The sequence below is a fragment of the Oncorhynchus kisutch genome, unplaced genomic scaffold, assembly GCF_002021735.2.
Source record: "Oncorhynchus kisutch isolate 150728-3 unplaced genomic scaffold, Okis_V2 Okis01b-Okis20b_hom, whole genome shotgun sequence".
Lineage (NCBI taxonomy): Eukaryota > Metazoa > Chordata > Actinopteri > Salmoniformes > Salmonidae > Oncorhynchus > Oncorhynchus kisutch.
The window spans coordinates 8,302,762-8,443,744 of NW_022261978.1; the positions used below are offsets into that span (position 1 = coordinate 8,302,762).

The window sequence follows — 140,983 nt, forward strand, 5'->3', positions numbered from 1 at the left end:
TCTTCTCTGCAGATCCTCTCAAGCTCTGTCAGGTTTTTGGGGAACGTTGCTGCACAGCTATTTTCACGTCTCTCCAGAGATGTTTGATCGCGTTCAAGTCCGGGCTCTGGCTGGGCCACTCAAAGACGTTCAGAGACTTGTCCCGAAGCCACTCCTGCATTGTCTTGGCTGTGTGCTTAGGGTCATTGTCCTGTTGGAAGGTGAACCTTCACCCCGGTCTGAGGTCCTGAGTGCTCTAGAGCAGGTTTTCATCGAGAATCTCTCTGTACTTTGCTACGTTCATTTTCCCTCAACCATGACTAGTCTCCCAGTCTCTGCCACTGAGAAACATCCCCACAGCATGATGCTGCCACCACCATGCTTCACCATAGAAATGGTATTGGCCAGGTGATGAGCGCTGCCTGGTTTTCTCCAGAAGTGACGGTTGGCATTCAGGCCAGAGAATCTTGTTTCTCATGACCTGAGAGTCCTTTAGGTGCCTTTTGGCAAACTCCAAGCGGATTGTCATGTGCCTTTTACTGAGGAGTGGCTTCTGACTGGCCACTCTACCATAAAGGTCTGATTGGTGGAGTGCTGCAGAGATGGTTGTCCTTCTAGAAGGTTCTCCCATCAGAGGAACACAGAAGAACTCTGGAGGGAGGAGAAATTATCCTCACGGCACATTTCAGTGTTGGTTCAAGTTGCTGAGAACCACACCTACCTTTGGTAATTTACAATGCTTTAGTAAGCAGTTTTGCATATTCATAGGCTTGATCAAGTTGTCACTGATTTACTTTAAATTGAGAATTTCATTATTTATATGCAATGTTGAAACCGAGGGGAGGGGAAAGTGACAAGAAGAAACATTAGGTAAACATACACTGCATGCATGTATTGACTGATCATGTAAGAATGCACAAATAACCTGGCTGGCTAGTAAGCCGAGATTAAACACAACACAACTAGCTGCATTTCCTATGTTTTTAAATCAGATGTTAATGTCTTACCTCCAAACCAATCGGGCACGACTATTTTGTCCTGCTACGCCAATGTCATTGGGTGAAATGAATGCATCAGTTACCATTTGTCCCTGAAAACACATTAGCTGGCTAGCAAGTTCACCAATTCATGATTAAAAAAACTGTCGACATTGCTTATTTTATGTTTAGATCATTTAGTTGTTCATTCCTAAACAGCTGATAACTAGGAGGAGAATGCCTGCTCGCATCTGACGAGCTAACTTTGCTTGGCTAGCGGAATGATACACAGCAGTGACTTCACATTTGAATTCAATATGAAAGTAATTTGCTGAACATAATTTGGTGAATAAATAAACATAATACTTACAAAGTTATTCATTATTCCTCAGGAATATTCTCTCCCAAAGCGTCTTCAGTCTGCCATTGGTACAGAAGTTTTGGGGATTTTCGTTGTGTCGCAAGGTGTCATGGGATAGCTTCCCCGTCAAAGGGAACGGAAAAGTATGCTGCTGTGACTGATGTGAAATGGCTAGCTAGTTAGCGGTGGTGCGCGCTAATAGCTTTTCGATCGGTGACGTCACTCGCTCTGAGACCTTGAAGTAGTGGATCCCCTTGCTCTGCAAGGGCCGCGGCTTTTGTGGAGTGATGGGTAACGATGCTTCGTGGGTGTCCGTTGTTGATGTGTGCAGAGGGTCCCTGGTTCAAGCCCAGGTTGGGGCGAGGAGAAGGACGGAAGCTATACTGTTACATTGATGCTGTTGACCCGGATCACTGGTTGCTGCGGTAAAGGAGGAGGTCAAACGGGGGGGTGAGTGTGACCGATGTGAAATGGCTAGCTAGTTAGCGGTGGTGCGCGCTAATAGCTTTTCGATCGGTGACGTCACTCGCTCTGAGACCTTGAAGTAGTGGATCCCCTTGCTCTGCAAGGGCCGCGGCTTTTGTGGAGTGATGGGTAACGATGCTTCGTGGGTGTCCGTTGTTGATGTGTACAGAGGGTCCCTGGTTCAAGCCCAGGTTGGGGCGAGGAGAAGGACGGAAGCTATACTGTTACATTGATGCTGTTGACCCGGATCACTGGTTGCTGCGGTAAAGGAGGAGGTCAAACGGGGTTATTATCTATCCTGATTGCCTAGTCACTTTTACCCCTACCTACATGTACATAGTACCTCAATTACCTCAACTACCTCATACCCCTGCACAATGACTCGGTACCGGTAGTGCTTGTATATAGCCTCGTTATTATTATTTTCTTGTGTTACAATTTTTTTTTTTAAGAAATAGTATTTATTTATTTTCTCATCTTTCTCACTTTTTAACTCTGCATTGTTGGGAAAGGGCACTTGAGTAAGCATTTCATGGTAAAGGCCTGTTGTATTCGGCGCTTGTGACATTTTTATTTTATTGATTTGAGTTTTTCCTCGCCACTGTGCTTATACATCTGCATGGCTTGGTCTTTGGGGCTTTAGGCTGGTAAAGTATAGCACTTTGAGACAACAGCTGATGTAAAAAAAAATGGATTTAGAAAATACACTTGATTGAAATGTCATGTAAACATATTTAAAGATGTTTCATTTTGTGTCCTTTTACACACACACACTGGTGATCCACTGTCTGTTTCCTCAAGAGCACACACACCACAGTAGTCCATAAATACTGCCAGCCAACCCAGCGGAAGCCCTTCTTGAGTACTGCCTTGATCCTCTGTTTCCTAAAGAGCACACACACCACAGTAGTCTATAAATACTACCAGCCAACCCAGGGGAAGCCCTTCTTGAGTACTGCCTTGATCCCCTGTTTCCTCAAGAGCACACACACCACGGTAGTCCATAAATACTGCCAGCCAACCCAGGGGAAGCCCTTCTTGAGTACTGCCTTGATCCCCTGTTTCCTAAAACACTTCAAATGTTGTCTATAAATAGGCCAACCAACTGTCAGGGAAGCCCTACATGCTGAATCAAAGACAGACAGTCAGGGTGGAGAGGATAATTGTGGTTATTTAACCTTTTGTTTTGGCAATGTTTTAGGCTCCTCCGATTTCCCTCTAGGATCTCTTTCAGGCACCTCCAATAAACTTTGTTGTGGCAGGCAAAAAAAAGCCCTCTTCTAGCCTTGGCGTTTAGTGCCCTCTATTGAAGAATAGTTAAACTACATCAATCAAATCAATCAAATGTATTTATAAAGCCCTTTTTACATCAGCAGATGTCACAAAGTGCTTATACAGAAACCCAGCCTAAAACCCCAAACAGCAAGCAATGCAAAAGTAGAAGCATGGTGGCTAGGAAAAACTCCCTTGACAGGCAGGAACCTAGAAAGAAACCTAGAGAGGAACCAGGCTCTGAGGGGGACCATTCCTTTTCTGGCTGTGCCGGCTGGAGATAGCACATGGCCATTAATGCCACATTATTCTTCAAGCTGTTCAAACGTTCGTAGATGACCAGCAGGGTCAAATAATAATCACAGTTGTTCTAGAGGGTGCAACAGGTCAGCACCTTAGGAGTAAATACCAGTTCGCTTTTCATAGCCGAGCATTCAGAGGTCGAGACAGCAGCTAAAGTAGAGAGAGAGAGACAGGGAGAGTTGAAAAGAGCAGGTCCGGGACATTCTGGTTGGAGCCAGTTTGCGCTGTTCTGTGAAGGGAGTAGTACACAGCGTTGTACGAGATCTTCATTTTCTTGGCAATTTCTTGCATGGAATAGCCTTTCTTCTTCAAAGCAGCCACCCTTTGCCTTGATGACAGTTTTGCACGCTCCCAGAATGATGCAGAAAAGCTAATCCATGCTTTTGTCACTTCTAGAATAGACTACTGCAGTGCTCTACTCTCTGGCTACACTGATAAAGCACTAAATTATATCGTTAGTGGTAAATACGGCTGCTTGACTAGAACCCAAAAGATGTATCATATTACTCCAGTGCAGGCCTCTCTACACTGGGGCGGCAGGGTAGCCTAGTGGTTAGAGCGTTGGACTAGTAACCGGAAGTTCAAATCCCCGAGCTGACAAGGTACACATCTGCCGTTCTGCCCCTGAACAGGCTGATAACCCACTGTTCCTAGGCTGTCATTGAAAATAAGAATTTGTTCTTAACTGACTTGCCTAGTAAAATAAAGGTAAAAAAATTGTTTTTAAATTGGTTTCCTGTTAAGGCTAGGGGTGATTAAGGTTTTACTGCTAACCTACAAAGCAGTACATGGACTTGCTAACTATCTCTCAGATTTGGTCCTGCCGTGCATACCTACACGTACGCTACGGTCACAAGACGCAGGCCTCTCGATTGTCCCTAGATCTTCTAAGCAAACAGCTGGAGGCAGTGCTTTCTCCTATAGAGCTCAATTGTTATGGAATGGTCTGCTTATCCATGTGAGAGTCTTAGACTCGGTCTTGACCTTTTAAGGCTTTACTGAAAACTCATCTCATCTCTTCAGATGAGTCCTAAGATTTGAGTGTCGGCTGGCCCAGGGCTGCGAAGGTGAACGGCAAGGCACTCGAATGACAAACCGCCCTTGCTGTCTTGCCTGGCTGGCTCCCCTCTCTCCACTGTGATTCTCTACCTCTTACCCTATTACTGGGGTTAAGTCACTAGCTTACTAGTGCTCTTCCTGCCGTCCCTAGAAGGGGTGCTTCACGTTGTGGCAGTCTATTTTCCTCTATACTCGACTTGACTGGGTTAAGTCACTTACGTGATCTTCCTGTCTGGTCTTGCGCCTCCTCGGGCTCGTGCAGTGGAGATCTTTGTGGACTATACTCAGCCTTGTCTCAGGGTAGTAAGTTGGTGGTCTGTTGATATCCCTCTAGTGGTGTGGAGGTTGTGTTTTGGCAAAGTTGGTGGGGTTATATCCTGCCTGGTTGGCCCTGTCCCTCGTCTCAGCCTCCAGTATCTATGCTGTAATAGTCTATGTGCCGGGGGGCTGGGGTCAGTCTGTTATAACTGGTATCATTCTCCTGTCTTATCTGGTGTCCTGTGCGAATTCTAATTCTCTCTTTCTCTCCCTCCCAAAGGACCTGAGCCCTAGGACCATGCCTCAGTCGGAAGTTTACATACACTTAGGTTGGAGTCATTAAACCTTGTTTTTCAATCACTCCACAAATGACTTGTTAACAAACTATAGTTTTGGCAAGTTGGGTAGGACATCTACTTTGTGCGTGACACAAGTAATTTTTCCAGCAATTGTTTACAGACAGATTATTTCAGTTATAATTCACTGTATCACAATTCCAGTGGGTCAGAAGTTTACATACACAAAGTTGACTGTGCCTTTAAACAGCTTGGAAATTTCCAGAAAATTATGTATTGGTTTTAGGAGCTTCTGATAGGCTAATTGACATAATTTGAGTCAATTGGAGGTGTACCTGTGGATGTATTTCAAGGCCTACCTTCAAACTCAGTGCCTCTTTGCTTGACATCATGGGAAAATCAAAAAGAAATCAGCCAAGATATCATAAAAACAATTGTAGACCTCCACAAGTCTGGTTCATCCTTGGGAGCAATTTCCAAATGCCTGAAGGCACTATGTTCATCTGCACAAACAATAGTATGCAAGTATAAACACCATGTGACCACGCAGCCATCATACCGCTCAGGAAGGAGACGTGTTCTGTCTCCTAGAGACAAATGTACTTTGGTGCTAAATGTGCAAATCAATCCCAGAACAACAGCAAAGGACCTTGTGAAGATGCTGGAGGAAACAGGTGCAAAAGTATCTATATCCACAGTAAAACTAGTCCTATATTGATATAACCTGAAAGGCCCCTCAGCAAGGAAGAAGCCACTGCACCAAAACCACCATTGCAACTACAGTCGTGGCCAAAAGTTTTGAGAATGACACAAATATTAATTTACACAAAGTTTGCTGCTTCAGTGTCTTTAGATATTTTTGTCAGATGTTACTATGGAATACTGAAGTATAATTACAAGCATTTCATAAGTGTCAAAGGCTTTTTTGACAATGACATGAACTCAATATTTGCAGTGTTGACCCTTCTTTATCAAGACCTCTGCAATCTGCCCTGGCATGCTGTCAATTAACTTCTGGGCCACATGATGGCAGCCCATTCTTGGATAATCAATGATTAGAGTTTGTCAGAATTTGTGGGGTTTTATTTGTCCATCCCGCCTCTTGAGGATTGACCACAAGTTTTCAATGGGATTAAGGTCTGGGGAGTTTCCTGGCCATGGACCCAAAATGTCGATGTTTTGTTCCCCTGGAGTTATCACTTTTGCCTTATGGCAGGGTGCTCCATCATGCTGGAAAAGGCATTGTTCATCACCAAACTCTTCCTGGATGGTTGAGAAAAGTTGCTCTCAGAGGATGTGTTGGTACCATTCTATATTCATGGCTGTGTTCACACATGAATGGTCTCAGGATACTTTACTGTTGGCATGACACAGGACTGATGGTAGCGCTCACCTTGTCTTCTCCGGACAAGTTTTTTTCCAGATGCCCCAAACAATCGCAAAGGGGATTCATCAGAGAAAATGACTTTACCCCAGTCCTCAGCAGTCCAATCTCTGTACCTTTTGCAGAATATCTATCTCTCCCTGATGTTTTTCCTGGAGAGAAGTGGCTTCTTTGCTGCCCTTCTTGACACCAGGCCAGCCTCCAAAAGTCTTCACCTCACTGTGCGTGCAGATGCACTCACACCTGCCTGCTGCCATTCCTTAGCAAGCTCTGTACTGGTGGTGCCCCGATCCCGCAGCTGAATCAACTTTAGGAGACGGTCCTGGCGCTTGCTGGACTTTCTTGGGAGCCCTGAAGCCTTCTTCACAACAATTGAACCACTCTCCTTGAAGTTCTTGATGATCCGATAAATGGTTGATTTAGGTGCAATCTTACTGGCAGCAATATCCTTGCCTGTGAAGCCCTTTTTTGTGCAAAGCAATGATGACGGCACGTGTTTCCTTGCAAGAAACCATGGTTGACAGAGGAAGAACAACGATTCCAAGCACCACCCTCCTTTTGAAGCTTCCAGTCTGTTATTCAAACTCAATCAGCATGACAGAGTGATCTCCAGCCTTGTCCTTGTCAACACTCACACCTGTGTTAATGAGAGAATCACTGACATGATGTCAGATGGTCCTTTTGTGGCAGGGCTGAAATGCAGCGGAAATGTTTTTTGGGGATTCAGTTAATTTGCCTGACAAAGAGGGACTTTGCAATTAATTGCAATTCATCTGAACTCTCTTCATAACATTATTGGGGTATATGCAAATTGCGATCATACAAACTGAGGCAGCAGACTTTGTGAAAATTAATATGTGTGTCATTCTCAAAACCACGACTGTACACAAGGGGACAAAGATCATACTTTTTGGAGAAATGTCCTCTGGTCTGATGAAACAAAAATGGAACTGTTTGGCCATAATGACCATCGTTATGTTTGGAGGGGAAACGGGAGGCTTGCAAGCCAAAGAATGTGAGAAACTCCATAAAGACAGGTGTGCCAAGCCAGTAGCATCACCCCTAAGAAGACTCAAGGCTGTAATCGCTGCCAAAGGTGCTTCAACAAAGTACTGAGTAAAGGGTCTGAATACTTATGTAAATGTGATATTTCTGTTATTTTTTACAACATGAAAAAAAATATTAAAAAATATTTTTGCTTTGCCATTATGGGGTATTGTGTGTAAATTAATGAGGGGAAAAAACAATGTAATACATATTGGAATAAGGCTTTAACTTAACAAAATGTGGAAAAAGTCAAGGGGTCTGAATACTTTCCTAAGGCACGGTATGTGTGTTGTGGTGCCCTATGACAGGGTTATGACCATAGAAATAGAATGATTAGAATGGTCCTGGAACCTCTGACCTTAGCAGTTTGACTGGTGAACTCATGGCTGCACGTACTCTGGCAAAGCTGGAATTGTGATGTAGAATGTCCATGTGGTCATTTAGAAAGTTTATACTAGGACTATTTGCTTCTTGTCTTATTTGGATGAACAAATACTGATTACATAAACTATCTTCTCACTGACTTTTCTGTCTAGATATCAGTTAACTCAGTCTCTGTCAGCCATTGAATAGCCTTGTGTTGTCAGACATCGCACCGTAAACGGCTGGGGGGAAAGGCTATAAATTGACATGCATATCTAGTCAGTGTCTGATTTTTACACACTAGTCATTCTCTCCAATGGCAATCTACCAACATTACCTTGAAAAAAGCATCAGCTTAAATGCAGAGGATGGCAGAACTACATTGAATTCAATAAAAGTAAGGCTAAGCAACAACAAACTTGAAACCAAACCCCAGTCTGAGAATTTGGGTGGCTTCATTTCTTCAGCCTCATCTCTCAGCTGTTTACAAAAAATACAAACTGCTTTGTCGGGGTGACCACTATTGTTGTTCAAATCCCAGATTGCTCCATTAATTAAAGTACAATATTTTATGGTATTAAAAAGCTGTTTGCTGAGTAATAAATCCACAGTCACAAAGGAAGTGTATGTAGATCCACATGTTTTTAATCAATGTTCAACATTTCACCATGAAAATCATATTTTATGCATCACAGGAAAATGGTAAGACTTTGATCTTCAATACTTTGGTCTTGTTTATTCAGCAACTTCTTTTCCCTGTAAGAAGAAACAAATTATATAATGGATCAGTAATAATAATGAACATGATAAATATATGGATAGAATATATTGGATCAAGCATTTAATGCTCAGTGCTCAGGTTGGAATTTCAATTTTGAACTACCAACTTGAATTTTTGTGTGTTTTTTTCTCTCCCTGAAATGTGCTTATTGAGTGAGTGTAAAAGGTCTGTATTGACCTCTGAGAAGACTGAATGTTGATGTGGTCATATCTGAACATGAGTCAGGTACAGGTTTAGCAGCAGTTCTGTACCTTTCCAGAGTCACGGGTCTTGGCTCTGAGCTTGTTGACCTGAGTCTCAGCGATGTCAGCACGCTCCTCAGCCTCCTCCAGTTCATGCTGAACCTTCCTGAACTTAGACATGTGCTGGTTTGCTGCTTCCTCCTGGGTGAGGAAAAGAGAGGGAGAGCAGAACATCAGCATTTAAAGTTTGAAGCTTCAGGTAGCAAATAAAAATATTGGCAGATTTAGGATAGCAATGTATACAGGAAGATAGATGGTAAGGCAGCAGAAGGGAGAGGGAACAAACCGATGCCTCCAGCACTACAACTCGACCAGCAAATTAATATTCAACCCCCTCTCCTTTAAGTTGGTAACACATTGGCATAGGGGACACTCACAAATGAATATAATTTCTCCAGCATGTACTTGCACTATTAATTGTCATTGTTGACTGGCGTGCTGTAGCAACACTTCAACTAAACCATATGCACATTACGTTTTGTAGAGAAAAACTACATTTTCGAATGTATGCTCTCAGAGTCTGTGACTAACCGATTCCTCAGAATGCCTCTTGTAGGCCTTCACTTTCATCTGCAGCTTATCTACCAGGTCCTGAAGTCTGTTAACGTTCTTCTTATCCTCCTCAGTCTGTGAGAGAAGAGCAAAGAATCAATGCCCCAATAGCTTTATACACAAACCTGTCTGTGTTAGTGTCAAGTGTGTGAAGAAGGCACTTTCTCTATCTCTTACCTGGTAAGTGAGCTCCTTGACTCTGCGCTCATACTTGCGGACTCCCTTGACTGCATCTACACCTCTTCTCTGCTCGGCCTCCACCTCAGTCTCGAGCTCACGCACCTTTGTGGAAGAAATAAACGTAGGAGTTTGTTGGAGGTCGTGAAATCAGACTTAATTAACAAATATATTTTAAAACAGAGGTATAGTCTTCTACCCAGTCAAGGGGCACAATTGTAATATGTTCCTATGTACTCTTTAAAAAATTTTTTTGAATGGGTCTGTAATAATAACAACAACTTTTCATTATCTAGGTCAGTGGTTCTCAAAGTGGAATTTACATTTCAATTTGTTTATGAATATTTATAGCAAGAACAGATTAAACAGCCAGGGATCTTTGGAAAACGTTTAGAGGGTGCAATACAGTACAATGTAATATTATTCATCCACAATTTATGTTATTGACTCTTAGATTAAACAACGGGTCTGGGAGGCTCACAATTCAATTCTTCTTGTATTTGAAATATGACTTTCAACCATTTTGTCATGCGTTTTGTGGTGTATGGTGCAGTACCAGTACGGCAACTAGAGGCCGCCACTCGCATGTTTTAATGTTGTGACATTGCTTCTATTATGGAGCTCGCGCTCTGGCAGTTGAGAGTAGTTTGCCAAGTGAGCCAACAGCAAGACAGAAGCACCGACATAAATACATGTTTTTCTTTATTTTGAAGGTAAGCGAGTGGAAAAACACTATATTCAAGACGGTAATGTTTCTTGAGTATATACATATGTTTGTTGAGATGTTATGTTGTGTTTTTAGGTTTTATGAACTTATTAACGTCCGCTAGCCAACAAGCTAATTCAGCCATTAGCCTGCTAGCTGGTAGCCCCGCATAGCAACGCTAGCTTCCCTAGCAACGGCAAGTGACTGAGAAGTAACAACAGAGAGAAATTATTACTATGACATTAAACCGATGAATGTATATTATATTCTGTGTTGTTACATATTGTGAATTATTATTATTATTATTATGAATGAAATGGCAGATTAGAAGAAGTCTGCTGAGACAATTAAGCCTGAATGAAGCAACTAGAATAATACATTTTAATTTATTTAAAGGTCCTGCATCAACTCCACTAAATGAGTGTACAATTATTATAATTTGTTTTGTTATGAACTTAAATTCACTGTAATTGAAGTTTTAAACTGCAACATTTTCTCTTTGTCCAAAGGCAAAATGTGTAGAGTGACAGTAAATGACCTTCAAAACGGCAACATTTTCTCTCTGATGCAAAGAGGGGGGACCGAAAAATGTTATTTCCCAGGGCCGGAGACTTGGTTAGTCCAGTCATGCACTGAAGAAGTTATAGGGAATCTACATGGATGCTATTTTTATCGCACTTTAAAGTAGGAGTTGTGTTCTGATATTATGAAGGGGGTCCCTGATGAATTCGCTATCACAAAAGGGGTGGTCCCCGATGTAAAGAAGTTTGGGAACCCCTGATCTAGGTGGGTTATTGTGAGAACAAGTCATTAAACAATGCTCCTGTTTATTTTTATATGATCAAATAAATGTCCAGCAATCAGTCTTTCAATCCACCCTAATCCACCCTGCAGGTATCTCACCCTGGACTCCAGTTTCTGGAGCTGCTTCTTGCCTCCCTTCATGGCCAGATTCTCAGCCTCATCCAGGCGGTGCTGCAGGTCCTTGACTGTGACCTCCAGGTTCTTCTTCATCCTCTCCAGGTGAGAACTGGTGTCCTGCTCCTTCTTCAGCTCCTCAGCCATCATGGCCGCCTGGAATAGTAGTTTGTTTAATTTATGCACCAATTGGCACCAATCATAACGTCCCTCTGAGATCTTTGTTGTTCATAACCAGCCCAGCTACCATTGGCACTTGGGGACAAATCAAGTTGATGTAATTCAAGGACTCACGTCAGTGATTGCCTTCTTGGCCTTCTCCTCTGCATTCCTGGCCTCCTGGACGATGTCGTCCACCTCTCCCTGCACCTGCACCAGGTCAGTCTCCAGCTTCTTCTTGGTGTTCAGAAGGCTGGTGTTCTGAAGGAGGAAACAAGACGATTTGTTTGACTCTCAAGAGAACTTGCAAGTCACAAGACTGAAATTATGAAAATCTAAGGCAAGCACGGTCCAATTCCAGGTGTGTTTAAACTGTATGCTTGGTTGGGTTTCATTAGAAATGGCTTTTGACCCATACCTGGGAGTGCAGCAGTCCAACACGCTCGCTGGCGTCTACCAGCTCAGTCTCAGCCACTTTGCGGCCTCTCTCTGTCTGCTCCAGAGCAACTCTCAGCTCCTCGATTTCAGCCACCATCAGACCGTTTCTGCGCTCCACCATGGCTGCCTGCTCCTTCATGTCTTCTGCGACACGGACGGCGTCATCAAGGTGCAATTGGGCATCCTGGGGTTCACAATGACATACATTCATTAGGACTTGTGGAAGTAGAGGTGATAGGATGGGTGATAGAAATGTTCACTGGTAAGAATTTCCCCAGTATCGCTATCCTTTAGTACATAAACCACTCTATTCAAATCCTCTGTTGTATTATTTTCCACAGATTCAAAAACAAATCCCTCTCCATGTTCAGGTTTTTGAGCCTGATGTCCCAGTCCCTTTACCTTGAGCTGTCCCTGGACATTCCTCAGCTGTTTCTGGGCCTCGGCGGCCTGCCTGTTGGAGTGGCTCAGCTGGATCTCCATCTCGTTCAGGTCTCCCTCCATCTTCTTCTTCACCCTCAGGGCGTCATTCCTGCTCCTGACCTCAGAGTCCAGGGTGCTCTGCATGGAGTCAACCACCCTCTGGCTGTTCCTCTTGATCTGCTCCATCTCCTCGTCCTTCTCAGCGATCTTCCTGTCCACCTCTCCCTTGATCTGGTTCAGCTCCAGCTGCACACGCAGAATCTTGGATTCCTCGTGCTCCAGTGTTCCCTGGACAAACAGAAGCAGTCAGGCCAATTGTGTTCAGTATATTTGGATGTAGGAATTGAATATATATGACTACAATAAACTCCTATACAGGGATCATTGGACTGTAGTTTGTACCTCAGCCTCCTCCAGAGCGGTCTGGATCTCAGACTTCTCTGTCTCGACGGTCTTCTTGGCCTTCTCCAGCTCATGGATGCTCTTGCCAGTCTCTCCGATCTGCTCAGTCAGGTCAGAGATCTCCTCTGCACACACACGCACACAGGAGCAGTTTACACTTGGGAGATTTTCAGTGGATATCGCCAATGCACTGAAGTTGACAATGAATCATAATAACAGTGAATCTATTAATAGCAATTAATATTGCTAATGAAACATGATAGATTTGCCATCAAATGCTCACGTTGCAGGTTCTTGTTCTCTCTCTTCAGAGTCTCCAGATGATCCAGAGCCTCCTCGTAGGAGTTCTTCATCTTGAAGAGTTCAGTGCTCATAGAGCGAGCCTCCTTCTGAGCTCCTTCCAGCTCAGCCTGGCCCTCCTCATACTTCTGCTTCCACTCTGCCAGAACCTAGGAGAATCCATGGGATTTTAATATTCATATTTCATACAATTAATCATATAGCAGACAGTAAATATCAGTCTGTGGTGAGGTTTTTTCATTTTCACCTTGTCAAAGTTCCTCTGCTTCTTGTCGAGGTTGGCGGCCAATGCATTGGCTCTCTCAACATCAATCATGAGGTCCTCCACCTCTCCCTGCAGCCTCTGCTTGGTCTTCTCCAGGGAGGCGCACTTGGAGTTGGTCGCCTCAATGGTCTCCTCAGCATCCTGAAGACGCTGGGCCAGCTTCTTCCTGTTGGTTTTATGGAGTGGTACATATGTTTCAATACATATTGATGTAACTTTTTCTCAGAGCCCCCGTACCACCCTCACCATCCACACCATATTTGAGTCTTTCTGTTGCGTGCGACTCACTTGGCCTCCTCCAGCTCCTCTGTGCGCTGGATGGCATCAGTTTCATACTTAGTCCTCCACTGAGCCACCTCACTGTTGGCCTTGGACATGCCGCGTTGCAGCTCTGCCTTGGCCTCCTGCTCCTCCTCAAACTGCTCCCTCAGGAGGTCACAGTCATGGCGGGCAGACTGGACACCGTGGGCCAGTGCATTTTTAGCCTGTGAGAGAGAAAGACAAAGAGAGATGAGTGAGATAGTCAAACAAATTATGTGGACTTGTTTACGTGAAGCCGTGCAGTTTGTTGCTAACGTTACTTTGCTACCTGCCAAAATTACGGTTTTACTTTTTAATTACCGTTTTGTATAAACATTTTTTTCCCTCATTCAAATTTTTACACATGACACTTTATCTAGACAAGGTTCTACACGACCTCCACCAGCATTAACATTAACATTATGCCTTCTAACTGCAGTCGCTGTACTCATAATATACAGGAGAACGATCGCCTTATGGTGAGGATAGCCTTGCTACAAGCCCAGCTTCAGACGCAATCGTAAGGCAAGGGTAATTTAAGTGTAGGAAAGGATGAAACAGTGTCTGTGCCACCAATATGTACAGATAGTCCTCCTAGTTACACTAGTCTCTTAGGGTGGAGAGACAGTAGGAGTCTCTGAGGGTGGAGAGACAGTAGGAGTCTCTGAGGGTGGAGAGACAGTAGAAGTCTCTGAGGGTGGAGAGAGTAGGAGTCTCTGACGGTGGAGAGACAGTAGAAGAGTCTGAGGGTGGTGTAGTCACCGACTATGTAAAGATATGGCTCTAAACTCTACATTTTGGGTCCCTTACCTTGACCTCCTCCTCAATCGCCCTCTTCAGCTCCTCCACCTGCTGGGTGAAAGCCTGTTTTCCTCTGGTCAGCTGAGACACCAGGGCTTCCTTCTCCTCCAGCTGGCGGCCAAACTCACCTGCAGGGACAGAGGAACATCTTGTTAATAGGGTCTCTGTTCTCTAAGATTTCAAATGGATTCTGAGGTATCATAGGGCAATGTTAGGTGGTGAATAGTACATTAGAAACTATGTGGATATAGCCCCTAATACATGTTGGGTTCTACTGAAGGAAAGCATTGGCTTGTTGTTTTTTGTTGATGGTACCATTTTCTGTCAGGAGTCTGGCCCTCTGTCCGCTGATGTCATTGACCTGGCGAACATTCTCATCATTCTTAGTCTTGAGCTCACTCAGCTGGTCCTCAAGAGTACGGCACATCTTCTCCAGATTGCCCTGTTAGTGAAACATGTTCCATCATTACTTTATATATGTGACTCCTGTCAACTTCTGTTCACTTGAATGGTGATGTAGTTGACCCTCCTCAACACTGCTTGATCAAAACATCACTACTCACCTTAGCCTTGGCGACGGCCTCCATGTTGCTGGAGAGGTCATCAATCTCCATCTTGTATTCGCTCTTCTCCTTCTCCAGTTTCTGTTTGACGCGCTGCAGGTTGTCGATCTGCTCCCCGAGCTCAGCCACACTGTCGGCCTGCTTCTTGCGCAGAGCGGCGGCTGTGGCCTCATGCTGCAGGGTGGACTCTTCAAGATCACGACGCAGCTTCTGGAACTCAGCCTCACGCTTCTTGTTCATCTCAATCTGAGCAGCAGTGGCGCCTCCGGCCTCCTCCAGCCTCTCGCTGATCTCCTCAAGTTCCCTGGAGAGATCGGCCCTCTGCTTCTCAACCTTAGCCCTGGCAGCACGCTCAGCCTCAATTTCCTCCTCCAGCTCCTCAATACGGGCCTAGAACAGGGGACAGGAGCAGGGGGATGAACACTACAATACAGTTGAAACAATTGAACCTCACAAAATAATAATACTATGTATATTTTGCATAAATATGTTCACTACGAAGCCAGTTACACTAATATATTCAGTAGACAGTGTCCCATGCAGGAGCCAAACCCTCAAAGGTAAGAAGTTAGACAGAGACTCTAGATGGATATAAGCCATTTTATAAATGTATTTATTATTATTTATTACATTTTACCCCGTTTTCTCCCCAATTTCGTGGTATCCAATTGTTTAGTATCTTATCTCATCGCTACAACTCCCGTACGGGCTCGGGAGAGACGAAGGTTGAAAGTCATCCGTCCTCCGATACACAACCCAACCAAGCCGCACTGCTTCTTAACACATCCAACCCAGAAGCCAGCCCCACCAATGTGTCGGAGGAAACACTGTGCACCTGGCAACCTTGGTTAGCGAGCACTGCGCCCGGCTCTCCACAGGAGTCGCTGCTGCGATGATGAGACAAGGATATCCCTACCGGCCAACCCCTCCCTAACCTGGGCGACGCTAGGCCAATTGTGCATCGCCCAACGGACCTCCGGGGCGGTTACGACAGAGCCTGGGCGCGAACCCAGATTCTCTGATGGCACAGCTGGCGCTGCAGTCCAGCGCCCTTAACCACTGCGCCACCCGGGAGGCCCAGATATAAGCCATTTTAACATGTATGTTGTCATTGAGGGCTGAGTGGGGATGGTAAGAAGCACCAACAAGAAACACCATCTTCCAACCTACTGAGCCATCAGAAGCCACCTGGAAAACTGTCTGCTGCCAGAAAAAGTATCATTAAATTATAAAAATGATTCAAGTCTGTGCTCTTCTGTACTGAAGCTTATATTCTGTACTATACCTGGAGTTCCTTGATCTTCTTCTGCAGCTGAGCTCCCAGAGACTGCTCATCCTCAATCTTGCTGAGGAGCTGGGTGGTCTCAAACTCCTTCCTAAGAAACACAAACACATTGATTGCAGAGTTAGTTTTGGTTTGATAGTGTAAAGGGAGAGAATCATACCATTCACTTTGCTTTTAAGAATCACATGTAAATGCTAATTCATAATTACAAGAATTAGTCAAGAACAACCATTATAGCAGGTAATACTGTAGTCATTTGTTTGTGTTTACTTCTTTATTTTCTCATCAGCTTGCTGCTTGTCATTCTCCAGGTCCATTATGGACTCCTGGGCCAGTTTCAGATCTCCCTCCAGCTTTCTCTTGGCTCTCTCAAGGTCCATACGGAGCTTCTTCTCTTGCTCCAGAGAACCCTCAAGCTAGAAGATGAAAACACATATATTGTTAAAATCTAAACAACTGAAGATAATATCATCTTACATACTATCATGGCCAAAATGTCAAACTCCACTCACGTCGTCCACTTGCTGTTCCAGCTTGGTCTTGGCCTTGGTCAGAGTGTTGACTTTGTCCTCCTCTGCCTGCAGGTCATCCAGTGTCTGCTGGTGGGCCTCTTGGAGGGCTTTCTTCTCCTTGGTCAGCTTGGCAACACTCTCATCCATAGACGCCATCTCCTCTGTCAGGTTTTTAACCTGAAAACAGCCACATCAAAATTAGTCTTTGGTCACTTCACCATAAAGGGGAGATTTAATTGGTTAAATATTGCATTCATTTCATTTAGATTCGCACAGCATCAACAATTACTGTACTATATATTCAACACTAGATGTCAGTGTACTGAGTGGAAGTCATAAATGAGGGGTAGCAGAACAAATTCTACTATTGTGTCTTCATTTTTCCTGCACCCACAATACAACATGAATTCCATTTCTGTTAAACTATGTTTTGAGTTGATTATTGTTTGGTTAGACTGTAAGACCCAAGACCTTGTTTTCAGTGGCGTGCTTCTCCTTCTCCACTTTGGCCAGGGTGAGCTCCAGGTCATCAATGTCCTTCTTCAGCTCAGAGCACTCATCCTCCAGCTTCCTCTTCTTGGCAGTCAACTCAGCATTGATCTCCTCCTCATCCTCCAGCCTCTCGGTCGTCTCTTTGAGTTTGGCCTCCAGCTGGATCTTGCTCTTGATGAGCCCCTCACACCTTTCCTCAGCATCGTTCAGACTCTCTCCTTCCTGGTTTCAGAACAAGGGGAAAAAATCAGAGGCCTCACTTTGTGTATTGAGAGTAAATCAATCTAAATTCACGAGATATGTAAAGTATATAATATTTGCAATAGAAAGGTGTGTTCATATGTATGTGTATTTATGTGAATGTAAATTTGACAGTAATGAAGGTTGTTTTTTCACCCACAGATGCGACTTGGAGCGCCAGGTCGTTCTTCTCTTGTGTCAGGGCTACCAACTTCTCCTCCATTTGCTTCTTTGTGGCCAGAGCCTTGGCCAGGTCTGTCGTCATCTTCTCATAATTCTCCTTCATGTTGGCCAGCTCCTTCTCAGTCTCAGCGCTCTGCAGCAGGGGCTTGATCTTGAAATACAACTTCATCCATGGCCAGGTTTTGACATTCATGAATGAGCGGATGTTGTACTGGATGGCGTAAACTGATTCTCTGGTCGACAGAAAGAATAGAGTGTCACGGTGAGTGACATGATTAAAGCTACACTCTGTGACTCGAAGAACAACAAAATGGGGGAATGGGGCTTGGGAAATGTAACCCCTCTTAAATTCATAGACAGCTCTCTAGATGCAAGTACTGACAGTTCGTGCGTTCTAAGCTCAATAAGCATTTTATATACTTCAAGAATGAATGGGTAAATTCCACAAATGTAAATGACAATTGAACAGCCAAATCCCAAACTGCAACTATAAAGCTAGAATCCTTTAGTTGCTACATCCCTTTTTTACATCCCTTTCTGGACTAAATGAATGAACCCAAAAGCTTTAGTAGACCATTATAAGATGTACTTTCTCATTCTGAACAACTCACAGCATATACAGTATGTAATCATAATGCATTAGATACAGGTGGTTGACAGAAAGCTTTGCCAAGATGTCTACTATTCCTCACCTCCTCTCCATCATCTTGGTGAACTCTCTCCTCATGAGGAATCCACGACTGAGAGCCTGGACCATGCCGACCAGAGTGGCCAGCTTCTCATCTCTCATCTCCTCCAGGACACCCAGCAGACCGGCTTTGAAGAACACCTGAGACACAGGTTAACATGGTCAATGGAACCATAGATGGTGACAGATAGAAAGGGTCAAACCACTAGATTGATTTAAACAACATTAACTTTGCAACGGTTACAAACAAACCATGGGATGGGTTGTTTCTAAGATGTTAGTTATTGTACAGTTGTAGATTAATCATGTACAGATACATATACCTGTAACTATACCACTCTATCACAATGCAAATTATAATGAGTTTAGTTTCTCTTCTATAGTTGTGATGAATAAACAGAACAATGAACAACTGAAGAAGAAAGAACAAAGGATGGATAGATCAACTGGAGAGATTTTATATGGTAAAGATTTAAATTATCATTGAAGTTGTGTTTTGTTGTCAGCTTTTACTGAGGGGTTTTGACTGACCTTGGTGTGTCCAAACTTGTAATCCTCGTGATTCACATCAATGGACCCAAGCAGCTTCTCAGAAGCTTTCTTGTTGTCCATGAACTGGCCCTCAGGGATGACACTGGCATTCAGTACTTTGTACCTGAATGAGGAGACATTTTTAACATGTCAAGTTGTAATAGGTTGGTTATATTTCGTAAAAGGTAAGCCTATTCTGATCCTGGGAAAACCCTCGGAGCAGATCTTTCTGTGGTGTGTGTGTGCTTGTGTGTGTGTGTGTACCTTTGCTTGAAGTCAGCATAGATGATTCTGCTGGGGAATCCCTTTCTGCAGATCCTGATACCCTCCAGTACACCATTACACCTGAGTTGGTGGATAACCAGGAAGTTCTCCATCAGACCTGGTAAATCAAAACAAGTCTCTTTTAATACTAATAAACAGGTTATAGATTGGAATCGTTAAGGTTACTGATACTGGACTGATAAGATGACATATTTAAGTCAATATTTCTTGTACCTGGAGTCTTTGACTCGTTGGGGATCAGGCAGCGCACAAAGTGAGGATGAGTGCTCCTCAAGTTGGTCATCAGCTTATGTAAGTTCTCCTGTAAGGGGGTTACAAACCATGTTCTCATTTATGATAATCAATGCACCTTTTGAAGGACTGAATCTACACATTTCAAAAGCTCACCCTGAACTGGGAGGACACAGTCTGCATGGAACCACCCTTCTTCTTGCCTCCTTTCTTGGCTTTATCTGTTAAAATGGGGGAAAGTAAAAGATAACTAGAAAAGTACATTTCCTAGAGCGGGTGGAATAATTGAAAAATTATAAGAGTATGTAAGAAATCTAGAGTGGTCTTGTCTTCAGCAAGCACACTAATTAAACTTCACACTTAGCTAGAGGCAAATGCTGCCAATGAGATTGTTTAAAATAACATCTATTGTATGATTAAATTAACCAACTGTATTAGTAAATCAACCCAGTGATAAACCCTGAGAAATTGTCATACATTGAAAGACTTTAAAGAACATTTGGGTCTGAGTTATAACTAGTATTTAGTTAAATATTGTGACGTGATGCCAGTCTTACCCTCAGGAGGGGGAGGGGGATACAGGGCAGCCAAAATTTTGACAGAGGACTTCTGGTACAGCTGACAAACTGAGTCGTTCAGGGGGTCCTTGTTCTTCTCCAGCCATCCAGTGATGTTGTAGTCCACAGTTCCGGCGTAGTGCACCAGGGAGAAGTGGGCCTCTGCCTTGCCTTTGGCAGGCTTGGGTTTCTCAAACGCATTTGTTTTGCCAAGATGCTGGGCGTACAGCTTGTCCTTGAAGGTGGTGTCTGAAGACTTGGGGAACATGCACTCCTCTTCAAGGATGGAGAAGATGCCCAATGGCTTTACGAAAAGAGATGTATATCAAATTAGTGATATTTCCATTTAGGATCACATTTATTCATTTAGCGAACATGCTATTATAGGATTATAATAATTTAGGGACACATAATAGGAAACATATTGAGTTCTCAACAGTCATATAACTTGTCAGTGGCGTATATTAATGGCCAGGCTTCCCCCAAAAATTAACATATAAAATAAAGTCGATTTTGTCACTTTTAGCAAGAGGCTGAATGTATCTCTCCGGGTAAAGCATCCGAGTGAGCAAAACTACCCCCCTCTGTATGTGTAGCCCTTCTATCTGATGCTGTCTGGTCAAAACGAGTATGATATTGTATCATTGAATGCAAGAGAAGCCAGCGATCATTTGGCTTCCCTTGATATTTTTTTCGTGTACAATTACAGCGAATCAGAGTTGAGCTAAACTGAGTGAGCTCATCTGTGAATGGTCCTGGTGCACCAAAAACCGTGTCAAGTGAAGCCAGTTTGGATTTGGCTTCACATCAAATCAAGACTAACGTCATTGACAGAAAGTAAAAGACTTCAATTGTTGCATCTCATTGTGTTGTTTTCCCCTGGAGGATACCTAGCTAAAATGGGTCCTTTCCTTTTGATGGAGATAGGGATTTGAAAATAGCTACCTAAAATGGGCCCGTTCCTAAATTAGCCATGGATGGAGATAGGGACTTATACTCATAATTTTACTTAATTCCCCTTAATGGCCAATGATGTTTTTTTACCATGTATTTTCTACTTACTCACACAAACACATAAATTAGTACCATGGACAGCCATATGATATTTAGTTTACGTTGATTGGACTAAAATCGTTTTTGGAATCTTTTAGTTTTCACTGTATTAGACTAAGCATAGGTGATTTGATGATGTTGAAATGGCGCTGGAATATTGGAGGGAGGCAACTCCTGTTTTCTTCGCAATTTGCGGTATCTCCCCGTGTTTCTAAATCAATAGATGTTTAGTGGTCTGAAAATGGCAGAAAAATGTACTTGACTGACCATGTTGTAGGTCATGTAACTGTTTGTTACATTCATTATGCTTTGTGGACTCCACAAGACAGATGTTGCCCTCCAGTTTTGTGATGAAACAAAGATGTGGTTGAATTTATTCTGCCACTGTGTCTTCTTATTGTCTCGGTCTTAGGCCTATATATCACAGTGGCAAGGCATATAAACTAACAGGTTATAGAGCAAACAACGCAATTATCACAACACAGGTTGTAATATGGATTTTTTTGACTCGATTAGCTTCCCCAGTGATTTTAATACTGTATACGTTGTACCACTGTGATAATATTTCACACAACGCTCCATATGAGCTTTGCTGTTATGGTCCATTATAATGGTCCATTAAAATCCTCACAGACAGCTTACCTTCTCAATAAGCTCAATGCAGGCAGCCAAGTCCATGCCGAAGTCAATGAAGGCCCAGATGATTCCCTCCTTCTTGTACTCCTCTTGCTCCAGGACGAACATGGTGTGGTTGAAAAACTGTTGCAGTTTCTCATTGGTGAAGTTGATGCACAGCTGCTCCATGCTGTTGTACTGTTTATGGAATTTTAAAAGGGATCATTTCATCATACAAGACTGTAATCCCTCTCAATCACAACTAATTGTCTTGTTCTGGTCTCATACTCACATCAAAGATCTCAAACCCGGCAATGTCGAGCACACCGATATAGAACTGCCTTGGATTCTTGGTGTCCAACATCTCATTGATACGGATGACCATCCACAAGAACATCCTCTCATAGATGGACTTAGCCAGAGCACTGACTGAGTTATTAACCTGCAATGATAATACCTCATTAATACATGAGATATTGACCATGTCTAGTGATAAGGTGATACAAGCTTGGGAAAAACAAAAGCAATGCACTCGTCCCCAAAATAATTCCTGTGCTCAGAAAATGGTAGATTTGTTTGGCCGCCTTACCTGAGGCACAGTTTGTCCCTTGGTCACATACTCGTTGCCGACCTTCACTCTGGGGTAGCACAGAGCTTTCAACATCTCAGCTGAGTTCAGACCCAGCAGGTAGGCAATTTTATCAGCCACTGGAGAGAGAACCAACAACAACAGACTCAGGGACACAAGATCACTTGTTTGTGATTTCACACTGACAAAATAGTTTTGTTAACTTCTTTGTAGGTTAGGTTTTGATTCACCCACATTTTGGAGGTTAGAATTTGTTCTCCAAAAATTATCTCCTGCCTGACGTTCATGTGGCACTGTCTGTCTTAGGTGTTCTATTTCTATGTTGGGGAATGGGACTAATGCTCTACATATTGTATATCTATGAGTGGGACTCACCCTCTGTGCCGTCTGGCTCGGCCTGCTCCTCACGCTGCTTCTGCTTGAATTTCAAGTTTCCATGGTGCAACACAGCTCCTGTCAGCTTGTAGATGCCAACCTTCTCATCGTTACTGAAGCCCAGGACTGTAATGGCATCCTGACATTAAAGAGGAAGTACAACAGAGATGAACTGAACGGTAGTTTGCTCAGTTACACTACAGTTCTGTGCTGTTCACTGCTGCTCACTGCAGAATAAATTGGATAGATAGATTTGACTGGCTTCTCTGTTACACATGATTACGCTTGGCAAACACATTAGTAGATGGCAGCACAGTTCCACAGGACACTTAGTGGTGCTCTATAGTGGAAGGCATGAAGAGTTCTTTGAGGTACATGCCTAACTAACACAAGGCATTTAGAATCAAACTTAAACATACATGAACATTCCCAGCTGCCACCAAGTTGGAATTTCATAGTACATTCAGTGTGTATGGTGGTCCTATCCATTCCATATCTAGAGTTTGGTTAACCCTTTGTTTGACTCACATCTGTGGCATCCAACTCTTCATTGTCGTTGATGCTGGCCACAGTGATCTGTCCCTGACTGCACATGGGGAAGTCGTAGGGGTTAGTGGTGATGAGCGCCATTTCTGTGGACAACAGAGAACAGCTTGTCAGTTAAATATGTTAGAATTCTGCTGTCCCACCTTTACAGTATTTTGGGGGGCTCCTGAGTGGCGCAGCGGTTTAAGGTACTGCATATCGGTGCTAGAGGCGTCACTACAGACCCTGGTTCGATTCCAGGCTTTATCACAACCAGCCGTGATTGGGAGTCCCGTAGGGCGGCACACAATTGGCCCACCGTCGTCCGGGGTTAGTGTTTGCCTGGGTAGGCTGACATTGTAAATAAGAATTTATTCTTAACTGACTTGCCTAGTTAAATAAAGGTTAAATACAAACATTAAACAGTATCTCTCCCTCCTTTACTCAAAAGATGGACTCAAGGATACATGTAGTATATAATACATAGCATCAAAAGAGGAGACTGAGACTTGTGGACTAGTGCATCATAGTGTATTACTTGATAGATATTTCCCAAAGACCTGTCCCATGCCTTGTTACCTTGGATGTAATCATTGTAATATTATTATTAGTGTGGATTATTAATATTTTTTATATATTCCATAGATGGGGAGTGGGGATAATTTCGTCTGGACCTCTACTTTGTCGTACCAACTAGCTCAGGTTTGTGGCCTGTCATCATCTGGAAGAAGATGTGGTAGCCTCTCTCATCGGGCAGCTGGAAGGACACTCTGGACTTCTCCAGCAGGTCTGTGAGAGAGAGTGAATGACACACAGAGGAAGAGTAGAGCGAGAATGAGAGAGAGAGAGCAAGAAAGAGAACATGAGATACATTTCAATTTGATCTCCCAAAAAATCTGTGTGAATTTAGGAAAGCATTGAGAAACAATCAAAACCAACTCACAGGTCTCAATGTCAGCTTTAGCCAGTTTGCCACCTTGGAAGTGAATCCTGATGAATTTACCCTGTTGAAGATTATGGGGGTTATAAATAGGTCAACAAATTAATCTTAACATTTTACTTTGATAGACCCCTGTAAATGTTAGTTTGTTGGACAGATGTTGGGTCTATTGATACAGTTGTAGGATGTATGATCCAGTTTGCTACAGCAGGGGGGGGGGGGGGGGGAATCCTGCAGCAACAGTAAATGTGAATTATAATGTGGATTATAAATCATTATAAATAATGGATTATAAATAATGGACATTGTTTTGTAGGGGTTGATGGAACAATAATATTACAGCGAATGAAGTCTGAAACTTTAAATAGAAAAATTCACATTTTAAAACGTTAAAAACGCCAGAAGTTTGAATTTCAAATTTTCAGCAACAAAACCAGAGATAAAAATAACATCTAATACCTGTATAATAGAAGGGAACATCTGAATGACATTTTTCCAAAATAAGGTATCTTCCACAGTATGCCCTTCATACTTACAAAGCGAGACGAGTTGTCGTTCCTCACTGTCTTGGCATTACCGTAAGACTCCAGCAGAGGGTTAGCTGCAATGATCTGATCCTCAAGAGACCCCTGATTGAGACAAACACAAGTTGCTCAAAAACTGGTAAGCTGGTAAAGTTTGTTTTTCTCAATTGCTTGAAAGAGGATTCACCACTGGAAAAACAGTTTACACAGCCAACCAAACTGAAATGTGTTAAAAAGGCAAACAAGAACAGCTTACCTGCATTTTGCCAGGTTCTGCTTCCTTCTTGGCCCCAGACACTGCAATGGTGGCAAAGTACTGGATGACACGCTTGGTGTTGACAGTCTTTCCTGCACCGGATTCTCCGCTGGTTTATATGACAGAGAAGGGGGGTTTTAGTTACATGTTTGAGTGTCAGATTGGCTTTCACTAAGAAATAGCGTAGAAAAATACACTGTTAACCTGTGTTCTGACATAAGTCTTTAACAAATAATCCTTCTCATCGACTCGTTATTACACATAACCTAATGCTCTAATCCATTCATAATGTCATGTATTTCATCACACCAACTGACCCAACTTATTACAATAGAAACACTTTCTCAAGTGACATTTTAGTAAACAACTTACGTAATCAGGACGGACTGGTTCTCCTTATCTGGAACCAAAAAACACATTGCTTATCATACTCAAGCAACATTCAGGGGACATTATTTAATTCATAGCATCATCACAAATTTCAATTTGGAACATTTTCCATTCAAGGGTAGTGAAATCAGATATCCCCAGCAAACTGTTATTACCTAGAAATAGTAGATACCTCTCTGAAGCATATTTCAATTTCCATTGATGCATCCGTTCATCTATCCATGAGCACTTAATGGACATTCATCCAACTATCCATCCAACCAACCATCCATCCATTCATCCATCCATCCATGAGAGCTCGTACCAATCATCATGAACTGAAAGGCGTTGTCAGAGACAGAGAAGATATGGGGTGGAGCCTCCATCCTCTTCTTCCCTCTGTAGGCGTTGACAACTTCTGCGTCGTACACAGGGAGCCACTTGTAGGGGTTCACCGTGGCACAGAAGAGCCCAGAGTAGGTCTGGATGAAAGTAATTAAATGAGGGGATTAGTAAAGTCAGATGGACTTTTACCTGGATTTGTGTGAGGATGTGGGTGTACTTTGGTATACTGATGTGGGTCTACTGTATTGATACAATATGTTTTGGTTTCTACCGTTCATTTATGTGCTCTATGTGTGAATTTCTTTTGTTCATGTATGTGTGAGTTTGTATGTGCAGGTTTCTTACATAGATCATCCATGCTGCATAACGCTCTTTGAGGTTATACAACACAGAGGCTTCATTCAGGTAGGTCATCATGGCCATGTCCTCAATCTTGTCGTACTTAGGGGGGTTCATCTCATAGATATCTGCATCTTTGAACTCTTTTCCTTCCTGAAATAGTCGGGAATATAGATTACACACAGATCACGGCCCAGTACATTACTGGGGCCAAGCTTCCTGCCATCCTGGACCTATATAATAGGAAGTGTCAGAGGAAAGCCCTTAACAGTTTCTACCCCATAAGACTGCTGAACAATTAATCAAATGGCAACCGGTCTATTCCCCCCAATTTGTCTTGTACTCTGCTGCTACTCGCTGTTTATTATCTATTCATAGTCACTTCACCCCTACCTACATGTACAAATGACCTCGAATAACCTGTACTCCCGCACATTGACTCGTTACCGGTTCCCCCCTTATATAGCCTTGTTATTGTTATTTTACTGTGTTACTTTTTATTAATTGTTTTACTTTAGTTTAGTTGGGAAATATTTTCTTTGTTCTTCTTGAACTGCACTGTTGGTTAAGGGCTTGGAAGTATGCATTTCACGCCAAGGTGAACACTTGTTGTATTCGGCGCATGTGAAAAATAAAGTTTGATTTGATCAAAGTGGACATGAATGAATGTTTCATGCCAATTTTAAATAGCAGTTTTAAACATGATGTGTTTGAAGGTAATATTCTGCTTACCAAAACAAATACATGTCAATCTATCTGTTGTTACTGATGGCATATTGTCTATTGTTTTTGATAATTTTGATGATTTTTCATGAAACAGAGTAATTACACAAACTTGAACTTGACTACTTTTCAGATCAGACTTACCTCCTTAGTGCCGTCAGGTTTAATGACTGTTACAGTACACTTCCCGTCGGCCCTGGCAGTGACCAGACCCTTAAGGTACAGCTCCGCCTTGTCTGTCACATAGCAGGAGTTCTTTGAATCAAAGGGTGCAGTTTGTGCCTCAATCCTTTCCCTCTCAGGCTTACGGAGGTATATGGCAGCCTTGCCGTAGATTTGCATCTCAGCGTCCGTACTCATGGTGACGGATGACTAGGAAAGAGATAAAACAAGAAACGTGATTGACTCTGTGGTGCTTCCTCCCCAGTCAACAGAGTTAGGTGAGTAGTATCTCTCTCAGAATATTCTCATCACTTTTTATGTGGAGACTCAAACCATGTCTCACCTTCTTTTTCCCCTCCTACAGATGAATGTGTACTTCTTGGAGGACCCTGTGAAACATAAGGTGTTGTGAAAAAGCACAAGTCTAAAGCCTTACCATTTTAATGCCCAAACGTCAAAAAAAACAACTAACATTTAACTATATAATTAAAACCATATCAAATTCAACTTCAGGTGCAGCTGCCAACTTTTATTTTCCTAGTGGCACTTTACTACACATTGTCATATATTGAAATAAATACCCCTGAAAACCCTGTTAAATTCTAGACCTCTCCCTTAATTTACAAACAAGTGCAGGAGCAAAACTTTTGGACATAAAAGGAACTGACAGATTTGAAGTAGTATACATCTAAAGAAAAACTCATTAAATATTTTATTTTTTTAAACCAATGGCACTCAATCAATTAATTAAATATTAAGTATTTATAAAGCCCTTTTTACTGGATTACACTTGATTGCATATTGTAAAATCTTAAGAGACATGCAGAAGTCAATTCAAACAGTGCAGTTAGCCACTGCCTCAGTTGCTGAGTACAACGAGGAGACAAATATACAAATCTAAGGAGGTGGAGAGAGTCTTACCACAGAGGAAGAAGGTATCTGACTTATGGATGCTGGGGCCTCAGCCTCCTTATATCTGGTTGGAAGTGCCAACCAGGCAAAAGTTAATTATGGACCACTCTGGGAAAGGACATGAATTGGATGAGAGACTTCTGTGTGTCTGTGTCTCACTAGCACCTCCCACTTCCAGGAGCACCACACTTCCATTACATTACTTTTTAATGTCATATTTGTCTCTGAATTGGATTTCACTGAATTTACATAAATGAGAGATGTCATTATTAATAATTATGACAATATCAAAAGTTTGATTCATCCCAATGTTACTTCTACTGAACCTCATATACTGTAATGGACTGAGTCCATGTTGCTTCTACTGAACCTCATATACTGTAATGGACTGAGTCCACGTTGCCCCACTACAACTAAAATACTTTTCATTAAATCTAATCTGACCTGATTTATTTCCATTTTAGTGGCATTAATCCTCATCAACAACTTAATATATATGTTCACCTGTTATTTATATTGTTTAGCTTGTAAACACATCTGAACTGTCTCCTCACCTCATGCTTATAAACACATCTGAACTGTCTCCTCACCTCATGCTTGTAAACACATCTGAACTGTCTCCTCACCTCATGCTTGTAAACACATCTGAACTGTCTCCTCACCTCATGCTTGTAAACACATCTGAACTGTCTCCTCACCTCATGCTTGTAAACACATCTGAACTGTCTCCTCACCTCATGCTTGTAAACACATCTGAACTGTCTCCTCACCTCATGCTTGTAAACACATCTGAACTGTCTCCTCACCTCATGCTTGTAAACACATCTGAACTGTCTCCTCACCTCATGCTTGTAAACACATCTGAACTGTCTCCTCACCTCATGCTTGTAAACACATCTGAACTGTCTCCTCACCTCATGCTTGTAAACACATCTGAACTGTCTCCTCACCTCATGCTTGTAAACACATCTGAACTGTCTCCTCACCTCATGCTTGTAAACACATCTGAACTGTCTCCTCACCTCATGCTTGTAAACACATCTGAACTGTCTCCTCACCTCATGCTTGTAAACACATCTGAACTGTCTCCTCACCTCATGCTTGTAAACACATCTGAACTGTCTCCTCACCTCATGCTTGTAAACACATCTGAACTGTCTCCTCACCTCATGCTTGTAAACACATCTGAACTGTCTCCTCACCTCATGCTTGTAAACACATCTGAACTGTCTCCTCACCTCATGCTTGTAAACACATCTGAACTGTCTCCTCACCTCATGCTTGTAAACACATCTGAACTGTCTCCTCACCTCATGCTTGTAAACACATCTGAACTGTCTCCTCACCTCATGCTTGTAAACACATCTGAACTGTCTCCTCACCTCATGCTTGTAAACACATCTGAACTGTCTCCTCACCTCATGCTTGTAAACACATCTGAACTGTCTCCTCACCTCATGCTTGTAAACACATCTGAACTGTCTCCTCACCTCATGCTTGTAAACACATCTGAACTGTCTCCTCACCTCATGCTTGTAAACACATCTGAACTGTCTCCTCACCTCATGCTTGTAAACACATCTGAACTGTCTCCTCACCTTTACCTCGTGCTTTGCTTAATTTGATTTATCACCCCTGTGGAACCACATGAAATTAATATTTGAAAGCTTGAAGGGACACATTCAGGCTTTCAATAACAGCTTATAAAACCGTTAAATCTAATGTGTTATTTATCTACAGTATGATCTATTAAAAAGATTCTCGAGACGCTTTTATTTGTCTCACATTTCAGTTGGCTAAAACGGTCCAGTAGGATTCTTATGACTTACATAACACCATACCAGTATTTCAATCATCTTATCCACTCATATTGCTGACAGCGATATAGCTGCCTCAAACATTTATTACACTCTGAAGTTAACTGCTTAGCAGCTAAGCTAAGTAAAACTGTCAGAAAATGAATAGGGAATAGTTACAATAAAGTAACCGATTCCTTTACATTACATTGTCACCACCTGAATACACCCTCTGTGTTTGGGGTGCTGTGTCCACCCAGCACATTAATAGGGGGGACCGGGGTTGGTTGTCACTTTTTACTATGGTGTGTATTTCTCATCACCAGTATATCTTATGAGGAAACCAATGTCTGTGTGTTTGGGGTGCTGTGTCCACCCAGCACATTAGTAGGGGGGACTGGGGTTGGTTGTCTCTTTTTACTATGGTGTGTATTTCTCATCACCAGTATATCTGTCACGGATCCCTCCAGAACTGTCATTACGCAGCCCTGGTTCCTATTCCCAGTGATTAGTAATTGTATAAATGTGCCCTTTGTTCACCATTGTCCGGTCGATTATTGTTACGGGTCTCACCCGTGTAGAATCATGATTACCTGTGCTATGTTGTGTTGGCTTTTGTGCCATAGTGGATTGTGCAGATGATTACGGGTCTCGTCCCATGTGGAATCATTGTGTGTGTGTTACGGGTCTCGTCCCGTGTGGTATCATTGTGTGTGTGTTACGGGTCTCGCCCCGTGTGGTATCATTGTGTGTGTGTTACGGGTCTCGTCTTGTGTAGAATCATTGTGTGTGTGTTACGGGTCTCGTCCCATGTAGAATCATTGTGTGTGTGTTACGGGTCTCGTCCCATGTAGAATCATTGTGTGTGTGTTACGGGTCTCGTCCCATGTAGAATCATTGTGTGTGTGTTACGGGTCTCGTCCCATGTAGAATCATTGTGTGTGTGTTACGGGTCTCGTCCCATGTAGAATCATTGTGTGTGTGTTACGGGTCTCGTCCCATGTAGAATCATTGTGTGTGTGTTACGGGTCTCGTCCCATGTAGAATCATTGTGTGTGTGTTATGGGTCTCGTCCCATGTAGAATCATTGTGTGTGTGTTACGGGTCTCGTCCCATGTAGAATCATTGTGTGTGTGTTATGGGTCTCGTCCCATGTAGAATCATTGTGTGTCATTGAGGTACTCCTCTCTCTTTTGTTTTGGTTCTCAACACTGTGTTTTTTATATACGTGTTTGCTTGGTCTTCGTCCCCGTGCCTTTACACGGCACGGTGTAATTTGGGAAATTTTAAAAAACTATTACGCATTCCTGCGCCTGTCTCCCGATCCTTCATACCAACGTGACAATATCTTATGAGGAAACCAATGTCTTAGGTTGAAATGGGAACCCTTTTTATCCTTATATCTCATTCCAACATGGAGTTATGAGTCATCAAACACACTCTGTCCACTTGTGACAACTAGCCCCATCGCAGGGGCAGTATTATTACACAATACTGATGATGTCATACAATATGGGGTTATTCTTTTGGTAAGAGGAAGTGATGCAATAGAGCAAACAGAATCTTAGCAATAGCCAAGTGTTTCTTTGAATGAACAATATTTCTAACAAAATGCAGAATTTTATGCTTTTTAGAAAAGCATATGACATTTTAATCTTGGCATTTAATGTATACTGGCAGTATACTCTATACAATACTGTATACCCCCCATGGCTTGACCTAGGAAGTAAGAAAATAGGTTTGAAATATAGCTCTCCTTTTCTTCTTTTCAACAAACATAATTCATGGATTCTCTCATAGTTCGAACATTTACCAAAAAAACATAAATTCCCCTCACATCAATGTTTTGTCATGCTCACATGAATTGACCAGGGCCTCGTTTCCCAGTTGTGATGTAACTTAAGCATTGCGATGATCGCACCAAATGCATCGTTATTTTACGAGCCAAACACGAGCCAAGTGTTTCCCAAACAAGCACTTAGAGAAAACGTTGCATCGTTAGACCATTTGGTTTTTAAGAGACACGTTACTAATTAAAGGCTCTGGGAAACACCTTGGCTGCGAAAGAGACATCGTAAGAAGGTTCTAAAGATTATCTTAATGCTACGAAACAGACATCGTAAGAAGGTTCTAAAGATTATCTTAATGCTATGAAAGCTCAGAGAATTCACACATTCAAACGTTAAATATATTCCAGCCCCGTTTAGATTGGGAATAATTAGCACTCTGACAAACAACCAACCCCAGTCTCCCCGGGACGAGACACAAGAAGCCCCAAAGGGGGAGAGCTACTGGATACACTAGCTGAGCAGGGAGCTGGCCATCTGGAAGGATCCCATCTAGGGCTTTTCATTTCTTGGACTGTGCTCTCATCTTCATTGCAGCCAAGATTTATTGTTTGATATTTCTGCCAACGCAGCCTAATTCTGGCACTGATGCCACTGTTATTAGACAAGATATTTTCTTGCCATGTTTGTGGGTGGAGAGAACATTAGCACCATGCAAACTAAATGTTTATGAGATTAAGTTATTTTAATGTGCAAAGATCTTGCATGATATATGACCTGTCGTGTATACCCGGCATGAGCTTCAAATTAGCTCTGGCCAGAAGTGACCCTCAGAGAACTTTGATTGAAAGTGCAGTGATAGACATTTGGGTGACATTAAACCATAAAACCATAAAACCATTAAACCATTAAACCATTAAACCATTAAACCATAAAACCATAAACCAGATATATATTTTTAATTGGAATTTGGTTATGCTTTAAGCATAATGATCACACATTGGAAATTCAACTATCTTTTGGATGACTTTTTGAGTAGGCGGATATAGGTTGTAATCTCATTGATTAACATCTCAACCAAATTTTACCCAATTATGCATGTTTAAATGACGTGGTGTGCCCAGTGGGATCAAATCAAATCAAATCAAATTTATTTATATAGCCCTTCGTACATCAGCTGATATCTCAAAGTGCTGTACAGAAACCCAGCCTAAAACCCCGAACAGCAAGCAATGCAGGTGTAGAAGCACGTGATGACCCTTCACAACAAGTTGATTTAGCTGAACCTGCTGAGTTCGTGCTTTGGGTGGAACAAGAGCCTGCAAACCATGTGGATGGGCTGTCCAGAACAAGAGCCTGCAAACCATGTGGATGGGCTGTCCAGAACAAGAGCCTGCAAACCATGTGGATGGGCTGTCCAGAACAAGAGCCTGCAAACCATGTGGATGGGCTGTCCAGGACAAGAGTTGCTGGCCTCTGGTATTAACTGCCAGATGTCATTAAGCAGTTGAGTAAACTGTCATTATAAAACTGTTTGTACATATTGGCCCATGGGGGAATCAAATACTTACTGTTGATCCAATACATTTTAAGGGTGCTTTAAACGATCAGTCTATGCTTGCAAGGTTGTTTTATCACTACAGACAGGAGCTTGGCTGAGACACCCCAGAGCCTTGGCTCAAGTCAGCATTTCTTTCTACATGAATCAATCCATTAAAATGTCACAGACAGTAAAAATCTAAATCTGGACATGAAAGGTCAGATGCTTGTGGCATGTATCCACAAAACCACCAGTCTTGGCTCGGTTAATTGAGATCTTATTTTCCAGGTCACATATCTCGCTGTAAATCTATTACGGTGTCAGCAATGTGAGAACCTTATGGTTGACTAATAAGGTCAAAATAATGTGCTGGCCTGTATCAGATCTCTCGGTGGTCCACAGTAAAGGTATGAGGTCTTCACCTTTCAGCATGCAGTGTGAAGTCAATGGAGGACTAAATGTAATATGAATCTAATGCATTTACAAGGAGAAACACTTGGATCAAATGGGGAGCTGTTGTGTTCTCAGCAAGCTGTACTGATCTTTACATAGATCTTTAGTCCAAATTATTCAAATTATTACCCCCTCTCAATGACCTCCAACCATGGCCATGATATGAAACTGTGTGTGAGAAATACATGCAGCCTGAAGTCAGTTGGGATTGCTTTATGACCCTCTGGCATTGCTTCATGATACCTGCTGAGCTGTTCTTGAAACTCCCATACAGTCCATGGCAAAGTTACAAGAAACGTACCAAAGCAACAGATCATTTACAATCCCAATATGGCCATGTTCAGAAATGGGTGTATCAGAAATACATCCAGCTTCCACAGCAATATATCTAAGGTCATTTGGTGCTGGTTCATTGGCAGATCTGCCATTTGAGCTGTGCACCAGAGGATATGACCATATATGAAACAGACATATAACTGATATGTCCATTAAACAGACCAGTCAAATACCTGCTTCTTTTTGGACAGCTATATTTTAGACTTTAAAATGTAAACACAACAGAGATCGTAATAATAACCAGTCAAGGAGAATATAAGAAAAGTCCATAACAGAGAACATCAATAAAACTGGAAATCCCACACCCTCCCTTCAGCTGCAGCTGTTGGAACACAAGCCTTTCTGAGAGAGCAGGGGACTCGTCCTAGCCAAGCCTTTTGGAAGAGTCAGGACAAGTGACAGTCTAATCCACTAGATGACCCCACCAAGGATCACTGTTTAGAAGTTAAACCCTTCACATCCAGTCGCACAATTGGAAGACTGATTTAAATCATGGGGGAAATGGGAAGTGTTCTTGTCTGCCTGTGAACGAGTTGAATAGAAGGTGTTGAATGGGAAGTTGTCTAGTTTAACTGCTGACTTGGTAATAGCCTTGACATCTATGGCAGCTGTTATATCTGGGATGACTGAATACCTGATGATAGGAGCCTCTGCTTTTTACTCCCATCAATTTATGAACCAAAAAGTCATAACATGTCAAACAGTCATAATAACAGTCAACTTTAGTATCGCAATTATATAAATAATGTTGTACTCAACTTGTTGGATCAGAATCAGGGTTGTGTTCATTAGGTACAGTGTTACAAAACATTAAGAAGCTCGTGGCCACCGGTTCAATTGATCAATGTTAAATAAAACATCTTTATACCATCACATCTAAGCCAATATGTCAACAATTTCAATGAAACTCAGCAAATTAACTTGTATGGAGGTGCACAACACACTCAGCTCCTCTCGTCATGTTCTGTTCAGCCGTTAACGAGAACCACATACCTGATTTATAAACGGGGTCGTTAAATGTCACAAATGTTCCAACTTAAATGGTTTATTTCTCAATTGTGCTTTAAGATATAAATGTCCAATATATGTCAACTATCCTTCCTCCAAAGGACCCGTCTATGGATTAAATGTGACATTTTTTCTAGTTTACACTAATGTGGCAAACAGACTGTGATTTTCTAACTAACCTTCCTTTCTCCAGTAGTTAATGTTTCCTCTTTCAGAACCTGTTCATAATCCACTTCATTTTTACATGTTGAACACTAAATATGTTCAAAATCACATTGAAGTGACATTAGTGTGGGACCAATGTGTCTAATCAACTTCCCCTCGCACTCCATGGTCCTGGACCTTTCTCTTTGGTTTGGACTAGATGGTATACAGCTCTACGTCAGAATTTTAATTTTTAGAATTTACACAGCAGGTTAGGAGAATTAGGTTAAGGTTAGGAAAAGGGTTAGGGTTAGCTAAAATGCAAAATATTAAAACTCAAAGCTGTATCCCATCTAGCCTGCAACTAATGTTAGCTTACAGAGTGAGTAACTGCTCACTGCTCCAAAACCTGCCTTCTGACACCATGTATCTAGTCTGTGTTGGCTGACTGTTGGGCCTTCATTCCAACCTCTCCCGCCACTGTGGATTCTATTTATAGCCTTCTCATAAAACTGTGAAGCCTCCGTTATGTGTTTGGTAGACCTATGCTGACAAAGATATCTGGCATCTAACTCATTGCAATTTGAACCCTCTGGTAAATGTGGATAAGTGTAACATTACCGAATACATTAAATGCTTTTTTCCTAAACGGGTATGGACTTACTGCTTGTCTAATAATATATTATTGAATTATTGCAAGCACCACGACCCAACAACCAAGCCACCCTCTGTGAGAAAGTCCTGCTGCTGCCACTGCGTCACATGCTCTCTGCTCCTTTTAATACACCAATGGTTCGCATAATGGGTTGTTTACATAGCTAGCTAGTCTGGTGGTGACTGCAGAGTGTTAGCAAAGATATTTACGTTGCCCTATTCACATGGGGGAAATGGTGTAGTCGACACAGATTTATTAATTTAAACACTGAATAATGTTATACATAGAATGAAATGTACATTTTCTTTTTGAATTGCATGCTGGTGCAAGTTCCTGAAATATGTGGGATGAGTTGGACCGCAGAGTGAAGGAAAAGCAGTCATTTTTCTAGACTGTTGGAAAAGCATACAGTGGGTATTTCGTTATTTTCAAGTGTTTTTTGTTACGGGTGTGTACGGGAGGCAAAGTCAGGAGCAGGAGGGCAGAGTGTGGTAACAGGCACACTTTTTATTCCGGTCCAAAACTAAAGCACATACAGTGGGGAACAAGTATTTGATACACTGCCAATTTTGCAGGTTTTCCTACTTACAAAGCATGTAGAGGTCTATAATTCTTATCATCGGTACACTTCAGCTGTGAGAGACAGAATCTAAAACAAAAATCCAGAAAATCACATTGTATGATTTTTAAGTAATTAATTAGCATTAAGTACATAAACGTGCCCAAAACACGGAACAGGAACAAAAGTCTGGAGGGCAAGGCGCAGGGTGATCCGGCCGGCGACGGTGAAACTCCCACAGCAGTTTGGGGTCCAACACATCCGCAACCGGGACCCAGCACCTCTCCTCCGGACCATACCCCTCCCACTCCACGAGGTACTACTGAAGGTCCCCTGCCCGATACCTCGAATCTAGGATGGAACGAACGGAGTACGCCGGGGCCCCCTCGATGTCCAGAGGGGGAGGAGGAACGTCCCGCACCTCAGTTTCCTGGAGCGGACCAGCCACCACCGGCCTGAGGAGAGACACATGGAACGAGGGGTTAATAAGGTATTCAGAGGGAAGCTGTAATCTGTGACACACCTCGTTCACCCTCCTCAGGACTTTGATTGACCCCACAAACCGCGGACCCAGCTTCAAGCAGGGCAGGCGGAGTTGCCGGTTTCGGGTCGAGAGCCAGACCCAGTCCCCTGGTGCGATCACCGAGGTCTCACTGCGGTGACAGTCCGCGCTGGTCTTTTGGCGAAGCGCGGCTTGCTGACGGTGAACATGGGCGGCCTCCCATGTCTTCTCCACGCGCCTGAACCAGTCGTCCATCACAGGAGCCTCGGTCTGACCCTGATGCCACGTCGCCAGAACCGGCTGGTACCCCAATACGCACTGAAAGGGGGAGAGGTTAGTGGAGGAGTGGCAAAGCGAGTTCTGCGCCATCTCGGCCCAGGGCACGAACACCGCCCACTCCCTCGGCCGGTCCTGGCAATAGAACTGCAGAAACCTACCCACATCCTGGTTGACTCTCTCTACCTGCCCGTTACTCTTGGGGTGAAAACCTGAGGTGAGGCTGACCGAAACCCCCAGACGTTCCATGAACGTCTTCCAGACTCACGATGTGAACTGGGGACCCCGATCAGACACTATATCCTCAGGCACCCCGTAGTGCCGGAAGACATGAGTAAACAGGGCTTCCGCAGTCTGTAGGGCCGTAGGAAGACCAGGCAGAGGGAGGAGACGACAGGACTTAGAGAAACTATCCACAACGACCAGGATCGTGCGTCTGCCTTCATATTCTGTGAACCTGGTCTGTAGGACACAAAATAGCTAAAGAACATGGCCCACCTTGCCGAGACGAGTATTCAGTCTCCTCGCTGCCCGAATGTCCTCAGGTTGCAGTGGTCAGTCGAGATGAGGAAAGGGTGTTTAGCCCCCTCAAGGCAATGTCTCCACGCCTTCAACGCTTTAACCACAGCCAACAGCTCCCGGTCCCCCACATCATAGTTAAGCTCCGCCGGGCTAAGCTTCTTCGAGAAGAAAGCACAGGTCGGAGTTTCGGTGGCGTACCCGAGCGCCCTGAGAGCACGGCTCCTATCCCAGCCTCGGATGCATCCACCTCCACTATGAACGCTAAAGAGGGATGCGGATGGGCTAGCCCGGGAGCCGAAGTAAACAGAGCTCTTAGCTGTTATTTCTTTCAGCTTTTATTTCTTTCATCACATTCCCAGTGGGTCAGAAGTTTATATACACTCAATTAGTATTTGGTAGCATTGCTTTTAAATTGTTTAACTTCTGTCAAATGTTTCGGGTAGCCTTCCACAAGCTTCCCATATTAAGTTGGGTGAATTTTGGCCCCTTCCTCCTGACAGAGCTGGTGGAACTGAGTCAGATCTGTAGGCCTCCTTGCTCACACACGCTTTTTCAGTTCTGCCCACACATTCTCTATAGGATTGAGGTCAGGGCTTTGTGATGGCCACTCCAATACCTTGACTTTGTTTTCCTTAAGCCATTTTGCCACAACTTTGGAAGTATGCTTGGGGTCATTGTCCATTTGGAAGACTCATTTGCGACCAAGCTTTAACTTCCTGACTGATGTCTTGAGATGTTGCTTTAATATATCCACATAAATCATCCTCATGATTTAATCTACTTTGTGAAGTGCACCAGTCCCTCCTTCAGCAAAGCACCCCCCCAACATGATGCTGCCACCCCCGTGCTTCACGGTTGGGATGGTGTTCTTCGGCTTGCAAGCCTCCCCCTTTTTCCTCCAAACATAACAAAGGTAATTATGGCCAAACAGTTCTATTTTTGTTTCATCAGACCAGAGGACATTTCTCGAAAAAGTATAATCTTTGTCCCTATGTGCAGTTGCAAACCGTAGACTGGCTTTTTGAAGGCGGTTTTGGAGCAGTGGCTTCTTCCTTGCTGAGCGGCCTTTCAGGTTCTGTTCATTTAGGACTAGTTTTACTGTGGAGATACTTTTGTACCTGTTTCCTCCAGCATCTTGACAAGGTCCTTTGCTGTTGTTCTGGGATTGATTTGCACTTTCCAAAGTAAATTCATCACTAGGAGACAGAACACGTCTCCTTCCTGAGCGGTATGACGGCTGCATGGTCTCATGGTGTTCATTATTGCGTACTATTGTTTGTACAGATGAATGTGGTACCTTCAGGTGTTTGGAAATTGCTCCCAAGTATGAACCAGACTTGTGGACGTCTACAATTGTTTTTATGAGATCTTGGCTGATTTCTTTTGGATTTTCCCATGATGTCAAGCAAAGAGGCACTGAGTTTGAAGGTAGGCCTTGAAATACATCCACAGGGACATCTCCAATGGACTCAAATGATGTCAATTAGCCTATCAGAAGCTTCCAAGGCCATAACATAATTTTGGCATTGGATACAAAACAAACACTGGCATATTATAAAGGAGAATGTCCAATTTAATTATATGCATGCATATCAAACAGATAATGCAGTGCATTCAGAAAGTATTCAGACCCCTTCACTTTTTCACATTTTGTAACATTACAGCCTTATTACAAATGTATTAAATCATGTTTTTCTTCATCAATCTACACACAATACCCCATAATGACAAAGCAAAAACTGGATTTTAGAAAAGTTTTTCACATTTAAAAAAACAACAACTGAAATATCACATTTACATAAGTATTCAGACCTTTTACTCAGTACTTTGTTGAAGCACCTTTGGCAGCGATTACAGCCTTGAGTCTTCTTGGGTATGACACTACAAGCTTGGTACACCTGTATTTGTGGAGTTTCTCACATTCTTCTCTGCAGATCCTCTCAAGCTCTGTCAGGTTTTTGGGGAACGTTGCTGCACAGCTATTTTCACGTCTCTCCAGAGATGTTTGATCGCGTTCAAGTCCGGGCTCTGGCTGGGCCACTCAAAGACGTTCAGAGACTTGTCCCGAAGCCACTCCTGCATTGTCTTGGCTGTGTGCTTAGGGTCATTGTCCTGTTGGAAGGTGAACCTTCACCCCGGTCTGAGGTCCTGAGTGCTCTAGAGCAGGTTTTCATCGAGAATCTCTCTGTACTTTGCTACGTTCATTTTCCCTCAACCATGACTAGTCTCCCAGTCTCTGCCACTGAGAAACATCCCCACAGCATGATGCTGCCACCACCATGCTTCACCATAGAAATGGTATTGGCCAGGTGATGAGCGCTGCCTGGTTTTCTCCAGAAGTGACGGTTGGCATTCAGGCCAGAGAATCTTGTTTCTCATGACCTGAGAGTCCTTTAGGTGCCTTTTGGCAAACTCCAAGCGGATTGTCATGTGCCTTTTACTGAGGAGTGGCTTCTGACTGGCCACTCTACCATAAAGGTCTGATTGGTGGAGTGCTGCAGAGATGGTTGTCCTTCTAGAAGGTTCTCCCATCAGAGGAACACAGAAGAACTCTGGAGGGAGGAGAAATTATCCTCACGGCACATTTCAGTGTTGGTTCAAGTTGCTGAGAACCACACCTACCTTTGGTAATTTACAATGCTTTAGTAAGCAGTTTTGCATATTCATAGGCTTGATCAAGTTGTCACTGATTTACTTTAAATTGAGAATTTCATTATTTATATGCAATGTTGAAACCGAGGGGAGGGGAAAGTGACAAGAAGAAACATTAGGTAAACATACACTGCATGCATGTATTGACTGATCATGTAAGAATGCACAAATAACCTGGCTGGCTAGTAAGCCGAGATTAAACACAACACAACTAGCTGCATTTCCTATGTTTTTAAATCAGATGTTAATGTCTTACCTCCAAACCAATCGGGCACGACTATTTTGTCCTGCTACGCCAATGTCATTGGGTGAAATGAATGCATCAGTTACCATTTGTCCCTGAAAACACATTAGCTGGCTAGCAAGTTCACCAATTCATGATTAAAAAAACTGTCGACATTGCTGATTTTATGTTTAGATCATTTAGTTGTTCATTCCTAAACAGCTGATAACTAGGAGGAGAATGCCTGCTCGCATCTGACGAGCTAACTTTGCTTGGCTAGCGGAATGATACACAGCAGTGACTTCACATTTGAATTCAATATGAAAGTAATTTGCTGAACATAATTTGGTGAATAAATAAACATAATACTTACAAAGTTATTCATTATTCCTCAGGAATATTCTCTCCCAAAGCGTCTTCAGTCTGCCATTGGTACAGAAGTTTTGGGGATTTTCGTTGTGTCGCAAGGTGTCATGGGATAGCTTCCCCGTCAAAGGGAACGGAAAAGTATGCTGCTGTGACTGATGTGAAATGGCTAGCTAGTTAGCGGTGGTGCGCGCTAATAGCTTTTCGATCGGTGACGTCACTCGCTCTGAGACCTTGAAGTAGTGGATCCCCTTGCTCTGCAAGGGCCGCGGCTTTTGTGGAGTGATGGGTAACGATGCTTCGTGGGTGTCCGTTGTTGATGTGTACAGAGGGTCCCTGGTTCAAGCCCAGGTTGGGGCGAGGAGAAGGACGGAAGCTATACTGTTACATTGATGCTGTTGACCCGGATCACTGGTTGCTGCGGTAAAGGAGGAGGTCAAACGGGGTTATTATCTATCCTGATTGCCTAGTCACTTTTACCCCTACCTACATGTACATAGTACCTCAATTACCTCAACTACCTCATACCCCTGCACAATGACTCGGTACCGGTACTGCTTGTATATAGCCTCGTTATTATTATTTTCTTGTGTTACAATTTTTTTTTTTAAGAAATAGTATTTATTTATTTTCTCATCTTTTCTCACTTTTTAACTCTGCATTGTTGGGAAAGGGCACTTGAGTAAGCATTTCATGGTAAAGGCCTGTTGTATTCGGCGCTTGTGACATTTTTATTTTATTGATTTGAGTTTTTCCTCGCCACTGTGCTTATACATCTGCATGGCTTGGTCTTTGGGGCTTTAGGCTGGTAAAGTATAGCACTTTGAGACAACAGCTGATGTAAAAAAAAATGGATTTAGAAAATACACTTGATTGAAATGTCATGTAAACATATTTAAAGATGTTTCATTTTGTGTCCTTTTACACACACACACTGGTGATCCACTGTCTGTTTCCTCAAGAGCACACACACCACAGTAGTCCATAAATACTGCCATCCAACCCTAGCGGAAGCCCTTCTTGAGTACTGCCTTGATCCTCTGTTTCCTAAAGAGCACACACACCACAGTAGTCCATAAATACTACCAGCCAACCCAGGGGAAGCCCTTCTTGAGTACTGCCTTGATCCTCTGTTTCCTCAAGAGCACACACACCACGGTAGTCCATAAATACTGCCAGCCAACCCAGGGGAAGCCCTTCTTGAGTACTGCCTTGATCCCCTGTTTCCTAAAACACAAATGTTGTCTATAAATAGGCCAACCAACTGTCAGGGAAGCCCTACATGCTGAATCAAAGACAGACAGTCAGGGTGGAGAGGATAATTGTGGTTATTTAACCTTTTGTTTTGGCAATGTTTTAGGCTCCTCCGATTTCCCTCTAGGATCTCTTTCAGGCACCTCCAATAAACTTTGTTGTGGCAGGCAAAAAAAAGCCCTCTTCTAGCCTTGGCGTTTAGTGCCCTCTATTGAAGAATAGTTAAACTACATCAATCAAATCAATCAAATGCATTTATAAAGCCCTTTTTACATCAGCAGATGTCACAAAGTGCTTATACAGAAACCCAGCCTAAAACCCCAAACAGCAAGCAATGCAAAAGTAGAAGCATGGTGGCTAGGAAAAACTCCCTTGACAGGCAGGAACCTAGAAAGAAACCTAGAGAGGAACCAGGCTCTGAGGGGGACCATTCCTCTTCTGGCTGTGCCGGCTGGAGATAGCACATGGCCATTAATGCCACATTATTCTTCAAGCTGTTCAAACGTTCGTAGATGACCAGCAGGGTCAAATAATAATCACAGTTGTTCTAGAGGGTGCAACAGGTCAGCACCTTAGGAGTAAATACCAGTTCGCTTTTCATAGCCGAGCATTCAGAGGTCGAGACAGCAGCTAAAGTAGAGAGAGAGAGACAGGGAGAGTTGAAAAGAGCAGGTCCGGGACATTCTGGTTGGAGCCAGTTTGCGCTGTTCTGTGAAGGGAGTAGTACACAGCGTTGTACGAGATCTTCATTTTCTTGGCAATTTCTTGCATGGAATAGCCTTTCTTCTTCAAAGCAGCCACCCTTTGCCTTGATGACAGTTTTGCACGCTCCCAGAATGATGCAGAAAAGCTAATCCATGCTTTTGTCACTTCTAGAATAGACTACTGCAGTGCTCTACTCTCTGGCTACACTGATAAAGCACTAAATTATATCGTTAGTGGTAAATACGGCTGCTTGACTAGAACCCAAAAGATGTATCATATTACTCCAGTGCAGGCCTCTCTACACTGGGGCGGCAGGGTAGCCTAGTGGTTAGAGCGTTGGACTAGTAACCGGAAGGTTGTAAGTTCATATCCCCGAGCTGACAAGGTACAAATCTGCTGTTCTCCCCCTGAACAGGCTGATAACCCACTGTTCCTAGGCTGTCATTGAAAATAAGAATAACTGACTTGCCTAGTAAAATTGTTAAATTGGTTTCCTGTTAAGGCGAGGGGTGATTAAGGTTTTACTGCTAACCTACAAAGCAGTACATGGACTTGCTAACTATCTCTCAGATTTGGTCCTGCCGTGCATACCTACACGTACGCTACGGTCACAAGACGCAGGCCTCTCGATTGTCCCTAGATCTTCTAAGCAAACAGCTAGAGGCAGTGCTTTCTCCTATAGAACTCAATTGTTATGGAATGGTCTGCTTATCCATGTGAGAGTCTTAGACTCGGTCTTGACCTTTTAAGGCTTTACTGAAAACTCATCTCATCTCATCTCTTCAGATGAGTCCTAAGATTTGAGTGTCGGCTGGCCCAGGGCTGCGAAGGTGAACGGCAAGCCACTCGAATGACAAACCGCCCTTGCTGTCTTGCCTGGCTGGCTCCCCTCTCTCCACTGTGATTCTCTGCCTCTGACCCTATTACTGGGGTTAAGTCACTAGCTTACTAGTGCTCTTCCTGCCGTCCCTAGAAGGGGTGCTTCACGTTGTGGCAGTCTATTTTCCTCTATACTCGACTTGACTGGGTTAAGTCACTGACGTGATCTTCCTGTCTGGTCTTGCGCCTCCTCGGGCTCGTGCAGTGGAGATCTTTGTGGACTATACTCAGCCTTGTCTCAGGGTAGTAAGTTGGTGGTCTGTTTATATCCCTCTAGTGGTGTGGAGGTTGTGTTTTGGCAAAGTTGGTGGGGTTATATCCTGCCTGGTTAGCCCTGTCCCTCGTCTCAGCCTCCAGTATCTATGCTGTAATAGTCTATGTGCCGGGGGGCTGGGGTCAGTCTGTTATAACTGGTATCATTCTCCTGTCTTATCTGGTGTCCTGTGCGAATTCTAATTCTCTCTTTCTCTCCCTCCCGAAGGACCTGAGCCCTAGGACCATGCCTCAGTCGGAAGTTTACATACACTTAGGTTGGAGTCATTAAACCTTGTTTTTCAATCACTCCACAAATGACTTGTTAACAAACTATAGTTTTGGCAAGTTGGGTAGGACATCTACTTTGTGCGTGACACAAGTAATTTTTCCAGCAATTGTTTACAGACAGATTATTTCAGTTATAATTCACTGTATCACAATTCCAGTGGGTCAGAAGTTTACATACACAAAGTTGACTGTGCCTTTAAACAGCTTGGAAATTTCCAGAAAATTATGTATTGGTTTTAGGAGCTTCTGATAGGCTAATTGACATAATTTGAGTCAATTGGAGGTGTACCTGTGGATGTATTTCAAGGCCTACCTTCAAACTCAGTGCCTCTTTGCTTGACATCATGGGAAAATCAAAAAGAAATCAGCCAAGATCTCATAAAAACAAGTGTAGACCTCCACAAGTCTGGTTCATCCTTGGGAGCAATTTCCAAATACCCGAAGGCACTATGTTCATCTGCACAAACAATAGTATGCAAGTATGAACACCATGGGACCACGCAGCCATCATACCGCTCAGGAAGGAGACGTGTTCTGTCTCCTAGAGACAAATGTACTTTGGTGCTAAATGTGCAAATCAATCCCAGAACAACAGCAAAGGACCTTGTGAAGATGCTGGAGGAAACAGGTGCAAACGTATCTATATCCACAGTAAAACGAGTCCTATATTGATATAACCTGAAAGGCCCCTCAGCAAGGAAGAAGCCACTGCACCAAAACCGCCATTGCAACTACAGTCGTGGCCAAAAGTTTTGAGAATGACACAAATATTAATTTACACAAAGTTTGCTGCCTCAGTGTCTTTAGATATTTTTGTCAGATGTTACTATGGAATACTGAAGTATAATTACAAGCATTTCATAAGTGTCAAAGGCTTTTTTGACAATGACATGAACTCAATATTTGCAGTGTTGACCCTTCTTTATCAAGACCTCTGCAATCTGCCCTGGCATGCTGTCAATTAACTTCTGGGCCACATGATGGCAGCCCATTCTTGGATAATCAATGATTAGAGTTTGTCAGAATTTGTGGGGTTTTATTTGTCCATCCCGCCTCTTGAGGATTGACCACAAGTTTTCAATGGGATTAAGGTCTGGGGAGTTTCCTGGCCATGGACCCAAAATTTCAATGTTTTGTTCCCCTAGAGTTATCACTTTTGCCTTATGGCAGGGTGCTCCATCATGCTGGAAAAGGCATTGTTCATCACCAAACTGTTCCTGGATGGTTGAGAAAAGTTGCTCTCAGAGGATGTGTTGGTACCATTCTATATTCATGGCTGTGTTCACACATGAATGGTCTCAGGATACTTTACTGTTGGCATGACACAGGACTGATGGTAGCGCTCACCTTGTCTTCTCCGGACAAGTTTTTTTCCAGATGCCCCAAACTATCGCAAAGGGGATTCATCAGAGAAAATGACTTTACCCCAGTCCTCAGCAGTCCAATCTCTGTACCTTTTGCAGAATATCTATCTCTCCCTGATGTTTTTCCTGGAGAGAAGTGGCTTCTTTGCTGCCCTTCTTGACACCAGGCCAGCCTCCAAAAGTCTTCACCTCACTGTGCGTGCAGATGCACTCACACCTGCCTGCTGCCATTCCTTAGCAAGCTCTGTACTGGTGGTGCCCCGATCCTGCAGCTGAATCAACTTTAGGAGACGGTCCTGGCGCTTGCTGGACTTTCTTGGGAGCCCTGAAGCCTTCTTCACAACAATTGAACCACTCTCCTTGAAGTTCTTGATGATCCGATAAATGGTTGATTTAGGTGCAATCTTACTGGCAGCAATATCCTTGCCTGTGAAGCCCTTTTTTGTGCAAAGCAATGATGACGGCACGTGTTTCCTTGCAAGAAACCATGGTTGACAGAGGAAGAACAACGATTCCAAGCACCACCCTCCTTTTGAAGCTTCCAGTCTGTTATTCAAACTCAATCAGCATGACAGAGTGATCTCCAGCCTTGTCCTTGTCAACACTCACACCTGTGTTAATGAGAGAATCACTGACATGATGTCAGATGGTCCTTTTGTGGCAGGGATGAAATGCAGTGGAAATGTTTTTGGGGGATTCAGTTAATTTGCCTGACAAAGAGGGACTTTGCAATTAATTGCAATTCATCTGAACTCTCTTCATAACATTATGGAGTATATGCAAATTGCGATCATACAAACTGAGGCAGCAGACTTTGTGAAAATGAATATTTGTGTCATTCTCAAAACCTTTGGCCACGACTGTACACAAGGGGACAAAGATCATACTTTTTGGAGAAATGTCCTCTGGTCTGATGAAACAAAAATGGAACTGTTTGGCCATAATGACCATCGTTATGTTTGGAGGGGAAACGGGAGGCTTGCAAGCCAAAGAATGTGAGAAACTCCATAAAGACATGTGTGCCAAGCCAGTAGCATCATCCCCAAGAAGACTCAAGGCTGTAATCGCTGCCAAAGGTGCTTCAACAAAGTACTGAGTAAAGGGTCTGAATACTTATGTAAATGTGATATTTCTGTTATTTTTTACAACATGAAAAAAAATATTTAAAACTATTTTTGCTTTGCCATTATGGGGTATTGTGTGTAAATTAATGAGGGGAAAAAACAATGTAATACATATTGGAATAAGGCTTTAACTTAACAAAATGTGGAAAAAGTCAAGGGGTCTGAATACTTTCCTAAGGCACGGTATGTGTGTTGTGGTGCCCTATGACAGGGTTATGACCATAGAAATAGAATGATTAGAATGGTCCTGGAACCTCTGACCTTAGCAGTTTGACTGGTGAACTCATGGCTGCACGTACTCTGGCAAAGCTGGAATTGTGATGTAAAATGTCCATGTGGTCATTTAGAAAGTTTATACTAGGACTATTTGCTTCCTGTCTTATTTGGATGAACAAATACTGATTACATAAACTATCTTCTCACTGACTTTTCTGTCTAGATATCAGTTGACTCAGTCTCTGTCAGCCATTGAATAGCCTTGTGTTGTCAGACATCGCACTGTAAACGGCTGGGGGGAAAGGCTATAAATTGACATGCATATCTAGTCAGTGTCTGATTTTTACACACTAGTCATTCTCTCCAATGGCAATCTACCAACATTACCTTGAAAAAAGCATCAGCTTAAATGCAGAGGATGGCAGAACTACATTGAATTCAGTAAAAGTAAGGCTAAGCAACAACAAACTTGAAACCAAACCCCAGTCTGAGAATTTGGGTGGCTTCATTTCTTCAGCCTCATCTCTCAGCTGTTTACAAAAAATACAAACTGCTTTGTCGGGGTGACCACTATTGTTGTTCAAATCCCAGATTGCTCCATTAATTAAAGTACAATATTTTATGGTATTAAAAAGCTGTTTGCTGAGTAATAAATCCACAGTCACAAAGGAAGTGTATGTAGATCCACATGTTTTTAATCAATGTTCAACATTTCACCATGAAAATCATATTTTATGCATCACAGGAAAATGGTAAGACTTTGATCTTCAATACTTTGGTCTTGTTTATTCAGCAACTTCTTTTCCCTGTAAGAATAAATAAATAATATAATGGATCAGTAATAATAATGAACATAAATATATGGATAGAATATATTGGATCAAGCATTTAATGCTCAGTGCTCAGGTTGGAATTTCAATTTTGAACTACCAACTTGAATTTTTGTGTGTTTTTTTCTCTCCCTGAAATGTGCTTATTGAGTGAGTGTAAAAGGTCTGTATTGACCTCTGAGAAGACTGAATAGGTGGTGTTGATGTGGTCATATCTGAACATGAGTCAGGTACAGGTTTAGCAGCAGTTCTGTACCTTTCCAGAGTCACGGGTCTTGGCTCTGAGCTTGTTGACCTGAGTCTCAGCGATGTCAGCACGCTCCTCAGCCTCCTCCAGTTCATGCTGAACCTTCCTGAACTTAGACATGTGCTGGTTTGCTGCTTCCTCCTGGGTGAGGAAAAGAGAGGGAGAGCAGAAGATCAGTATTTCAAGTTTGAAGCTTCAGGTAGCAAATAAAAATATTGGCAGATTTAGGATAGCAATGTATACAGGAAGATAGATGGTAAGGCAGCAGAAGGGAGAGGGAACAAGCCACTACCTCCAGCACGATCACTAGACCAGTTATTTAATATTCTAGACCAGTTAATTAACCAGCTAATTAATATTCAACCCCCTCTCCTTTAAGTTGGTAACACATTGGAATAGGGGACACTCACAAATGAGTATAATTTCTTCAGCATTGACTTGCACTATCAATTGTCATTGTTGACTGGCGTGCTGTAGCAACACTTCAACTAAACCATATGCACATTACGTTTTGTAGAGAAAAACTACATTTTCGAATGTATGCTCTCAGAGTCTGTGACTCACCGATTCCTCAGAATGCCTCTTGTAGGCCTTCACTTTCATCTGCAGCTTATCTACCAGGTCCTGAAGTCTGTTAACGTTCTTCTTATCCTCCTCAGTCTGTGGGAGAAGAGCAAAGAATCAGTGTCACAATAGTTTTATACACAAACCTGTCTGTGTTAGTGTCAAGTGTGTGAAGAATGCACTTTCTCTTACCTGGTAAGTGAGCTCCTTGACTCTGCGCTCATACTTGCGGACTCCCTTGACTGCATCTACACCTCTTCTCTGCTCGGCCTCCACCTCAGTCTCGAGCTCGCGCACCTTTGTGGAAGAAATAAACGTAGGAATTGGTTGGTCGTGAAATCGTAACAAATATTTGTATAAGAGGTATAGTCTTCTACCCAGTCAAGGGGGCACAATTGTAATCTGTTCCCATGTACTCTTTTAAAATGTTAATTGAAGGGGGCTGTAATAATAACAACAACTTTTCATTATCTAGGTCAGTGGTTCAGAAAGTGGAATTTACATTTCAATTTGTTTATGTATATTTATAGCAAGAACAGATTAAACAGCCCGGGATCTTTTGAAAATGTTTAGAGGGTGCAATACTGTACAATATAATATTATTCATCCACAATTTATGTTATTAACTCTTAGATTAAACAACAGGTCTGGGAGGCTCACAACTCAATTCTTCTTGTTTTTGAAATATGACTTTAACCATTTTGTCATGCGTTTTGTGGTGTATGGTGCAGTACCAGTACGGCAACTAGAGGCCGCCACTCGCATGTTTTAATGTTGTGACATTGGTTCTATTATGGAGCTCGCGCTTTGGCAGTTGGGAATAGTTTGCCAAGTGAGCCAACAGCAAGACAGAAGCACCGACATAAATACATATTTTTCCTTTATTTTGAAGGTAAGCGAGTGTAAAATCACTATATTCAAGACGGTAATGTTTCTTGAGTATATACATATGTTTGTTGAGATGTTATGTTGTGTTTTTAGGTTTTATGAACTTATTAACGTCCGCTAGCCAACAAGCTAATTCAGCCATTAGCCTGCTAGCTGGTAGCCCCGCATAGCAACGCTAGCTTCCCTAGCAACGGCAAGTGAATGAGAAGTAACAACAGAGAAATTATTACTATGACATTAAACCGGTGAATGTATATTATATTCTGTGTTGATACTTATTGTGAATTATTATTATTATTATTATGAATGAAATGGCAGATTAGAAGAAGTCTGCTGAGACAATTAAGCCTGAATGAAGCAACTAGATTAATACATTAAAATGTATTTAAAGGTCCTGCATCAACTCCACTAAATAAGTGTAAAATTAATATAATTTGTTTTGTTATGAACTTAAATTCACTGTAATTGAAGTTTTAAACTGCAACATTTTCTCTTTGTCCAAAGGCAAAATGTGTAGAGTGACAGTAAATGACCTTCAAAACGGCAACATTTTCTCTCTGATGCAAAGAGTGGGACTTAAAAATGTTATTTCCCAGGGCCCGAGACTTGGTTAGTCCAGTCATGCACTAAAGAAGTCATAGGAAATCTGCATGGATGCTATTTTTATCGCAATTTAAAGTAGGAGTTGTGTTCTGATATTATGAAGGGGGTCCCTGATGAATTCGCTATCACAAAAGGGGTGGTCCCCGATGCAAAGAAGTTTGGGAACCCCTGATCTAGGTGGGTTATTGTGAGAACAAGTCATTAAACAATGTTCCTGTTTATTTTTTATATGATCAAATACATTTCCAGCAATCAGTCTTTCAATCCACCCTAATCCACCCTGCTGGTATCTCACCCTGGACTCCAGTTTCTGGAGCTGCTTCTTGCCTCCCTTCATGGCCAGATTCTCAGCCTCATCCAGGCGGTGCTGCAGATCCTTGACTGTGACCTCCAGGTTCTTCTTCATCCTCTCCAGGTGAGAACTGGTGTCCTGCTCCTTCTTCAGCTCCTCAGCCATCATGGCCGCCTGGAATAGTAGTTTGTTTAATTTATGCACCAATTGGCACCAATCATAATGTCCCTCTGAGATCTTTGTTGTTCATAACCAGCCCAGCTACCATTGGCACTTGGGGACAAATCAAGTTGATGTAATTCAAGGACTCACGTCAGTGATTGCCTTCTTGGCCTTCTCCTCTGCATTCCTGGCCTCCTGGACGATGTCGTCCACCTCTCCCTGCACCTGCACCAGGTCAGTCTCCAGCTTCTTCTTGGTGTTCAGAAGGCTGGTGTTCTGAAGGAGGAAACAAGACGATTTGTTTGACTCTCAAGAGAACTTGCAAGTCACGAGACTGAAATTATGAAAATCTAAGGCAAGCACGGTCCAATTACAGGTGTGTTTAAACTGTATGCTTGGTTGAGTTTCATTAGAAATGGCTTTTGACCCATACCTGGGAGTGCAGCAGTCCAACACGCTCGCTGGCGTCTACCAGCTCAGTCTCAGCCACTTTGCGGCCTCTCTCTGTCTGCTCCAGAGCAACTCTCAGCTCCTCGATTTCAGCCACCATCAGACCGTTTCTGCGCTCCACCATGGCTGCCTGCTCCTTCATGTCTTCCGCGACACGGACGGCGTCATCAAGGTGCAATTGGGCATCCTGGGGTTCACAATGACATACGTTCATTAGGACTTGTGGAAGTAGGGTGATAGGATCGATCAGTGATAGAAATGTTCACTGCAAAGAATTTCCCCAGTATCGCTACCTTTCGTACATAAACCACTCTATTCAAATCCTCTGTTGTATTATTTTCCACAGATTCAAAAACAAATCCCTCTCCATGTTCAGGTTTTTGAGCCTGATGTCCTAGTCCCTTTACCTTGAGCTGTCCCTGGACATTCCTCAGCTGTTTCTGGGCCTCAGCGGCCTGCCTGTTGGAGTGGCTCAGCTGGATCTCCATCTCGTTCAGGTCTCCCTCCATCTTCTTCTTCACCCTCAGGGCATCATTCCTGCTCCTGACCTCAGAGTCCAGGGTGCTCTGCATGGAGTCAACCACCCTCTGGCTGTTCCTCTTGATCTGCTCCATCTCCTCGTCCTTCTCTGCGATCTTCCTGTCCACCTCACCCTTGATCTGGTTCAGCTCCAGCTGCACACGCAGAATCTTGGATTCCTCGTGCTCCAGTGTTCCCTGGACAAACAGAAGCAGTCAGGCCAATTGTGTTCAGTATATTTGGATGTAGGAATTGAATATATATGACTACAATAAACTCCAATACAGGGATCATTGGACTGTAGTTTGTACCTCAGCCTCCTCCAGAGCGGTCTGGATCTCAGACTTCTCTGTCTCGACGGTCTTCTTGGCCTTCTCCAGCTCATGGATGCTCTTGCCAGTCTCTCCGATCTGCTCAGTCAGGTCAGAGATCTCCTCTGCACACACACACACACAGGAGCAGTTTACACTTGGGAGATTTTCAGTGGATATTGCCAATGCACTGAAGTTGACATTGAATAATAATAACAGTGAATTTATTAACAGCAATTAATATTGCTCATGAAACATGATAGATTTGCCGTCAAATGCTCACGTTGCAGGTTCTTGTTCTCTCTCTTCAGAGTCTCCAGATGATCCAGAGCCTCCTCGTAGGAGTTCTTCATCTTGAAGAGTTCAGTGCTCATAGAGCGAGCCTCCTTCTGAGCTCCTTCCAGCTCAGCTTGGCCCTCCTCATACTTCTGCTTCCACTCTGCCAGAACCTAGGAGAATCCATGGGATTTTCATATTCATATTTCATACAATTAATCATATAGCAGACAGTAAATATCAGTCTGTGGTGAGGTTTTTTCATTTTCACCTTGTCAAAGTTCCTCTGCTTCTTGTCGAGGTTGGCGGCCAATGCATTGGCTCTCTCAACATCAATCATGAGGTCCTCCACCTCTCCCTGCAGCCTCTGCTTGGTCTTCTCCAGGGAGGCGCACTTGGAGTTGGTCGCCTCAATGGTCTCCTCAGCATCCTGAAGACGCTGGGCCAGCTTCTTCCTGTTGGACAACAGAGGTTGTATGGAGGTTTTATGGAGGTTTTATGGAGTGATACATATGTTTCAATACATATTGATGTAACATTTTCTCAGAGCCCCCTACCACCCTCACCATCCACACCATATTTGAGTTTTTCTGTTGCATGCAACTCACTTGGCCTCCTCCAGCTCCTCTGTGCGCTGGATAGCATCAGTTTCATACTTAGTCCTCCACTGAGCCACCTCACTGTTGGCCTTGGACATGCCGCGTTGCAGCTCTGCCTTGGCCTCCTGCTCCTCCTCAAACTGCTCCCTCAGGAGGTCACAGTCATGGCGGGCAGACTGAACACCGTGGGCCAGTGCATTTTTAGCCTGTGAGAAAGAAAGACAAGGAGAGATGAGTGAGATAGTCAAACAAATGATGTGGACTTGTTTACGTGAAGCTGTGCAGTTTGTTGCTAACGTTACTTTGCTACCTGCCAAAATTACGGTTTTACTTTTTAATTACCGTTTTGTATATACATTTTTTCCCTCGCTCTACTTTTTACATTCAACTTTTTCACCCTTGACACTTTATCTGGACATGGTTCTACACGACCTCCACCAGCATTAACATTAACATTGTGCCTTCTAATTGCAGTCGCTGTACTCATAATATACAGGAGAAAGATCGCCTTATGGTTATCCTCGGATGGGGCCACAGTGTCTCCTGACCCCTCCTGTCTCAGCCTCCAGTATTTATGCTGCAGTAGTTAATGTGTCGGGGGGCTAGGGTCAGTTTGTTATATCTGTAGTACCTCTCCTGTCCTTTTCGGTGTCCTGTGTGAATCTAAGTGTGCGTTCTCTAATTCTCTCTTACTCTCTCTCTCTCGGAGGACGTGAGCCTTAGGACCATGACCCAGGACTACCTGACATGATGACTCCTTGCTGTCCCCAGTCCACCTGGCCGTGCTGCTGCTCCAGTTTCAACTGTTCTGCCTTATTATTATTCGACCATGCTGGTCATTTATGAACATTTGAACATCTTGGCCATGTTCTGTTATAATCTCCACCCGGCACAGCCAGAAGAGGACTGGCCACCCCACATAGCCTGGTTCCTCTCTAGGTTTCTTCCTAGGTTTTGGCCTTTCTAGGGAGTCTTTCCTAGCCACCGCGCTTCTACACCTGCATTGCTTGCTGTTTGGGGGTTTAGGCTGGGTTTCTGTACAGCACTTTGAGATATCAGCTGATGTATGAAGGGCTATATAAATACATTTGATTTGATTTGATTTATGGTGAGGATAGCCTTGCTACAAGCCCAGCTTCAGACGCAATCGTAAGGCAAGGGTAATTTAAGTGTAGGAAAGGATGAAACAGCGTCTGTGCCACCAATATGTACAGATAGTCCTCCTGGTTACACTAGTCTCTTAGGGTGGAGAGACAGTAGGAGTCTCGGAGGGTGGAGAGACAGTAGGAGTCTCTGAGGGTGGAGAGACAGTAGAAGTCTCTGAGGGTGGAGAGACAGTAGAAGAGTCTGAGGGTGGTGTAGTCACCGACTATGTAAAGATATGGCTCTAAGCTCTACATTTTGGGTCCCTTACCTTGACCTCCTCCTCAATCGCCCTCTTCAGCTCCTCCACCTGCTGGGTGAAGGCCTGTTTGCCTCTGGTCAGCTGAGACACCAGGGCTTCCTTCTCCTCCAGCTGACGGCCAAACTCACCTGCAGGGACAGAGGAACATCTTGTTAATAGGGTCTCTGTTCTCTAAGATTTCAAATGGATTCTGAGGTATCATAGGGCAATGTTAGGTGGTGAATAGTACAGTAGAAACTATGTGGATATAGCCCCTAATACATGTTGTGTTCTACTGAAGGAAAGCATTGGCTTGTTGTTCATTGTTGATGGTACCATTTTCTGTCAGGAGTCTGGCCCTCTGTCCGCTGATGTCGTTGACCTGGCGAACATTCTCATCATTCTTAGTCTTGAGCTCACTCAGCTGGTCCTCAAGAGTACGGCACATCTTCTCCAGATTGCCCTGTTAGTGAAACATGTTCCATCATTACGTTATATATGTGACTCCTGTCAACTTCATGTCACTTGAATGGTGATGTAGTTGACCCTCCTCAACACTGATTGACCAAAACATCACTACTGACCTTAGCCTTGGCGACGGCCTCCATGTTGCTGGAGAGGTCATCAATCTCCATCTTGTATTCGCTCTTCTCCTTCTCCAGCTTCTGCTTGACGCGCTGCAGGTTGTCGATCTGCTCCCCGAGCTCAGCCACACTGTCGGCCTGCTTCTTGCGCAGAGCGGCGGCTGTGGCCTCATGCTGCAGGGTGGACTCTTCAAGATCACGACGCAGCTTCTGGAACTCAGCCTCACGCTTCTTGTTCATCTCAATCTGAGCAGCAGTGGCGCCTCCAGCCTCCTCCAGCCTCTCGCTGATCTCCTCAAGTTCCCTGGAGAGATCGGCCCTCTGCTTCTCAACCTTAGCCCTGGCAGCACGCTCAGCCTCAATTTCCTCCTCCAGCTCCTCAATACGGGCCTAGAACAGGGGGCAGGAGCAGGGGGGATGAACACTACAATACAGTTGAAACAATTGAAACTCACAAAATAAAAATAGAATGTATATTTTGCAAAAATGTGTTTAATAAAAAGCCAGTTACAATAATATATTCAGTAGACAGTGTCCCATGCAGGAGCCAAACTCTCAAAGGTAAGAAGTTAGACAGAGGACTCTAGATGGATATAAGCCATTGTGTATTTATTGTATTTATTATTATTTATTAAATGTTACCGTTTTCTCCCCAGTTTCGTGGTATCCAATTGTTTAGTATCTTATCTCATCGCTACAACTCCCGTACGGGCTCGGGAGAGACGAAGGTTGAAAGTCATGCGTCCTCCGATACACAACCCAACCAAGCCGCACTGCTTCTTAACACATCCAACCCGGAAGCCAGCCGCACCAATGTGTCGGAGGAAACACCGTGCACCTGGCAACCTTGGTTAGCCCGGCTCTCCACAGGAGTCGCTGGTGCGCGATGAGACAAGGATATCCCTACCGGCCAACCACTCCCTAACCCGGGCGACGCTAGGCCAAATGTGCATCGCCCCACGGACCTCCCGGTCGGTTACGACAGGGCCTGGGCGCGAACCCAGAGTCTCTGATGGCACAGCTGGCGCTGCAGTCCAGCGCCCTTAACCACTGCGCCACTCGGGAGGCCCAGATATAAGCCATTTTAACATGTCATTGAGGGCTGAGTGGGGATGGTAAGAAGCACCAACAAGAAACACCATCTTCCAACCTACTGAGCCATCAGAAGCCACCTGGAAAACTGTCTGCTGACAGAAAAGTGTCCATTTTTTTAAAGGAAATGATTCAAGTCTGTGCTTTTCTGTACTGGAGCTTATATCCTGTACTGGACCTGGAGTTCCTTGATCTTCTTCTGCAGCTGAGCTCCCAGAGACTGCTCATCCTCAACCTTGCTGAGGAGCTGGGTGGTCTCAAACTCCTTCCTAAGAAACACAAACACGTTGATTGCAGAGTTAGTTTTTGTTTGATAGTGTAAAGGGAGAGAATCATACCATTCATTTGGCTTTTAAGAATCACATGTAAATGCTAATTCATAATTACAAGAATTAGTCAAGAACAACCATTATAGCAGGTAATACTGTAGTCATAGGTTTGTGTTTACTTCTTGATTTTCTCATCAGCTTGCTGCTTGTCATTCTCCAGGTCCATTATGGACTCCTGGGCCAGTTTCAGATCTCCCTCCAGCTTTCTCTTGGATCTCTCAAGGTCCATACGGAGCTTCTTCTCTTGCTCCAGAGAACCCTCAAGCTAGAAGATAAAAACACATATTATTAAAATCTAAACAACTGAAGATAATGTCATCTTACATACTATCATGGCCAAAATGTCAAACTCCACTCACGTCGTCCACTTGCTGTTCCAGCTTGGTCTTGGCCTTGGTCAGAGTGTTGACTTTGTCCTCCTCTGCTTGCAGGTCATCCAGTGTCTGCTGGTGGGCCTCTTGGAGGGCTTTCTTCTCCTTGGTCAGCTTGGCAACACTCTCATCCATAGACGCCATCTCCTCTGTCAGGTTTTTAACCTGAAAACAGCCACATCAAAATTAGTCTTTGGTCACTTCACCATAAAGGGGAGATTTAGTTTGTTATATATTGCATTCATTTAATTTAGATTCGCACAGCATCAACAATTACTGTACTATATTCAACACTAGATGTCAGTGTTCACCATGCCAGTGTACTGAATGGAAGTCATAAATGAGGGGGATCAGAACATGCAATGAATGTTGGGAGTACCCCACAACTGAAATTCCTCCGTTGTGTCTTAATATTTCCTGCACCCACAATACAACATGAATTCCATTTCTGTTAAACTATGTTTTGAGTTGATTATTGTTTGGTTAGACTGTAAGACCCAAGACCTTGTTTTCAGTGGCGTGCTTCTCCTTCTCCACTTTGGCCAGGGTGAGCTCCAGGTCATCAATGTCCTTCTTCAGCTCAGAGCACTCATCCTCCAGCTTCCTCTTCTTGGCAGTCAACTCAGCATTGATCTCCTCCTCATCCTCCAGCCTCTCGGTCGTCTCTTTGAGTTTGGCCTCCAGCTGGATCTTGCTCTTGATGAGCCCCTCACACCTTTCCTCAGCATCGTTCAGACTCTCTCCTTCCTGGTTTCAGAACAGGAGTAAACAAATCAGAGGCCTCACTTTGTGTATTAAAATATACATTTTACTCAGAGGTCAGAGCAAATCAATAGAAATTCATGAGATATATAACATTGGCAATACAAATGTGTGTTCATATGGATTTGTATTCATGTGTATGTAAATTTGCCTGTGATGATTGTTGTTTTTTCACTCACAGATGCTACTTGGAGTGCCAGGTCGTTCTTCTCCTGTGTCAGGGCCACCAGCTTCTCCTCCATTTGCTTCTTCGTGGACAGAGCCTTGGCCAGGTCTGTCGTCATCTTCTCATAGTTCTCCTTCATGTTGGCCAGCTCCTTCTCAGTCTCAGCGCTCTGCAGCAGGGGCTTGATCTTGAAGTACAACTTCATCCATGGCCAGGTTTTGACATTCATGAATGAGCGGATGTTGTACTGGATGGCGTAAACTGATTCTCTGGTCGACAGAAAGGACAGAGTGACATGGTGAGTGACATGGTCAGTGACATGCTTAAAGCTACATTCTGGGATTAGATGAACAACAAAACAGAACCACCTGCCACTGTTTGTTTACAGCTAAGGAATGGGGCTAGAGGGGAAATGTAACCCCTCTTAAATTCATACACAGTTCTCTAGATGAGGACTGACAGGTCATGCATTCTAAGCTCATGAGACATTTTATATTCTTCCAAGTATGAATGGGTAAATACCACACATTTAAATGACAATTGAACAGCCAAGTCTCAAACTGCAGCTATTAAGCTAGAATCCTTAGTTGCTACATCCATTTCTGGATTAAATGAATGAACTCAAAAGCTGTAGTAGAGAATTATAAGATATACTTTCTCATTCTGAACAACTCACAGCATATACAGTATGTAATCATAATGCATTAGATACAGGTGGTTGACAGAAAGCTTTGCCAAGATGTCTACTATTCCTCACCTCCTCTCCATCATCTTGGTGAACTCTCTCCTCATGAGGAATCCACGGCTGAGAGCCTGGACCATGCCGACCAGAGTGGCCAGCTTCTCATCTCTCATCTCCTCCAGGACACCCAGCAGACCGGCTTTGAAGAACACCTGAGACACAGGTTAACATGGTCAATGGAACCACAGATGGTGACAGATAGAAAGGGTTGAATCAAAAGATGGGAACAACACCACTTGATTGATTTAAACAACATTAACTTTGCTATGGTTACAAACAAACCATGGGATGGGTTGTTTCTAAGTTGTTAGTTATTGTACAGTTGTAGATTAATAATGTACACAGATACAGATAACTGCAGCCATACCACTATAACACAATGCACATGATGATGACTTTAGTTTCTCTTCTATACCTGTGATGAAGGACTGAAGAAAAAAACACAATGTTTTCCCCCCTTTTCCATTAGTTAAATTAAGAAGAAAGAACAAAAGGATGGATAGATCACCTGGAGAGATTTTATATGGTACCGGTTTAAATTATTATTCCAGTTGTGTTTTGTTGTCAGCTTTTACTGGGGGTTTTTGACTGACCTTGGTGTGTCCAAACTTGTAATCCTCGTGATTCACATCAATGGACCCAAGCAGCTTCTCAGAAGCCTTCTTGTTGTCCATGAACTGGCCCTCAGGGATGACACTGGCATTCAGTACTTTGTACCTGAATGAGGAAACATTTTTAACATGTCAAGTTGTAATATGTAGGTAGGGAAAACCCTTGGAGCAGATATTGTATGTGGTGTGTGTGCTTGCACGTATGTACCTCTGTTTGAAGTCAGCATAGATGATTCTGCTGGGGAATCCCTTTCTGCAGATCCTGATACCCTCCAGTACACCATTACACCTGAGCTGGTGGATAACCAGGAAGTTCTCCATCAGACCTGGTAAAACAAAACAATTCTCTTTTAATACTCATAAACAGGTTCTATATTGGAATCGTTAAGGTTACTGATACTGTACTGATAAGATGACATATTTAACTCAATATTTCCTGTACCTGGAGTCTTTGACTCGTTGGGGATCAGGCAGCGCACAAAGTGAGGATGAGTGCTCCTCAAGTTGGTCATCAGCTTATGTAAGTTCTCCTGTAAGAGGGTTACAAACCATGTTCTCATTTATGATAATCAATGCACCTTTTGAAGGACTGAATATACACATTTCAAAAGCTCACCCTGAACTGGGAGGACACAGTCTGCATGGAGCCACCCTTCTTCTTGCCTCCTTTCTTGGCTTTATCTGTTAAAATGGGGAAAAGTTAAAGATAACTAGAAAAGTACATTTCCTAGAGCAGGTGGAATAAATAGAATAATAATAAGAATATGTAAGAAATCTAGAGTGGTCTTGTCTTCAGCAAACACACTAATTATAAACCAGAGAATCTCTGGTTAACTTCACACTTATCTAGAGGCAAATGCTGCCAATGAGATTGTTTAAAATAACATATATTGTTTTGTTAAATTAACCAGGTGTATGAGTAAATCAACCAGGTGATAAACCCTGAGAAATTGTAATACATTGAAAGGCTTTAAAGAACATTTGGGTCTGAGTTATAACTAGTATGTAGTTAAATATTGTGATGTGATGCTAGTCTTACCCTCAGGAGGGGGAGGGGGATACAGGGCAGCCAGAATTTTGACTGCGGACTTCTGGTACAGCTGACAAACTGAGTCGTTCAGGGGGTCCTTGTTCTTCTCCAGCCACCCAGTGATGTTGTAGTCCACAGTTCCGGCGTAGTGCACCAGGGAGAAGTGGGCCTCTGCCTTGCCTTTGGCAGGCTTGGGTTTCTCAAACGCATTTGTTTTGCCAAGATGCTGGGCGTACAGCTTGTCCTTGAAGGTGGTGTCTGAAGACTTGGGGAACATGCACTCCTCTTCAAGGATGGAGAAGATGCCCAATGGCTTTACGAAAAGAGATTTCAAATTAGTGATATTTACATTTAGTAAATATGCTATTATAGGATTATATTCATTTAGGGACACATAATAGGAAACATATTGAGTTCTCAACAGTTAGTGGCATATATTAATGGGTGCCAAGGGAAGTGAGGCTTCCCCCCAAAAATGGACATAATATAATGTATCTTTCGTCTCGCTTAGCAAGAGGCTGAATGTATCACTCCAGGTAAAGCATCCGGGTGAACAAAACGGCACCCCTCTGTCTCTGTATGTGTAGCCCTTCTATCTGATGCTGTCTGGTCAAAAAGAGTATGGTATTGTATCATTGAATGCAAGAGAAGCCAGTGATCATTTGGCCTCCCTTGATATTTTTTTTCGTGTACAATTACAGCGAATCAGAGTTGAGCTAAACTGAGTGAGCTAATCTGTGAATGGTCCTGGTGCACCAAAAACCGTGTCAAGTGAAGCCAGTTTGGATTTGGCTTCACACCAAATCAAGCCCAACGTCATTGACAGAAAGAAAAACTTCAATTGTTGCATCTCATTGCGTTGTTTTCCCCTGGAGGATAGCTAGCTAGCTAAAATGGGTCCTTTCCTAAATTAGCTTTGGATGGAGATAGGGATTTGTACTCGTAGTTTTACTTAATTCTCTGTACTGGCCAATAATTGTAACACCAATTCTGATCCAACTATAAAATGAATACATTGTGCTTTTGGCCTGAGAGTATGGAAGTTCAATATGTAGCTAGATGTTTACTAGCTAATCGTTGCCCAGGAAAGGAAGTTAGAATAGCAAGCAAGCATTTTAGCCAGGTAGCTTAGAACATTTTTTAAAAGCTTTTAAGTTTCTGCAACATGAAAGAGAGGAGGATGGTATTGGCGTTTCTCTCTAAGTAGGGTGAGTCAACATGTTTTTCAACTTACTCACACAAACACACACATTAGTAACATGGACAAACACATTTAGCTTACGTTGATTGGACTAAAATCGTTTTTGGAATAATTTCGTTTTCACTGTAGACTAAGCATAGGTGATTTGATGATGTTGAAATGTTGAAATTGAAATGGTGCTGGAATAGTGGAGGGAGGCAGCTCCTGTTATCTTTCTGAATTGCGGTAACTCTCCGTGGTTCTAAGTCAATAGATGTTTAGTGGTCCGAAAATGGCAGAAAAATGTACTTGACTGACCATGTTGTAGGTCATGTAACTGTTGTTACATTCATTATGGACTCCACTGGACAGATGTTGCTCTCCGGTTTTGTGATGAAACAAAGGTGTTGTTGAATTTATTCTGCCACTGTGTCTTATTGTCTCAGCCTTAGGCCTGTATATATTGTTTTATTTTACCCTTATTTAACTAGGCAAGTCAGTTAAGAACAAATTCTTATTTTCAATGACGGCCTAGGAACAGTGAATTAACTGCCTTGTTCAGGGGCAGAACGACAGATTTTTACCTAGTCAGCTCGGGGATTTGATCTTGCAACCTTTCTGTTACTAGTCCAACGCTCTAACCACTAGGCTACCTGCTGCCCCATATCTTGGTGTCAAAGCATTTAAACTAACAGGTTATAGAGCAAACAACGTAATTATCACAACACAGGTTGTATTATGGATTTTTTGGACTCGATTGGCAGCCCCAGTGATTTTAATACTGTATATGTTCTACCACTGTGATAATATATCACACAGCGCTCCATATGAGCTTTGCTGTTACTGTCCATTATAATCCTCACAGACATCTTACCTTCTCAATAAGCTCAATGCAGGCAGCCAAGTCCATGCCGAAGTCAATGAAGGCCCAGATGATTCCCTCCTTCTTGTACTCCTCTTGCTCCAGGACGAACATGGTGTGGTTGAAAAACTGTTGCAGTTTCTCATTGGTGAAGTTGATGCACAGCTGCTCCATGCTGTTATACTGTTGATGGAATTTTAAAAGGGATCATTTCATCATACAAGACTGTAATCCATCTCAATCACATCTAATTGTCTTGTTCTGGTCTCATACTCACATCAAAGATCTCAAACCCGGCAATGTCAAGCACACCGATATAGAACTGTCTTGGATTCTTGGTGTCCAACATCTCATTGATCCGGATGACCATCCACAAGAACATCCTCTCATAGATGGACTTAGCCAGAGCACTGACTGAGTTATTAACCTGCAATGATAATACCTCAAATTAATACATGAGATATTGACCATGTCTAGTGATAAGGTGATACAAGCTTGGGAAAAACAAAAGCAATGCACTCGTCCCCAAAATAATTCCTGTGCTCAGAAAATTTTAGATTTGTTTGGCCGCCTTACCTGAGGCACAGTCTGTCCCTTGGTCACATACTCGTTGCCGACCTTCACTCTTGGGTAGCACAGAGCCTTCAACATCTCAGCTGAGTTCAGGCCCAGCAGGTAGGCGATTTTATCAGCCACTGGAGAGAGAACCAACAACAACAGACTCAGGGACACAAGATCACTTGTTTCTGATTTCACACTGACAAAATAGTTTGGTTAACTTCTTTGTGGGTTAGGTTTTGATTCACCTACATTTTGGAGGTTGGAATTTGTTCTCCTGCCTGACGTTCATGTGGCACTGTCTGTCTTAGGTGTTCTATTTCTATGTTGGAGACTGGGAATGGGACTAATGCTCTACATATTGTATATCTATGAGTGGGACTCACCCTCTGTGCCGTCTGGCTCGGCCTGCTCCTCACGCTGCTTCTGCTTGAATTTCAAGTTTCCATGGTGCAATACAGCTCCTGTCAGCTTGTAGATGCCAACCTTCTCTTCATTAGTGAAGCCCAGGATTGTAATGGCATCCTGGCATTAAAGAGGAAGTACAACAGTGATGAACTGAACTGTAGTTTGGTCAATTACACTACAGTTCTGTGCTGCTCACTGCAGAACAAATGGGATAGATAGATTTGACTGGCTTCTCTGTTCCACATGATTATGCTTGGCAAACACGTTAGTAGATGGCAGCACATTTGTTTTACACAGTTCCACAGGACACTTAGTGGTGCTCTCTTGTGGAAGGCATGAATAGTTCCTTGAGGCACATGCCTAACTAACAAGGCATTTAGTATCAAACAAAAACACATGAAAATTCCCAGCTGCCACCAAGTTGGAATTTCACAGTACATTCAGTGTATATGGTGGTCCTATCCATTCCATATCTAGAGTTTGGTTAACCCTTTGTTTGACTCACATCTGTGGCATCCAGCTCTTCATTGTCGTTGATGCTGGCCACAGTGATCTGTCCCTGACTGCACATGGGGAAGTCGTAGGGGTTGGTGGTGATGAGCGCCATTTCTGTGGACAATGGAGAACAGCTTGTCAGGTAAATTTGAATTCTGCTCTCCTACTTGACATTATCTCTCCCTCCGTTACTCAATAGATGGACTCAATGATACATGTAGTATATAATGAATAGCATCAAAAGAGGAGACTGAGACTTGTGGACTAGTGCATCACAGTGTATTACTTGATAGATATTTCCCAAAGACCTGTCCCATGTCTAGATGCCTTGTTACCTTGGATGTAATCATTGTAATAGTATTATTAGTGTGGACTATGAATATTTTGTATATATTCCATAGATGGGGGTGGGAATAATTTCCCATGAACCTCTACTTTGTCGTACCAACTAGCTCAGGTTTGTGGCCTGTCATCATCTGGAAGAAGATGTGGTAGCCTCTCTCATCGGGCAGCTGGAAGGAGACTCTGGACTTCTCCAGCAGGTCTGAGAGCGAGAGAGAGTGAACGACACAAAGAGAGAGAGAAAAAGGAGAGCGAGATCGAGAGAACAAGAGAGAGAACATGAGATACATTTAAATTGAATGATCTCCCCAAAAAATGATGTGTGCATTTTGGAAAGTATTGAGAAACAATCAAAATTAACTCACAGGTTTCAATGTCAGCTTTAGCCAGTTTACCAGCTTGGAAGTGAATCCTGATGAATTTACCCTGTAGTAGAGCATGGGGGTTAGAAATAGGCCAACAAATTAATCTATCATATTAATTTGATTGACCCCTTTAAACGTTACAGTTTGTTGGACAGATGTTGGATCTTTTGATACAGATATAGGATCCAGTTTGCTACAGCAGGAAAATAATCCTGCAGCAACAGGAAATGTGAATTATGATTCAATTTTAAAGATGGAAATGACAATTTTAGAACCTCGAATACATTACAAGTTTGAATTTTCAGCAACAAATCAGTGATCAAAATTAAATTGTACATCTGTATAACGAATGGGGACTACTGAATTACATTTTTCCAATATAAGGTATTTTCCACAGTATGCCCTTCATACTTACAAAGCGAGACGAGTTGTCGTTCCTCACTGTCTTGGCATTACCGTAAGACTCCAGCAGAGGGTTAGCTGCAATGATCTGATCCTCAAGAGACCCCTGATTGAGACAAACATAAGTTGCTCAAAAACTGGTAACATCTTAAAGTTAGTTTTTCTCAATAGCTTGAAACATGATTCACCACAGGAAAAACAGTTTACACAGCTAACCAAACTGAAATGTGTTAAAAAGGCAAACATAAGAACAACTTACCTGCATTTTGCCAGGTTCTGCTTCCTTCTTGGCCCCAGACACTGCAATGGTGGCAAAGTACTGGATGACACGCTTGGTGTTGACAGTCTTTCCTGCACCGGATTCTCCGCTGGTTTATATGACAGAGAAAGAGGGGTTTTAGTTACATGTTTGAGTGTCAGATTGGCTTTCACTAAGAAATAGCGTAGAAAAATACACTGTTAACCTGTGTTCTGACATAAGTCTTTAACAAATAATCCTTCTCATCGACTCGTTATTACACATAACCTAATGCTCTAATCCATTCATATTGTCATGTATTTCATCACACCAAGTGACACAACTTATTACAATAGAAACACTTTCTCAAGTGACATTTTAGTAAACAACTTACGTAATCAGGACGGACTGGTTCTCCTTATCTGGAACCAAAAAACACATTGCTTATCATACTCAAGCAACATTCAGGGGACATTATTTCATTCATAGCATCATCACGAATTTCAATTTGGAACATTTTCCATTCAAGGGTAGTGATATCAAATATTCCCAGCAAACTGTTATTACCTAGACTAGAAAACAGTAGATACCGTCTCTGAAGCATATTTCAATTTCCATTGATGCATCCATCCATCTATCCATCATCACTTAATGGACTTTGAGAGACATACGCACTTAATGGACAGCCATCCAACCAACCAACCATCTCTCTCTCTCTGTCTCTCTACCTCACCTGCTGTCTCGATCTCTGAATGCTCGGCTATGAAAAGCCAACTGACATTTACTCCTGAGGTGCTGACCTGTTGCACTCTCTACAGCCACTGTGATAATTATTTGACCCTGCTGGTCATCTAACGAATGTTTGAACATCTTGTAGAACGATCTGGCCTTAATGGCCATATACTCTTATAATCTCCACCCGGCACAGCCAGAAGAGGACTGGCCACCCCTCAGAGCCTGGTTCCCCTCTAGCTTTTCCTTCTACATCTGCATTGCTTGCTGTTTGCGGTTTTAGGCTGCGTTTCTGTACAAGCACTTTCTGACATCTGCTTATGTAAAAATCGCTTTATAAATAAATGTGATTGATTGATCCATCCATGAGATATCGTACCAATCATCATGAACTGAAAGGCGTTGTCAGAGACGGAGAAGATATGGGGTGGAGCCTCCATCCTCTTCTTCCCTCTGTAGGCGTTGACAACCTCTGCGTCGTACACAGGGAGCCACTTGTAGGGGTTCACCGTGGCACAGAAGAGCCCAGAGTAGGTCTGGATGAAAGTGATTAAATTAAATGAGGGGATTAGTAAAGTCAGATGTACTTTTACCTGGAATTATGTGAGGATGTGGGTGTACTTTGGTTTACTGATGTGGGTCTACTTTGGTTTACTGATGTGGGTCTACTGTATTGATATGTTTTGGTTTCTACCGTTCACTTATGTAGTACTGTATGTGTGTATTTATTATCTTCATGTGTGTGTAGTACTGTATGTGTGTATTTATTATGTTCATGTATGTGTGTGTTTGTATGTGCAGGTTTCTTACATAGATCATCCATGCTGCATAACGCTCTTTGAGGTTATACAACACAGAGGCTTCATTCAGGTAGGTCATCATGGCCATGTCCTCAATCTTGTCGTACTTAGGGGGGTTCATCTCATAGATGTCTGCATCTTTGAACTCTTTTCCTTCCTGAAACAGTCAGAAATCTAGGTTACACACAGATCAAACTGGACATGACTGAATGCTTTTAAAAGTTTAGTCTTTAAAAAATTGTATATCCACATTTAATCCAACTACTTTGTTATCACCCACTGACACATATCTGGAGATTCTTGACCTGTAAATATCAAACATTCCATGCCAATTTTAAATAACAGCTTTAAACATGATGTGTTTGAAGGTTATATTCTGTTTACAAAAACAAATACATGTTTAATCTATCTGTTATTACTGATTTTTTTTTTAATGCTTCATAATATATATTTTGTTAAAGATTTTATATTGAAATGTTTTTTATCATTTTGATGATTTTTCATGAAACAGAGTAATTCCACAAACTTGAACTTGACTACTTTTCAGATCAGACTTACCTCCTTAGTGCCGTCAGGTTTCGTGACTGTTACAGTACACTTCCCGTCGGCCCTGGCAGTGACCAGACCCTTAAGGTACAGCTCCGCCTTGTCTGTCACATAGCAGGAGTTCTTTGAATCAAAGGGTGCGGTTTGTGCCTCAATCCTTTCCCTCTCAGGCTTACGGAGGTATATGGCAGCCTTGCCGTAGATTTGCATCTCAGCGTCCGTACTCATGGTGACGGATAACTAGGAAAGAGATGAAACAAGAAACATGATTGACTCTGTGATGCTTCCTCCCCAGTCAACAGAGTTAGGTGAGTGGTATCTCTCTCAGAATATTTTCATCACTTTTTATGTGAAGAGTCAAACCGTGTCTCACCTTCTTTTTCCCCTCCTACAGATGAATGTGTACTTCTTAGAGGACCCTGTGAAACATAATGTGTTGTAAAAACGCACAAGTCTAAAGCAGTGGAGGCTGCTGAGGGGAAGAGGGCTCACAATAATGACTGGAGTGTAGCAAATTGAATGTTGTGAAAAAGCACAAGTCTAAATCCTTTTTAACTTTTTAATTTTAACCCCTGAATGTCTAAAACACATTTAACTAAATAATTAAAGCCATGTAAATTTAAACTACAGGTGCAACTGCTAACTTTCATTTTCCTAATGGCATCTCACTTTACTACTGAAATAATTACCCCTGATAACCCAGTGGCATTCTAGACTACTCCCTTAATTTACAAACAGGTAGAGGAGCACCACTTTAGTCCATAAAAGGAAGTTACAGATTTTAAGTAATGCACATTTAAAGAAAACCAATGGCACTTGATTGCATATGGTCAAATCTTACAAGAGACATGCAGCACTCAATTCAAACAGTGCAGTTAGCTACTGCCTCCGTTGCTGAGTGCAAAGATGAGACAAATAAACAAATCTAAGGAGGTGGAGAGGTCTTACCACAGAGGAAGAAGGTATCTGGCTTATGGATGCTGGGGCCTCAGCCTCCTTATATCTGGTTGGAAGTGCCAACCAGGCAAAAGTTAATTATGGACCACTCTGGGAAAGGACATGAATTGGATGAGAGACCTCTGTGTGTCTGTGTCTCACTAGCACCTCCCACTTCCAGGAGCACCACACTCCCATTACATGACTTTTTAATGTCATATTTGTCTCTGAATTGAATTTCACTGATTTTACGTAAATGAGAGATGTCATTACTAATAATTACAAGTTTAATTCATCCCAATGTTTAATTCATCCCAATGTTTAATTCATCCCAAAGTTTAATTCATCCCAATGTTACTTCTACTGAACCTCATATACTGTAATGGAGTGAGTCCATGTTGCTTCTACTGAACCTCATATACTGTAATGGACTGAGTCCATGTTGCCCCACTACAACTAAAATACTAGTCTAATCTGACCTGATTTAGTTCCATTTTAGTGGCATTAATCCTCATCAACAACTTTATATATATGTTCACCTGTTATTGATATTGTTTATCTTGTAAACACATCTGAACTGTCTCCTCACCTTTACCTCGTGCTTTGCTTAATTTGATTTATCACCCTGGTGGAACCACATTAAATTAATATTTGAAAGCTTGAACGGACACATTTAGGCTTTAAATAACAGCTTATAAAACCGTTAAATCTAATGTGTTATTTATCTACAGTATGATCTATTAAAAAGATTCTCGAGGCGCTTTTATTTGTCTCACATTTCAGTTGGCTAAAACGGTCCAGTAGGATTCTTATGACACATCACCAGTACAGTATTTCAATAATCTTATCCACTCATATTGCTGACAGCGATATAACTGCCTCAAACATTTATTACTCTCTGAAGTTAACTGCTTAGCAGCTGAACTGGCTTCAGTAAAACTGTTATAAAATGAATAGGGATTAGTTACAATAAAGTAACAGATTCCTTTACCTTTACATTACATTGTCACCACCTGAATACACCCTGTGTGTTTGGGGTGCTGTGTCCACCCAGCACATTAATAGGGGGGACCGGGGTTGGTTGTCACTTTTTACTATGGTGTGTATTTCTCATCACCAGTATATCTTATGAGGAAACCAATGTCTGTGTGTTTGGGGTGCTGTGTCCACCCAGCACATTAGTAGGGGGGACTGGGGTTGGTTGTCACTTTTTACTCTGGTTTGTATTTCGCATCACCAGTATATCTGTCACGGACCCCTCCGGAACTGTCCTTACACACACCTGGTTCCTATTCCCAGTGATTAGTAATTGTATAAATGTGCCCTTTGTTCACCAGTATCCGGTCGATTATTGTCACAATGTCCGTTGGTGCGTGTGAGTACCTGTGCTATGTTGTGTTTGCTTTCGTGCCATTGTGGATTGTGCAGATGATTACGGTTTTCGTCCCGTGTGGAATCATTGTGTGCGTGTGTGTTACTGGTCTCGTCCTGGTGTATTTATTCGATGTATCCTCGCTCTTTTATTACGGTCTCAACCCTGTGTTTTGTATACATGTTTGTTTGGTCTTTGTCCCTGTAACTTAAACACGGCATGCTGTCATTTGGGGAAAAAAAAAAAAAACTATTACGCATTCCTGCGCCTGTCTCCCGATCCTTCATACCAACGTGACAATATCTTATGAGGAAACCAATGTCTTTGGTTGAAATGGGGACCCTTTTTATCCTCATATCTCATTCCAACATGGAGTTATGAGTCATCAAACACACTCTGTCCACTTGTGACAACCAGCCCCATCACAGGGGCAGTATTATTACACGATACTGATGATGTCATACAATATGGGGTTATTCTTTTGGTAAGAGGAAGTGATGCAATAGAGCAAACAGAATCTTTGCAATAGCCAAGTCTTTCTTTGATTGAACAATATTCCTAACAAAATGCTAAATTTGATGCTTTAAGAAAAGCATATGACATTATAATCTGGGAATTTAATGTATACTGGCAGTATACTCTATACAATACTGTATACCCCCCATGGCTTGACCTAGGAAGTCACAAAATAGGTTTGAAATACAGCTCTCCCTTTCTTCTTTTCAACAAACATAATTCATGGATTCTCTCATAGTTCGAAACATTTACCAAAAAAACATAAATTCCCCTCACATCAATGTTTTGACATGCTGACATGAATTGCCCAGGGCCTCGTTTCCCAGTTGCGATGTAACTTAAGCACTGCGATGATCGTTATTATACGAGCACATTTTTTAAGAGTGTTTCCCAAACAAGCACGTAGAGAAAGCGTTTGCTAAATGTATCGTTAGACCATGTGTCGATACTGATAGGATGGAAAGAAAAGCATCTCTGCTCTGGGATCAGCTTTCTCCATTCAAATTTTACCTTAACATTAGAATTATTCCACAATACTGATGACGGATCAGTTCCTAGAGAGAAATCATGACCTATGGCTGCAAATAGGCAAATGAGGCAGCTTATTATGCTTTACCAATAATAATGCACCAAATTACAGATTGGGAACATAATTTGCTCACATGCTGTTGCACATCATGAAACACCAAGGCAAAAATTAGATAGTAGCCTGGACGCAAAATAGACTTCCGTTGATTGAACATTACATTTATTTCAATATGATTGAAGCCTATCATTTTATACTTCACTTGTTTATAACAATTGAAAATTCCTTGGCAACTTTGTATTTGTAGTCAACTTTGTTCTGAAGTTATCGGCAGTAACAGTCAGACAGATAGAATCAAGAAGTTTGGGTTATGTTTAGCGGAGATCTGTGAATAACGATGCACTTTGGCTGCTCTACGAGTGGTCACTCGTAGATGTGAAAAGGTTTTTAAGAGACACGTTACTAACAAAGGCTCTGGGAAACACCTTGGCTACGAAAGAGACATCGTAAGAAGGTTCTAAAGATTATCTTAATGCTACGAAAGCTCAGAGAATTCACACATTTGAACCTTAAATATATTACACAGCGCCATTTAGATTGGGAATCATTTGCACTCTGACAACCAACCCGTGAGACAACCAGCCCCAGTCTCCCCTACAAGAAGCCCCAAAGGGGGGGAGCAACTGGATACACTAGTTGAGCAGGGAGCGGACCATCTTGGCCTTTTCATTTCTTGGACTGTGCTCTCGTCTTCACTGCAGCCAAGGTTTATTGTTTGATATATCTGCCAACGCAGCCTAATTCTGGCACCGATGCCACTGTTATTAGACAAGATATTTTCTTGCCATGTTTGTGGGTGGAGAGAACATTAGCACCATGCAAACTAAATGTTTATGAGATAAAGTTATTTTAATGTGCAAAGATCTTGCATGATATATGACCTGTCGTGTACACCAGGCATGAGCTCCAAACTTGCTCTGGGCAGAAGTTACCCTCCGGGAAATAAACAAAATGTGGACTTTGATTGAAAGTGCAGTGATAGACATTTGGGTAACATTAAACCTGACATTAGACATTTAACCTTCATTGGAATTTGGTTATGCTTTAAGCATAATGATCACACATTGGAAATTCAACTATCTTTTGGCAGTCTTTTTGAGTGGGTGAATATAGGTTGTAATCTCATTGATTAACATCTCAACCAAATATTACCCAATTATCCATGTTTAAATTATGTGGTTTGCCCAGTGGGATGACCCTTCACAACTTATTGATTTAGCTGAACCCGCTGAGTTCGTGCTTTGGGAGGAACAAGAGCCTGCAAACCATGTGGATGGGCTGTCCAGAACAAGAGCCTGCAAACCATGTGGATGGGCTGTCCAGAACAAGAGCCTGCAAACCATGTGGATGGGCTGTCCAGAACAAGAGTTGCTGGCCTCTGGTATTAACTGCCAGATGTCATTAAGCAGTTGAGTAAACTGTCATTATAAAACAGTTTGTACATATTGGCCCATGGGGGAATCAAATACTTACTGTTGATCCAATACATTTTAAGGGTGCTTTAAATGATCAGTCTGTGCTTGCAAAGTAGTTTTATCACGACATACAGGAGCTTGGCTGAGACACCCCAGAGCCTTGGCTCAAGTCAGCATTTCTTTTACATGAATCAATCCATTAAAATGTCACAGACAGTAAAAATCTAAATCTGGACATGAAAGGTCAGATGCTTGTGGCGTGTATCCACAAAACCACCAGTCTTGGCTCGGTTAATTGAGATCTTATTTTCCAGGTCACATATCTCGCTGTAAATCTATTACGGTGTCAGCAATGTGAGGACCTCATGGTTGACTAATAAGGTCAAAATAATGTGCTGGCCTGTATCGGATCTCTCTGTGGTCCACAGTAAAGGTATGAGGTCTTCACCTTTCAGCATGCAGAGTGAAGTCAACGGAGGACTAAATGTAATATCAATCTAATGCATTTACAAGGAGAAACACTTGGATCAAATGGGGAGCTGTTGGGTTTTTCAAGTTGTACAAATCTTTAGTCCAAATTATTCAAATTATTACCCCCTTCAGTGACCTCCAACCATGGCCATATGAAACTGTGTCAGAAATACATGCAGCCTGAAGTCAATTGGGATTGCTTTATGACCCTCTGAGATTGCTTCATGATATCTGCTGAGCTGTTCTTGAAACTAACATTTGATCCAATACAGTCCATGGCAAAGTTACAAGAAGTGTACCAAAGCAACAGATCATTTACAATCCCAATATGGCCCTGTTCAGAAATGGGTGTATCAGAAATACATCCAGCTTCCACAGCAATATATCTCAGGTAATTTGGCATTGGTTCATTGGCAGATCTGCTGCCATTTGAGCCGTACACCAGAGGATATGACCATATATGAAACAGACTTCTAACTGAATTGGCCATTAAATAAACCAGTCAAATACCTACTTATTTTGGACAGCTTTGTTTTTAGAAGCTCAAATGTAAAAACAACAGAGATTACAAGAAGACACAGCCAATGACAATATAAGTCAAGTCCATAACATCAATAAAACTGGGAATCCCACACCCTCCCTTCAGCTGCTGGAACACAAGTGTCTCTGAGAGAGCAGGGGACTCGTCCTTGCCAAGCCTTTTGGAAGAGTCAGGACAAGTGACAGTCTAATCCACTAGATGACCCCACCAAGGATCACTGTTTAGAAGTTAAACCCTTCACATCCAGTCGCACAATTGGAAGACTGATTTAAATCATGGGGGAAATGGGAAGTGTTCCTGTCTGCCGGTGAAGGTGTTGAATAGAATGAGTTGAATAGGTGTTGAATGGAAAGTTTAACTGCTGCTTTCGTAATATCCTTGACATCTATGGCAGCTGTTATATATGTTATTTATTTTACCTTTATTTAACCAGGCATGTCAGTTAAGAACAAATTCTTATTTTCAATGACGGCCTATCGCAATCATCTAAATAATGTACTCAACTTGTTGGATCAGAATCAGGGTTGTGTTCATTAGGTACAGTGTCGCAAAACATTAAGTTGGTGGCCACCGGCTTCTTAAAAAAAATCATTATTCAATGCTGTCACGAACCGCCTCGAAGCCCGTAACAAAAAGGGAGACAACGTGGAGATAAAGAATAACAAAATATATTCATTACCTGAAGTAAAGTAAATACAATTAACAACGTTGTGTGTTTAGTCAGTAGTGTAAGTGAGTGGTCAGGTATACATGTGATAATGAGGGTGTTGAAAGGTGCCATAGCAAACAAACCAAATAGCCACAAAAAAAAAATGCCACAACCAAAATCTGTGTGTCTGCATGGAGAGAGTCTCCTCACTGAATGGAGAAGAGGTGCATTTATCCTGGGACACACCCGAGTTCAGGTGTGTCCCATTTCACTGATGACCATCCCGGCTCCGCCCACCGACATCCTATTAAGGAAAACAAGAGCAAAGAGAAAGAATTCGGCAGACAAGAGTGGGAGGAAAGTCACAATTACAAATGAACTTGTAAATCTTTATACCATCACATCTTGGCCAATATAACAACAATTTAAATAAAACTCAGCAAATTAAACTTGTGTTGTGCACCGCCATACACTCCCCATCCTCTCGTCATGTTCTGTTCAGCCGTTAACGAGAACCACATACCTGATTTATAAACAGGGGGTTGTTAAAAGGTCACAAATGTTCCAACTTAAAATGGTTTATTTCTCAGTTATGCTTTAAGATACAAATGTCAAATATATGTCAACAATCCTTCCTCCAAAGGACCCGTCTATGGATTAAATGGGAAAACCCACAAAATATTTTTTCTTCTTCTAGTTTAATGAGGAATCTTCCCAATAGCTTTCTAATAGCTACACTAATGTGGCATAGAGACTGATTCTCCAGCTAACCTTTCTTTCTCCAGGAGTTAATGTTTCCTCTTTCAGAACCTGTTCATAATCCACTTCCTATTTACATGTTGAACACTAAATATGTTCAAAATCACATTGAAGTGACATCAGTGTGGAACCAATGTGTCTGATCAACTTCCCCTCGCACTCCATGGTCCGGGACCTTTCTCTTTGGTTTGGACTAGATGGTATACAGCTCTATGTCAGAATTGAATTTTTAGACTTTACACAGCAGGTTAGGAGAATTAGGTTAAGGTTAGGAAAGGGGTTAGGGTTAGCTAAAATGCTAAATGTTTCAACTTAAAGCTGTTTCCCATCTAGCCTGCAACTAATGTTAGCTTACAGAGTGGGTAACTGCTCACTGCTCCATGACTGCCTTCTGACACCATGTATCTAGTCTGTGTTGGCTGACTGTTGGGCCTTCATTCCAACCTCTCCCGTCACTGTGGATTCTATTTATAGCCTTCTCATAAAACTGTGAAGCCCCAGTTATGTGTTTGATAGGCCTATGCTGACAAAGATATCTAGCATCTAACTCATTGCAATTTGAACCCTCTGGTAAATGTGGATAAGTGTAACATTACCGAATACATGAAATGCTTTTTTCCTAAACGGGTATGGACTTGCTACTGCTTGTCTAATAATATATTATTGAATTATTGCAAGCACCACGACCCAACAACCAAGCCACCCTCTGTGAGAAAGTCCTGCTGCTGCCACTGCGTCACATGCTCTCTGCTCCTTTTAATACACCAATGGTTCGCATAATGGGTTGTTTACATAGCTAGCTAGTCTGGTGGTGCCTGCAGAGTGTTGGCAAAGATACTTACGTTGCCCTATTCATATGGGGGAAATGGTGTAGTCGACACAGATTTATTAATTTAAACACTGAATAATGTTATGCATAGAATGAAATATAGATTCTCTTTGAATTGTATGCTGCTACAAGTTCTAAAAAAACATGTATGCTCAGCACACGTGGGAACTTCTTCAAGACTGTTGGAAAAGCATTCCAGTTGAAGCTGGTTGAGAGAATGCCAAGCTGTCAAAGCTGTCATCAAGACAAAGGGTGGCTACTTTGAAGAATCTCAAATATAAAATATACTTTTTTTGGTTACTACATGATTTCATGTGTTATTTCATAGTTTGGATGTCTTCACTATTATTCTACAATGTAGAAAATAGTAAGAATAAAGAAAAACCCTTGAATGAATAGGTGTGCCCAAACTTTTGACTGGTACTGTATATACAGTCATTGGTCCAGATACATCATTTGGGGGGGGGGACAATTAGCCAGCTTGCTAGCTAGCCAGCCACACCATAAAGAGTTAACCTAAAAGACATCTGGCGTCATCAAAACAATTATTGGTACCATGATTGTCTTTAAAAAAAAATTACACAAAGATTGACCATGAAGATCGATCACCCCTGAACTGGACCCTGCGCCATCTTTTTTGTTTCCCCTGGCTGATGGTTCCTGATCTTTTGAAAACATAATTTGAAGCTTGAGAGGAATGGAAGATGCAGTACAGTGATGCAGTGCTGAGGCAGAGGGCTCATAGTGAGGATGACTGTTATTTTGAATCTGAACTGTGTGTGGAGAGCTTTCTGGCACCCAGAGCTGCTGAGGAATCACCCACGTAGGTGCTACAGATTGTGAAGGAGGAGAAGTCCAGTGGCTACACGACTCAGGCTGGTTCCCAGACTAGCCCTCAACAAGATCGTCACTACACTTTTCATCAACCTCCTCTTTGATCACATTCCTCTAATGAAGGTTCTGACGGTTGTAGGATGTGGCAGCACTTGCAAACTATCACAGATCACCAAAGGAAACCCAGTCGCGAGCTTCCCAGTGGCGCAAGCTTACCAGACGAGCTGTTAAGTACCTTCTATGTTCACTTCGAGGCAAGCAACACTGAACCATTGCAAGAGACCACCAGCAGTTCCGGATGACTGTGTGATCACTCGCTCCGTAGCTGATGTGAGTAAGACCTTTAAACATATGTATGTACGGTCACAGGGCCAGGCGGAATAGCTACAGTGCATGCGCTGACCTGCTGGAAAGTCAACTAGATTAGAAGGCCTAGACTACTTCATCCTAATGTATGCTAAATGCATTTGTTACAAAACAAACACTGGCTAATCATAAAAGGGGAATGTTCAATTTGATTATATGCATGCATAGCAAACAGATAGTGCATACAGAAAGTATTCAGACCCCTTCACCTTTTTCCCATTTTGTTATGTTACAGCCTTATTCTAAAATGTATTAAAATCGTTTTTTCCCTCATCAATCTAAACACAATACCCCATAATGAGAAAGGAAAATAAGGATTTTATAAATGTTTGCACATTTATATAAAAATTTATTAAATTTCACATTTACATAAGTATTCAGACCCTTTACTCAGTACTTTGTTGAAGCACCTTTGGCAGCGATTACAGCCTTGAGTCTTCTTGGGTATGACGCTACAAGCTAGGCACACCTGTATTTGGGGAGTTTCTCACATTCTTCTCTGCAGATCCTCTCAAGCTCTGTCCGGTTGGATGAGGAGCGTTGCTGCACAGCTATTTTCAGTTCTCTCCATAGATGTTTGATCGGGTTCATGTCCGGGCTATGGCTGGGCCACTCAAGGACATTCAGAGACTTGTCCCGAAGCCACTACTGCATCTTCTTGGCTGTGTGCTTAGGGTCATTGTCCTGTTGGAAGGTGAACCTTCACCACAGTCGGAGGTCCTGAGTGCTCTAGAGCAGGTTTTCATCAAGGATATCTCTGTACTTTGTTATGTTCATCTTTCCCTCGATCCTGACTAGTCTCCCAGTCTCTGCCGCTGAAAAACATCCCCACAGCGTGATGCTGCCACCACCATGCTTCACCGTAGAGATGGTGCCAGGTTTCCTCCAGACGTGATGCTTGGAATTCAGGCCAGAGAATCTTGTTTATCATGATCTGAGAGTCCTTTAGGTGCCTTTTGGCAAACTCCAAGTGGGCTGTCATGTGCCTTTTACTGAGGAGTAGCTTCTGACTGGCCACTCTACCATAATGGTCTGATTGGCGAAGTGCTGCAAAGATGGTTGTCCTTCTAGAAGGTTCTCCCATCAGAGGAACACAGAGGAACTCTGGAGCTCTGTCAGAGTGGCCATTGGGTTGTTGGTCACCTCCCGGACCCAGGCCCTTCTCCCCCGATTTCTCAGTATGGCCGGGCGGCTAGGTCTTGGTGGTTCCAAACTTCTTCCATTTAAGGATGATGGAGACAGCAACCAGTCGAGACCAGGAGACCCATGAGGCGGTGCACAATTAGCCCAGCGTCGTCTGGGTTAGGGGAGGGTTTGTTCTTCTCCCGTCGTGCTCTAGCAACTCCTTGTGGCGGGCCGGGCGCATGCACGCTGACTTCGGTCACCACTATTTTGTCCTACCACGGCAATGCCACGGAGTGAAATTAATGCATCAGTTGCCATCTGTTCCTGAAAACAAATTGAAATTAGCTAGCTAGCAAGTTCACCAATTCAGGATAAAAAAATAAAAAAACTGTTGACACTGTTGATTTTATGATTAGTTAATTTAGTTGTTCATCCCTAAACAGCTGATAACTAGGATGAGATTGCTAGCTAGCTAGCCATCGCATCTGACAAGGTAACTTCGCTTGGCTAGCGGGGCTGATAAACAGCAATGACTTAACATTTGAATACAAAATTCACATGAAAATGTAATTTGATGAATAAATAAACATAATACTTTAGTTATTCCTTATTCCTCAGGAATATTTTTTCCCCAAAACGGTTTTCAGTCTCCTATTGATATAGAGTTTTTTTTTTTTTTTTTGCTCCCGTGCGTGCTTTGTTTTCCAGCTCTCCCAAGTACGCTTATAGAACTTCTGGTAAACTTAGTACACACTTGCCTTTTCGCGTTCCTTTGTTTGGAATCCCACTTGAAAAGTGACAGATGACTTCCGTAACCCTTTTTACGCTTTAAATAGAACACAAGTATACATTTTGGAACACCGCCGTGGACTTCCTGACGGGCCTCCCCCAGGTGTTGAGGGTAGGAAACTACACATTCGCCACACTGACCCTCAACACGTGGGCCCATCAGGGGTGCGTGCTTAGTCCCATTCTGTACTCACCGTTCACCCACAACTGCGTGACTGGGCACGACTCCCAACTCCCTCATTAAGTTTGCCGACAACACGACAGTGTTAGGCCTGATCACCGATGACAATGAGACAGCCTACAAGGAGAAGGTCAGAGACCTGGCAGTGTGGTGCCTGGACAACAACCTCCCCCTTAAAGTCAGTGACACCAAGGAGCTGATCGCGGACTACAGGAAACGGGGGGCCAAGCACGTCCCCATTCAAATCAACGTGGCTGTAATGGAGTGGGTCGAGAGCTTCAAGATCCTCGGTGTCCACATGACTAATGACCTTTCATGGTTCGAACACACCAACACAGGAGGCTGGGCCCTCAGATCCTCTCAAAATTCTACAGCTACACCATTGAGAGCATCTTGAGTGGCTGCATCACCGCTTGGTATGGCAACTACTTGGCATTCGACCGCAAGGCGCTACAGAGTGTAGTGCATACGGTCCAGTACATCACTGGGGCGGAGCTCCTTGCCATCCAAGACCTCTATAACAGGCTGTGTCAACGACTCCAGCCCCAAGTCTGGGACCAAAAGGCTCCTGAACAGCTTCTACCCTGAAGCCATAAGACTGCTGAACAGTTAATCAAATGGCGATTCGAACTGTTTGCATTGAACCCCTTTTTGAAAAGTATATATATTATTATTTATTTATTTTCTCACACACTTTCACACATACTGCTGCTACTGTGGTTATTATCTATCCTGATTGCCTAGTCACTTTCACACATACTGCTGCTACTGTGGTTATTATCTATCCTGATTGCCTAGTCACTTTCACACATACTGCTGCTACTGTGGTTATTATCTATCCTGATTGCCTAGTCACTTTCACACATACTGCTGCTACTGTGGTTATTATCTATCCTGATTGCCTAGTCACTTTCACACATACTGCTGCTACTGTGGTTATTATCTATCCTGATTGCCTAGTCACTTTCACACATACTGCTGCTACTGTGGTTATTATCTATCCTGATTGCCTAGTCACTTTCACACATACTGCTGCTACTGTGGTTATTATCTATCCTGATTGCCTAGTCACTTTCACACATACTGCTGCTACTGTGGTTATTATCTATCCTGATTGCCTAGTCACTTTCACACATACTGCTGCTACTGTGGTTATTATCTATCCTGATTGCCTAGTCACTTTCACACATACTGCTGCTACTGTGGTTATTATCTATCCTGATTGCCTAGTCACTTTCACACATACTGCTGCTACTGTGGTTATTATCTATCCTGATTGCCTAGTCACTTTCACACATACTGCTGCTACTGTGGTTATTATCTATCCTGATTGCCTAGTCACTTTCACACATACTGCTGCTACTGTGGTTATTATCTATCCTGATTGCCTAGTCACTTTTACCCATACTGCTGCTACTGTGGTTATTATCTATCCTGATTGCCTAGTCACTTTTACCCCTACCTACATGTACATAGTACCTCAATTACCTCAACTACCTCATACCCCTGCACATTGACTCGGTACCGGTACTGCTTGTATATAGCCTCTTTACTATTTTATTGTGTTACTATTTTTTTTTAATTAGTATTTATTTATTTGCTCATCGTTTCTTACTTTTAACTCTGCATTGTTGAGAAAGTAAGCATTTCATGTTAAAGGCCTGTTGTATTCGGCGTATGTGACATGTTTTATTTTATTGATTTGAGTTTTTCCTCGCCACTGTGCTTCTACATCTGCATGGCTTGGTCTTTGGGGCTTTAGGCTGGTAAAGTATAGCACTTTGAGACAACAGCTGATGTAAAAAGGGCTTTATAAAATTCACTTGATTGATATGTCATGTAAACATATTTAAAGATGTTTCACTTTGTTTCATTTTACACACACACACACACACACACACACACACACACACACACACGATCCACTGTCTGTTTCCTAAAGACCACACACACACGATCCAGGGGAAGCCCTTCTTGAGTACTGTTGTCTATAAATTGGCCACCCAACTGTCAGTGGAAGCACTACATGCTGACTCAATTTCCCTACAGGATCTCTTTCAGGCACCTCCAATAAACGTTGATATGGCAAGCAAAAAGAAAAAGTTTGCTAGTGCTGTGATAAGATAGTGTAAAATAATGAGTTTGAAATATGTATATGCACTGCATGTTTGTTTGGTAACTAGCCAATCACGCTTACAAAAATGTATTTGTTACGGCAATCTTCCTGCAAACTAAATAGTGTGCCAGAAGTTTGCAAATGTTTGCCACTGGTGGATAATCTGCAGCAAACCTTTGGCAGCAATAATATTTATTGCAACTAGTGGCAAATAGTTTACCAGAAGCCATTTCTGGTGAACACATGAGTTCCAAGACCAGTAACCGTTGACGACCAGTCAGCAGGGGGAGAAGAAGAATCCGTTGGAAAATGGAAACCAAACTATCTAGCTGGCTTCCTACCGAAGTTGTCCGGTGAGTGTCTAACTTCCTAATAAACTTTAAAATAGTGTTAGCTAATTGATGCCTAGATGGGATAGAGTAAAAACACATTTTATTGATATCAGTTTCAATCTAGATAGCTAACGTTAACTGGCTAACGTTAACTGGCTAGCGCTTAGCTAATTAATGTTAGCTATACTTTTGCACAATTAATGTGATATCTAGTTAAGTTAGCTTACTAATAATTTGCCTAAACAATTTTTGGGGTGAATATGTTGCTGTCTTTTAATAACATATGCATGTCAATATGCTAGCCTCACGGTTCAGTAGCATGTTAGCTAGCACAACAGCTAAAGTAGCAACAATATGAGCACACTTGGCGTCAAAGCATTACTTTCGCAGATACCCTTCTCCTACCCGTGATGTTGCAAGAGGTTGCACTGAGAAGAGGATGCATATACACCCTGGAAATATGTTTTTGGTGCACTCACTGATAACACTTTTTGAGTGATAAATGTAGCCTATTCATTCTTTATATCAATTAGATGGGTGACATGGCTGGTGAGTATGCAGGCTATGGAAGAACTGGGACATTTTCAGCTTCCAGGAAATGTACAGATCCTTGTGACATGGGCATTATCATGCTTAAACATGAGGTGATGGCGACGAATGAATGGCATGACAATGGGCCACGGGATCTCTGCATTCAAATAGCCATCGCTAAAATGCAATTGTGTATGTTGTCTGTAGCTTATGCCTGCCCATACCATAACGCCACCATGGGGCACTCTGTTCACAACGTTGACATCAGCGAACGACTCACCCACATGACCATACATGCTGTCTGCCATCTATCTGCCCGGTACAGTTGAAACCGGGATTCATCCGTGAAGATCACACTTCTTCAGCGTGCCAGTGGCCATCGAAGGTGAGCATTTTCCCACTGAAGTCTGTATGACAACGAATTGCAGTTCAGGTCAAGACCCTGGTGAAGACGACAAGCCTATGAGCTTCCCTAAGACCATTTCTAACCCAAAGTTTCATCAGCTGTCAGGGTGGCTGGTCTCAGACCATGCCACAGGTGAAGATGCCGGATGTGGAGGTCCTGGACTGGTGTGATTACACATGGTCTGCGGTTTTGAGGGCGGATGGACGTGCTGCCTAATTCACTAAAACGACGTTGGAAGCGGCTTCTCTGGCAACAGCTCTGATGGACATTCCTGCAGTCAGCATGTCAATTGCACGCTATCCTAAAAACTTGAGACATCTGTGCCGTTGTGTGACGCAACTGCACATTTTAGTGGCCTTTTATTGTCATCAGCACAAGGTGCACCTGTGTAATGATCATGCTGTTTAATCCGTTTATTGATATGCTACACCTGTCAGGTGGATGGATTATCTTGACAAAAGAGAAATGCTCACTTACAGGGATGTAAACAAATTTCATCACAAACTTTGAGAGAAATAAGCTCTTATTTCAGCTCATGAAACATGGGACCAACACTACCTGTTGCGTTAATATTTTTGTTCAGTATACCCAAGGCACTTCATGTATACAAGGCTAGGGGTATACAAGGCTAGGGTTAATTATTTGGAATTACAAGGAGAGACATTTTCTGATCCCCCAGAGCTGTGTGATCTGTACTAATGTCCCTTTTCTTCCCTACAAATTATAAACAATATGTCTATGTTCATTACAGGCCCCACCTAACCTGAAGTCCGTGCTGCTGGCTGTAGCCTTTGGCAAAGTCATTGTGCTGATCGTAACCAAGGGGGCAGGTCTGAATCAGGTAAGTCCCACTGGTCCCGCCCTGTATCACTGCAGGCTTGCCTATGAAGCTAAGCAGGATCAGTTCTGGTCTGTCCCTGGATGGGAGACCAAATGCTGCTGGAAGTTGTGTTGGAGGGCCAGAGGGCACTTTCCCTCTGGTCTAAGGAGACCCCAGGGCAGTAAATGCAGGACATTGCCCTGCATAGGGTGCCATATTTCGGATAGTGTCATTGACCTCAAGATTAAGCTGTTACTCCAGTAGGTCGTTGGGGGGGGGATGCAGACGGCTCTGATCTCCTTGGAGCTAGAAAGGTCAGTCCCGGAGCTGGACAGGTCATCCTCCATGGAGCTAGACATCACCTTCTCCCTCCCCAAACTAATTGGTAAACACGCCCCCAGAACTAGAGTTAATAAAAGGAACTAGAACTTACCTTCAGCAGGATTTGGACTGGGGACATCTCAACCAACGGACGTCTACCTCGTTACTGCTGTGCGGTGCTTCTCTACGCTGTTCGCCTGTTGACACGGGGACATGCCCGACGCAACTGCGAGAGGCTTCACCCAACACTGAAACCCAGCAGGCCCGGCACAACGCGAGACCACCAAGCAACCAGCCACAGACAACCGTGCCAGGCTACCAAGAGCTCAACTCATACAACGCTCTCTATAGCACTATTAAAGAAACTTCTTTTTTTCCCCAGCATGTGAGTGCGACTCCAATTGTTGGCCAGTACATGCTCTAATTGTAAGTTGTGTGTCCCCCGAGGCTACAGACACAGGACACATTCGACGAGGCTACAGACACGGGACACATTCGACGAGGCTACAGACACGGGACACATTCGACGAGGCTACAGACACGGGACACATTCGACGAGGCTACAGACACGGGACACATTCGACGAGGCTACAGACACCGGGGACTCATCCGACGAGGCTACAGACACCGGGGACTCATCCGACGAGGCTGAGAGGCCTCGTATTCATGGATGCCAAGGGAAGACAGGATTTAAAAAAATATAACTTTCGTATCTATATTTCACCATTTTCTTTCAAGTCATAAGAGGCTGAATGTATCTCACCAGAGAAAGTACCTGAGCGAGCACCCCCCGTCCCTATGTGTTGACCATCTATCTGATTCTCTCTGGTCAAAAATGGTATGATTATTGTTGACGCCTGTAGCATTGAATGCAAGGGAAACCAGCAAGGATTTGGCCTCCCTTGATTAAAACATTATATAATAATAGCCAATCAGCTTCAAATTAAACTGAGTGAGCTCAACTGTGAATGGTCCTGGCGAACCAAAACAAAGTGTCAAGGGAGGCCAGTTTGGATTTGGCTTCACACCAATCACATCAAGGCGAATGTCTTTGACAGAAAAAAAATTGAATTTCTATGAAAACCAAACACTACATTCCACTGTGAGAAGCTTATACCAACGGTCAAGCATGGTGGTGGCAGTGTGATGGTTTGGAGATGCTTTGCTGCCTCAGGATCTGGACGACTTGCCTTAATAGGAGGAAACATGAATTCTTCTCTGTATCAGAGAATTCTACAGGAGAATCTGTATGTGAGCTGAAGCTCATCTGGATCATGTAGCAAGACAATGATCCAAAACATACAATCAAGTCTACATGAAAATGTTTAAAAAGTAACAAATTTCAAGTTTTGGAATGACCTAGTCAAAGTCCAGACATAATCCCAATTGAGATGTTGTGGCAGTACTTGAAACGAGCAGTTCATGCTTGAAAACCCACATGTCACTCAGTTAAAGCAGTTCTGCATGCAAGAGTGGGCCAAAATTCCTCCACAGCGATGTGAGAGACCGATCAACAACTACAGGAAGCATTTGGTTGCAGTCATTGCAGCTAAAGGTGGCACACCCAGTTATTGTGTGTATAGGGGGCAATTACTTTTTCACACAGGGAAATTGGGTGTTGCATAACTTTGTAAAAATACGTTTTTTTGGTGTGTTATTTGGAAACTCCGGTTCCCTTCATCTAAGAGCCGGTTTTGATTGAATATCGAATAACATTCAATATTAAAAATTAAATCAGAATGGGGGCATATACTTTTTTAATCCTCCTCCACCTCCTCTTTGACTTCGGTCTCCTGCTCTTCTTCTTTCATTCCTCTACCTCTAATTTCTGTCTCTATGTTCCTTTTCAATCTCTTCCTCTTAGTCTTCTCTCTCTCTCCTCCCTTTCTTCTCCTCCACCACATTCTCTTCTTCCACTTTAAGTTCTCTCTCTTCCTCTTTAACAATCACATTGACTTACAGTGGTTCACTGCGGTCCTCCAGCTTCTCTGGACCCCACTGTGAACTTCTCTAGGCTGGAAGACTACAGCCCAAACCGGGGGACTCGGGTTCAGACATGGTAGGCTAGTAGGTGTATCTGTAGGTGGTTTAGTCAAAAGAGGTAGATACAGTGGAGGGTTTGTTTCACATTGCTAGCTCAAGCTACATTCTAATTACTGATAAAGTCGTAGCGAACTAGCTAGCTAAGTTAGTTGTTAAAATTACAACTTCTCATCACAGGTCGAGTTAACTTCAATGACTTTACTACCCATTAACACGCAAGGTTTCAAGTTCAAACCCCTGAGCTGACAAGGTACAAATCTGTCGCTCTGCCCCTGAACAGGCAGTTAACCCACTGTTCCTAGGCCGTCATTGAAAATAAGAATTTGTTGTTAACTGACTTGCTTAGTTAAATAAAGGTAAAATAAAAATTGCTTGCGGTACAGTTTTGGAAACATAAGGACATTATCTTTCACATCGGCAAGAAATTATTTTTTTTTTTTATACTAAAAAGGTTCAATTACTTGGGGTTCCTAAAGTGGCAAAATGTCCATGTTCCAGCACTTGTTAACGGAAGACCGAGGCGACCACTTGTACCTAACTAGCATGCTCCAAACACCTGTGTGTAACGGAAGGAAGGACGGCAGAAAGTGTTGTAAGTGAAAAATACTGTCTGCTACAACTGTGATAAAGCCGGTTACAGTATACAGCAGGTGTATATTTTGCAACTCTGAAATAATTTTGATGTGATATGAAAGTAGAGCGATTTTATGTTTCTAGAACCATATCGTAATTGAGAATCGATTCACGTTTAGATGGATAAACCTTGTTGATATCAATACCAAATTCAGTGAGGTTCATTCTAGGGACATTCATGATAGCAATGACAAGTTGACAGTGGATTTACAGAGGTTTAAATGGAAACGTAAAATCAAATTTAACAGCCATCTTTTAACAGCCAACTTTTCTCAAACTAAGTTAAGACATGTACCATGGATATACATTCCATATTTGGTTCTATGGTTCAAGATTTCTGCAGTATTTTTATCATTATTTGTGGCTATGTTTGAATGCATAAATGTTGTTTTCTCAAACTCTTTAGGGACTATTGTGATTAGTCCAAGGACCACATTTGGAGTGAATTTGACTTTTAGTCCATGAGAATAATATTTTGTATGATTTATTATTAGCATTACATAGTCAAAGTGAATTGTTAATGGTTTCCTTAATTGCTTAAGATATCAATGCCAAAGTTAACAATGTTCATCATAGTAATGGCTTTGATGACCCCAAGTTTCCATTATGGCTATTGTGGAGTGGATTTACAAAGGATTTAAATGGACAAGTAAAATCTGATTTATCAATAACTCAGCCGTCTCTTAACCAATCCCTTAGCTTTTCTCAAACTAAGTTAATGGTTTGGGTGTTATTTGGACTTATTGTTCATGAGAAGTTTTTCAAATGTTTTCAGAAATTTCCAAGATAGATTTTCCTCTATCCTGGCAAACCTTGTGGGTCCCTGAGGCAAATATGTTCAGCACAAGGAAAGAAATATTGATACAAAATTTCAAGTCTCTTGGTCAAATGGAGAGAAGAATATGAGGGTTTACGTGAGGCTGCTTATAACAGAGCCACCTATAGGCCAATCAGTGCCATTATTATTGACCAAGCTACTCATGGCCTCTAGTTTTTGTGTGCCAAATTAGAATAAACAGTTAACAATCTATGCCTCAGTCATTTGAGCATAAAAAAAGACTACAGAGAACCTCTAATTATTCAAGTAATCGTCAAGTAATTGAATTTTTTTTTATTTTTTTTATTTTTTTTATTTTTTATTTCACCTTTATTTAACCAGGTAGGCTAGTTGAGAACACCTTTATTTAACCAGGTAGGCTAGTTGAGAACACCTTTATTTAACCAGGTAGGCTAGTTGAGAACAAGTTCTCATTTGCAACTGCGACCTGGCCAAGATAAAGCATAGCAGTGTGAGCATACAACAAAGAGTTACACATGGAGTAAACAATTAACAAGTCAATAACACAGTAGAAAACGAAGGGGGGGTCTATATACAATGTGTGCAAAAGGCATGAGGAGGTAGGCAAATAATTACAATTTTGCAGATTAACACTGGAGTGATAAAAGATCAGATGGTCATGTACAGGTAGAGATATTGGTGTGCAGAAGAGCAGAAAAGTAAATAAATAGAAACAGTACGGGGATGAGGTAGGTGAAAAGGGTGGGCTATTTACCAATAGACTATGTACAGCTGCAGCGATCGGTTAGCTGCTCAGATAGCTGATGTTTGAAGTTGGTGAGGGAGATAAAAGTCTCCAACTTCAGCGATTTTTGCAATTCGTTCCAGTCACAGGCAGCAGAGTACTGGAACGAAAGGCGGCCAAATGAGGTGTTGGCTTTAGGGATGATCAGTGAGATACACCTGCTGGAGCGCGTGCTACGGATGGGTGTTGCCATCGTGACCAGTGAGCTGAGATAAGGCGGAGCTTTACCTAGCATAGACTTGTAGATGACCTGGAGCCAGTGGGTCTGGCGACGAATATGTAGCGAGGGCCAGCCGACTAGAGCATACAAGTCGCAGTGGTGGGTAGTATAAGGTGCTTTAGTGACAAAACGGATGGCACTGTGATAGACTGCATCCAGTTTGCTGAGTAGAGTGTTGGAAGCCATTTTGTAGATGACATCGCCGAAGTCGAGGATCGGTAGGATAGTCAGTTTTACTAGGGTAAGCTTGGCGGCTTGAGTGAAGGAGGCTTTGTTGCGGAATAGAAAGCCGACTCTTGATTTGATTTTCGATTGGAGATGTTTGATATGAGTCTGGAAGGAGAGTTTGCGGTCTAGCCAGACACCTAGGTACTTATAGACATCCACATATTCTAGGTCGGAACCATCCAGGGTGGTGATGCTAGTCGGGCATGCAGGTGCAGGCAGCGACCGGTTGAAAAGCATGCATTTGGTCTTACTAGCGTTTAAGAGCAGTTGGAGGCCACGGAAGGAGTGTTGTATGGCATTGAAGCTTGTTTGGAGGTTAGATAGCACAGTGTCCAGAGACGGGCCGAAAGTATATAGAATGGTGTCGTCTGCGTAGAGGTGGATCAGGGAATCGCCCGCAGCAAGAGCAACATCATTGATATACACAGAGAAAAGAGTCGGCCCGAGAATTGAACCCTGTGGCACCCCCATAGAGACTGCCAGAGGACCGGACAGCATGCCCTCCGATTTGACACAGAATGCAGCAGCTCCATTCCCATTCATTGAAATGCATTCAATTTGCATGCACGTGCACACGTTCCTGACTCCAGTCACTGGGCAAGATCAAGCGGATCACTTTTGTAAAGTCATCCTTGGGTCACCACCTTTCAAAGTGTGTTGCATTATGGTCGACTTCATAACTTTTACAAAAATCGTGTGATTAAAAATAAAATCTTGAAAAATGAAGCCCAAATACCACCTTACAGTGCATTCAGAAAGTATTCATATCCCTGGACTTTTTCCACATTTTGTTACAGCCTTATTCTAAAATTAATGTAACTATTTATTTTCCTCAACAATCTACACACAATACCCCATAATGTCAACGTGACCCACAAGCATTATTTCAATATACAATACTCAAACACATGACTTTGAATCCTCTACTTTCGCCACTATCATTTTTATTTCATAATATAGCTAGTGTTTATAATATGACACCCAAGTTAAAAGGTTGTCACCCATTCTTCCTTCACCTCCACAAATATCTACCTATTATACCCATGATTACCATCATTTATTAGACATCCAGTGTTTATTACATGATACTCAAGGTTTATAAGATGTTACCCAGGGTTGAAGTGGTAAAACAATAGGTTAGGTAACCGCTGAGCAGTGATCCAGAGACAAGTTGTGTGGACATTAATGCCAGAACCCCTGACCTATTTTGGGGGGGGGGTCCTATTCCCATAACAAAAGCAGCAGAACTCACTTTAACAGATATGTCGTCAGATTTGATGAGTGACCGAAACCTTTCCCATACTCAGAGCAGTGATTAGGCTTCTCTCGTGTGTGCGTAAGCTGGTGTCTATTTAGGGTCTGTAAAAGGGAAAAACTCATCCCGCAAACTGAGCAGTGGTAAGGCTTCTCTCCGGTGTGAGTTTGCTGGTGTACCTTCAGGGCTGCTACTCGACTGAAACCATTCCCACACTGAGAGCAGTGGAAAAGTTTATTTCCTGTGTGAGTGAACTGGTGTCTCGTTAGGTCTCCTGCCCGACTGAAACCCTTCCCACACTGAGAGCAGTGATGATGCTTCTCTCCTGTGTGAATTAGCTGGTGTGTCTTCAGAGTTGATGAATGACTGAAACTCTTCCCACACTGAGAGCAGAGGAAAGGCTTCTTTCCTGTGTGAGTTATTTGGTGTCTATTTAAGTTCTGTGAAAGAGAGAAACTCTTCCCACAAACAGAGCAATGGAAAGGTTTCTCCCCTGTGTGAGTTCGCTGGTGTATGTTTAGTTTGCTTGGGGTCTGAAAACTCTTTCCACATTGACCACATGGGTGTGTCTTTCTTTTTTTTGTCGGTTTTGATTTGAGGTGAATTGGACAAATAAAACTGTCTCTGCAATCTGAGCAGGGGTGGGGCCTACAAGTGTGCCTTCTCAACTCCTCTGGATCATAGAAACTAGTGAAGCAGTCCATGCAGTGGTGATGTTTCTGTCTTGAGTTTCTCCGTCTGTGTTGTTTATGGTTTCCTGATGCTGTGGAACTGGGCTCACTGTCTGAACCTGGGTTGGAGCTCTCTCCTGTGGGAATATGAACAGATATGGGGTTAAGGCCTTTTTCTCACCAAGTCCATTTTTTGTCCTAATAATTCGGACCAAAAAGGAAAATATGAGCATGTGATGTTTGATGCCTTTCACACCAATTGCGAAATATCGTCCTTCTGCAACCCGTCAATAATTTCTATGTAAAAGGACCCATGAGCACCAGGTCATTTCCATGTAAAAGGACCCATGAGCACCAGGTCATTTCCATGTAAAAGGACCCATGAGCACCAGGTCATTTCCATGTAAAAGGACCCATGAGCACCAGGTCATTTCTATGTAAAAGGACCCATGAGCACCAGGTAATTTCCATGTAAAAGGACCCATGAGCACCAGGTAATTTCCATGTAAAAGGACCCATGAGCACCAGGTAATTTCCATGTAAAAGGACCCATGAGCACCAGGTAATTTCCATGTAAAAGGACCCATGAGCACCAGGTCATTTCTATGTAAAAGGACCCATGAGCACCAGGTCATTTCTATGTAAAAGGACCCATGAGCACCAGGTCATTTCTATGTAAAAGGACCCATGAGCACCAGGTCATTTCTATGTAAAAGGACCCATGAGCACCAGGTCATTTCTATGTAAAAGGACCCATGAGCACCAGGTCATTTCTATGTAAAAAGGACCCATGAGCACCAGGTCATTTCTATGTAAAAGGACCCATGAGCACCAGGTCATTTCTATGTAAAAGGACCCATGAGCACCAGGTCATTTCTATGTAAAAGGACCCATGAGCACCAGGTCATTTCTATGTAAAAGGACCCATGAACACCAGGTCATTTCTATGTAAAAGGACCCATGAGCACCAGGTCATTTCCATGTAAAAGGACCCATGAGCACCAGGTCATTTCCATGTAAAAGGACCCATGAGCACCAGGTCATTTCCATGTAAAAGGACCCATGAGCACCAGGTCATTTCCATGTAAAAGGACCCATGAGCACCAGGTCATTTCCATGTAAAAGGACCCATGAGCACCAGGTCATTTCTATGTAAAAGGAGCACCATGTCATTTCCATGTAAAAGGACCCATGAGCACCAGGTCATTTCCATATAAAAGGACCCATGAGCACCAGGTCATTTCCATGTAAAAGGACCCATGAGCACCAGGTCATTTCCATGTAAAAGGACCCATGAGCACCAGGTCATTTCCATGTAAAAGGACCCATGAGCACCAGGTCATTTCCATGTAAAAGGACCCATGAGCACCAGGTCATTTCCATGTAAAAGGACCCATGAGCACCAGGTCATTTCCATATAAAAGGACCCATGAGCACCAGGTCATTTCCATGTAAAAGGACCCATGAGCACCAGGTCATTTCCATGTAAAAGGACCCATGAGCACCAGGTCATTTCCATGTAAAAGGACCCATGAGCACCAGGTCATTTCCATGTAAAAGGACCCATGAGCACCAGGTCATTTCCATGTAAAAGGACCCATGAGCACCAGGTCATTTCCATGTAAAAGGACCCATGAGCACCAGGTCATTTCCATGTAAAAGGACCCATGAGCACCAGGTCATTTCCATGTAAAAGGACCCATGAGCACCAGGTCATTTCCATGTAAAAGGACCCATGAGCACCAGGTCATTTCTATGTAAAAGGACCCATGAGCACCAGGTCATTTCCATGTAAAAGGACCCATGAGCACCAGGTCATTTCTATGTAAAAGGACCCATGAGCACCAGGTCATTTCTATGTAAAAGGACCCATGAGCACCAGGTCATTTCCATGTAAAAGGACCCATGAGCACCAACATGTGAAGTTCATAGCAGCATGTCAAATTAGATCTCAAATATAGACCACTTTTCATTTGACAAATGAAGGCATATATACACATTTTAAACATTTTCCATCCTAAAAATGTGAAATAAGCAAAGATTTCTGGTCAAACATATGGTAAAGGGGTCTTCGGTAAAAATAAGTCTTACGGTATCAGAAATACATCAGAACACAATAAGGAAGTAAAGACGCCAACTAATATTAGCACTTCTATTTAGATTAGGATCAACTTCTCGGCCTTCCGTAAGTTTAAGAAACAATGCCTTGTGTCTTGTAATTCTGTTACCAGAAACCCACATATCTTGAAGATATTGTCTAATTTCTCTCCCTCATGAGGATAATGAAAGTTCACAGAAATAACAAGTAAAAGGTAGAACTATTAATTAAATTTGAATGTTTTAATGATTCAAAAGAAAATTGATATCAGTAAAGTGTTAACTCGAAATTACCAAAATCAGTAACATAATTTCTGAAAAATCAGTAATGTAATTGTAATAGGCTACAATGGATAATCATAGTAGTCACAAAACACAAATTGGGTTCACAGGTTTGGACAGCACAGTAGAGTATAGTTCAGTAAAAGAGTTAAGTACAGTAGACGTTTATGAATCGTTGAGAGGTGGTCCAGACTGGACCGACCTAATTTGGTCGTTTGGAGGCAGAGCTCATTAAAATAGCTAGCCAGTGTAGAATAATGCCCAAAGTAGGATATTGCGTAGTTATACCTTTTGTGTACCTATTTAGGGTACATCACCATAAAGAGAGTGACATTGATATCCAAATGATCTCCATTTCTGTGTAGTACAGATCAGGAATCCATGATGAAGTCCGTTACCACAATTCCGTTACCGGGTGTAAATCCACTTCAATAACCAAAAGAGATTTTTTTTCCCAAAGACAATGTGTCATGTCACAGCTGAGACCCCATGATTTCTACAGATAATGTTGAATCTAAATTCAGAGCAGATATTTAAGAGTTTTGGGGAAAACGTGGACACAAACTGTTTCTAAACTTTGCATCTGCACAGTTCTTCCAGTAAATGTATTTTTGTCAAAAAATATTCAGAGGAAATTGTTAAAAGTAGTCCTTGTGCATAGAGTTGTATGGTTTGTTAACGCTTGAAAATCAATGGTTTTTGTTAGGCATATATTTTAAGTAAAAAGTCTCAGGACAATTCTGTTATGATGGAATTGCCCCACTACAATATTATTTCTGTCATTACACAGTCCTTCCTCTCTGCAGCAGCGTTTGATGTTGAACAAATATTTAATTAAAGTGTGGGGGAAAACGCATCAGACTTGTGAATGGTTTTCAGGGTTGGGGTCAATTCCGTTTCAATTCAGAAAGTAAACCTAATTCCAATTTCAACATTTCCTCATGGAAAAGCATTGAAGAGAATTGGAATTTCAGTGTGATTCCTGAATTGACCCCAACTCTGATGGTTTTGTGTGTCAAAAATCAGAATCCAGTTTCCCAGAATATGTAACGCAGTTGGTGTGAAAAGACCTTTAAAATCAGAAACAAAGCATTGAAGGGGGCTTTAAAATACTTGTTGATACAAGTAGAAGCACTATAATAGGGTTTTAGAATCCCCAGTGGGCGCCAAGGCACCAACTTCTCTCCGTACTCCACACCTGAACTTACCTGGGTCAGTGATACTATCTACTTCCTCCTCTTCCTCTAGATCTGGAGCAGACACTTCCCTGTTCTCCTCTTCTTCTTCTTCTTTGACTGCTCTTTCACCCTCCTCTTCTTCTTCTTTGACTGCTCTTTCCTCCTCCTCTTCTTCTTCTTTGACTGCTCTCTCCTCCACCTCTTCTTCTTTGACTGCTCTCTTCTCCACCTCTCCTTCTTTGACTGCTCTTTCCTCCTCCTCTTCTTCTTCTTCGACTGCTCTTTCCTCCACTTCTTCTTTGACAGCTCTCTCCTCTACCTCTTCTTCTTTGACTGCTCTCTCCTCCACCTCTTCTTGGATTTCTGTCTCCTCTTCTTCCTCTTTGACAATCACATTAAGTTCCAGTGTTTGACTGCAGTCCTCCAGCTTCACTGACACCATCTCTGGACCCTGCTGTGAGCTTCTATGTGATGGAACACCACAGCTAGAACCTGGGGACTCCATGGACTTGGGTTCAGCCATGGCAGGTTAGAAGGTAGGTGGATCTGCAGGTGGTATAGTCATAAGAGGCAGATACAGTGGAGGGTGAGTTGCACATAGCTAGCTGAAACTATACTGAACAAAAATATAAAAACACAACATGTAACAATTTCAGAAATACACATCAGCACCCCCCTTCTCAGGATGATCCCGCAGGTGAAGGTGTCAGTGATGTGGAGGTCTGGGTTGGCGTGGTTACACCTGGTCTACTGGTTGGATGTACTACCAAATTCTCCAAAACAACTCGAGGTGGCTTATGGTAGAGAAATTAACATGAATTATCTGGCAACAGCTCTGTTGGACATTTCTGCAGTCAGTATGCCATTTGTACCCTCCCTCAAAACCTGAGACATCTGTAGCATAATGTTGGATGACAAAACTGCACATTTTAGAGTGGCCTTTTATTGTTCCCAGCACAAGGTGCACCTGTGTAATGACCGTGCTGTTTAATCAGCTTCTTGATATGCCACACCTGTCAGGTAGATGGATTATTTTGGTAAATTAGAGATGCTCACTATAAGGGATGTAAACAACTTTGTGCACAACATTTCAGAGAAATAAGCTTTGTATGCATATGGAACATTTCTGGGATCTTATTTCAGCTCATGAAAAATGGAACCAACACATTACATGTTGCATTTTATATTTTTGTAAATGACCATGGCACTCCTGCCGGACTGCCAGTTGTAGAGCTCTATTAAAAATAAATTGGGTGTTTATCACCCTGTCTCTCCTCCCTGCTGCAGCGACCACCACAGAACATCAGTGTTTATCGCCTCGTCCGTGTTGCTGAAGCTGCAACATAATTACAGCCATTTCTGACTGAAAAGTTGTTAACGAAATCCTTCATTTGTTTTGCAAAAACCTTCCTTATTCCCTCAACCTGTAAGCATCTCACGCATGTAAGCAATAGGGGCTGACCTAAAGCATATCAATATCACAATAATACATTGATTATAACAAATACCGTGACAGCAACATTTGACAGCAAAATGGATGCAGAGGACGTGACAAATTAACTCGAAACGGGGGAATTGTTTACAGGTTACTCAGGGGGTAAAGGGGAAGTCAGATTATGTGGAATAAATGTGACTAGTTGTGGAAAATACTGGAGATCTATAAAAAAAGGTAAGTAGCCAGCACTGAGTGCATATTATATTGTGCCAAACAGGTGCTGATAGATTACAATATACTTTTTTCTGACCGTTTGGAACAACGTAAACAACACCAAACAAATGATAAGCATACCAGAGTGTCTGTTGTCACGTTTTTCTTTGTTGTAAAGCCTTTATTACAGCAAAGACTAAAAAAGCGTTGCATTAATTTGTGAAATTTGCAATTTCCGAAATGGAACGGTTTACGTGCTTTAAGGCTAATTATTCAATGGTCGCTTTTGTTATTTTAAAAACAGAAATGCTTTGATTGCATTTCTAAATCAGGAATGACTCGTGTGATGACATGAATGAATAAATGATTGATACAGTAGCCTACATAGACGTATTGAAATATAGGCCTTAGTAAATGACGGTATTAAGACTAAGGATGCGCTCTTAGGCCTACAGATCGATGGTGCTGTACTAAGCCTACTAATGATAATGACATGACTTACTATTATAATGATCATAAGAATAACAATAAGAAGGATATGGGGGGGGGGGGGTGTTATATAATTTTCCGGACAATTTGGAACAGTGTAAAAACAATCGATCTGGTCTAACGAAAGAAAGTGTAAAGCCTTTAGTACAGCAAAGATTAAAAACAGACACATTTGTGAAATAGTTTATCCGTCGTGTGGTTGTGAGGCTTGGTGCTCACGGAATCAGTAGGCTTTTAAACAAACACTCAGACAGGCAACAGAAGCAGGATCTGTCTTATTTCTAGAGATATATGGATGATTTATTTTACTTTTATTGAACTAGGCAAGTCGGTTAAGAACAAATTCTTATTTACAATGACGGCCTAGGAACAGTGGGTTAACACCCTTGTTCAGGGGCAGAATCACAGATGTTTACCTTGTCAGCTTGGGGATTCGATCTCGCAACCTTTCGGTTACTGGCACAATGCTCTAACCACTAGGCTACCTGCCGCCCCAAACTTAACAGTTAGGCTATTGATTATTGACCTAATGAAGATGGGGTTTCCTAACTCCACCGAATCGTTCAACACCTATATGCTGGATAACTGTGCTATTATGCACATAGCAACATGGTCTAGGAAAAGGCACCAATTCAACAGCGCACTGATGTGTTTCAGACCTGCGGACAGCGACCGCTATCCAACGTGGGAGAAAGTGCATGTTATTAAACCAATGTTGTATTAGTGTTGTTCTGACAATATAACACAATTACAGTAGCACGTCTTAGACTGATTGACTGGACCATCCCCACGGCCTCCACAATGGATCAGTCCACTCAGACAGGAGCCAATCAGAAAGGTGACACCATGAATTAATTATTTATTTTTTTACTAAAGAAATATCAGACGACCAACAGCCAAACAATGGACCAGTTGACTAAATAGGGTCAGCCCTGAGACAAAGCCTATAGGCACTCACTCAGCCCACACACAGGCATTCCTGTGATGTTTCAGAAAGTTGCATGACAATACAAATCAATAATGCATTTAGTTTCATGATTAACTTGGGCAAATTAATGAACGTTCTAAGTTCAATACATTTGATATCAAAAAAAAAAAATGTTTTAATGTCTGGATTCTGTCCGTGTTCTCCGCAATGCGTATTTTATAGGGCCTACAATTGATCAATTACCTCAGGCCATGCCCCTTCCCTCCACACCTGTTCCCACTCTTTAATCACCTCTCTGCCTTTTACCTCAGGCCACGTCCCACAGGTTAGAGCATAGTAACCAAAAGCTTGCTGGATCGAATCCCCAAGATGACAAGGTAAAAATCTGTCGTTCTGCCCCTGAGCAAGGCAGTTAACCCACTGTTCCCCGGGCGCCGAAGACGGGGAGGTCGAATAAGGCAACCCACGCAACTCTCTGATTCAGAGGGGTTGGTTTAAATGCTGAAGACACATTTCAGTTGAAGGCATTCAGTTGAACAACTGACTAGGTATCCCCCTTTCCATCCACACCTGTTCCCACTCTCTAATCCACTCTACATTTTTACCTTAGGCCACACCCCTTTCCTCCACACCTGTTTCCACTCTAATCACCTCTGGTCTCTAATACAAGTAGCATGCTACCTTTACCTTTGTAGATGCCACGGGGTGAAAATCTCATATCCCGATATAGCATTTTCTGTCAATTTAATGAATAAATAGTTTATATAAAACGACCACATGTAAAGGCCTATTATTACATTTTAAATTAGAACTCAAAAGGTTGTTACTCATTTGATTATTTCTCCTTTTATTTAGAACCTTTGCAATTTTTCAATTAAGCATGTAACAAAATACTGTGTATATAAAAAAAAAGTAAATAGAAAACACTACCCAAAAATATAGGCCTTAAATATATTTTGGGGGGCTTCCCTGTTTTGCACGTTTTGGTATTAATACGTGTCACATATCAATTTGGTACCTTGGGTCGAGTTGTGTGTTAACACCACTGATGAAACCCCCGTTTCTCGACGTGTAAATTGGGGCCATGTCTTTGCAGATGTAAGTTGTAACTGCAGCTGTTATCTCCTTTCATCTTCGTGGTTCTTTGTCATATGGTGTGCCGTGGGCAAAAGCCTCTTGCAACGTCTGAGTCGGGGGTTTGTTTTGAGCACTCGACTGTACTTTTTTGGGTCTCATCGGTAGACTCTCCGTACTGTTTCACATGATTCTTGGGTAGGTGGTAAAAGAGGTTAGTGGTGTTTGAGCCTGTTGTTGGGACCGGCCTGCGGCATATTTCGCAGAGGACGGGTTTCTGGGGCTTTTTTCATACCCAAACCACGTCCATGCGACCGAAGTAGCCCCTCTTTTAGCTACGAGCTCCGTGTCACGTTCACTCTCCTGTGTGTTTGTGTTGGCAATTTCCTTCCACACTGCACGTAAAGCGATTGACGAAAAATATTGCCGTCAAGTGTGATTTGCGACAAGGGAATAAACGTTTTTCTATCGTCACACGCTATATATCGTAATATATAGTCCTATATTACGGTGTAGAAGTATTACGATTGTGTATTGCTGCCCTGTCGCTATAGTAACTTAAGCATGTACAGAGCCTTCAGAAAGTATTCACACCCCTTGATGTTTCCCCACATTATGTTGTTACAGCCTGGATTCAATTGAGATTTTGTGTCACTGGCCTACACACAATAGCCCATAATGTCAGTGGAATTATGTTGACTTTTTTTTTTAAATTAATTTAAAAAAAATTAAAGCTGAAATGTCTTGAGCCAATAAGTATTCAACCCCTTTACAACAAGCCCTTAACTTTTTTTTAAGGAGTAAAAATGTGCTTAACAAGTCACATTGATTTGAATGGACTCTCTGTGTGCAATAATGGTGTTTAACATGATTATTGAATGATTACCTCATCTCTGTACCCGACACATACAATAATCTGTAAGGTCCCTCAGTCGAGCAGTGAATTTCAAACACAGATTCAACCACATACCATGGAGGTTTTCTAGTGCCTCGCAAAGAAGGGCACCTATTGGTAGATGTGTCAAAAATAAACATATAACAGACATTGAATATCCCTTTGAGCAGGGTGAAGTTATTGATTACACTTTGGATAGTGTATCAATACACCCAGTCACTACAAAGATACAGGCGTCCTTCCTAACTCAGTTGCTGGAGAGAAAAGAAACCACTCAGCAATTTCACAGTGGCCAATGGTGACTAAAACAAGGAGTTTAATACATTGTAGTTACTCTACAATACTAACCTAATGAAAGAGTGAAAAGGAAGCCTGTACAGAATAAAAAATATTCAAAATCATGCATCCTGTTTGCAATAAAGCACTGAAGTAAAACTGAAAAAAATTTAACTAAGAAATTAACTTTATGTCCTGAATACAAAGCGTTATGTTTGGGGCAAATCCAACAACACTGAGTACCACTCATATTTCCAAGCATGGTGGTGGCGGCTTCATCATGTTGTGGCTATGCGTGTCATCGGCAAGGACTAGGGAGTTTTTAGAATGAAAATAAATGGAATAGAGCTAAGCACAGACAAAATCCTGGTTCAGTCTGTTTCAACAGACATTCACCTTTCATCAGGACAATAACCTACAACACAAGGTCAAATATACACTGGAATTGCTTACTAAGATGACATTGAATGTTCCTAGTTACAGTTTTGACTTAAATCAGCTTGACAATACATGGCAATACTTAAATGGTTGTCTAGCAATGATCAACAACCAACTTGCCAGAGCTTGAAGTTTGCAAGTATTGTACAGTCCAGGTGTGCAACGCTCTTAACCAGAAAAACTCACAGCTCTAATCACTGCCAAAGATGACTATAATATGTATTGAATCAGGGGTGTTAATTCTTATGTAAATGATACATTTCTGTATTTAAATTTAATACATTTGCTAACTTCTAAAAACATGTTTAAACTTGTATCGGATATTGTGTGTAGATGAGTGAGAGAAATCTGTAATCCATTTTGAATTCAGGTTGTAACAACAAAATCTGGAATAAGTCAGGGGGTATGAATACTTTCTGAAGGCACTGTATCAGAGGCCTGCAACACCTGTTCTGGACAGCCCATCCACATGGTGTGCAGTCTCTTGTTCCATACCAGCACTAACACAGTGGGTTCAGCTAAATCAAATAACCATAATCCTCAATTTAGCCCTTATTACTTGACATTCGTATGGGTATGAATACGTTCTAAAGGCACTGTAGCTATGGCTTATGATATGTCCCGTTTGTATAACCATGACCTGTTTGATATGCTAATGCCCTCCTTTGTCATGTTTAGTCCTGGCAGTCTCATACATGTGTAACTATATATTAAGCCTAGTCATATGGCATTACTTCATGATTTATGCACTTTTGTTGATGTGTTCCTCATGCGTTTCTCTAGTCTCTCTTCTAGACCCCCACTTGCACTACCTTACCGTGCTACCGGCCTTTTCAAGCCCCAACTCCAACCCTTCCCCCATGTGCAACTGTGTTTATTATAAATACCCTCAACGTGGATTATCAACCTCCATCTCCTAAATGTGTTCTGACCGATGCTGCAACACCCCGGAACTAGCCTATACAGTCCACATAGTCCTTTTATTTTTGAAATCGTAGCTACTGTAAGTAGTATAGCTAGTAGTAACTAATTTGGGTGGGTCTACATTGGGGCTATTGAAGTGATGAGAAAAAAAATGTAATGTCGACTTCTAGCTAATCTCGGTTACCCAGAAGTAAATTATCGCTAAACCTTAGGTGGTGGAAAATAGTTCAGGACTGTTGCTCCTCTACATCACTGCTAGTAAACAAAACAAGCTAACGTTAGCTAGCTAACAGTAGATAGGTTGTTGGCCCTCAGTAGCGGTTAATCTTCCAATGAGGTTTGTACTGACGATTGATAATGGAAGCCAGACTTTATTCACGCTCATAAATAGTTCAACAGATCATAAACTCACCTTTAAAAATAGCCCTTTTCGTCAGTTGCTTGGTTGAGTAAGGACACGCGACGAAAAGAAGCAGGAACGTAAACTTCCGCCCGCGTTTCTAAAACGGAAGTGACGTTATATTTGTGCTGCCGTCAGTTAGATACTGTAGGTATGGAGCCAGCAACTCAACGGCTTTCCAATAAATCAAAAATATATAAGGCAGCTGCAAATTATATAGTATTGATACTTCTTCCCTTCTGCCACTACCAAAACGCTACATAATTAAATAGTTAAACTCTATAAAAAAAAGGGGTCAGGACAGGCCAGTCATAGATGGAGCAAGCTGGCAAAGTTAACTAGCATCGTTAGCATTGGTGTGTGGATGTTTTGTTTGCAGCAGTGGTACTAACATATGAATTACCATGTGCCATCATTTGTTAGACATCCAGAGTTTTTACCGGATACTAAAGAAATTATTACATGTTGCCCAGAATTGAAGTGATAATACAGGGTAAGTAAATACTGAGTACTGATGACAAGTAGTGTTCATGTTAACGCAAGAACCCCTGCTCTATTTTCACATAACAGTTGCGGTTGGTAAATGCTATTTACATAATAACATGTGTTTGCATGTTTTACTTCTGTGGTTTGAAGTCGACTTTCTTCTAAAGCAACAGTCCAGTGTCAGGCCTGTGATACTTTAACCAGTGTGTATTCATATTTTATGACCATCAGAAACCCTTCCCACACTGTGAGCAGTGAAAAGGCTTCTTTCCTGTGTGGCTCAGCTGGTATCTATTTAAGGTCTGTAAAAGAGGGAAAACTCTTCCCACAAAAAGAGCAACTCGTTCCCTTTGAGTTACTTGGTGCATCTTTAGTTTGCTATTCCCCCATTGACCACAGGGGTACGTTTTCTTTCTTTTTAGAGTCTGTTGGGGTGATTTAAGGTAAATTGGACAAATAAAACTGTCTCTGCAGTCTGAGCAGGGTTGGGGCCTACAAGTGTGTCTTCAACTCCTTTGGCTCATAGAAACTAGTGAAGCAGTCCATGCAGTGGTGATGTTTCTGTCTTGAGTTCCTCTGTCTGTGTTGTTTATGGTTTCCTGATGCTGTGGAACTGGGCTCACTGTCTGAACCTGGGTTGGAAATCTCTTCTGTGGGAACATGAACAGATATGGGGTTAGAATCAGGAACAGAGCATTGGATGGGCTAAAGAGCGACTTCCCCTAAAAAAAACGAATTCCTTTGAAAACAGCCTGTGGCATCGATATAAGTCAGAAACATTTAGTCTAGTGTCACAATTGACTACAAATTGTAAATAGGATAATTATGGTCATTTTTAAAATTTTACCTTTATTTAACTAGGCAGGTCAGTTAAGAACAAATTCTTATTTTCAATGATGGCCTAGGAACAGTGGGTTAACTGCCTTTTTCAAGGGCAGAACGACAGATTTTTACCTTGTCAGCTCGGGGATTTGATCTTGCAACCTTTCGGTTACTAGTCCAATACTCTAACCACTAGTAATGACTTTGAAACAGTTGAGTTTAATGGGTGTGATTGGAGAAATGAAGAGGGATCAACAATACTGACCTAATGAAAGATTGAAAAGGAAGCCTGTACAGAATAAAACATTTTCAAAAGCATGCATCCTGTTTGCAATAAAACACTGAAGTAAAACTGAAAAAAATGTAACAAAGAAATTAACTTTATGTCCTGAATAAGAAGCGTTATGTTTGGGGCAAATCCAACAACACAACACGAAGTACCACTCCTCATATTTCCAAGCATGGTGGTGGCTTCATCATGTTGTGGGTTTGCGTGTCATCGACAAGGACTAGGGATTTTTTTTATAGAATGAAAATAAATAGAATAGAGCTAAGCACAGGCAGAATCCTAGACGAAAACCTGGTTCAGTCTGTTCCAACAGAAGTTCACCTTTCATCAGAACAATAACCTACAACACTTATGTGCCTTTTACTGAGGAGTGGCTTCCATCTGGCCACTCTACCATAAAGCCCTGAGAGCTGCAGAGATGGTTGTCCTTCTGGAAGGTTCTCCCATCTCCACAGAGGATCTCTGAAGCTCTGTCAGAGTGACCATCGGGTTCTTGGTCACCTTCCTGACCAAGGCCCTTCTCCCTCGAATGCTCAGTTTGGCCGGGCAGCCAGCTCTAGAAAGAGTCTTGGTGGTTCCAATCTTCTTCAATTTAAGAATGATGGAGGCCACTGTGTTCTTGGGGACCATCAATGCTGCAGACATCTTTTGGATCTGTGCCTCGACACAATCCTGTCTCAGAGCTCATTTCTAAAAAAAAAACAGTTTTTTGGCCTTGTCATTACAAGATATTGTGTGTAGAATGAGGACTTAAAACAAATCTATTTTAGAATAAGGCTGTAATGGAACAAAATGTGTATAAAGAGAAGGGGTCTGAATATTTTCCAAATGCACATTTATAATATTAGAAAGGAACTTAGGGATGGCAGGTAGTCTAGTGGTTAAGAACATTGGGCCAGTAGTTGCTGGTTCGTATCCCCAAGCAGACTAGGTGAAAATAATCTGATGTGCCCTTGAGCAAGGCACTTAACCCTAATTGGTCCTGTGAGTCGCTCTGGATAAGAGCGTCTGCTAAATGACTAAAATGTCTAATGTAACTAACTTCCTTTCTCATGTTACACACGAAGGAAGGAAGGAATCAGGTCACCTCATGGCCTCATCAAGCATGAACTATTACTCAGGTAGTAGCATACTGCTTGTATGGGAAATGAAATGAAATGGGTGAAAAAGGCAGAGGAGAGGCGAATAGGGAGAAATAACATGGGTGTTTTCATTAGTCAAATTCAGTTGCAATACGTTGGGTCTGTTGCAAAACGTTTTGCCACTGAAACCGTTTACTCCAAACGGAAAACGATTTGCATCAACAAGAATTTCTATTGGACAAATTAAAAGGGATACTTCGGGATTTTGGCAATGATGCTCTTTATCTACTTCCCCAGTCAGATTAACTCATGGATACCATTTATGTCTCTGTGTCCAGTATGAAGGAAGGTTAGAGGTCGTTTTGTAAGCCAATGCTAACTAGCATTAGCGCAGCTACACCATAGACTTCAAGTCATTGCGCTAATGCTAGTTAGCAACTTCCTTCAAACTGCATGCAGACATAAAAAATAAAAATAAATGGTATTTACGAGATCATTTAACTCTGGGGAAGTAGATAAAGGTCTTCATTTCCAAAATCCCTAAGTATTCCTTTAAGGTAGGTCCACTCCCGGTTGACTAAATGTTTAGCAAAATAATACAATAATACAACAATACCCCTGGTGTGGAGGGAAGGGCCTTCAGGGGTATCCAAATAGATTCAGCTGCAAACTGACCACAACTAATCACAATCATTTCATACCTTGATTACATTGGGACATGATCACATCTTTTTTTTCGTGTAATAATTTGAAATTCCTAAATTAAACACATTTTTAGCTGAATTTCTAGTGATTCGTTTTTTTCTTTACCAAAAATTGACCCCCCCCCAAAAAAAATTATAATATAGATACTTTTACAACTCTGAAAGGCCCCCCAAAAATCACTTGCTGGATGTTTTTTGAAAAGTGAATCATTCATTTCGGAAGCTGCCTTGCAAGATATCACTCTGGTCGAGGGTGAAGTCGGCTCAAATCAAAGGTCACGTAGGATGTGTTGACACATGCAAAAGTGATTATTTTTTTTTTTAATAAAAAGGCTGTCTTCCCAATACAAACTAGTTTGAAAATTCAAACATGTACTTTATGGAAAATATCTGTGTTTCTGAACGATGTATCATGCTGCTTTATTGACAATATGACCAAGTAGCGCAGATCGCTTTTCAATATGAGCCTCACCGGCTTCACTCGGGTCACGTGACGGACCACAGCCCAGTGTAACCCAGGCCAGTTTAATCAGTGTCACGACCTTTCACAACAAGTTGATTTAGCTGAACCTGCTGTGTTTGTGCTGGGATGGAATTAAAGCCTGCACCACATGTGGATGGGCTTTCCAGAACAAGAGTTACAGGCCCCTGATATACTGTTATTAACTGACAGATGTCATTAAGCAGTTGAGTGAACTGTCCTTATAAAATTGTTATTGTACATATGTCGTATTTTAGTAGGGCCTTGGGAGTATCGGATAGTAACTCTTGATCCAATACATTTTAAGGGTGCTTTAAACGACTCAAGTCTGTGCTCGCAAATTAGTCTTATCACCACAGACAGGCGTTTGGCTGAGACACCCCAGCGGCTTGGCTTATGTCAGCATTTCTTTTTACACGAATCAATCCATTAAAATGTCACAGCCAGTAAAAATCTAAATCTGGACATGAAAGGTCAGATGCTTGTGGCATGGATCCACAAAACCACCAGTCTTGGCTCGGTTAATTCAGATCTTATTTCCCAGGTCACATCTCTTTCTGTAAATCTATTACCGTGTCAGCAATGTGAGGACCTCATGGTTCGACTAATAAGGTCAATATAATGTGCTGGCCTGTATCGGATCTCTCTGTGATCCACAGTAAAGGTATGAGGTGTTCACCTTTCAGCATGCAGTGTGAAGTCAATGGAGGGATAAATGTAATATTAATCTAATACATTTACAAGGAGAAACACTTGGGTCAAATGGGGAGCTGTTGTGTTTTTCAGCAAGATTTACAGATCTTTAGACAAACAAGTAGTCAACAGTATTACCCCGTCAGTGACCTTCTCCTAACATGGCCATGATCCAAAACTGTGTCAGAAATACATGCAGCCTGAAGTCATTTATAGAGTAGTGGCCCGAGGGCACACACTTAATGTGTTGTGAAATGCAATGTTTTTATCTCATATAACTGCCTTATTTTGCTGGAGCCCAGGAAGTGTAGCTGCTGCTTTGGCAGGAACTAAATGGGATCCATAATGAACCCCAGGAAGTGTAGCTGCTGCTTTGGCAGGAACTAAATGGGATCCATAATAAACCCCAGGAAGTGTAGCTGCTGCTTTGGCAGGAACTAAATGGGATCCATAATAAACCCCAGGAAGTGTAGCTGCTGCTTTGGCAGGAACTAAATGGGATCCATAATAAACCCCAGGAAGAGTAGCTGCTGCTTTGGCAGGAACTAAATGGGATCCATAATAAACCCCAGGAAGTGTAGCTGCTGCTTTGGCATGAACTACATGGGATCCATAGTAAACCCCAGGAAGTGTAGCTGATGCTTTGGCAGGAACTAAATGGGATCCATAATAAACCCCAGGAAGAGTAGCTGCTGCTTTGGCAGGAACTAAATGGGATCCATAATAAACCCCAGGAAGTGTAGCTGCTGCTTTGGCAGGAACTAAATGGGATCCATAATAAACCCCAGGAAGAGTAGCTGCTGCTTTGGCAGGAACTAAATGGGATCCATAATAAACCCCAGGAAGTGTAGCTGCTGCTTTGGCAGGAACTAAATGGGATCCATAATAAACCCCAGGAAGTGTAGCTGCTGCTTTGGCAGGAACTAAATGGGATCCATAATAAACCCCAGGAAGTGTAGCTGATGCTTTGGCAGGAACTAAATGGGATCCATAATAAACCCCAGGAAGTGTAGCTGCTGCTTTGGCAGGAACTAAATGGGATACATAATAAACCCCAGGAAGAGTAGCTGCTGCTTTGGCAGGAACTAAATGGGATCCATAATAAACCCCAGGAAGTGTAGCTGCTGCTTTGGCAGGAACTACATGGGATCCATAATAAACCCCAGGAAGAGTAGCTGCTGCTTTGGCAGGAACTAAATGGGATCCATAATAAACCCCAGGAAGTGTAGCTGCTGCTTTGGCAGGAACTAAATGGGATCCATAATAAACCCCAGGAAGAGTAGCTGCTGCTTTGGCAGGAACTAAATGGTATCCATAATAAACCCCAGGAAGAGTAGCTGCTGCTTTGGCAGGAACTAATGGTGATCCATAATAAATACAAATACAAGCCCAGTTATGTCAAGTTGGCTGGATGTCCTTTGGGTGGTGGACCATTCCTGATACACATGGGAAACTTGAGCAGGAAATACCCAGCATCGTTGCAGTTCTTGACTCAAACCGGTACGCCTGGCACCTACTACCATACCCCGTTCAAAAGTACTTAAATATTGTCTTACCCGTGGCACACATACACAATCCATGTCTCAATTGTATCAAGGCTTAAAAATCATTCTTTAACCTGTCTCCCCCCTGTCACCTATTATTTATGAGACTAAATGGATTTTTTTGATGTATTATATTAGTTAAAATAAGTGTTTATTCAGTATTGTTGTAATTGTCATTATTATTATTACAAATATATATATATATATATATATATATATATTTATATTTTTTAAATCGGCCGATTTAATCGGTATCTGCCCTTTTGTTCTCCAATGGGTATCGGCGTTAATCATAATCAGTCGACCTCTAATCTACAGGTACACCTCCAATTGACTCAAATGATGTCAATTAGCCTAACAGAAGCTTCTAAAGCCATGACATCACTTTCTGGAATTTTCCAAGCTGTTTAAAGGCACAGCCAACTTAGTGTATGTAAACTTCTGACCCACTGGAATTGTGATACAGTGAATTATAAGTGAAATAATCTGTCTGTAAACAATTGTTGGAAAAATTACTTATGCACAAAGTAATGTCCTTACCGACTTGCCAAAACTATAGTTTGTTAACAAGACATTTGTGGATTAGTTGAAAAAAGTTAATGACTCCAACCTAAGTGTATGTGTATATATAATATATATAATTTTACTGCTCTAGGGATGTAATTATTTTTTGGCTAATCTTATTTACTGTTATGTATTGATGTTTTTTATTTATTTATTCACTATTTGTGGGGTGCAATGCAGAGAACGCCGGAAGAATGATAATTTAATTACCATAGTGAATTATTGTAATGTTTGTTTATGTGTCAATAAGGGATGGGTTGCCAATTGGCGATTTCACACAAAAATACAATTTCATTCATTCGGTAGAAACAAAGTCAAATTGATTGATGCATTAAGAGGCGTCTCCGAACAATTCTTATGTGAAACATTTCAATTGTAATGATATTTGACTCAAAAATGCCCAACGATTGAACAGAGCATTCTGTCTGGATTAATTGCCATTCTGTAACTATGGAAACGGCAACAAAATTGCTGTGGTATCGTTTTGGTATTGAGTATCGTGATGCTAAACCTGGTATCAAAGTAAAAATTCTGGTATCGTGACAACACTTTCAGGAACAGTAAGAGCATTAAAAAGGGGGGTTTAAAATACTTGTTGATTCAAGCATAATAATCATTTTGGAATCCCCAGTGGGCGCCAAGGCACCAACTTCTCTCCGTACTCCACACCTGAACTTACCTGGGTCAGTGATACTATCTACTTCTTGCTCCTCTTTGTCTAGATCTGGAGCAGAAACTTCTCTGTTCTCCTCTTCTTTGACTTGTATCTCAGCTTCCTCTTTCACTCCTCTCTCTTTCTTCTCCTCTGACTCTTCTCCTCCACCACCTTTTCTTCTTCTTCTTTAAGTTCTACTTTAAGTTCTCTCTCTTCCCCTATCACAATCTCATTGACTTCCAGTGGTTGACTGCAGTCCTCCAGCTTCACTGACACCATCTCTGGACCCTGCTGTGAGCTTCTCTGTGATGGAACACCACAGCCAGAACCCGGGGACTCCATGGGCTTGGGTTCAGCCATTGTAGGCCCATGTGGTAGGTGGATCTGTAGGTGGTTTAGTCATAAGAGGCAGTGAAGGGTGAGTTGCACATAGCTAGCTGACGCTACATTCCAAATACATTTTCTAAAGTCGTAGCTTACTAGCTAGCTAGCTATAGCAAGTTGTTAAAATTACAACTTCTCATCACAGGTTGAGTTAACTTGAATGACTTACTACGCAATGAGACATTTAGCCAATTGTTACCCAAACGTATATATATTATTTATTCTGAGGTGAAATCAGACTGCATGGGTTTTACTAGGTAGCCTCAGGCTAGCCCTTGATCATGACTCTCAGTTCCATTCAATTACTCATAAGAGTCATTGGACGAAGGTATCTTCTGTACGGGGTAGTTTTTGATACACACCTTTTTAGGCTTAGGGTTCCCACACAGCAATATCTCCATGTTACTGCACGTGTTTGCAGAAGACAGAGGGACCACCTGTGCTAATTAGCATGCTCCTAGCACCTGTGTGTAACTGAAGAAGGCCGCCTGAAACGTGTTGGAACTGAAAAATACTGTCGGCTGCAACTGTGATAAAGCCGGTTACAAACAGTGTAAATTTTGTATTTATGAAATTATTTTTGATGTCATATGAAAGTAGATGGCTTTATGTTTCTAAAACCGTATCGCAATAGAGAATCGATTCACGTTTATATGGCTGTTTTGGCTGCCAGAGTCAGTCTACTTCTAAAAATACCATAAGGTGCTTGGACCTTAAGAGTAAGGGTAGGCTCCTTAAGAGTACATATTAGGTTAGCTAAATAAACATCTTCTAACAAAAGGTGGTGATATATGCTTTGCCTTTTACTCTGCACAACAAGCTAGCTAAAAGTATAGTAGCTAGATATCTGCCCCTGGTAGACATCATTCCACCAATTTGACTTTCACTGAGGATTTGCAATGGGAGTCGGGGTTTATTTACGCTCAACAGATCATAAACTCACCTTTGAAAGTTGTAGAGTAGCTAAGATTAATTATCGTCAATTGTTGACAGGGAACGAGAGGAAAACTATCAGGAACGTAACTTCCGCGTTCTACATCTCTTATTCTATGGTATAAAGGCGTTGACACAATTTGAATGTGCATGCCGCCACCTACTGCATGGTAGTAAACTAGAGAACAAACTGGGACAGCCTGTTACTGTCAAACTGGGACACTCTGTTCCTGGGACAGCCTGTTACTGTCAAACTGGGACACCCTGTTACTGTCAAACTGGGACACTGTTCCTGTCAAACTGGGACACTATGTTACTATCAAACTGGGACACCCTGTTACTGTCAAACTGGGACACTCTGTTACTGTTAAACTGGGACACCCTGTTACTGTCAAACTGGGACTCCCTGTTACTGTCAAACTGGGACACCCTGTTACTGTCAAACTGGGACACCCTGTTACTGTTAAACTAGGACACTCCTCTAGGCCATTTTAATGCAGAACAAATATTTTGGGGTATAATGAAATACATGTTTTCTTAACAGAAATACATTTTTTTTAAAGGATAAAATGTTCAACTATATTTTCCTCAAATCTGCTGTCAGCTAGCTTGTAGAAAAAGCTAGAATAACTGCATTTTACTTCCTAGCTAGCGATATTCATAACCATACAGGTACAGTGCCTTGCGAAAGTATTCGGCCCCCTTGAACTTTGCGACCTTTTGCCACATTTCAGGCTTCAAACATAAAGATATAAAACTGTATTTTTTTGTGAAGAATCAAAAACAAGTGGGACACAATCATGAAGTGGAACAACATTTATTGGATATTTCAAACTTTTTTAACAAATCAAAAACGGAAAAATTATTCAGCCCCCTTTAGTTAATACTTTGTAGCGCCACCTTTTGCTGTGATTACAGCTGTAAGTCGCTTGGGGTATGTCTCTATCAGTTTTGCACATCGAGAGACTGACATTTTTTCCCATTCCTCCTTGCAAAACAGCTCGAGCTCAGTGAGGTTGGATGGAGAGCATTTGTGAACAGCAGTTTTCAGTTCTTTCCACAGATTCTCGATTGGATTCAGGTCTGGACTTTGACTTGGCCATTCTAACACCTGGATATGTTTATTTTTGAACCATTCCATTGTAGATTTTGCTTTATGTTTTGGATCATTGTCTTGTTGGAAGACAAATCTCCGTCCCAGTCTCAGGTCTTTTGCAGACTCCATCAGGTTTTCTTCCAGAATGGTCCTGTATTTGGCTCCATCCATCTTCCCATCAATTTTAACCATCTTCCCTGTCCCTGCTGAAGAAAAGCAGGCCCAAACCATGATGCTGCCACCACCATGTTTGACAGTGGGGATGGTGTGTTCAGGGTGATGAGCTGTGTTGCTTTTACGCCAAACATAACGTTTTGCATTGTTGCCAAAAAGTTCCATTTTGGTTTCATCTGACCAGAGCACCTTCTTCCACATGTTTGGTGTGTCTCCCAGGTGGCTTGTGGCAAACTTTAAACAACACTTTTTATGGATATCTTTAAGAAATGGCTTTATTCTTGCCACTCTTCCATAAAGGCCAGATTTGTGCAATATACGACTGATTGTTGTCCTATGGACAGAGTCTCCCACCTCAGCTGTATATCTCTGCAGTTCATCCAGAGTGATCATGGGCCTCTTGGCTGCATCTCTGATCAGTCTTCTCCTTGTATGAGCTGAAAGTTTAGAGGGACGGCCAGGTCTTGGTAGATTTGCAGTGGTCTGATACTCCTTCCATTTCAATATTATCGCTTGCACAGTGCTCCTTGGGATGTTTAAAGCTTGGGAAATCTTTTTGTATCCAAATCCGGCTTTAAACTTCACAACAGTATCTCGGACCTGCCTGGTGTGTTCCTTGTTCTTCATGATGCTCTCTGCGCTTTTAACGGACCTCTGAGACTATCACAGTGCAGGTGCATTTATACGGAGACTTGATTACACACAGGTGGATTGTATTTATCATCATTAGTCATTTAGGTCAACATTGGATCATTCAGAGATCCTCACTGAACTTCTGGAGAGAGTTTGCTGCACTGAAAGTAAAGGGGCTGAATAATTTTGCACGCCCAATTTTTCAGTTTTTGAAATATCCAATAAATGTCGTTCCACTTCATGATTGTGTCCCACTTGTTGATTCTTCACAAAAAAATACAGTTTTATATCTTTATGTTTGAAGCCTGAAATGTGGCAAAAGGTCGCAAAGTTCAAGGGGGGCGAATACTTTCGCAAGGCACTGTATGTATTTAGCAATTCAATGTTTTTCCAGTAAATAAAATGTACACTGAGTGTTCCAAACATTAGGAACACCTACCTAATATTGAGTTGCACCCCCATTTTTCCCTCAGAACAGCCTCGATTCGTTGAATGCGTTCCACGATGATTCTGGCCCAGGTAATGCTTCCCACAGATGTGTCAAGTTGGCTGGATGTCCTTTGGGTGGTTGGCCATTCTTCATACACACAGGAAACTGTTGAGCATGAACACCCCTGCAATCCTGGCACCTACTACCATACCCCGTTGAAAGGCATTCACCCTCTGAATGGCACACACACAATCAATCCATGTCTCAATTGTATCAAGGCTTAAAAATCCTTCTTTAACCTGTCTCTTACCCTTCATCTACACTGATCGAAGTGTATTTAACAGGTGACATCAACAAGGGATCATAGCTTTCACCTGGATTCACCTAGTCCTCTTTGTCACAGAAAGAGCAGATGCTCCTAATGCTTTGTACACTGTGTATAAAGCATTAAATAATTCATTATATTCTTGATACATTGTTCCCCTAAGGACTACTGCCACTACCAGAACACTAGAGAATGAAAGAGCTAAACTGTATGAAAAGGCCAGGCCAGTCACTGATAAAGCAAGCTCGCAGGGGGAGTTAGACTCGTTACTGTAGGTGTGTGGCTGTTTTGTTTGCTGCAGTGCTGCTAACATCAGAAGCTGTTGTTTTTTTGTTCAGTCCTGAAATAGCGACAACCATGTTTACAATACACCGTTATCATCATGCCAGCTTTATAATCAATATACAATACTAAAACACAACTCCAACGCAACACTTTCAATCCTCTACTTTGATCACCATTATTTTTAGTACATAAAATAGCTACGTTTATAACATGATACCCAGGTTCAAATGTCACCCTATACAATAATCTAAAGGAAATTGTTCCTTCACTTCCACCATAATAACCACCATTTATTACCAGACATCCAGGCTTTATTACAGGATACTGAATGTTTATAACATGTTACCAGGGTTGTGGTAAAACAATCGATTGTGTAAATGCTGAGCAGAGATCGAGATGACCAGAGACAAGACTCCCTGCTCTACTGTAGAATAACAGGTGAGGTGATGGCTAGTACAAGACTCCCTGCTCTACTGTAGAATAACAGGTGAGGTGATGGCTAAAACAAGACTCCCTGCTCTACTGTAGAATAACAGGAGAGGTGATGGCTAAAACAAGACTCCCTGCTCTACTGTAGAATAACAGGTGAGGTGATGGCTAAAACAAGACTCCCTGCTCTACTGTAGAATAACAGGAGAGGTGATAGCTAAAACAAGACTCCCTGCTCTACTGTAGAATAACAGGAGAGGTGATAGCTAAAACAAGAACCCCTGTTCTACTGTAGAATAACAGGGAAGGTGGTCCTTTGCAGCTCAGTTGGTAGAGCATTGTGCTTATAACGCCAGGGTAGTGGGTTGGAGTCCCTGGACCACCCATACGCATGGCTGTAAGTCGCTTTGGATAAAAGCGGCTGCTAAATGGAATATATTACCTATATTATAAATGTTGTTAATGTAGACTTTTTATTTGTAAATCATCACTATGTCTAATAAATCACTGTGTTTATTTCATGAAAATAACTCCAACTATATTGTTTACCATTTCTTTCTCTGAGCCTCCTTTAGCTGTTGGAATGCTCAGTCTGATTGTGGGGGAGTGTTGACACAAATGGAACTATATTTACATAAACAGCCCTGATTGGTGGATAGGATCGCTTATAGACTCTAGAACAGGGATGGATCATCATCGAGATTCAGATATTTTTTTCTCGTGAGGATGGTCATGGGGCCAGAACAAATTGAATACAGGAAGCCCAAACCGATAACATTTTATTAAAACATAATTTCAAACCTTGCTTACATTTGTATAGGATCACATATATATATATATATATATATATATATCTCTTATGCGTGGGAACAGATTTTCAAAATTCAAATCACTTGGAGCTGATTGGCTGGTGTTAAAGTCTTTAATCTCCTACAATAAAAAATGATACATTATTAGATTTTTTTTACCAGAAATCTTGGGGTCCAATCAAAACCACCCGCGGGCAGCCAGTTGGGGAACCCTGCACTAGAGCCTACCCCACTTACCTCTTCAATATAAGAGGATACATATGCAAATAAAATATGATTGGTCAGATCAGATTGTGATGTCACGCGCTGGAACAAAAACTCTATCCCACCTGAATAGGCTGAAAATCCAGGCAAATATATATATTTTTAAGTGTTATTTCAACCTTATTAAAACTGCTCTGCTCCTTTAACATCATAAGATATGTTTACATGTGTTTTACTTCTGTGGTTTGAAGTTGACTTTCTTCTAAAGCAAGAGCACTCTGTCCGGTGTCAGGGCTGTGATACTTTAACTGGTGCGTCTTCAGATTTGATGACTGACTGAATCTTTTCCTACATTGAGAGCATTGGTGAGCCTTTTCTCCTTTGTGAGTTTGCTGGTGTCTATTTAGGTGGTGCAACAGACTGAAAACCTTTCCACAATGGGAGCAGTGGTATGACCTATTTTCTGTGTGAGTTAGCTGGTGTGTCTTCAGACTTGAAAACTGACTGAAACTCTTTTCACACTGGGAGCAGTGATACGGCTTCTCTCCTGTATGAGTTCGCTGGTGTGTCTTTAGATCTGAAGACTGATTGAAACTCTTCCCACACTGAAGGCAGTGGTAAGGCTTCTCTCCTGTGTGAGTTCGCTGGTGTGTCTTTAAGTAGCTTGAATGACTAAAACTCTTTCCACACTGAAAACATTTGTGAGGCTTCTCTCCTGTGTGAGTTCGCTGGTGTATCTTTAGATCTGAAGACTGATTGAAACGCTTCCCACACTGGGAGCAGTGGTAAGGCTTCTCTCCTGTGTGAGTTCGCTGGTGTGTCTTTAAGTAGTTTGAATGACTGAAACTTTTCCCACATTGGGAGCAGTGGAAAGGCTTTTCTCCCGTGTGTATTCTAAGATGATTTTTCAGGGAATCAGGTCGCTTAAAGCCCTTCCCACATTGGGAGCAGTGGATAGGCTTCTCTCCTGTGTGGATCAGCTGGTGTCTATTTAAGGTCTGTGAAAGAGGAAAACTCTTCCCACATACAGAGCAGTGGAAAGGCTTCTCTCCTGTGTGAGTTATCTGGTGTTTCTTTAGTTTGCTTGGTGCCTGAAAACTCTTCCCACATTGACCACAGGGGTAAGTCTTCTTTCTTTTGATAGTCTTTTTGCGTGGTATGACGTGAGTTGGACACACGGAACTGCCTCTGCAATCTGAGCAGGGGTGGGGCCTACAAGTGTGCCTTCTCAACTCCTCTGGCTCATAGAAACTAGTGAAGCAGTCCATGCAGTGGTGATGTTTCTGTCTTGAGTTCCTCCGTCTGTGTTGGTGATGCTTTCCTGATGCTGTGGAACTGGGCTCACTGTCTGAACCTGGGTTGGAGCGCTCTCCTGTGGGAATATGGACAGATAAAGGGTTAGAATCATGAACAGAGCATTGGAGGGGGTTTAATAGTCTTGTTGATGCAAGCAGACACACAATAAGAGTTTTAGAATCCCCTGTGGCCGCCAAGGCACAAACCTCTCTCCGTACTCCACACCTGAACTTACCTGGGTCAGTGATTCTATCTAATGCTGCCCCCTCTTCCTCTAGGTCTGGATCAGACACGTCCCTGTTCTCCTCTTCGTCTTTGATTTCTCTCTCCTCTTCTTCTAGTCCTCTCTCCTTTTTGACTTCGGTCTCCTCATCCTCTTTCACACCTCTCTCCTCCATCTCCTTGATGACTGCGTTCTCCTCCAGCTCTTCTTTGACTTCTGTATCCTTATGTTCCTTTTCAATCTCCATCTCTTCCTCTTTGACCGCTCTCTTCTCCTCCACCTCCTGTTTAATCTCTATCTCCTTATGGTCCTCTTTAACATCCATCTCCTCCTCTTTGACTGCTCTCTTTTCGTCCACCACCTTTTCTTCTTCTTCTTCTTTAACTTCTACCTTCTGATCTTCTACTTTAAGTTCTCTCTCTTCCCCTATCACAATCACATTGACTTCCAGTGGTTGACTGCAGTCCTCCAGCTTCACTGACACCATCTCTGGACCCTGCTGTGAGCTTTTCTGTGATGGAACACCACAGCCAGAACCTGGGGACTCCATAGACTTGGGTTCAGCCATGGTAGGCTAGTAGGTAGGTGGATCTGCAGATGGTTTAGTAAAAAGCAGCAGATACAGTGGAGGGTGATTTTCACTCTGCTAAGTCAAGTTACATTCCAAACACTGATTTTCTAAGGTCACAGATAGCGAGCTAGCTAGGTAACTAGCTTCCACATTTCTCATCACAGGTAGAGTTGGCTTGCTAACTAACCAGAGACACCTAGCCAATTGTTTTCAATTGTTTTCGTTCCGTATATCTGGTATTTTCTCTGAGGTGAAATAAGACTGCATGAGTTCTACCAGGTAGCCTCAACTTGAGTGAGCTAACTAGCTACTAAAAAAGATGGTTGTACTATATATGTTTTGCCTCTCAGCTAGTAATAGGCTGGACAATAAAATGAGTCAAAATTCACCCAAGGCTGAAAAACAGCAAAAGAACGTTGGCTAAGCTGGAACACTAGTGCGAGCCCATAGCAAATTAATGGAATCGAATGTTCGCAGAGCATGTTTTGACTGGAGTGATGCTTAGAATTCAATTTCGCCTAAATGGCAACAAAAAACGGTATCCTTTTTATTTTACCACTACAATCTGTTCCTCAGATGAAACTGGGGGAAAAAAACAACTTGTGTAGAAAGTAAATATCCGCACCTCGATGGTGTCAACTGTGCTTATGTCAGCGTAATGAGAAAGTAGGGAAAAATGAAAACGTAGGAATATTTCTGGTCTAGTGATCGATGACAAACAAGCAAGCTCGCTGCCCAGACTTACATAATTACATTTATTTTATTTAACTAGGCAAGTCAGTTAAGAACAAATTCTTATTTACAATGATGGCCTACCGAGGAACAGTGGGTTAACTGCCTTGTTCAGGGGCAGAACGACAGATTTTTACCTTGTCAGCTCGGGATTCGATCCTTTTGGTTACTAGTCCAACGCACCAACCTGCCGACCTCAGATTTCTATGAGTATGTTTGTTGTTGTTTACATTTGAACTATAAACAACGTGAGCATGTATCATTGCCAACGATAGCGAAGCAGGCATTGTGATGTGGAACAATAAGCTAGGAATAGAACGTTCGGAAGGCGGGTTGGTGCCACGGTGCTCAATAGAACTAATAGGAGCTGGCAGGGTGAAAATGTCCCTACAATAAGGCCTGTTTCTTTCGTGATTACTTCAAATTGACAGCAAGTAGTTAGGAAATATGGGCATATTATTAAACTGGGCTCCACGGCGGATGCAATGAACTAGTTTTTAATCAGAAAAAAGCGTTGTTAAAAATGTCATGTGTCCAGCCGCTAGTAAGAAAACAAGCTCCGTAGCTAACGCTAACAGTAGATAGCTACGTTATTGGCCCTCGGTACCCGCTATTACACCATTTGCTCTATCACCGACGATTGTCAATGGAAGTCATGCTTTAATTAGTTCAACATATCACAAACTCACCTTCAAACGTTGTGGCTAAAAGTCTTTATCGACAGTTGTTTGACTGAGTAAGAACACGCAAGGCTAAAAACCAACGATGTAAACTTCCAGATGCGTTCTTCTTCTTTAAGGGCGGAATATATAAGACAATGGTGTATTACCGCCACCTGCTGGATGGGATGAAACCTAAGAATTCTTCTTAGTTTGGCAAATTTAACACATGCGCAGTGAAAGCAACATAATCCACCTTTAAAATCAGTGTTTCAGGATCTCTCAACAGGTGGCTACGGTGTAATCCACTGCCAATTCCTCCTCATTTCCACTTTCTCCTTCAACAGCGTGCACTGACTCTGCATAGGAGACCTACTGGACAGCTACTGCAACCTCCTTCACCCTCACAGGGCACTCCGGGCAGTCAGGAACATGATTCCCAGTACAATTGCAGCACCGTACACTCTCTGACTCTTAAGCAACATATTTATTTTGTGCTGAAAGGAAAGTAGTGGGTGCGTGTCGAAAGCGCCCTGCTATAGGTTAGACGGTTTTGATTGAGTTTCTTCCCCCTTCCGTTTCTTACCACACAACTAGGACTACCATAGGACTACCATAGGACTACCATAGGACTACCATAGGACTACCAGGACTACCATAGGACTACCATAGGACTACCAGGACTACCATTGGACTACCATAGGACTACCATAGGACTACCAGGACTACCATAGGACTACCATATGACTACCATAGGACTACCATAGGACTACCATAGGACTACCATAGGACTACCATAGGACTACCATAGGACTACCATAGGACTACCAGGACCACCATAGGACTACCATAGGACTACCAGGACTACCATAGGACTACCATAGGACTACCATAGGACTACCAGGACTACCATAGGACTACCATATATTGAGCCACCATACTGAGAGAGTTTGGATTTCTGTTTTAAAAACCAGAGGATGAGTGTGAGCCATATTTCACTGTTCATTTCACACAAATAATTGTACATTTTCAAGTTATAAAACGGACGATTGTTTATTTTTGATTGTACTGTTGCTTCATGAGTTGTATGCGTGCGCTTGCTGTGACTGTGACCCTGGTATTGGCTACATATAATAATAATGTCTCCGTCATAACAATGCGAGTCGTTGTCCAAAAGGCGGGAAAGTTTAGGTCCAAAATGAACCCATAGAAACACATTTTGGACAGATTTTGGAGAGAGTGAAACCTCTCGCTTTACCTCTTCCTCTCTTTACAGTGTATTACTGTGTTTAGAAGGTGTATTACTGTGTTTAGAAGGTGTATTACTGTGTTTAGAAGGTGTATTACTGTGTTTGGAAGGTGTATTACTGTGTTTGGAAGGTGTATTACTGTGTTTAGAAGGTGTATTACTGTGTTTGGAAGGTATATTACTGTGTTTAAAAGGTCTATTACTGTGTTTAGAAGGTCTATTACTGTGTTTAGAAGGTGTATTACGGTGTTTAGAAGGTGTATTACCAAAATGTTCACACTTGAGGACAGTAGGGGAACGCTAATTGTTATGGAAGTCTATATCTGCTGAAATTCTATTGGATAATGCAAATTGTCTAAATCAATAAATCAATATCACATTCGTCATTTCTTTCCCCATTTATGTGGGCATAATATCAATTGAACCCAGAACTAAAGTCTCACATAATTTGGTCAGATGCTCGATTACCATGTATGTTTAAGTAATGTTTTTTACAATAGATTAATATTTGCATAATATGTGATAACATTCATATACAAAAATAAGGTTTGTTGTTTCCTTAGAACTTTGTTCTGAGAATTTCCCAACAATCTCCAAATTGTTCCCATTCAATTGCTACCATGGTTATGCATACATATGCTGCTCATGTCTTTTTCTTTCTGAAACATTTACATTTGGGCCTGTCCATAGTTTAAATTATCATGCTGATGTTTGGAAGGTCCGTCCCTGTGATCCATAAATCAGTCTATGAATTGTGAGAGTGGTTACATTTCTCCAGCCTCACCCCTCAGCTGTTTACCAAAAAAAGGGACCGCTTTTTTGGGGGGAAACACTTTGTTGATGTTGGAATCCCAGATTGCTCCTTTAATTAAAGTACAATAAAATACTTTTATTGTATGAAAAAGCTGTTTGCTGAGTAATAAATCCACAGTCACAAAGGAAGTGTATGTAGATCCACATGTTTTTAATCAATGCTCAACATTTCACCATGAAAATCATATTTTATGCATCACAGGAAAATGGTAAGACTTTGATCTTCAATACTTTGGTCTTGTTTATTCAGCAACTTCTTTTCCCTGTAAGAAGAAAGAAATAATATAATGGATCAGTAATAATAATGAACATGATAAATATATGGATAGAATATAATGGATCAGTAATAATAATGAACATGATAAATATATGGATAGAATATAATGGATCAGTAATAACAATCAACATGATAAATATATGGATAGAATATAATGGATCAGTAATAATAATGAACATGATAAATATATGGATAGAATATAATGGATCAGTAATAATAATGAACATGATAAATATACGGATAGACTTGGATAGAATATAATGGATCAGTAATAACAATGAATATGATAAATATATGGATAGAATATAATGGATCAGTAATAATAATGAACATGATAAATATATGGATAGAATATAATGGATCAGTAATAACAATGAACATGATAAATATATGGATAGAATATAATGGATCAGTAATAATAATGAACATGATAAATATATGGATAGAATATAATGGATCAGTAATAACAATGAACATGATAAATATATGGATAGAATATAATGGATCAGTGCTCAGCTTGGATTTTCAATTTTGAAGTACTTGTATATATATACTATAATTCCTATATAATATTTTTTGTTGTTGTTGCCCTTCCTGGAATGTTCTTCTTAGAGATCTTCAATACAGTTGAGTGTAAAACTTCAGTATTGACCTCTGAGAAGACTGAATCATAGGTGGTGTTGATGTGGTCATATCTGAACATGAGTCAGGTACAGGTTTAGTAGCAGTTCTGTACCTTTCCAGAGTCACGGGTCTTGGCTCTGAGCTTGTTGACCTGAGTCTCAGCAATGTCAGCACGCTCCTCAGCCTCCTCCAGCTCATGCTGAACCTTCCTGAACTTAGACATGTGTTGGTTTGCTGCTTCCTCCTGGGTGAGGAAAAGAGAGGGAGAGCAGAACATCAGCATTTAAAGTTTGAAGCTTCAGGTAGCAAATATAAATACTATTTTCAACAAAACAAATATTGGCAGATTTAGGATAGCAATGTATACAGGGAGATATATGATACTGCAGAGAAAGTGGGTGGCAGAACTAGAACAAACCGCTGCCTCCAGCACGATCACTAGACCAGCAAATTCATATTCAATCTCCTTTAAGTTGGTAACAAATAAGAGGCACTCACAAATGCGCATAATTTCTTCAGCATTTACTTGCACTATCAATTGTCATTGTTGACTGGTGTGCTGTAGCAACACTTTAACTAAACCGTATGGACATCACGTTTTGTAGGGGGAAAAAACATTTTCCATTGTATGCTTTCAGAGTATTTGACCTAGTCTGTGACTCACCGCTTCCTCAGCCTGCCTCTTGTAGGCCTTCACTTTCATCTGCAGCTTATCTACCAGGTCCTGAAGTCTGTTAACGTTCTTCTTATCCTCCTCAGTCTGTGGGAGAAGATCAAAGAATCAATGTCACAATAGTTTTATACACAAACCTCTCTGTGTTAGTGTCAAGTGTGTGAAGAAGGCACTTTCTCTATCTCTTACCTGGTAAGTGAGCTCCTTGACTCTGCGCTCATACTTGCGAACTCCCTTGACTGCGTCTACACCTCTTCTCTGCTCGGCCTCCACCTCAGTCTCGAGCTCACGCACCTTTGTGGAACAAATACAAGTAGGCATTTGTTTGAGGTGGTGAAATCAAATCAGACCTAACAACTATTTGTAAAACGGTATAATCTTCTACCCAGTCAAGGAGGCACAATTGTTATCTGTTCCTATGTACTCTGCAATTATAACAACAACTTTTCATTATCTAGGTCAGTAGTTCTCAAAGTGGAATTTACATTTCAATTTGTTTATGTTTATTTCCAGCAAGAACAGATTAAACAGCCCGGGATCTTTGGAAAATGTTCAGAGGGTGCAATACAGTACAATGTAATATTATTCATCCACAATTTATGTTATTAACTCTTAGATTAAACAACGGGTCTGGGAGGCTCACAACTCAATTCTTCTTGTATTTGAAATATGACTTTTAACCATTTTGTCATGCGTTTTGTGGTGTATGGTGCAGTACCAGTACGGCAACTAGAGGCCGCCACTCGCAAGTTTTAATGTTGTGACATTGCTTCTATTATGGAGCTCGCGCTCTGGCAGTTGAGAGTAGTTTGCCAAGTGAGCCAACAGCAAGACAGAAGCACCGACATAAATACATTTTAATGTCTTTATTTTGAAAGTAAGCGAGTGGAAAAACACCATATTCAAGACGGCAAAGTTTCTGGAGTATGTACATATGTTTGTTGAGATATTATGTTGTATTTTCAGGTTTTACGAACTTATTAAAGTCCGCTAGCCTAAAAGCTAATTCAGCCATTAGCCTGCTGGCCGGTAGCCCCGCATAGCAACGCTAGCTTGCCTAGCAACGGTTGTTCAATGAGACGTAACAATAGAGAGATAAATGATTACTATGACATTAATTCGATGAATGTATATTATATTCTGTGTTGATATTTATTGTGAATTATTATTATTATTATGATCGAAATGGCAGATTAGAAGAAGTCTTGATCCAATACCTTTTTATTTAAAGGTCTTGGATCAACTCCACTAAATAAGTGTACAATTATTATAATTTGTTGTGATCATAAATCCACAGTAATTTAAGCTTTAAAACTGCAACATTTTCTCTCAGATGCAAACAAGGGGGACTTAAAAATGTTATTTCCCAGGGCCCGAGACTTGATTAGTCCAGTCATGCACTACAGAAGTCATAGTAAATCTGCGTGGATGCTATTTTTGATGCACTTTAAAGTAGGGGTTGTGTTCTGATATTATGAAGGGGGTCCCTGATGAATTTGCTATCACAAAAGGGGTGGTCCCCGATGCAAAGAAGTTTGGGAACCCCTGATCTAGGTGGGTTATTGTGAGAACAAGTCATTAAACAATGTTCTTGTTTATTTTTTATATGATCAAATACATTTCCAGCAATCAGTCTTTCAATCCACCCTAATCCACCCTGCTGGTATCTCACCCTGGACTCCAGTTTCTGGAGCTGCTTCTTGCCTCCCTTCATGGCCAGATTCTCAGCCTCATCCAGGCGGTGCTGCAGGTCCTTGACTGTGACCTCCAGGTTCTTCTTCATCCTCTCCAGGTGAGAGCTGGTGTCCTGCTCCTTCTTCAGCTCCTCAGACATCATGGCCGCCTAGAATAGTAGTTTGTTTATTTTATGCACCAATCATAATGTCCCTCGCAGATCTTTGTTGTTCTTATCCAGCCCAGCTACCATTGGCACATGGGGACAAATCAAGTTGATGTAATTCAAGGACTCACGTCAGTGATTGCCTTCTTGGCCTTCTCCTCTGCATTCCTGGCCTCCTGGACAATGTCGTCCACCTCTCCCTGCACCTGCACCAGGTCAGTCTCCAGCTTCTTCTTGGTGTTCAGAAGGCTGGTGTTCTTAAGAAGGAAACAAGACGATTTGTTTGACTCTCAAGAGAACTTGCATGTCACAAGACTGAAATTCTGAACATCTAAAGCAAGCACTGTCAAATTCCAGGTGTGTTTAAACTGTATGCTTGGTTGAGTTTCATTAGAAACGGCTTTGACCCATACCTGGGAGTGCAGCAGTCCAACACGCTCGCTGGCGTCTACCAGCTCAGTCTCAGCCACTTTGCGGCCTCTCTCTGTCTGCTCCAGAGCAACTCTCAGCTCCTCGATTTCAGCCACCATCAGACCGTTTCTACGCTCCACCATGGCGGCCTGCTCCTTCATGTCTTCTGCAGCGCGGACGGCGTCATCAAGGTGCAATTGGGCATCCTGTGGTTCACAATGACATACGTTCATTAGGACTTGTGGAAGTAGAGGTGATAGGATCGATCAGTGATAGAAACGTTCACTGGGAAGAATTTCCCAGTATCCCTACCTTTCTACAGCACATAGTTCTATTCAATTCCTCTGTTCTATTATTTTCTACAGATTCACAAACAAATCCCTCTCCATGTTGAGGTGTTTGAACCTGATGTCCCAGTCCCTTTACCTTGAGCTGTCCCTGGACGTTCCTCAGCTGTTTCTGGGCCTCAGCGGCCTGCCTGTTGGAGTGGCTCAGCTGGATCTCCATCTCGTTCAGGTCTCCCTCCATCTTCTTCTTCACCCTCAGGGCGTCATTCCTGCTCCTGACCTCAGAGTCCAGGGTGCTCTGCATGGAGTCAACCACCCTCTGGCTGTTCCTCTTGATCTGCTCCATCTCCTCATCCTTCTCAGCGATCTTCCTGTCCACCTCACCCTTGATCTGGTTCAGCTCCAGCTGCACACGCAGAATCTTGGATTCCTCGTGCTCTAGTGTGCCCTGGACAAACAGAAGCAGTCAGGCCAATTGTGTTAAATACATTTGGATGTAGGAATTAAATATATATGACTACAATAAACACCAATACACAGGGCCTTTCACTGTAGCTGGCATTGGTTAGTTAACACTGCTTTTCCCAACAAACAGCTGTAGTTTGTACCTCAGCCTCCTCCAGAGCGGTCTGGATCTCAGACTTCTCTGTCTCCACGGTCTTCTTGGCCTTCTCCAGCTCATGGATGCTCTTGCCAGTCTCTCCGATCTGCTCAGTCAGGTCAGAGATCTCCTCTGCACACACACACACAGAAGCAATTTAGACTTGGGAGATTTTCAGTGGATATCGCCAATGCACTGAAGTTGACATTGAATCATATTAACAGCAATTAATATTGCTAATGAAACATGAGCCAAATAGAATTGCTGTCAAATGCTCACGTTGCAGGTTCTTGTTCTCTCTCTTCAGAGTCTCCAGATGATCCAGAGCCTCCTCGTAGGAGTTCTTCATCTTGAAGAGTTCAGTGCTCATAGAGCGAGCCTCCTTCTGAGCTCCTTCCAGCTCAGCCTGGCCCTCCTCATACTTCTGCTTCCACTCTGCCAGAACCTAGGAGAATCAATGTGATTTTCATCAGAAGTCATTGATGAAGAGTTTTGAATCAGAAATATGCTACAATTATACTACAATTCATCATATTTCAAACAGTAAATATCAGCCTAGGGTAAGGTTTATTCATTTTCACCTTGTCAAAGTTCCTCTGCTTCTTGTCGAGGTTGGCAGCCAATGCATTGGCTCTCTCAACATCAATCATGAGGTCCTCCACCTCTCCCTGCAGCCTCTGCTTGGTCTTCTCCAGGGAGGCACACTTGGAGTTGGTCGCCTCAATGGTCTCCTCCGCCTCCTGCAGACGCTGGGCCAGCTTCTTCCTGTTGGACAACAGAGGTTGGTTTTATGGAGTGATACATATGTTTCAATACATATTGATGTAACATTTTCTCAGAGCCCCCTACCACCCTCACCATCCACACCATATCTGAGTTTTTCTGTTGCGTGCGACTCACTTGGCCTCCTCCAGCTCCTCTGTCCTCTGGATGGCATCAGTTTCATACTTAGTCCTCCACTGAGCCACCTCACTGTTCGCCTTGGACATGCCGCGTTGCAGCTCTGCCTTGGCCTCCTGCTCCTCCTCAAACTGCTCCCTCAGGAGGTCACAGTCATGGCGGGCAGACTGGACACCATGGGCCAGTGCATTTTTAGCCTGTGAGAATGAAAGACAAGGAGAGATGAGTGAGATAGTCAAACACATTATGGTCGAAGTCTCTGAGGGTGGAGAGACAGTAGAACTCTCTGAGGGTGGAGAGACAGTAGGAGTCTCAGAGGATGGAGAGACAGTAGGAGTCTCTGAGGTTGGTGAGACAGTAGAAGTCTCTGAGGGTGGAGAGACAAGGTGGTGTAGTCACCATCTATATGAAGATATGGCTCTAAACTCTGTGGACGGTGGAGTCCATCTTGGGTCCCTTACCTTGACCTCCTCCTCAGTCGCCCTCTTCAGCTCCTCCACCTGCTGGGTGAAGGCCTGTTTTCCTCTGGTCAGCTGAGACACCAGGGCTTCCTTCTCCTCCAGCTGGCGGCCAAACTCACCTGCAGGGACAGAGGAACATCTTGTTAATAGGATCTCTGTTTTCTAAGATTGAAAATGGATTCTGAGGTATCATAGGGCAATGTTAGGTGGTGAATAGTACAGTAGAAACTATGTGGATATCGCCCCTAATACATGTTGGGTTCTACTGAAGGAAAGCATTGGCTTGTTGTTTTTTGTTGATGGTACCATTTTCTGTCAGGAGTCGGGCTCTCTGTCCGCTGATGTCGTTGACCTGGCGAACATTCTCATCATTCTTAGTCTTGAGCTCACTCAGCTGGTCCTCAAGAGTACGGCACATCTTCTCCAGATTGCCCTGTTAGTGAAACATGTTCCATTATTTCTTTATATTTGTGACTCCTGTCAACTTCAGTTCACATGAATTCAAAACCTCACTACTCACCTTAGCCTTGGCGACGGCCTCCATGTTGCTGGAGAGGTCATCAATCTCCATCTTGTACTCGCTCTTCTCCTTCTCCAGCTTCTGCTTGACGCGCTGCAGGTTGTCGATCTGCTCCCCGAGCTCAGCCACACTGTCGGCCTGCTTCTTGCGCAGAGCGGCGGCTGTGGCCTCATGCTGCAGGGTGGACTCTTCAAGATCACGACGCAGCTTCTGGAACTCAGCCTCACGCTTCTTGTTCATCTCAATCTGAGCAGCAGTGGCGCCTCCGGCCTCCTCCAGCCTCTCGCTGATCTCCTCAAGTTCCCTGGAGAGATCGGCCCTCTGTTTCTCAACCTTAGCCCTGGCAGCACGCTCAGCCTCAATTTCCTCCTCCAGCTCCTCAATACGGGCCTAGAATAGGGGCAGGAGCAGGGGGATGAACACTACAATACAGTTGAAACAATTGAACTCCACAAAATAATAATAGGATGTATATTTTGTATAAATGTGTAATAAAAACCCAGTTACACTAATACATTCAGTAGACAGTGTCCCATGCAGGAGCCAAACCCTCAAAGGTAAGAAGTTAGACAGAGGACTCTAGATGGATATAAGCCTTTTTAACATGTATATTGTCATTGAGGGCTTAGTGAGGATGGTAAGAAGCACCAACAAGAAACACCATCTTCCAACCTACTGAGCCATCAGAAGCCACCTGGAAAACTGTCTGCTGCCAGAAAAAGTGTCCATTCTTTTAAAGGAAATGGTTCAAGTCTGTGATTTTCTGTACTGGAGCTTATATCCTGTACTATACCTGGAGTTCCTTGATCTTCTTCTGGAGCTGAGCTCCCAGAGACTGCTCATCCTCAATCTTGCTGAGGAGCTGGGTGGTCTCAAACTCCTTCCTAAGAAACACAAACACGTTGATTGCAGAGTTGGTTTTGGTTCGATAGTGTAAAGGGAGAGTATTATACCATTCACTTGGCTTTTAAGAATCACATGCAAATGCTAATTAATAATTACAAGAATTAGTCAAGAACAACCATTATAGCAGGTAATACTGTTGTCATTTGTTTGTGTTTACTTCTTGATTTTCTCATCAGCTTGCTGCTTGTCATTCTCCAGGTCCATTATGGACTCCTGGGCCAGTTTCAGATCTCCCTCCAGCTTTCTCTTGGCTCTCTCAAGGTCCATACGGAGCTTCTTCTCTTGCTCCAGAGAACCCTCAAGCTAGAAGATAAAACACATATATTGTTAAAATCTAAACAACTGAAGATAATATCATCTTACATACTATCATGGCCAAAATGTCAAACTCCACTCACGTCGTCCACTTGCTGTTCCAGCTTGGTCTTGGCCTTGGTCAGAGTGTTGACTTTGTCCTCCTCTGCCTGCAGGTCATCCAGTGTCTGCTGGTGGGCCTCTTGGAGGGCTTTCTTCTCCTTGGTCAGCTTGGCAACACTCTCATCCATAGACGCCATCTCCTCTGTCAGGTTTTTAACCTGTAAATTGCCACAACATAATTATAATTATACATAAAGGGGAGATTTAGTTTGTTAAATATTGCATTCATTTAATTTAGATTAGAAATGAATCAACAACTACTGTACTATAGATTCAACACTAGGGGGCAGTGTTCACCATGCCCGTCTACTGAATGGAAGTCAAACATGACATTTAAAAAAAAAACTTTATTTAAATAGGCAAGTCAGTTAAGAACAAATTCTTATTTTCAATGATGGCCAAAGAACAGTGCCTTGTTCAGGGGCAGAACGACAGATGTTTTACCTTGTCATCTCGGGTAACCTTTCTGTTACTAGTCCAACACCACTAGACTACTTGCCGCCCCATGAGAGGGGAGCAGAACATGCAATATATTTGGGGAGTACCCCGCAACTGAAATTCTACCATTGTGTCATAATATTTCCTGCACCCACAATACAACTTGAATTCCATTTCTGTTAAACTATGTTTTGAGTTGAATAATGTTTGGATTATTGTTGGTTAGACTGTCTATAGTAAGACACAAGACCTTGTTTTCAGTGGCGTGCTTCTCCTTCTCCACTTTGGCCAGGGTGAGCTCCAGGTCATCAATGTCCTTCTTCAGCTCAGAGCACTCATCCTCCAGCTTCCTCTTCTTGGCAGTCAACTCAGCATTGATCTCTTCCTCATCCTCCAGCCTCTCGGTCGTCTCTTTGAGTTTGGCCTCCAGCTGGATCTTGCTCTTGATGAGCCCCTCACACCTTTCCTCAGCATCGTTCAGACTCTCTCCTTCCTGGTTTCAGAACAGCAGAAACAAAATCAGAGGCCTCACTTTGTATCCAAGTTACATGTTACTCAAAGAGGTCAGAGCAAATCAATAGAAATTCATGAGATATATAACATTGGCAATACAAATGTGTGTTCATATGGATTTGTATTCATGTGTATGCAAATGTGCCTGGGTCACTCACAGACGCGACTTGGAGCGCCAGGTCGTTCTTCTCCTGCGTCAGGGCCACCAACTTCTCCTCCATTTGCTTCTTTGTGGCCAGAGCCTTGGCCAGGTCTGTCGTCATCTTCTCATAGTTCTCCTTCATGTTGGCCAGCTCCTTCTCAGTCTCAGCACTCTGCAGCAGGGGCTTGATCTTGAAGTACAACTTCATCCATGGCCAGGTTTTCACATTCATGAATGAGCGGATGTTGTACTGGATGGAGTAAATTGATTCTCTGGTCGATAGAAAGGATGGAGTGTCATGGTGAGTGACATGCTTAAAGCTACATTCTGGGATTAGATGAACAACAAAACAGAACCACCTGCCACTGTTTGTTTACAGTTGAGGAATGGGGCTAGGGAAATGTAACACCTCTTAAATTCATAGACAGTGCTCTAGATGCAATATCTGACAGGTCGTGCATTCTAAGCTCATGAGACATTTTATATTCTTCAAGAATGAAAAGGTAAATACCAAAAATTTAAATGACAGTTGAACAGCCAAATCCCAAACTGCAGCTATTAAGCTAGAATCCTTAGTTGCTACATCCATTTCTGGACTAAATTAATTAACCCAAAAGCTTTAGTAGACCATTATAAGATGTACTTTCTCATTCTGAACAACTCACAGCATATACAGTATGTAATCATAATGCATTAGATACAGGTGGTTGACAGAAAGCTTTGCCAAGATGTCTACTATTCCTCACCTCCTCTCCATCATCTTGCTGAACTCTCTCCTCATGAGGAATCCACGGCTGAGAGCCTGGACCATGCCGACCAGAGTGGCCAGCTTCTCATCTCTCATCTCCTCCAGGACACCCAGCAGACCGGCTTTGAAGAACACCTAAGACACAGGTTAACATGGTCAATGGAACCACAGATAGAAAGGGTTGAATCAAAAGAGGGGAACAACACCACTAGATTGATTTAAACAACATTAACTTTGCAATGGTTGCAAACAAACCATGGGAGAGGTTGTTTCTAAGTTGTTAGACATTGCACAATTGTAGATTAATAATGTACACAGATGCAGATAACTGCAGCCATAACACTCTAACAAAATGCACATGATAATGAGTTTAGATTCTCTTCTATACTTGTGATGTATGACTTTGAAGAAAAACACTACAATGTTTTTCCACCTTTTCCATTAGTTAAATGTAGAAGAAAAAACAAAAGGATGGATAGATCACCTGGAGAGATTTTATATGGTACGGGTTTAAATTATTATTCCAGTTGTGTTTTGTTGTCAGCTTTTACTGGGGGTTTTTGACTGACCTTGGTGTGTCCAAACTTGTAATCCTCGTGATTCACATCAATGGACCCAAGCAGCTTCTCAGAAGCCTTCTTGTTGTCCATGAACTGGCCCTCAGGGATGACGCTGGCATTCAGTACCTTGTACCTGAATAAAGATAGATTATTTACATATGTGCAGTTGTAGGTTGGTTATATTACGCAAAAGGTAAGCTTATCCTTGGAGCAGATCTGTGAGCATGTGTGCATTTATGTTTGTGTACCTCTGCTTGAAATCAGCATAGATAATTCTGCTGGGGAATCCCTTTCTGCAGATCCTGATACCCTCCAGTACACCATTACACCTGAGCTGGTGGATAACCAGGAAGTTCTCCATCAGACCTGGTAAAACAAAACAAGTCTCTTTTAATACTAATAAACAGGTTATAGATTGGGATCGTTAAGGTTACTGATACTGGACTGATAAGATGACATATTCAAGTCAATATTTCTTGTACCTGGAGTCTTTGACTCGTTGGGGATCAGGCAGCGCACAAAGTGAGGATGAGTGCTCCTCAAGTTGGTCATCAGCTTATGTAAGTTCTCCTGTAAGAGGGTTACAAACCATTTCCTCAGACATCATTTATGATAATCAATGCAACTTTTGAAGGACTGAATATACTAATTTCAAAAGCTCACCCTGAACTGGGAGGACACAGTCTGCATGGAACCACCCTTCTTCTTGCCTCCTTTCTTGGATGTATCTGTTAAAATGTGGAAAAGTTAAATATAACTAGAAAAGTACATTTCCTAGAGTGGGTGGAATGAATATAATAATTAGAAGAGTATGTAAGAAATCTAGAGTGGTCTTGTCTTCAGCAAGCACACTAATTATAAACCAGATAATCTCTGATTAACTTCACACTTATCTAGAGGCAAATGCTGCCAATCAGATTGTGTAGAATAACACCTATTGTATGATTAAATTAACCCAGTAATAAACCCTGAGAAAGTGTGATACATTCAAAGACTTTAAAGAACATTTGGTTGTAACAAGTGCTTTAAATTAAATATTTTGACGTGATGCCAGTCTTACCCTCAGGTGGGGCAGCAGGATACAGGGCAGCCAAAAGTTTGACTGAAGACTTCCCGTACAGTTGACAAACTGAGTCGTTCAGGGGGTCCTTGTTCTTCTCCAGCCAGCCAGTGATGTTGTAGTCCACAGTTCCGGCGTAGTGCACCAGGGAGAAGTGGGCCTCTGCCTTGCCTTTGGCAGGCTTGGGCTTCTCAAACGCCTTTGTTTTGCCAAGATGCTGGGAGTACAGCTTGTCCTTGAAGGTAGTGTCTGAAGACTTGGGGAACATGCACTCCTCTTCAAGGATGGAGAAGATGCCCAATGGCTTTACGAAAAGAGATGTATATCAAATTAGTGATATTTCCATTTAGGATCACATTTATTCCTTTTGCAAACATTCTACTTGCGGATTACATTCATTTAGGAAACATTGAGTTCTCAACAGTCAGATACGTTGTACCATTAAAATCCTCACAGACATCTTACCTTCTCAATAAGCTCAATGCAGGCAGCCAAGTCCATGCCGAAGTCAATGAAGGCCCAGACGATTCCCTCCTTCTTGTACTCCTCTTGCTCCAGGACAAACATGGTGTGGTTGAAAAACTGTTGCAGTTTCTCATTGGTGAAGTTGATGCACAGCTGCTCCATGCTGTTGTACTGTTGATGGAATTTTAAAAGGGATCATTTCATCATACAAGACTAATCCATCTCAATCACAACTAATTGTCTTGTTCTGGTCTCATACTCACGTCAAAGATCTCAAACCCGGCAATGTCGAGCACACCGATATAGAACTGCCTTGGCTGCTTGGTGTCCAACATCTCATTGATACGGATGACCATCCACAAAAACATCCTCTCATAGATGGACTTGGCCAGAGCACTGACTGAGTTATTAACCTGCAATGATAATACCTCAAATTAATACATGAGATATTGACCATGTCTCTTGATAAGAGCTAGGGAAAAACAAGATATGTTTTTTTTAAAGCTATGCACTCATCCCCAAAATAATTATGGTGCTCAGAAAATGGTAGATGCTCTGTTTGGCTGACTTACCTGAGGCACAGTCTGTCCCTTGGTCACATACTCGTTGCCGACCTTCACTCTGGGGTAGCACAGAGCCTTCAACATCTCAGCTGAGTTCAGGCCCAGCAGGTAGCCGATTTTATCAGCCACTGGAGAGAGAACCAACAACAACAGACTCAGGGACACAAGATCACTTGTTTCTGATTTCACACTGACAAAATAGTTTGGCTATCTTTTTTGTGGGTTAGGTTTAGGTTTTCTCACATATCCATCATTTCAAATAATTTCTGGAGGTTGGAATTGTGTCTTAAAAATAACTCCTGCCTGACTACACTGGGTGTACAAAACATTAGGAACACCTGCTCTTTCCATGACAGACTGACCAGGTGAAAGCTATGATCCCTTGTTGATGTCACCTGTTAATTACACTTCAATCAGTGTAGATGAAGGGGGGAGACAGGTTAAAGAAGGATTTTTAAGCCTTGATGCTGTTGAGACATGGATTGTGTATGTGTGCCATTCAGAGGCTGAATGGGCCTGACAAAATATTTATGTTCCTTTGAACAGGGTATGGTAGTAGGTGCCAGGCGCACCGATTTGAGTGTGTCAAGAACTGCAACGCTGCAGGGTTTTTCACACTCAGCAATTTCCTGTGTGTATAAAGAATGATCCACTACCAAAAGGAAATCCAGCCAACTTGACACAATTGTGGGAAGCATTAGAGCCAGCATGGGCCAGCACCCCTGTGGAACATTTTCGACACGTTTTCGAGTCCAGGCCCTGACAAATGTATGCTGTTCTGAGGGCAAAAGGGGGTGCAACTCAATATTAGGAAGGTGTTCCTAATGTTTTGTACACTCAGTATATTTCCATCTTTGGGAATGGGACTAATGCTTTATATATTGTATATCTATGATCTGGACTCACCCTCTGTGCCGTCTGGTTCGGCCTGCTCCTCACGCTGCTTCTGCTTGAATTTCAAGTTGCCATGGTGCAATACAGCTCCTGTCAGCTTGTAGATGGCCTGCTTCTCTTCATTTGTGAAGCCCAGGATTGTAATGGCATCCTGGCATTAAAGAGGAAGTACAACAGTGATGAACTGAATGGTCATTTGGTATGTGAAAAAAATACATGAAGATTCCCAGCTACCACCAAGTTGGAATTGCACAGTGCATTCAGTGTGTATGGTGGTCCTAGCCATTCCATATCTAGAGTTTGGTTAACCCTTTGTTCGACTCACGTCTGTGGCATCCAGCTCGTCATTGTCATTGATGCTGGCCACAGTGATTTGTCCCTGACTACACATGGGAAAGTCGTAGGGGTTGGTGGTGATGAGCGCCATTTCTGTGGACAACAGAGAACAGCTTGTCAGTTAAATCTCTTAGAATTCTGCTGTTCTACTTTACAGTATCTCTCCCTCCTTTACTCAATAGATGGACTCAAGGATACATGTAGTATATAATGAATAACATCAAAAGAGGAGAATGAGACTTGTGGACTAGTGCATCACAGTGCATTACTTGATAGATATTTCCAGACCTTCCAAATGTCTAGATGCCTTGTTATCTTGGATGTACTCATTGTAATAGTATTATTAGTGTGGATTATAGTGTGGAGGGGTTGAGGGTAGATGAAGCATGGGACAAATAACAAACAAAAGACAACTATTGTAAAATACATTGTGTATGTAAAAGTTATATAGGTTGTATAAACTGGAAGTAGAAGCCTAAGTATTGTTGTCCATTTGTTAACTCCAATTAGGGGAGGAGTGGTAGGGTTAGGGGAGGAGTGGTAAGGTTAGGGGAGGAGTGGTAGGGTTAGGGGAGGAGTGGTAGGGTTAGGGGAGGAGTGGTAGGGTTAGGGGAGGGATGGTAGGGTTAGGGGAGGAGTGGTAGGGTTAGGGGAGGAGTGGTAGGGTTAGGGGAGGAGTGGTAGGGTTAGGGGAGGAGTGGTAGTGTTAGGGGAGGAGTGGTAGGGTTAGGGGAGGAGTGGTAGGGTTAGGGGAGGAGTGGTAGGGTTAGGGGAGGAGTGGTAGGGCTATGGGAGGAGTGGTAGGGATGATAGGGTTAGGGGAGGAGTGGTAGGGTTAGGGGGAGAAGTGGTAGGGTTAGGGGAAAATCTGGGTGGGAATCATTTTCTCTGGACCTCTACTTTGTCGTACCAACTATGTCAGGTTTGTGGCCTGTCATCATCTGGAAGAAGATGTGGTAGCCTCTCTCATCGGGCAGCTGGAAGGACACTCTGGACTTCTCCAGCAGGTCTGAGAGAGAAAGAGAATGAGTGAATGACACACAGAGAAAGAGAGAAGAGAACATGGGATAAAATTACATTTGATTATATGATCTTCAAAAAATAATCTTTGTGAATTTAGGAAAGCATTGAGAAACAATCAAAACCAACTCACAGGTTTCAATGTCAGCTTTAGCCAGTTTACCACCTTGGAAGTGAATCCTGATGAATTTACCCTATAGTAGAGCATGGGGTTTATAAATAGGCCAACAAATTAATCTAACATTTTACTTTGATAGACCCCTGTAAATGTTAGTTTGTTGGACAGATGTTGGATCTATTGATACAGATATAGGATCTTGATGTATGATCCAGTTTGCTACAGCAGGGGGAAAATCCTGCAGCAACAGGAAATGTGAATTATTACGTGGATTGCAAATATTATTTTTTTAACAAATTGGTAGGGGTCGATCTTTTTTTTGATTACTACAGCAAATCAAGTCTAAAATGTTAAAGTGTATACTATAGGGAACTAATGAAATACATTTTTCCAATATAAGTTAACTTCCACAGTATGCCCTTCATACTTACAAAGCGAGACGAGTTATCGTTCCTCACTGTCTTGGCATTACCGTAAGCCTCCAGCAGAGGGTTAGCTGCAATGATCTGATCCTCAAGAGACCCCTGATTGAGACAAACATAAGTTGCTCAGAAACTGGTAAAGTGCTAAAGTAATTTTTTCTTCATTGCTTGAAATGTGTTAAAAAGGCAAACACAAGAACAACCTACCTGCATTTTGCTGGGGTCTACTTCCTTCTTCTTCTCTCCACCAGACACTGCAATGGTGGCAAAGTACTGGATGACACGCTTGGTGTTGACAGTCTTTCCTGCACCGGATTCTCCACTGGTTTATATGACAGAGAAAGAGGGGTTTTAGTTACATTTTTGAGTGTCAGATTGGCTTTCACTAAGAAATAGCATAGAAAAATATACTGTTAACCTGTGTTCTGACATAAGTCTATAACAAATAATCCTTCTCATCGACTCGTTATTACACATAACCTGATGCTCTAATCCATACATATTGTCATGTATTTCATCACACCAAGTGACCCAACTTATTACAATAGAAACACTTTCTCAAGTGACATTTTAGTAAACAACTTACGTAATCAGGACGGACTGGTTTTCCTTATCTGGAACCAAAAAAACATATTGCTTATCATACTCAAGCAACATTTATGGGGACATTATTTCATTCATAGCATCATCATGACTTTAACTTTGGAACATTTTCTATTCAAGGGTAGTGAAATCAGATATTCCCAGCAAACTGTTATTACCTAGACTAGAAAACAGTAGATACCTCTCTGAAGCATATTCCATTGATGCATCCGTTAATCTATCCATAAGCTCTTAATTGACTTTGAGATCTATATGTCCTTATGGACATCCATCCATTCATTCATTCATTCATTCATTCATCCATCCATCCATCCATCCATCCATCCATCCATCCATCCATCCATCCATCCATCCATCCATCCATCCATCCATCCATCCATCCATCCATCCATCCATCCATCCATCCATCCATCCATCCATCCATCCATCCATCCATCCATCCATCCATCCATCCATCCATCCATCCATCCATGAGAGCTCGTACCAATCAGCATGAACTGAAAGGCGTTGTCAGAGACGGAGAAGATATGGGGTGGAGCCTCCATCCTCTTCTTCCCTCTGTAGGCATTGACAACCTCCATGTCGTACACTGGGAGCCACTTGTAGGGGTTCACCGTGGCACAGAAGAGCCCAGAGTAGGTCTGGATGAAAGAATAAATAAATGAGGGGATTAGTAAAGTCAGATGTTCTTTTACCTGGAATTATGTGAGGATGTGGGTGTTCTTTGGTTTACTGATGTGGGTCTACTGTATTGATATGTTTTGGTTTCTACCATTCATTACAGTGGTGTCACTTTACCGAGCTATATTGTAGGCTGTAAAAGTATACATTTTTATACTAATACAATTGCTTGAAAAAAAGTATTTTGTTTTTAACAAGTAATATATTTCTCTCTCAAAGAGATCGGGGTCAGAATTATAGAGGTCTATTTTCATGTCATCCGACCAAAGCACTGGTTCAAATCCAAGTGTCAGTTCCATTTGAGTAAACTCCAGCCGTTTACATTTGTTGGATGACACGAAAATAGAGCTCTTTGGGTAAGCCAACCAGTGATGGGTTTGGTGCTGAAATTAGAATGCATAAGCAGAAAAGAACCCCAATTCCTACTGTAAAATACGGTGGTGGATCTTTGATATTATGGAGCTATTTTGCTTCCACTGGTCCTGGGGCCCTTGTTAAGGTCAATGGTATCATGAACATTATCAAGTACCAGGATATTTTAGCCGAAAACCTCGTTGCCTTTGCCAGGAGGCTGAAACTTGGCCGCAAGTTAATCTTCCAGCAGGACAATAAACCCACGTTCACATAAAAATCTGCAATGAAATGGTTAATTGGCCACAAAGTCAACATTTTGCAAAGGCCATCTCAGTCTCGGGACTTGAAACCCATTGAAAACCTGCGGTTTGAATTCAAGTGGGCAGTCCATAAGAATGTCAAGGATCAGGAAGGATTCTGTATGGATGAGTGGTCTAAGATCCCTCCCAACTCATAAAAGATTTTAGAATAAATTTTTGCTCATATTTACCAAGAGTGTCAATATTTTTTGACTCCTCTGTATGGGTAGTACTGTATTTATGTATTTCTTATCTTCATGTATGTGTGTGTTTGTATGTGCAGGTTTCTTACATAGATCATCCATGCTGCATAACGCTCTTTGAGGTTATACAACACAGAGGCTTCATTCAGGTAGGTCATCATGGCCATGTCCTCAATCTTGTCATACTTAGGGGGGTTCATCTCATAGATGTCTGCATCTTTGAACTCTTTTCCTTCCTGAAACCATCAGAAATCTAGATTACACACAGAGCAAACTGGACATGACTGAATGCTTTTTGCTCATTAAATACAAGTTTAATCATTTAAAAAAAATGCATATCCATATTTAATCCAGCTACTTAGTTATCACCCACTGACACATACATGGTGATTCTTGACTAGTCAACATGAGAAATGTGTTAGTTATATAGTGCCTTCATAGTGCCTTCATAGTGCCTTCATAAAGCAAGTAAATGCTTCTAAGTGTTCATACCCCTTAATTTATTCCAGATTGTGTTGTATTACAGCCTGGATCCAACATTTATTAAATAGATATTTTTAAAATAAAATGTTGCACATTTATTGATAATGAAATACAGAAATATCTCATTTACATAAGTATTCACACACCTGAGTCAATACATGTTAGAATAACCTTTGGCAGAGATTACAGCTGTGAGTCTTTCTGGGTAAGTCTCCAAGAGCTTTACACACCTGGTTAGTACAATAATTGCGCATTATTCTTTTTTATATTCTTCAAGCTCTGTCAAGCTGGTTGTTGATCATTGCTAGACAGCCATTTTCAAGTTGTGTCATAGAGTTTCAAGCAAATTTAAGTCAACTGTAACTAGGCAATTCAATGTCGTCTTGGTTAAACAACTCCACCCGTATATTTGGCCTTGTGTTTTAGGTTATTGTCCTGCTGAAAATATTAAGTGTGGTATTCAATCGTGTTGGATTTGCTCCAAACATAACAATTTGTCTTCAGGACATGAAGTTAATTTCTTTGCCACATTCTTTAGAGTTTTACTTTTAATGCCTTATTACAAAAATAGGATGCATGTTTTGGAATAATTTTTAATTCTGTATACGATTTCTCCTTTTCAACTCTTTCATTTAGGTTAGTATTGTTATAATGTTGTTGCTCCATCCTCAGTTTTCTCCCGTCACAGCCATTAAACTCTGTAACTGTTTTAAAGTCACCATTGGCTTCATGGTGAAATCCCTGAGTGATTTCCTTCCTCTTAGGCAACTTAATTAGGAAGGGCGCCTGTATCTTTGTGGTGACTGAGTGTATTGATATACCATCCAAAGTGTAATGGTATACAACCTACCAGTAGGTTCCCTTTCTTTGCAAGGCACTGGAAACCCTCCCTGGTCTTAGTGGTTGAATCTGTGTTTCAAATTCACTGCTTGACTGAGGGACCTTACATATTATTGTAGGTGTGGTAATCAGAGATGAGGTAGTCATTCAATAATGATGTTAAACACTAGTATTGCAAACAGAGTGCATGCATGTATGTGTATCTTTTTTTTCCAACTTTTTTTTTGTTGACATTTTTAAAAAGAATTTAGATGATTTTTCAAGGAATAGTGTAAATGCACAAACTTGAATACTTTTCAGATGAGGCTTACCTCCTTAGTGCCGTCAGGTTTCGTGACTGTTACAGTACACTTCCCGTCGGCCCTGGCAGTGACCAAACCCTTGAGGTACAGCTCCGCCTTGTCTGTCACGTAGCAGGAGTTCTTTGAATCAAAGGGTGCGGTTTGTGCCTCAATCCTCTCCCTCTCAGGCTTACGGAGGTATATGGCAGCCTTGCCGTAGATTTGCATCTCCGCGTCCGTACTCATGGTGACGGATAACTAGGAAAGAGATGAAACATGATTGACTCTGTGGTGCTTCCTCCCCAGTCAACAGAGTTAGGTGAGTAGTATCTCTCTCAGAATATTCTCATCACTTTTTATGTGGAGACTCAAACCATGCCTCACCTTCTTTTCCCCCTCCTACAGATGAATGTGTACTTCTTGGAGGACCCTGTGAAACATGAGAGCGTTGTGAAAACACACAAGTCTAAATGCTCATCATTTAGCCGTCAAAAACATTTTGCCAACTCACTTTATTACACATTCAAATAATTACCCCTGGAAGCCCAGTTACATTCTAGAACCCCCTCAATGTATGTAAATGAGAGTTACAGATAGGAAGTAAAACATTTTAAATCAATGCCACTTTATTGCATACTGTCAAATCTTACAAGAGACATGCATAACTTAATTCAAACACTGCAGTTAGCTACTGCCTCAGTTGCTGAGTGCAAACATGAGACAAATGTAAAAGTTGGAGAGGTCTTACCACAGAGGAAGAAGGTATCTGACTTATGGATGCTGGGGCCTCAGTCTCCTTATATCTGGTTGGAAGTGCCAACAAAGCAACAGTTAATTATGGACCACTCTGGGGAAGGACATGGATTGTAGGAGAGACCTCCCCCCCAGACCTGTGTGTCTGTGTCTCACCAGCACCTCCCACTTCCAGGAACACCACACTCCCATTACATTACTTTTTAATGTCATGTTTGTCTCTGAATTGAATTTCACTGAATTTACATAAAGTAGATATGTCATTGCAAATAATTATTATAATGTCAAAAAAATGTGTTTGATTTATCAAATTGATTCCAATGTTACTCCCACTGACCCTCAAATACTGTAATGGAGTGAGTTTCCCCACAACCACTAATACAGTTTTCATCTGACCTGATTTAAATCTAATCTGACCTGATTTAAGTCTAATCTGACTTTATTTAAGTCTAATCTGACCTGATTTAAGTCTAATCTGACCTGATTTAGTTCCATTTTAGTGGCATTAATCCTCATCAACAACTTAATATATATGTTCACCTGTTATTTATATTGTTTAGCTTGTAAACACATCTGAACTGTCTCCTCACCTCATGCTTGTAAACACATCTGAACTGTCTCCTCACCTCATGCTTGTAAACACATCTGAACTGTCTCCTCACCTCATGCTTGTAAACACATCTGAACTGTCTCCTCACCTCATGCTTGTAAACACATCTGAACTGTCTCCTCACCTCATGCTTGTAAACACATCTGAACTGTCTCCTCACCTCATGCTTGTAAACACATCTGAACTGTCTCCTCACCTCATGCTTGTAAACACATCTGAACTGTCTCCTCACCTCATGCTTGTAAACACATCTGAACTGTCTCCTCACCTCATGCTTGTAAACACATCTGAACTGTCTCCTCACCTCATGCTTGTAAACACATCTGAACTGTCTCCTCACCTCATGCTTGTAAACACATCTGAACTGTCTCCTCACCTCATGCTTGTAAACACATCTGAACTGTCTCCTCACCTCATGCTTGTAAACACATCTGAACTGTCTCCTCACCTCATGCTTGTAAACACATCTGAACTGTCTCCTCACCTCATGCTTGTAAACACATCTGAACTGTCTCCTCACCTCATGCTTGTAAACACATCTGAACTGTCTCCTCACCTCATGCTTGTAAACACATCTGAACTGTCTCCTCACCTCATGCTTGTAAACACATCTGAACTGTCTCCTCACCTCATGCTTGTAAACACATCTGAACTGTCTCCTCACCTCATGCTTGTAAACACATCTGAACTGTCTCCTCACCTCATGCTTGTAAACACATCTGAACTGTCTCCTCACCTCATGCTTGTAAACACATCTGAACTGTCTCCTCACCTCATGCTTGTAAACACATCTGAACTGTCTCCTCACCTCATGCTTGTAAACACATCTGAACTGTCTCCTCACCTCATGCTTGTAAACACATCTGAACTGTCTCCTCACCTCATGCTTGTAAACACATCTGAACTGTCTCCTCACCTCATGCTTGTAAACACATCTGAACTGTCTCCTCACCTCATGCTTGTAAACACATCTGAACTGTCTCCTCACCTCATGCTTGTAAACACATCTGAACTGTCTCCTCACCTCATGCTTGTAAACACATCTGAACTGTCTCCTCACCTCATGCTTGTAAACACATCTGAACTGTCTCCTCACCTCATGCTTGTAAACACATCTGAACTGTCTCCTCACCTCATGCTTGTAAACACATCTGAACTGTCTCCTCACCTCATGCTTGTGATGTAGATGGTCGTTACCTCGTGCTTTGCTCAGTTTGATTTATCACCCTGGTGGAACCATATTAAATTCATATTTAAATCTAGAATGAAAACATTTAGGCTGTCAATTAAAGCTCATAAAACTGTTAAATCTAATGTGTTATTTATCTACAGTATGACATATTGAAGATTCTGGAGGCGCTTCTATTTGTCTCACATTTCAGTTGGCTAAAACGGTCCAGTAGGATTCTTATGACATAACACCAGTACAGTGTTTCAATCATCTTATCCACTCATATTGCTGACAGCGATATAACTGCCTCAAACTGTTCTCACAGTCTGAAGTAAACAGCTTAGAAGCCGAGCTGGCTGATTAAAAATGTAGATGTAGAAAATAGTAAAAATAAAGAAAAACCCTTGAATGAGTAGGTGTTCTAAAACTTTTGACCGGTATATATACAGTGGGGCAAAAAAGTATCTAGTCAGCCACCAATTGTGCAAGTTCTCCCACTTAAAAAGATGAGAGAGGCCTGTAATTTTCATCATAGGTACACTTCAACTATGACAGACAAAATGAGAGAAAATAAATCCAGAAAATCACATTGTAGGATTTTTAATGAATTTATTTGCAAATTATGGTGGAAAAGAAGTATTGGGTAGGCAACTAGATTCAGCTGTGGGGCGATTTTTGTCAGAGCGTATGGTCAGGGCGCAGTAACATAATTACAATATTTTTGTACTCTGCAAATTGACCACAACTAAGCCCAAAAATAGATTGTATTTGAAAATATCAATAATTCATACCTTGATTACATTGCTCATATATCTATTTTTTATTTGTGGGAATACTTGAGAATAGATTACCTCAATTTTAAAAATTATTTCCTGAATTCCAGGTGATTTCACTTGTTTTTGTAGTTGTCGTTTAAAATGAAGAAAAAAAAAACATTACAAAAAAAATTCACTAACAATTTTGTAAGAAAAAAACAAACATTGCCGGAGCAATTGTGAGTCCTATAGGAGTGAGTCGACTAGGTTTAAGATGGCCCGACCAAAAGTTTGGGTTTTGGAACCAAGCTGCCTTGGAAGGCCTTGCTCTGGTCAACGGCAAAGTCAGCTCAAAACAGAGGTGTCGTAGGTTAAGCAGGTGCAGTAATGAATACGATTCTGTATTGTCACATGAAAAAGTGATTGCTTTTGATACAAACGCTTTATCTGCCTTCCCAATAAAAACTATTTCGAAAATTCGAACATATGCAGTATTTTATGTTAAATAGATATCGTATGTTTCTGAACGATGCATCATGCTTCACAACAAGTTGATTTAGCTGAACCCACTGTGTTAGTGCTGGTCTGGAATAAAAGCCTGCACACCATGTGGATGGGCTGTCCAGAACAGGAGTTGAAGGCCCCTGATATACTGTTATTAACTGCCAGACATTATTAAGCAGTTGAGCAAACTGTCATTATAAAACTGTTATTGTACATATTTGATGTATTTTAGCAGGGCCTTGGGAGGATCAGATAGTAACGCCTGATCCAATACATGTTAAGGGTGTTTTAAATGACTGTGCTCGCAAAATAGTTTTATCACCACAGACAGGAGTTTGGCTGAGACACCCCACAGCCAGTTC

The 140,983-nt window shown here is 42.1% G+C and overlaps 5 protein-coding genes across 7 annotated transcripts; all 5 read right to left on the reverse strand.

Annotated features, from left to right (window-relative positions):
- Window positions 1-8,387: 8,387 nt before the first annotated feature.
- On the reverse strand, window positions 8,388-27,566 carry LOC109876900 (myosin heavy chain, fast skeletal muscle-like). The gene is made up of 41 exons (XM_031811340.1): window positions 27,532-27,566; window positions 26,954-26,999; window positions 26,593-26,820; window positions 25,732-25,878; window positions 25,367-25,523; window positions 25,045-25,072; window positions 24,673-24,781; window positions 24,429-24,521; window positions 23,896-23,956; window positions 23,643-23,741; window positions 22,956-23,059; window positions 22,428-22,566; window positions 22,053-22,171; window positions 21,756-21,905; window positions 21,491-21,661; window positions 19,796-20,099; window positions 19,395-19,459; window positions 19,221-19,308; window positions 18,987-19,104; window positions 18,723-18,846; window positions 18,196-18,332; window positions 17,481-17,736; window positions 17,060-17,302; window positions 16,589-16,765; window positions 16,347-16,492; window positions 16,077-16,167; window positions 14,792-15,181; window positions 14,544-14,670; window positions 14,238-14,356; window positions 13,416-13,612; window positions 13,110-13,293; window positions 12,846-13,011; window positions 12,563-12,687; window positions 12,140-12,448; window positions 11,718-11,921; window positions 11,435-11,560; window positions 11,126-11,296; window positions 9,517-9,621; window positions 9,319-9,414; window positions 8,797-8,928; window positions 8,388-8,520 (listed from the first exon to the last, which is right to left on the reverse strand). The coding sequence occupies exons 3-41, from the start codon at window positions 26,806-26,808 to the stop codon at window positions 8,500-8,502; spliced, it is 5,814 nt and encodes a 1,937-aa protein (XP_031667200.1). The 5' UTR covers window positions 26,809-26,820; window positions 26,954-26,999; window positions 27,532-27,566; the 3' UTR covers window positions 8,388-8,499.
- Window positions 27,567-47,099: 19,533 nt separating this feature from the next.
- LOC109877615 (myosin heavy chain, fast skeletal muscle-like) lies at window positions 47,100-66,591 on the reverse strand. The gene is made up of 40 exons (XM_031811341.1): window positions 66,540-66,591; window positions 66,179-66,406; window positions 65,631-65,777; window positions 65,200-65,356; window positions 64,483-64,510; window positions 64,110-64,218; window positions 63,864-63,956; window positions 63,449-63,509; window positions 63,187-63,285; window positions 62,752-62,855; window positions 62,225-62,363; window positions 61,857-61,975; window positions 61,558-61,707; window positions 61,293-61,463; window positions 59,248-59,551; window positions 58,825-58,889; window positions 58,651-58,738; window positions 58,417-58,534; window positions 58,191-58,314; window positions 57,613-57,749; window positions 56,869-57,124; window positions 56,432-56,674; window positions 55,916-56,092; window positions 55,676-55,821; window positions 55,406-55,496; window positions 54,136-54,525; window positions 53,888-54,014; window positions 53,582-53,700; window positions 52,177-52,373; window positions 51,840-52,023; window positions 51,576-51,741; window positions 51,293-51,417; window positions 50,870-51,178; window positions 50,446-50,649; window positions 50,163-50,288; window positions 49,854-50,024; window positions 48,260-48,364; window positions 48,068-48,163; window positions 47,513-47,644; window positions 47,100-47,232 (listed from the first exon to the last, which is right to left on the reverse strand). The coding sequence occupies exons 2-40, from the start codon at window positions 66,392-66,394 to the stop codon at window positions 47,212-47,214; spliced, it is 5,814 nt and encodes a 1,937-aa protein (XP_031667201.1). The 5' UTR covers window positions 66,395-66,406; window positions 66,540-66,591; the 3' UTR covers window positions 47,100-47,211.
- Window positions 66,592-87,694: 21,103 nt separating this feature from the next.
- LOC109876630 (zinc finger protein 664-like) lies at window positions 87,695-108,082 on the reverse strand. Of its 3 annotated transcripts, XM_031811342.1 has the most exons (5): window positions 107,971-108,080; window positions 106,668-107,027; window positions 99,336-100,459; window positions 92,282-92,797; window positions 87,695-88,831 (listed from the first exon to the last, which is right to left on the reverse strand). In XM_031811342.1, the coding sequence occupies exons 4-5, from the start codon at window positions 92,772-92,774 to the stop codon at window positions 88,017-88,019; spliced, it is 1,308 nt and encodes a 435-aa protein (XP_031667202.1). In that variant the 5' UTR covers window positions 92,775-92,797; window positions 99,336-100,459; window positions 106,668-107,027; window positions 107,971-108,080; the 3' UTR covers window positions 87,695-88,016. The 3 variants fall into 3 exon arrangements, 2 of the variants coding, with proteins under 2 accessions (XP_031667202.1, XP_031667203.1); XR_004206534.1 differs by lacking the exon at window positions 92,282-92,797 and having other exon boundaries at window positions 107,971-108,082; XM_031811343.1 differs by lacking the exons at window positions 99,336-100,459; window positions 106,668-107,027; window positions 107,971-108,080 and adding an exon at window positions 96,335-96,907.
- A 3,969-nt stretch (window positions 108,083-112,051) lies between these two features.
- On the reverse strand, window positions 112,052-115,975 carry LOC109876629 (zinc finger protein 436). Its single transcript, XM_020469023.2, has 3 exons — window positions 115,857-115,975; window positions 113,877-114,455; window positions 112,052-113,717 (listed from the first exon to the last, which is right to left on the reverse strand). The coding sequence occupies exons 2-3, from the start codon at window positions 114,430-114,432 to the stop codon at window positions 112,567-112,569; spliced, it is 1,707 nt and encodes a 568-aa protein (XP_020324612.1). The 5' UTR covers window positions 114,433-114,455; window positions 115,857-115,975; the 3' UTR covers window positions 112,052-112,566.
- Window positions 115,976-118,018: 2,043 nt separating this feature from the next.
- Window positions 118,019-137,086, reverse strand: LOC116358923 (myosin heavy chain, fast skeletal muscle-like). The gene is made up of 39 exons (XM_031811344.1): window positions 136,859-137,086; window positions 135,314-135,460; window positions 134,172-134,328; window positions 133,671-133,698; window positions 133,292-133,406; window positions 133,094-133,186; window positions 132,678-132,738; window positions 132,435-132,533; window positions 131,514-131,617; window positions 131,201-131,339; window positions 130,304-130,422; window positions 129,995-130,144; window positions 129,732-129,902; window positions 129,267-129,570; window positions 128,870-128,934; window positions 128,689-128,776; window positions 128,455-128,572; window positions 128,216-128,339; window positions 127,645-127,781; window positions 126,915-127,170; window positions 126,494-126,736; window positions 125,787-125,963; window positions 125,546-125,691; window positions 125,276-125,366; window positions 124,483-124,872; window positions 124,269-124,395; window positions 123,963-124,081; window positions 123,502-123,698; window positions 123,183-123,366; window positions 122,881-123,046; window positions 122,609-122,733; window positions 122,140-122,448; window positions 121,716-121,919; window positions 121,434-121,559; window positions 121,135-121,305; window positions 119,652-119,756; window positions 119,454-119,549; window positions 118,902-119,033; window positions 118,019-118,151 (listed from the first exon to the last, which is right to left on the reverse strand). The coding sequence occupies exons 1-39, from the start codon at window positions 137,072-137,074 to the stop codon at window positions 118,131-118,133; spliced, it is 5,820 nt and encodes a 1,939-aa protein (XP_031667204.1). The 5' UTR covers window positions 137,075-137,086; the 3' UTR covers window positions 118,019-118,130.
- Window positions 137,087-140,983: the final 3,897 nt, after the last annotated feature.

Coding starts and splice junctions, on each gene's coding strand:
- LOC109876900 (XM_031811340.1), bottom strand. CDS start 26,808: ATGAGTACGGACGCTGAGATGCAAATCTACGGCAAGGCTGCCATATAC. Junction 24,782..25,044: donor AACCAGTCCGTCCTGATTAC/GTAAGTTGTTTA, acceptor CATATAAACCAG/CGGAGAATCCGGTGCAGGAA. Junction 16,766..17,059: donor AGCACGCCACTGAAAACAAG/GTCTTGGGTCTT, acceptor GGCTGTTTTCAG/GTTAAAAACCTGACAGAGGA.
- LOC109877615 (XM_031811341.1), bottom strand. CDS start 66,394: ATGAGTACGGACGCTGAGATGCAAATCTACGGCAAGGCTGCCATATAC. Junction 62,856..63,186: donor CCACAAACCTGAGCTAGTTG/GTACGACAAAGT, acceptor CATTGTCCACAG/AAATGGCGCTCATCACCACC. Junction 61,708..61,856: donor AGGGACAGACTGTGCCTCAG/GTAAGGCGGCCA, acceptor TTATCATTGCAG/GTTAATAACTCAGTCAGTGC.
- LOC109876630 (XM_031811342.1), bottom strand. CDS start 92,774: ATGGCTGAACCCAAGTCCATGGAGTCCCCAGGTTCTAGCTGTGGTGTT. Junction 88,832..92,281: donor AGATAGTATCACTGACCCAG/GTAAGTTCAGGT, acceptor ATATTCCCACAG/GAGAGAGCTCCAACCCAGGT.
- LOC109876629 (XM_020469023.2), bottom strand. CDS start 114,432: ATGGCTGAACCCAAGTCTATGGAGTCCCCAGGTTCTGGCTGTGGTGTT. Junction 113,718..113,876: donor AGATAGAATCACTGACCCAG/GTAAGTTCAGGT, acceptor ATATTCCCACAG/GAGAGCGCTCCAACCCAGGT.
- LOC116358923 (XM_031811344.1), bottom strand. CDS start 137,074: ATGAGTACGGACGCGGAGATGCAAATCTACGGCAAGGCTGCCATATAC. Junction 133,187..133,291: donor TAGACCCCAGCAAAATGCAG/GTAGGTTGTTCT, acceptor TGTCTCAATCAG/GGGTCTCTTGAGGATCAGAT. Junction 130,423..131,200: donor CGAACCAGACGGCACAGAGG/GTGAGTCCAGAT, acceptor TTCTCTCTCCAG/TGGCTGATAAAATCGGCTAC.